This window comes from Colossoma macropomum, unplaced genomic scaffold (genome assembly GCF_904425465.1).
Source record: "Colossoma macropomum unplaced genomic scaffold, Colossoma_macropomum, whole genome shotgun sequence".
Taxonomy (NCBI): domain Eukaryota; kingdom Metazoa; phylum Chordata; class Actinopteri; order Characiformes; family Serrasalmidae; genus Colossoma; species Colossoma macropomum.
This window is the reverse complement of record NW_023494786.1, coordinates 7021511-7165689: the sequence shown is the minus strand read 5'-3', so window position 1 is coordinate 7165689 and position 144179 is coordinate 7021511. Positions and strand designations below refer to the sequence as shown.

General features: G+C 40.5%; 8 protein-coding genes, 3 long non-coding RNA genes and 2 pseudogenes across 12 annotated transcripts; 10 read left to right on the top strand and 3 right to left on the bottom strand.

Moving 5' to 3' along the window:
- The first annotated feature begins 1478 nt into the window (after nt 1-1478).
- Nucleotides 1479-2649, top strand: LOC118797448 (odorant receptor 131-2-like). The gene has a single exon (XM_036556814.1). The coding sequence runs from the start codon at nt 1672-1674 to the stop codon at nt 2647-2649; it is 978 nt and encodes a 325-aa protein (XP_036412707.1). The 5' UTR covers nt 1479-1671.
- Nucleotides 2650-7077: 4428 nt separating this feature from the next.
- On the top strand, nt 7078-8118 carry LOC118797440 (odorant receptor 131-2-like). Its single transcript, XM_036556801.1, has one exon. It carries the CDS (start codon nt 7141-7143, stop codon nt 8116-8118), a length of 978 nt encoding a protein of 325 aa, XP_036412694.1. The 5' UTR covers nt 7078-7140.
- A 21798-nt stretch (nt 8119-29916) lies between these two features.
- LOC118797433 lies at nt 29917-30962 on the top strand (annotated as a pseudogene).
- An 8829-nt stretch (nt 30963-39791) lies between these two features.
- LOC118799330 (odorant receptor 131-2-like) lies at nt 39792-40781 on the top strand. Its single transcript, XM_036559101.1, has one exon. It carries the CDS (start codon nt 39804-39806, stop codon nt 40779-40781), a length of 978 nt encoding a protein of 325 aa, XP_036414994.1. The 5' UTR covers nt 39792-39803.
- Nucleotides 40782-51494: 10713 nt separating this feature from the next.
- On the top strand, nt 51495-52510 carry LOC118799323 (odorant receptor 131-2-like). The gene has a single exon (XM_036559089.1). It carries the CDS (start codon nt 51495-51497, stop codon nt 52470-52472), a length of 978 nt encoding a protein of 325 aa, XP_036414982.1. The 3' UTR covers nt 52473-52510.
- Nucleotides 52511-53178: 668 nt separating this feature from the next.
- LOC118799336 lies at nt 53179-60377 on the bottom strand. Its single transcript, XR_005006110.1, has 2 exons — nt 57557-60377; nt 53179-56826 (listed from the first exon to the last, which is right to left on the bottom strand). It is a non-coding gene; the product is annotated as an uncharacterized LOC118799336 (long non-coding RNA).
- Nucleotides 60378-61724: 1347 nt separating this feature from the next.
- LOC118797425 (odorant receptor 131-2-like) lies at nt 61725-62702 on the top strand. The gene has a single exon (XM_036556777.1). The coding sequence runs from the start codon at nt 61806-61808 to the stop codon at nt 62700-62702; it is 897 nt and encodes a 298-aa protein (XP_036412670.1). The 5' UTR covers nt 61725-61805.
- A 6147-nt stretch (nt 62703-68849) lies between these two features.
- Nucleotides 68850-70331, top strand: LOC118797415 (odorant receptor 131-2-like). The gene has a single exon (XM_036556765.1). It carries the CDS (start codon nt 69354-69356, stop codon nt 70329-70331), a length of 978 nt encoding a protein of 325 aa, XP_036412658.1. The 5' UTR covers nt 68850-69353.
- A 9881-nt stretch (nt 70332-80212) lies between these two features.
- LOC118799340 lies at nt 80213-122627 on the bottom strand. Its single transcript, XR_005006111.1, has 3 exons — nt 122549-122627; nt 121615-121789; nt 80213-80309 (listed from the first exon to the last, which is right to left on the bottom strand). It is a non-coding gene; the product is annotated as an uncharacterized LOC118799340 (long non-coding RNA).
- Nucleotides 89541-90629, top strand: LOC118799309 (annotated as a pseudogene).
- LOC118799315 (odorant receptor 131-2-like) lies at nt 99395-100634 on the top strand. Its single transcript, XM_036559077.1, has one exon. The coding sequence runs from the start codon at nt 99395-99397 to the stop codon at nt 100370-100372; it is 978 nt and encodes a 325-aa protein (XP_036414970.1). The 3' UTR covers nt 100373-100634.
- Nucleotides 122628-130709: 8082 nt separating the features above from the next.
- On the bottom strand, nt 130710-140123 carry LOC118799303. The gene is made up of 3 exons (XR_005006108.1): nt 139918-140123; nt 137791-137863; nt 130710-132659 (listed from the first exon to the last, which is right to left on the bottom strand). It is a non-coding gene; the product is annotated as an uncharacterized LOC118799303 (long non-coding RNA).
- A 129-nt stretch (nt 140124-140252) lies between these two features.
- Nucleotides 140253-143908, top strand: diabloa (diablo, IAP-binding mitochondrial protein a). 2 transcript variants are annotated; one of them, XM_036559046.1, is made up of 6 exons: nt 140253-140598; nt 140918-141047; nt 141996-142118; nt 142265-142375; nt 142912-143008; nt 143108-143908. In XM_036559046.1, exons 1-6 carry the CDS (start codon nt 140471-140473, stop codon nt 143311-143313), a joined length of 795 nt encoding a protein of 264 aa, XP_036414939.1. In that variant the 5' UTR covers nt 140253-140470; the 3' UTR covers nt 143314-143908. The 2 variants fall into 2 exon arrangements, with proteins under 2 accessions (XP_036414939.1, XP_036414931.1); XM_036559038.1 differs by having other exon boundaries at nt 141993-142118.
- The last annotated feature ends 271 nt before the right edge of the window (nt 143909-144179 follow it).

The window sequence follows — 144179 nt, the reverse complement described above, 5'->3', positions numbered from 1 at the left end:
AGGCCGTTTGGGAGCAATTATATCACAAATTAACCCATTAACCTTAGGTTCACAAACAGAGTGCAGAATTGCTCCTTTCTGTGCATCTTCTGTTACTGCATTGGCTTCCATGAAGAAACCCAATCTCTCGACATACTTGATCCATGTTTCCAACTGGCATCAAATGTCTCTGTTGACCCCTTTGAAACTTCACTGCACTATTCTGTATTATGAGGATACCTAGCTTTGGACAAGTGGCAGCAGCAGCGGCACGCACATGCTTTCAACCTCCAGCATGGCAGCACGTCAAGACATAATAAGAAACTACTCAGGGTGGCCTGCTGTTCATACAGCACTGATCGATGATGAACAGAAACACGCAAGTAGCCTTTAGAGGCCAGAGGCATGGGCCTGTATGACAGGAAAACATTACTTCTTTCTCAAGTACTTTCTGGTGTTGCAACGTGTACACCAACCCACAGAACCAATGCATGGACTACATCATTTTACTAGTAACAAACTTAGAATTAGTCTAACAACCCACAGTTTATAACAAGTCAGTATATATATTTGTATGTAAATACTGGACTGGAAACCACAGTGAGTCAGCTTGGTTATTTTTAGTGCAATAAATCATGATACTGTACTTCAGCAACATTTGAAGAATTATGAAAAGCATGGCTTAATGATGGCAACAGCACAAGGATAAAGTTTCTGAAGTTTATCATGTTTGTAAATGCAAGGCTAACTCTTCATGGCATGCCGGAGAAGTAACTTCCCTGCAGATTCTGTTTTTCAAGCCATTCCAAGCAAGTCTGCCATTGTACACTTAAAACAGGAATGACAGTTTAAAAGAAAGAAAAGAAAGTCTTATTGAAAAGTTTTTATATTTTGAGTTTCAGCTCCTTTAAAAACCAAACAGAACCATTCTCAGACAAGTACTAGCTGGAGAACCTAAAGATGTTATTACTGGATCACTGTTAGCAGAGAAAACAGACCTAAAATGTAGCACAGAGATGCAGCTCACTTGATTCTTTAAGTTTTAGTTACAAACTTAAAAATATGATCATTATTGCTTTTACATATATGACTAGAATGACTGGAAGTTGTTTGAAATACACACCACAACTCTTTTTTTCATTAGTGCAAAGGTGTTTGTTTCAGAATGGCATTCATCAGACTACAAAAAAATTGCTGAGACTGAGAATTTCTTATGTGGCAAAAAGTCCTTCTGAAATGGGTCATGTTTACCATACTTTCTGGCTGTAATCACAGACTAGCACACATTATCAAATGCACAACTCATGCACAACAGTTGACTCCCCCCACCATCCTGTTGTTGTTACACACTAAGCTTTATGTCTTGCGTCCATGATGACAACTATTGAATATTAAAATCAGTCTGGTTAACCTATATATGCGTTTATCTCAAGTCTCTTCATTATTTGGCAAACTGCATTATGACTACAGGTTAGATTTCAATGAAGCAATGAGTTTTTTTATATTGTTTTCACAGGCTTTCTGAACATAATGCTCATATGGTTATGCTACTATAGGCTTATGTCTCTGAATTACACCATATTTTCAGTTTTAATTCTTGTATATCCTAGTGCTGAACGGTTTACAATGTAGGTTGGGTTGCTTTATTAATTTTTTTTTTCTTCTTTTCCATATTTTGTTTTTCTCCTAGATATGTGCACAGCAGAGTGTAACAGCAGTCAAAATACAAGCAGCAGCAGTCACCAGTTGCAGCTGGTCAGTTCTGTCCCATTGAGGAAGGATTTATCATTGGCCATAACCCAGATTTTTGTATGGCCTTTTGTCTACATCAATGTCCTCATGCTTTTCACCTTCTACAGAAAGCAATCCTTCAGAACTGAAACACGTTACATATTGTTTGCCAACACCTTACTGACTGACGTGATTTTTCTTTTACTGACAGATTTTGTGGTGATTCACACATACAGCTATTTGTTGATGCCTATGGCATTCTGTACTCCATTTTGCATGCTCATGGAGACAGTCTCAATATGCACACCGCTAACCATCACTGCAATGTGTGTGGAGCGCTATGTGGCCATCTGCATGCCACTGAGACATAGTGCTATCTCCACCACTAGCAGAACTTTTACTGCTATCCTTATCATTTGGATCATAAGCTCCATAAAGCCAATTGTGGATGTGTTTATCCTTGTTACAACAGTTTCAGAACAATATCTATTTGATTTGACCTTCTGCCATTATGAGATCATGACACCAGAGCAATGGCACCGTTTCATTGGAGGTAATTGGTACATTATTTATTTTATAATAATTTTATTCATTGAGTTCTTTTGCTACTTGATGATTGTGCTTGCTGCCCGGGCGGCCTCTGTTGACAAGAAGTCAGCAGGCAAAGGTCTGCGCACCATCTCACTGCATATGCTTCAGCTTATCCTTTGCACCATTTCAATTGTTTATCCCTATATTGAAGCAGTGGTCATACAGATAGACATTCAGTTATATCTGTCAGTCCGCTTTTTCAACTTTATTACATTCAGCGTCATTGCCAGGGCTGTCAGTCCACTTGTCTATGGCCTAAGAGATGAGAAATTTTATGCTGCCCTGTTGTATTATGTCAGATGTAGACAAAATCACATCTCATCTGAAAACAGAGAATCAAATCCATAAAAGTTGTCAGTATAAAAAAATGCTTCTTGAAATGTGCTCGCTGTGCTTGTTACACACTTACCTAAGCATTTAATTTTATACACATAGATCTGTTTTTTTTTGGTGGATCAGCATTTACAATATAATTTAATACAAGCTTCCTGAAACATGAAATAATGAAATACGTGCACCACAATTAATTGTGTTATATTTTACATTTTACTATGTTAGCAGTTCAGTGAACTGGGTCTTTGGAGTGAGACTGTAAGAAAATTCTCTTGCAAGTGCCTGATCAAAAAAAAGAATCCCTCATGCTATCTTTTCAAGCATTCCCACCCTGAATTTGTGTTTTGGCCATTGTCTGCAACTGTCTTTCTTCATTCAGGATTGTTTTGGAGCATGTACTAAATTTGCATGGGTATATGTGGTTTTGAAAACATTTAAATATGGCATATAGTCGCTGTCCACCCAGTATCTCTATTTCTTACAGTTTTTATGTTTCTGCATAATTTGAGCACAGTAGCTGTTATTTACATTGTGTGAAAATGTCTTAGTAATTAGACCACTAGAAATGCTCCAAAGTTGCCATTTTAGAGAGAATTGTTTTTCTTCGGACAGCGATGAAATGCTAGATCTTACTAGATGTTACATGTCATGAAGCAAAGGTCACATACAAAATTAAAAAGCTCCAGCATGACAGCAATCTATGAAAAAATATAGGTATGTAAGGCGACTTGTCCCTGTTGGTCATGACACCTCTTATAATCACAATTATGTATAACATGTAATATTTGCAATATGATATCAAACCATTTTATATGTTTATGCACAGTAGATAACATTTTCAGTTTACATTGGCCAGTGATATAGTATTATAACCAATAAATAAAGCTTTAAGATTTTAAGGCACTCATCTGGACCAGTAGATACATCAATAAGAAAACACAATGTTGGGCTTTCATTAAAATTATTGTCAAGACTTTTGTTAAGACTAGGCAAGCAATTTTCTGAATCATGTTTAGTAATCTATAGCAGACTTCTTAATTTGTTCCTAAAAGTGGAGAAGTGTTAGCTGTGGGTGCTGTGTTTTAGCAACCAATCTAGCTAAGTTCAGTGCAGCTAAGTTTACTCACACATTTAAGACTAATATATACAATGGTCACAGATAGTCCCTAAATTTAGTTATAATATGACGTGGCTCTTACCTGAGCATGGGCTTGTAGTGGTCTTTTTGATGGGCTGCATGTTGGCCCTGTTAGACTACAGTCATGCACCCCAGTTCAGTTAATATTGCTTCAGTTAGGCTACAGGAAGCACAAGATGTTACACTTGCAGGCCCTGGCAGTTGTTTTGTCTTCATTTATTGCATTTATTTTCATGAATACACAAATATAGAATATCAATTCCTTAAAAAATAAGTATAATAGCATTATTGCAGCAGAGCCTGTTTATACAGTGGCACTGTGTAAAATGGCAATAAAAAGTTCTTAAATTTTATGTTGGTACTTGCAGATACCTTGCTTAAAGTAGTGTGGTAACTTACTGCATTGCTCTTTAAGGTTGACTTTTTCTCTCTCTTTTTTCCTTTTCATTATATATGATACAGATGGCTCTGCACACTGTGAAGCTATTATAAATGATGTAGTAAACAGTGCTTTGTATTGAACTAAATGTAATTAATAAATGAATTCACAGTATGAAAGTACACTGATACAGCATTCTATGTTTCATCATGCTGTGATAGAAAAGTGATGCCTGTTGTCATTTACACAGTGTGAACGGATTAGAGCCGCTTAAAATACACTCAAAATTCACATGTTGGCCCATAGTAACTGTATGTAATACATCTGATAAACTACTTGGGGCCAAGATTTACTGCCCATATTATCCATAAGGGCCCCACTTGCAGCCCACCTTGGCTGTGTTAATAGCCCATATAAGGGGACACAATAAGGGGCCCGTGTAGGGCCAAAGGATGATTGCTCACACAGGCCCCACTTGAAGCCCAGCTTGGGCCCATTAGTTTCCCACATGGACAAACACACGGGCCTATATGAAGCCAATGGGCAAATATTTACGGGCTCCAAATAGGCTGCCTAAAGGGGGCCCAGTTGGCAGCCCAATTTTAACCCATATGGGGCCCACGTGGAAATGTTGTCTGGGTACTTCATTAATGTGGAGATACTTCATGAGATGGAATCTATTCCATTGTCCATTGCATGTTGTGTGAGACGATGCTATACGAAATATATGCTATGCTGTGTGAAATATAGTGTCACAAACCAGTCCTCTAGCTATTCCCAGAGACTTCGGTAGGTTTCAACACTCTATATATCCAAGCACCACTTACTGGCTTCGACTGACATGTGAAGAGCATTGTTGCTTGACATGCAGGAGCAGATGATTGACTAAACAGTGCCAAAAACAGACCTCTTTGATATAAAGCGGTACTAACCAGCAGCACCTCAAGCTTATTCCATTTACTTGCTACTAACTGCTTCAAACAATACTTTTGAATAATTTTTAAACAAATCACATTTATTAGCTCCAAAAGGCTCTTTGTTGTCATGGTGTGAAGAGATGACATGTTCTTGTTAGTGACTATCTACCATTTTGCTTCATAAACAAAAGTTTGCTGTCCACTGGACTGATTAAAACACAACCTGACCGTGTGTCTATATGCAGCGGCCCTGCATTCTCCATTATGATTTTACTTCCCATCAATTAGACTTGTCTTTCAGTTTTTGGATGCAATAAGTGGATCTGCTGCCTGCAGACATTCATGGTCAATCTCCCAGATGAAACACTGACCTCCCATGCATTATCTCACCGGTAAACACTCAAAGCCAGCAGCACTGCCAGGGGAAGCAACACTGAGTCAATGGGCTGGGAAACATGCCAGGCTAAAGGGATTTGACATCAACAGACCCTATCTGTAAGTCAATGATTAAATGAATGTCATGGACTTTACATTAGGAACATCTTGTTGTCCTCTAGACACCACTGTGGTTATTACTGTTATATAATTAATCTATTTACAGTTTTTATCTTTAAATATGTATATTTAAAATATATTTTACATTTCACAATTCATTATAAAATGACAGGTAACATGATGTTTTTGATGCTGGCTGCTGATACGTTTCACACAGATTACATTTGATGTGCTTCTTTTTACTGATTTTGAAAATGCACTGACCATACAGTACTAGACTACAATTCTTTAGTCTGTCTAATAATTCATTCCAACATCAGGAAATTATGAGTTTGAATCCCAGCAATGCCACAGCTGTCCATTTCCAGAAACCCAAGAGGAAAATATGCCAGATGGCACTGTGTGATAGAAGTAAGTAAAAAATGCAAATTCAAAATTTTATTTATCTAACTGAGACGCTTTAAGCTGCTTTTGCTGTTTGAAAGACTCTGTTGATGTCTATACTATAGTATAGTTGATAGTGTGAATCAGCTAGGTTCTTTACAGTTTGATAAACCATGATAATGTACTAGAGCAACATTAAAGAATTCTAAAAGCTATGGCTTAAATGAAGGCAACAGCACAAGAATAGAGTTTCTAAGGTTTATCATGTACAAAAATACAAGAATAAAAAATAAAAAAATAAAAAAGGCCTACAGATTCTGATTTTCAAGCCTTCCCACTTTAGTCTGCCATTGCACACTTGAAACAAGAATAACAGTAAGACAAAAAGTCTTACTGAAGAGGTCCCAATTTTTGATTTCAGTTCAAGGATCAGAGAATCTTCAAGATCCACACAGAACCATTCCCACATAAGTACTAGCCCGAGAACCTACAGATATTATCACTGGATCACTGTTGGCAGAGAAAACAGACCTAAAATCGAGCACAGACATGCAGCTACCTTGCTTTTCTAAGTTTTAGTTACCAGTCTAACAATGTGACCATAAATACTTTTACAAATAGGAGTAGAATGACTGGAAGTCATTTGAAGTCCACAGCACAACTATTTTGTTTATCGATGCAAATGTATTTCTCTCTGAATGGCATTTATCAAACTTTGAGAGTGAGAATTCCTTACATGGAAAAACAGATTTCTGAAATGGACCATGTTTACCATACTTTTACCATACCATACTATAAGCACAGAGTATAACACATTACCAAATGCACAACTTCATGCATGACTGTTGACTCCACCTACCAACCCTAAGCCTTACGAGTCCATGATGTCAACAAGTGAATATTAAATCAGTCTGTTTAACTTTATATATATATGCGTTTATAAAGTCTCTCTATTATTTGGCAAACTTCATTATTACTGCAGGTAACGCATTAATGAAGCAATGAGTTTTGATATTGTTTTAACATGCTTTCAAAACATAAATGCATATATGGTTATGCTAACATAGGCTTATGTCTTTGAATTATACCATGTTTTCAATTGTAGTTCTTGTACATTCTAGAGCTGAATGGTTTATAATGTAGGTGGCCTTTAATATTTTTTAAACTTAAATCTTTCTTTTTTTTTCCTAGATATGTGCACAGCAGAGTGTAACAGCAGTCAAAACGCAAACAGCAGCAGTCACCAGTTGCAACTGGTCAGTTCTGTACCTTTGACAAAGGATTTATTATTGGCCATAACCCAGATTTTTGTGTGGCCTTTTGTTTACATCAATGTCCTCATGCTTTTCACCTTCTACAGAAAACAGTCCTTCAGAACTGAAACACGTTACATATTGTTTGCCAACACCTTACTGACTGACGTGATTTTTCTTTTACTGACAGATTTTGTGGTCATTCTCTCATATGGCTCTGTGTTGATGCCTATGGCATTCTGTATTCCATTTTGCATACTCATGGAGACAGTCTCATCATGCACACCGTTAACCATCACTGCAATGTGTGTGGAGCGCTATGTGGCCATCTGCATGCCACTGAGACATAGTGCTATCTCCACCACTAGCAGAACTCTTACTGCTATCCTTATCATCTGGATCATAAGCTCCATAAAGCCATTTATGGATGTGTTTATCCTTGTTACAACAGTTTCAGAACAATACCTTTTTGATTTGACCTTCTGCCATTATGACATCATGACTCCAGAGCAATGGCACCGTTTAATAGGAGGTAGTTTGTACATTATTTATTTTATTATAATTTTATTCATTGAGTTCTTTTGCTACTTGATGATTGTGCTTGCTGCCCGGGCTGCCTCTGTTGACAAGAGGTCAGCAGGCAAAGGTCTGCGCACCATCTCACTGCATATGCTTCAGCTTATCCTTTGCACCATTGAGATTATTTGTCCCTATATTGAAGCAGTAGTCATACAGATAGACATTCAGTTATATCTGTCAGTCCGCTCTTTCAATTTTTTTACATTCAATGTCATTGCCAGGGCTGTCAGTCCACTTGTTTATGGTCTAAGAGATGAGAAATTTTATGCTGCCCTGTTGTATTATGTCAGATGTAGACAAAAACACATCTCATCTGAAAACAGGGAATCAAATCCATAAAAGTTCTGTGCAAAACAAACAATTGTAAGCCAGTAAGCTTTCCTAGAAATGTGTTGCTGTGCTTGTTAAATACTCACCTAAGCATCTAATTTTATATGCAACAATCTGGTTTGTGTTATGTGTTACATTTCACTATATAAGTGGTTCAGTGAACTGGGTCTTTGAAGTGGGACTGTACGAAAATTCTCTTGCAAAAAAGATTCCCTTATGCTGTCTTTGGAAGCATTCCCACCTTGCATTTGTGTTTTTGTCTTTTTTTATTTAAAATAATTTTTTTGAACATGTATTTTATTTGCATCTATATATTTAGTTTTTAGTTTTTAGTTATGCATCATTGCTCTCCAGAAAAAACAAAGCATCTCCATTTTTCAGGATTTTTGTTTTTCTGCATAATTTGAGCACAGTAGCCATCTTTTTCATTGTAACATCATAATAATTGGACCAATAAAAAATCTCTTAAATGATGTAGAATAAAATACTGTAACATTAACACTGAACCTAAAGAACATTTTTGTTAATGTGATGTTGCCATTTTGGAGAGAGTGATGATATGTAAGTTACATGTTATGAAGCAAAGATGACGTGATCAGCTCATCCAGCCTCAACCTGACAGGTTGAGAATGCGATTTTTCTGCTCAAGGAAAACCTCTTTATTGAGAAAAGCAGAAAAGGCCACTGACTCACAAGAAAAATAGAGAAGGGGGCACCATCAGCCATACACTTAAGGTGAACACTTTAACCACACTAATCAACCTACAACAGAACACAACCAACACATTTCAAACAACAACAACAATTACAACAAAATGTCCATTTAATGGGGGCAGGGGTGGGGTGGTGTGTGCAAGTGCTACTTTGCATGCCATGCCACTCGAACCACAGATCCTGTGGTGGATGCCCCAATATTAGTATGTACAGAGACAAGTCCAGTTGCTTATGGCACCTCTCATAATCACAGCCAAAGCTGTAATGATGTATGACATAATATTCTCAATATATCATAATAGTTCTTAGGCTAGAGAAGCCTTAATCTTGAGCCTGTGGGCCAGAAAATGATCATGGATTTACTACTGTCTTCTTTTTATTTTGAATTCTTATGTCAGCACTTGCATACCATTTTATGTGTTTCTGTAATACCATCTTCATAATCTTCCTTTTCTTCTTATTATTATTCTATGCTCAAAAAATAAAGTGTTTCTCATCCTGCAGCTTTCAAGCTAGAACAACAAAACCTTGCAGGATCATAGGAACTATACCTAATTAAGTTGCTTGTGCTTTTCTAAGCAATCTGACATATGGTTTTTTGTATGGCAGTGGATTTAAGGTAGCACTGGAATTACAGTGGCATAAGATTTAAGGTAGTGGTGGATTTAAGGTTGCAGGGAATTTAAGGCAGCAGTGGATTTAAGGTTTAAATTGATCTAAGGAGGCATTGCATTTAAGGGAGCTGTGGATTTAAGATGGCAGTAGATGTAAGGTAGCAATTAATTTAAGATAGCAGCAGGTTTAAGGGGGCAGTCGATATAAGGTAGCAGCCGATTTAAGGTAGCAATAGGTTTTAAGGTACCAGTGGATTAAAAGTGGCAATGTTTTTAGGTAGCAGTGGCTTTAAAGAAGCAGGAGATTTAGGGTGGCAGTGGATTTAAAGGAGAAGTGGATTTAAGGTAGCAGTGAAGTTAAGGCATTAGTAGATTTAAGGTGGCATTGGATTTAATGTAGCAGTGGATTTAAGGTCACATGAGATTTGCTATAGCAGTGGATTTAAGCTTTAAATTGATTTAAAATACCATTTAGATTTAAAGTAGCAATAAATTTAAGGTGGCAGTGGATTTAAGGTACCAGTGTATTTAACAGCATAGCAGCCATCTAGTAACACCTTAGCAACATAGTCTTCCACCATTTTAATGTTTTAAAGTAATTAACTCATTCACAAACTTTCCCTTTCTAATTTAAGTTGTGCTTTCATTAAAATTAAAAGCAGAAGAAGTGTTGGGGCTGTGTGTTAGCAACCAATCTAGCTAAGATCAGTCCAGCTAAGTTTTCATCTTATATTTAAGACTAATATATTCACTAGTCATGGATAGTCCCTAAAATAGGGTGGTGAGAAAAAAAGGAACAAAGTACTAGTTTAGTGTGGAGGTCCTTTATGAGATGGAACCAGTCCTCTAGCTATTTGAACAGACTTTCAATGCTCAATAAGTCCAAGCACCACCTACTGGCTTTGACTGACATGTGAAATGACCAGGCACAGAGAATTGTTGCTTAACATGTAGGAGCAGATAATTGACAAAACAGTGCCCCAACAAAACTAGACTCATTTGAAACAAAGTGGTACCCACTGGCAAACACAAAAACGTGTTTACTTGCTACCAACTGATTCAAACAATACTTGTGAATCATTTTTGAACAAAGCACTGTCAAGGTCTCAGAATGAATCAGAAACTCGCAGATGATCAGATGCAGCTCTAATGTAGACCTTTACTTGAGGCTAAGGGATTCACACAACAATCGTGGGCAAAACAGTCTGAGGTCAAAAGCAGAAAAGAGGATATCCAGAACAGGAGAATCATAAAAAGAGGTCCAAAACACAGTCCAGGATCAAACACGGAAATTCAAAAACTGCAACGACAGAGCAAAAGGGAAAAGGCAAAAAACAGGCCAAGAAAAGGCAAACAGGTCATACATGGGTAAACAGCAATACAAAGAACACTTGGTATGCAACTGGAGATGTTAGCAATGCTTCGCAATTGACTAAACTAAAGCCCAGGATTATATACATATATAACCAATTGCATGTAGTGACAAAATACACCCCAAAGGAGTCCGGTACAGCCAAGAGATGAGGACGACTGCAACGGCTACCAACCACACTGCCAGAGATGTCATGGGAACCACTGACAAGGTGCTGGTCAGGTGAAAACCTCTTAGGATGGCCTCTTGGACATCTGACAACGGGACCCCCACAGAAAACGACCGACCGACTAATGGGACAACCTCTGGGACAAGGGGCGGGCTTTTCAGGGTGCAGGCAGTGGAAATCCTCCACCAGACCAGGATCAAGAATGGCCTGGGCCAGCACCCAACTACGTTCCTTTGGTCCGTACCCCTCCCAGTCTACCAGGTATTGTAGATGACCTCCTCTCCGCCTGGAGTGCAGCAACCTACAAACAGCGTAGACCAGGGCCCCATCAATGACCACTGCCGGCGACGGCAGCTCATTGGGTGTAGTCTTGTGCAGTGGACCTGGAACAACAGGCTTAAGGAAGAAAACATGAAATGTACGTGAAACACGATAATAACTCAGCATGTAAAGTTTATAACAAACCTCATTAACTCTTTCCCAAATCTGGAATCGGCCAATTTACTTCCTACAACTCCCCTCAAACCTAAAGTCCCGAGTCGACAGCCACACATGGTCTCCTAGCAGGTAAAGGGGACTATCACCCTGACGACAGTCAGCCTGGGCCTTGTTTCTTCTAAACACGTCCTTGAATTGCTGATGCATAGAAGCATTGGATGAGGGGGTGCCTTTAGCTTTATTTGCTGCTTGAGAAACTAAACAGGAGTCTTTGCAGTTTAGTCTAGCCGAGTTAGTGCTTAAGGAGTCTTTTGAGGCAGACCTGCCCAATGTGAGCATGAATGTTTTGGATTATGTCAGTTCCTTACGTGAGCGCTGGCATCGAGTTTGCAACCTGGCCAAAGAAATGCTTTGTAAATCACAGGCAAAAATGAAACATTTATTTGATTAAAAAAACTGTAGTCCGTGATTTTACTGTCAGTGACAAAGTGTTGGTACTTTTACCTGTTCTTGGTTCCGCTATGTCATCCAGGTTTGCTGGCCCATATGCCATCAAAGAAAAGCTGAGTGAGGTTGATTACATTGTCAGCACCCCTGATCATAGACGTAAGTCCAGAGTTTTTCATATAAACATTTTAAAACCTTACTATGAGTGTGGGACCTCTCCAGGTAAATGCGTTGGCCCCAAGGGTGCACACAGCCCCGCGGCTGTAGCATTAGCATCCGTATCTGCTGAAACAACCTTTAGTTCAGTAGAAGAGAATGACGGGTTAGAGTTCTGTTCCATTACCCAGTTAGGAGCTAGGTTGCCGAATTCAGAACTACTGACCAAGTTAGATTCCCCGACTCAGCTTTAGTAGGACATTTGCCACATCCACAACAAGAAGATATTACAGTCTTAATTAAAAAGTATCTGTCTCTTTTTGGTCAGGTACCAAAACAAACCACTGCTCTTCACCACAACAGGAAAGACCGACAGCCCAATAAAGCAACATACTTAACAGGTTAACACTACAAAGCCTGAAGTAATGTGTAAAGAAGTAGAATATTTGTTGGAGCATAAATTAGCTGTAGTCTCTGGAGCTCCCCTTGTTTGCTCGTGCCAAAACCTGATGGCATGTTTAGATTTTGCACAGCCTATAGAAAACTAAATGCAGTAACAGTCTGACTCATTCCCTTTCCTACAAATTGATGACTGTGTTGACAATGTTGGTTTTGCTCATTTTGTAACTAAATCAGACCTTCTAAAAGGGTATTGTCAAGTTCCGGTATTGTCCCTAGACTTGCCTGTGGGGTCATAACATGCATTACGAACAACTAGTGTATGAGGAAACAAAGCAGTGAACATCAGACATCATGTTCTCCCACCAAAATCTAGTGCTTAATAACTGCTGCATACGAGATTGCCCAGGGTGACCAGAGGTAAGAGAGGAATGTGCCCATGTAATTAAGCAATCCCTAAACTAATGTGCATATTCCTTATCATGTGGACATTGTGGTGGGCCAGAAGAACGTTCCAATGCATGATCAGTTTCTTCATCTACCTCCCATCTAATCACGGATACAACGCACTCTGGGTTAATGATATTTTCAGGTTTTCAGAACTCTCCCTTGCTTGAGGATCATCAAAGGTGTGAGACAGAATATTAGCTTTCTTATTGTGAGAACCTGGTCTGTAAGTAATGGTAAATGACACGCAAGAAAAACAAAGAAAAACAAGCCTGACAGGGGTTAAGTTTCTTTGCATTATGCAGACACTCAGGGTTGGTACTACAAAAAGAAGTTTAGCTCCCTCTAACCACTGACACCATTCTTCTAAAGCTAACTTAATAGCAAAAAGCTCTCTATTGCTAATCACATAATTTCTTTCAACTGACGTCCACTTATGTGAGAAAAATGCAACTGGAAAGTTAGTCTTTACTACCTGCAGACTGAGAGAGTATGGAACCAATTCCTATATCAGAGGCATCCACCTCTACAACAGACGGCTTCTCAGGATCCGGATGTACCAGAATAGGGGAGGATGTGAATGGGTCCTTGAGTTTCTGGAAAGCTGATTCAGACTGGCAGAACGTGCATATCAAAATCAGGAGAATAAATCACAATGTCATCTAAATATGCAATGACAAATACGCCAAGCATGTCTCTGAGTACATTATTAATAAATGTCTGGAAAATGAAAGGTGTTATCTATAGGCTGAATGAGATATTCATAATAGCCATTGCTTGTGGAAAACGCCATCTTCCACTTGTCACCGTCTCTGATACAAAGTTACATGTGCTATGGATATCAAGTTTGGTGAAAAAAACGTAGCTCTTCTGAGCTGTTCTAAAGTTGCTGGTGTGTCCGACTCGTGTCTTATGGGAGTGAAGAAGTTGATCCAAACTGTTAAATTGTACATTTCCTCTAATGTTAACTGTGAGTATGTCCACGTTAAGTGTGTTACAGAAAGTAACAAAGCTGGTTTGTTCCATCCACTTCCAGCTGTGAGAATCCAAAATTTGAGAACATAGTCAGACACAGACCTGTTACCCTGACATAATTTAGCTAAAATCTCCTGATTAGATCTCCCCTCCATTGGACTGCTAAAAAACGAAGCTACACATCCATATGCAGGGGCCCTGCACTCACTATGGTGACATTACTTTGCATCAGTCAAACAGCAGATATGAGAATACATTAAACAATCATAAAGAACCTCTTAAAACCTAAACCAGCAGACATTCATGGTCAAGTTCCAGAGTGAAACACCAGCCTCCCGTGGATTATATCATCGGTGGTCACACAAAGCCAACAGTGCTGCCAGGACTTAAAAAAGGCCAAGCAAAATGGTTTCAACAACAGGTCCTGTCTATCAAAGATTTTATAAGTAATTATCGTTCTCTCACCAAGCATACCCAAAAAGGATTTGATAGTAAATTAAAAGGAAATTGTGCAGTAAAATGTACAAAAGAAAATGACATATTCAAGTTTGTTCCCTATAGAGAATGTGTTCACTTATTTTTACTTTGGAAATATGTAATATTATTAGAATATATATGAATAAATCCTTTGATGTGATTTATAAGCTCTTTATTTTGAGGCACAACTGTATTGATGACGAGAGGGTGCCTACACACTAGAAGCTGAAGCAGTGCTAAAAATGCAGTCCCCCAATGTATTTCAGTTACAACGCTGTGTTAGCTCTGTCAGACTAGATGTGTGCTTGCAAGCGGTAAAAAGATGCTCTGTTGAGCGTCTGAAAACCATTTCAGCTTTTGCTGCAAAGTATTCTGACATGGAGGAACGTTAACCAATAGAAATGTGCAGGCAGAACATGAATGAAATCCAAGATGGAGGAGAGTAGTGACGCTGTGTACTTTTTTTCTGTTCTATATGACTTCTGCTTGCCTTTGTGGCTGTTGGCTCTGTATATGGCCATCGCCAAAATTTTCTTTTGATGGCCCATATTTCTTTATTTCTGGTCCAAATGTTTTATTTCCTGCTGGATTTCGAACTGTACAAACTCTGTCCTGCTCCAGCCATGTACACACCTTCAAGACGGACATGATCTGCATGCTTCTGTTTCTGACGCTCCGTCCTTGCGTATTCAGTAACATATTCCTTTCTAAGTATATAAAAAATAATCTATTCAGAATACATTTCGAGAACAATTAGAAAACATATTGAAAAGGCAGATGTTGTAATTACTGTACTATTGTAATTTGTTTTTATTTAATTCAAAGAGTTAAATCCTCACTGTGACTGTTTGGCAGTTCTCTTCATGTAATTCTTCTTAATATGTTTCATTCACTTTGTTAAATGAAGTTACAGAATTTTCAATATTATTTTATCTCTCCTTGCGCTGCTTCAGTCCACTGCTGCTCCTTTAGTTCTGTAATTAACAAGAACATCAGTGTTTGTAAAGAAGCAGGGTTTAGAAGACTGTGCACTGATTTTAAAATAAATAAGCACTGATTGTACTTGGTAATGGTATAGATTTTTTAAATTTAGTATGCAAAGGGTATAAAAGTATTCTCCTAAAAAATGTAAAAGATAACTGTATTCTGAATATTCTGAATAAAACACAACTGCATTCTGAATATGGAACTTGGGCTGAATACAGATACTTAAGTTCTGTATTCTATATCAATTCTGAATACTTGTATTATGTGCGACGGTGCATGCAAGGCCCACCGGCGGAAACTGACAGCCAAGCCACAACAGTGCTCTGAAGCGCTTGCCAAGGTGCTGAAAAGACGGACCAAAACGCACAACAGCACATTTGTTGTGAACCACATCACATGCAGAGGAAGGGTGGGGATAACTGATTATACATAGATGTCGGCTGTTGAGGAGAGCAGCTGCAACGCTACAGGAGAGAGACAAAAAAGGCTGTGTGCGCAGCAGGAGCCGAGAAGCTCTCCCAGAGAAAAGGCCTCAACAGACGAGGCCTCAACAACTGCCAGCAGGCCTTGCCTGATCCTTGCTGGTCTGCTCAACAGCTACTAACAAAGCTCACCTCTGATTATGACATAGAAGCTAACTTGCATACCTTCGAAAACATAGCAGAAAGAGAAATATGGGACAAAACGGAATGGACCCAGATTCTGGTCCCATATCTCAGAGGAGGGCCTCAGTTGGCATATTACTCCCTATCAGCTGAAGAAGCAGACGACTATGACCAACTGAAGGCTGAGATTTTGGCCAGAGCAGCTGCTGGGGACTCTCACGGTTGGGTGTATCGTCTCATGCAGCCACCCAGACCACAGATGGCCCAACTCATCCACATCAAGCGCTGGCTACACCCCGACCAGAACTCAGCAGACCAAGTAGCCAAGAGGAACACCATGGACCGGTTCCTGAGAATTATGGAAGGCCACGGGGTCCAAAAACCCTACCTCTGCTCACACTATGGTTGAGGCTACCAAAGCAGCAGAAGCCACACTGGCCATGGCCAGAACCCAAACAAGAGACCAAAGTATGACTTCTCCCTGCCAAGAAGGCCTCCCAAAACCTGAGCCATGCTTCCCCCCGCTCCAAAGGAAGCTGCCCCGACCAAATGACTTCCCCAGTCCAAAGGATGAGCCCATGCCTACTGAACCGGAACCGGCAGCCCCGCCAAAGACTTGGATGATAGGCTGTACAGTTCACAGTGACGCACACTCTGAGGCTAAATGGAAAGAAGGTTTGATACAGGGAGTAGCATCACCCTTATCCGCCCCACTCTGCTAAAGCCTCCGGTCATGCAAGCAGGCTCTCTACTCATCTCCTGCATTCACAGAGATGTGTGGCAGGTCATTGCAGCCCAGGTGAAACTGGGGAGCGAAAAACAGGAGTGGCCTGTCACAGTGGGGTTCGTGGAAGATCCCCTCATTCCCCTCCTTGTTTCTGAAAGACTTCATGGGGTTTTCCACAAATGCTAAGCACAGGCCCAGAGAGAGGAAGGAAAAAAAACCCAGAAAAAGGCAAAGCCCCGGAGAAAGCACACCACCCTGCAAGCTGAAGAGATGGAAGGGAGCGTATCCTGTGCCCCAAAAAGGTGAGCCACACTCTCTGATCTCACCATTCAGGTTCTCAAACAAAAAGTGCCTCCACAAAAGAACAAAAATCTGATGACAGGTTGAAGAATGCCCGTTGCCAAATGGCAGTGGTTGAAGGACAGAATGTTATGGGAAGGCAGCTGCCCACAGAGTATTTCCCCGTTCCAAAATAGACACTGCCATGTATTTGGCACACATCCGTCACCTGGTGGGCATTTAGTTAGTAATTTAGAAAACACAAGAAGTTAAAAGACAGATTTCACTGGTCTTCTATGGAGGCTGAAGTCAGGAACTTTTGTCAGGGCTGTGCTGTGTCTCCGTCTACTTCCCCAAGCAACCACCACCAGCTCCCATCATTCCCTTGCTCATTATAGGAGTGCCATTTCAGAGATTGGGCATATATCTCTTAGACCTCGTTGACTATGCCACACGATACCCAGAGGCTGTGGCCCTGAGGAAAGCCAATACCTGAATCATCGCTTGAGAACTGGTGCTTCTCTTCAGTCGTGTGGATATTTCAAAGGAGATACTGGCCGATCAGGACACACCCTTGTCTCCAATCTAATGAAAGAGATATGTCATCTCTTCAAGCACTTACATATCTCCATTTGCCACCCACAGACTGATGGCCTGGTCAAACGGTACAACCAGGCACTGGAGAAAATGCTGCGATGCTTAGTTGATGAGGATGACCAGAAGTGGGACCTCCTCCTACCATACGTTCTCTTCATAGTAAGGGGACCACCTCAGGCCTCCACGGGCTTTATGCCAATTGAGCCAAAATTATCAGGTGTTTTCTCTCCCTTCAGGACTTGGACTTCACTCTCTCACATAGGCCGGGCTTGCTTCATGGGAACGCTGAAGGTCTTTCTAGCCTTACTGTGTTCTGGGTTGCCTTGCGTTGGATCTCTGGCTGTGCTTTGAAACCCTCGTCAAGGTGCTGAAAAGAAGGATCAAAACAAACATCAGCACCTTTGTTGTGGACTGCAGCACCTGCAGAGGAAGGGCAGGGCTATTTGATTTAACACGGCAGGTGGCCTATGAGGAGAGCAGCTGCAATGCACCGGAGGCTGCGTGCAAAAAAGACCTCTACCAATCGCTCCTTTTGTCCTTTTCTCTCTCTCTCTAACTAGCTAACTAGGTTCAACGACAGACCCATAAAAGGGTCCCAGCTGGCTTTACTCACCCTCCACTCTCTTAACTCTTCCCCACAGGACAGCAATGGGTCCATCGACACACCAAAAAACCCTGAACACAGAGCCGTATTCTTTTTTTGTTCTTCTTACCACCTTTGTAATTAATGTCTCAGAGCTCATGTGTGTATGTTTGTATATATATATATATATATATATATATATCCGTCCCATTTGTTTTGGTACTCTCTGGTTCTGACCCTAGCCTGTTCTGACTCTGCCTTCTGTACCACTACCAAGATCTTAAGTAAACTTCGAGCGTCTGATCTGTGTTGACATTGTAACAGAATACTTCACCACCATGCAGACAGCAGATTCTGATCCCTTATCCTCTGCAGTGAGTAAGCAAGATTAAATGTCAGAGCAACATCATAAGTTACTTAAGGAACTCTCTTAACCTGTTGCACATTAAACCCAACAACAAAATGTGCAGCAGAATCAAATGGGCTTGATAGCTGATCGCCTCAAAGAGCTAACTACGCTGTTACAGGCGTCACCCCCTCAAACTTCAGCCGCAGTGTCTTCCCCTGTTAGACCATCGCCTCCTGTTCTGGTTAACCCATATAGTGGGAGAAATATGACGGTTCTATGGACAAGTGCAAAGGGTATTTACTACATGATTTACTGTATTTTTTTGACTCGCCTGTCATGTATTTTATTTTTGATTTCTTACCTTACAGGCAAGGCTTTAGAATGGACTATTGCTATTTGGGAAACGTACAGAATCAGACTTACGAACAGTTTGTAAAAGACTTTAAGTCTCTTCTTGACTGCCTTCATGAAGGAAAATCTAATTCTCCTCGCTAAGATTTGGCAGGGCAATAAATCAGTTGCTGAGTATGTGCTAGAGTTCCATACTCTCGCCGTGGGTTGCCGGAACGAACCAGCTTTTTTAGTCACTTTTTGCACTGGACTTTACGCAGATATACGGACTAAAGTAGTGTGTACAGATGAAGGACTAACCCTTGAAGAATTATATAACTTAGCTATTTGTTTAGACCATCTGTCACACTCCAGGAAGCCTCAGTCCAGACCTACCAGCTCTCTGTGTTCCTCTCAACCTCATAGAAACTATGACAGACCCAGATCACCACTTCTGACAGCACCAAACTGACAAGAATCCAATGTGGACCCAAGTCCTATGCAGTGTGTTCCCGTCTAACCCAGGAAAGACTTTGTTGTCTTCATGGACCATTATGCCTGTACTGTGGCGCAGCTGGTCACATTTTATGTGACTGTCGAGCTAGTCCGCATAAGCCTCAGGTGCTAAGCCCTGGAAAGCACGTGGAGTATTCTAATGTGGTGAGTATTCCCACAAAGGTGTTGGTATCAAAGTCCTTTTTCCTTCTGGTTACTATTCACTGTTCTCAGTCTAACTTTGTTCTTGTTTTTTCAGCCCTGATCGATTCCGGAGCCAAGGGGAACTTCATACATGCCAGAGTGAATGAACAAATGGAGATTCTAATAGAACCCTTAACGCAGCCTCTCAAGCTTTCAGCGCTGAATGGGAGACCCATAGGCACTGGAGTAGTGTCCAAAAGAACTGTTCATATTACTTTACTGACCAGCACTTTACATACAGAGAACATTCGCCTGTTTGTCTTAGATTCCTCTGCCTATTCGGTCATCCTAGGGTTGCCTTGGTTACAAAAACATGATCCCCTTATTTCATGGGCAGATGGGGAGTTGCTGTCCTGGTCTCCCTGCTGTTTCAAGAATTATATTAATAGACCCCAATTAGCACTGACGTCTACCTCCATTAAGAGCCCCAACGCTGAATCTAAAGTAGACATCCCTTCTGAGTATATTGACCTACAGCAGGTATTTAATAAAGTCAAAGCCACCAAACTTCCAACACTTCCTAAAGCCAGATTTTATCCTCTTCCAATAGCCTGTACAGAGCAATTGTTTGCTAAATTATTTTGTTATTATTTTGTTAAATTATTTTGTTGTGGCCTATTAGTTACTCAATTTATGTGGATAATTTCACTTTAAAAGAGTGTAGGGTCTGTAACGCTCATGTGTGGATATGGCTGATCTTGCGCTGCTGCTGGATTTAGCAGACAGAGCTCTGTGGAGAGAACGGGTCTTCAGGGACCGTACAGACTAGCTGGTTAGTCGCTTTTGTCTACCTGACACCCATTCTTTTGCATTTATGCAGCATTTTAGAGCCAGCTTTGAGAAGGGAGTCCAACAGATCCCACACTATTCCAGTACCTGTACAAGTGCTATATCTGTGCTTGGCTTTTTTGGCTACTGGAACGTTCCAGCAGGAGATTGATGACAGATCAGGAATTTCTCAGCCCTCAATAAGCCGCATCATCCCAGGAGCTTTAGACGGCATAATCTATCTAATGCCTCGCTACATCAAGTTCCCCTACAGTGTGAACAACAGCTGGAAGTCAAACAGAATTTCTTTGCCACTGCCAACTTCCCAAATGTCACTGGGGCTATTGACTGTACACACATTCACATCAAGGCACCATCAGATGATGCATTTGCATATAAAATAGGAAGAACTTGTTATCTCACCTTTACAAAGTTGCTATATTTGAAATGAACATACTACTCATCCGGCAATTTTTATAAATATGAGGGCCTATTAGAATTATGTCTATGGCCTAATATAATGCTATTTGGGATCTGCTGGTGCTTTAAGTCAATATAATACATTAATATCCAGTCAACCATTATTCACTTTACATGTACATATTAGAACTGGTTATCAGGATCACCCTTTTCATCAGCACATTAATAATCATATATACAAAAAAGATATTTGGTAATGTTCATTGATTATAAAGAATACATTGTGCATCTCTCATTACAATGTCTACCGCAAACATTAAGTTTCTGAGCTGGAACGTATGAGGCATTCATGCACCAATAAAAAAGAACTAAAATCATCAACCACCTTCAGAAGTTAAAAGCAGACATTTGTCACCTACAAGAAACTCATATTTTAGAAACTGAACATAAGAAACTATTAGGGAAATATTTTAACCGTATATATTCATCCTCATTCAATTCTAAAAAAGAGGAGTTGCTATCTTGGTACACAGAAATGTTCAGTTGATCCACAAAAAAACAATATCTGACACACAAGGATGCTATATCATAATACAAATCACAATCAATAATAAGGATATCACTATTGCAAATATATATGCACCAAACAGATGATCCAGCATTTTATCATGACTTATTTACAATATTATCAGACTTTTCAAATTCATCTTTGGTAATAGGAGGAGACTTTAACACAGTATTAAATTTAGAGCAGGACAGATCAAACTCCAATGCAAAGATTTGGCACACTACTAAAATACTACAACAATACATGGAGGACTTTGGACTAGGAGACATTTGGAGACTGCAACACCCATCAGTTAAAGAATATACTTATTTTTCCCAAAAATCGGCCAAGATGGCGATTTAATACATCGTTCATCACAGACAAAGATTTTGATACCTACTTTAAAAGAGAGTGGACATCTTTTATGGAAACCAATGATCCACAGGAAACTTCTCCCATACTATTATGGGAAACATCAAAAGCAGTGATGAGAGGGAAAATCATGTCATATTCAGCACACAAGAAAAAGAAGGATCAGGAAAAGCAAAGCAGCCTAGAACAACATTTAAAGCAACTCCAGAGCTCATATGCAGAAAATCCCACAGAAAAAAATCTTAAAAACATTAACAAAATTAAAGCCCAGCTAGATACTCGTATAGATCAAAAAACACAATTTTTACTCTCACGACTTAGACAAAATCACTTTGAGCACAATGACAAATCAGGAAAATTCTTAGCAAACCAACTAAAACAAAACAAAGAAAAACACACAATAACCACTATACAAGACTCATCAGGGAACAATACTCAAAACCCGAAAGTAATAAATGAAACTTTTAAAAATTAGTACAAAACCTTATACTCAAAAAATACAGTTACAAAACAATCTGATATTGACACCTTTCTTGATGATATAACCCTTCCTAGGTTGAATAATGACCAAAGACACTCCTTAGAAGCACCATTAACCGAAGAAGAATTTAGGAAAGCAGTTCAATCAAATGCCGAACAATAAATCACCAGGTATGGATGGATTCCCTGCTGAATTCTATAAACATTTCTGGCCAACCATCTCCCCCCTGTTTGTAAAGATGGTCAATGAAATAAAAAGAACTTTGTCTATTCCATCCCAAATGAATACAGCACTAATTTCAGTATTACTCAAACCAAATAAAGATTCAACATTATGCTCAAGCTACCGTCCAATATCACTAATTAACACAGACTTAAAAATTATAAGTAAGGCACTTTCAATAAGACTGGAAAAAGTTATATCTAATCTCATCCATCCAGATCAAACAGGCTTTGTAAAAGGGAGACAATCATCACATAACACACGTCGTCTTATCAACCTTATTAACTTTACAAAGAAAAGTAATAGGAAAACAATTATCTTATCTTTAGATGCAGAAAAAGCTTTTGATAACAAACTGGGATTTTCTTTTTAGTACATTACATAAATTTGGCTTTGGTACATCATTTACACATTGGATCCAAATGTTCATCACCCATGTCCTCCGTTAATGACATCACCTCATCAAGCTTTACACTTTCTTGTGGTACTCGACAAGGATGTCCACTCTCACCACTGTTATTCACAATATTCATAGAACCACTAGCCACAGCAATACGTCAGAATGATAAAATCACAGGCATTTCAACTCATAGTATTGCTTATAAAATAAGCCTCTATGCAGATGATGTGCTACTATTTCTCCAAGTTCCCACTTCATCAATAAAGGAAACCTTTAAACTGATTAATAGTTTCTCACATATATCAGATTACTCTGTTAACTGGAACAAATCAACAGCGCTATCAATAGGTGACTGGAACTGGAATGCTGCACTCCAAAATTACCCTTTACAAATTACCACAGGAAGTATTACATATCTTGGTATAAAAGTAACCACCAAGCTTTCAGAGTTATTCAACCTGAATTTTACACCACTATTAAAAACAATAGAAGATGATCTAAATTGCTGGATGAATTTACCATTTTCTCTTATAGGCCGTATTGCAACAATCAAAATGACAGTTTTACCAAAAGTCAATTATCTATTTGCAATGTTGCCAACTGAACCAACTAATAAATGGTTCCACAATTTTGACATGTTAACATCAAAATTCTATTGGAGAAATAAGAAACCTAGGATAAACCTCACAATTTTACAAAAAGGCAAAAATAAGGGGGCACTAGGTCCACCAAATTTTCAGTTTTATTACTTAGCAAATCAGCTTCACTATTTAGTAAAATGGAGACATACAGATGATTACTGTCTCATGGCTTGATGTTGAACAGTCATACTGCAACGAAATATCCATTGCAGATTTACCTTTTCTTAGCAAATCCATAAAATATCATGCATGTTTTAAAAGCATGACAATCTCAACACCATTAAAAGCCTGGTGGAAAATTAATAAACTAACAAATTTTGAAATGACACCTAACATATACACACCCATATGGCACAATCCAGATTTTACAATTAACAGACAACCCCTTATATACAAGAAGTGGAAAGACAAAGGCATAACACGTTTAAAACACCTCTTTACGAATAACACATTTAAAAGCTTTCAAGAACTAACTGAAACATTTGACTTAGAGGAAAATCAATATTTAAAATATCAGTTAAAAAGTATACTAAAAACCAAAATTAATATTTTTCACAACAGTCTCAGTCCACCCCCATTACTGAAAATTTAAAATCATCAGCCTGAAGAAAGTTTTATCAAAGTTATATGCTCTCATAGGTACTTTAAATTCAACTATACAAAATACCATCTAATAAATGGGAAAAGGATTTAGATATTAGCACTGATACACAATTCTGGACACAAATCTGTAAAAATATTTTCTTTATGAGTAAAAACACAAACATACAATTAATTCAACATAAAATTATTCATAGGACACACATTACGCAATACAAATTGTTTAAAATGGAATTCACCAATTCAAGCATATGTACACAATGTATAACTAACAAAACAGATGACTATTTTCATGCATTCTGGATTTGCACACCAGTTCACCGTTTTTGGGAAAATATAACCTCAAAATTATCTTTATATTTGGGGAGCAGCATTCCAATGTCACCCTCCCTATGCCTCCTAGGAGAACTCTCAGAAGTAGAATCATCAGTCAAAGATACATATACCCGATATTGAAAGTTTTTTTTTTCCCCCTTTACATATTTGAGAGTGTGTGAATGTATGCATATATGTATATGTATGTACATACATATATACACATATTTTATAAGGACATCTTGCAACACACCATAATGCAACACACCATCAGTGTGTGGTGCTGTGCAGGGGCGTGGGATGCTGCGGGGTCCTTAGGGGGCTTCCCCTCCAGACCTGTTTGCCCTACCGCCTTCCTGGACCACCATTACCACAATCCGCCCCCCGCCCGTTACGGCAGAGCTCTGTTGCCTCTTCAGAGAGAGCAAAATCAGCAGATTTCACTGATAAACACAGAACAAAGGAATCCTGTGCGTAGTGGCCATCTCAGTAAGGCCACATGAGCACTTCAAAGGAATCCTGTGCAAAGTGGGCTTTTAAATAAGACCCGGAAAGTGGCTCTGATGCGATGTTCAGCTTGGGAAGCAGGTTGGGGGGGGGGTGGGAGAGAGAGACGAAGAGTATGGAGGGGACAGATAAAGGTTGGTGGGGGGGTCCTTGGGGGTGCCCTGTCTCCCTTTCTTCTGCACAGCAAAGCAATATTGGGTACTTATTATTGATGTAATAGACTATTGTATTTTATGTACAAAAATGTTGAATGGGTGTGTGTGTGTGTATATCTTACCATTTTATTTACTTTGTATACTGCCAGTCTGTCATTATTAATATCATTACTATTACTGTACCTCCTTTTTAAAATTTTTTATTTATTTATTTATTTTCCCATTTTGAGTATGTTTTTTCTTTTGGCTTGTCTTGTCTCAACGTACTTGTCTGTCTCTTGTACAACATGTTTGTTGTTAATAAAAAAAAAAAAATTCCATTCAAGCAATGTGCAATTAATCTGTGATGCGAAATGTTAGCTTCTCAACATTGCGGCAAGTTGGCAAGGTGGAACTTGTGACAGTTTCATCCTGCGACGCAGCTCGTTCAGCACACATTTGGAATGTGGTGCTTTAAGAGATGGCTGGCTCATCAGTAAGCAAACATAAGGGCTAGAATATTGTAGGTTTATTTATTTATATGTTACATTATCTTCTCATTTTCTCCACCTCAGGAGACAACAGTTATCCCCTGACACCATGGCTTATGACCCCGCTGACGAACCCTTCACAATGAAGTGTATACCCAAAACCTGGTCAGTTATTGAGCACAATAACAGAATTCTAAAAGGTCACTGGATGTGTTTGGATGCAGCAGCTGGTACACTGTTGTACAAACCTGTGAAAGTTTGTAAAACTGGACTGAGCTGCTGCATCCTGCACAACATTGGCATGGAACAGGGAATGCCAAATCCAGAGGACCCACTTCCACCTGAGTGTGGCATTCTGCCTCCCAATTTGCCATCGTCAGGAATTAATTGGATGTTTCTGAAATGGTGCGTCCTCTACTCAAGTGAAACACAAAGACTCACCAGACAACTTGAACCAGTGCATTACACATTTTAATTTGAATGTTTTGATTGCATTGTATGTTGTCTGACAGACCCACATACACTTATGTCATGTTGTCATTGCACATGCGTACTTGTTTTGTTGTTGTTGTAAAAGACAATAAATGGAGTGAGTTCCAAGTTTAGCTCCGTTCTGTGGTCTTTGTGTTTACATTACATTGGTGACGGAGATGGCTGAATGTTTTCTGCCTTCACGCTCTCTCTTCCTGCCGGTGCTGGGTGAGCCGGCGGTGTTGTGGGTTAGCTGGTATTCCTCGTTCAATGATACGGGATCAACTCATTGTTCATACGAACTGCAACAAAATTAGAGAATAACTGTTACTCGTATAAGACAACCTCACTTTAGCAGCGGCTCTCCAGATTGTGTCGCAGGCCGAGTTGGCATTACAATGTGCTGCTAGCCTGTTGGCTCTGAGCGACCGCCCCTTCCCAACGTGCCTAGCTCACAGGTGTGCCTCCCCCTTGTAACAATCTGACCAACTCAGCAGTTACTAATAAAATTTGATCACTAATTTGGTGAGAGAAAAAAAAAAAACATGTGAGCACCAGAATACAACAGAGCTTGCACAAGTTAGCTTTTACTTATTATTCCCCAGAACAGACAACGCCCTAACAGCATCAGCAACAGCAACAAAGCTTAAAAAAAACAAAGTAGAAAAGCAGTTGAGTATAAGATCGGCTGCAGAAGTCCAATAGGTGGGATAACTATATCAAAGTCCAGAGATTGTCTCTATTGAATCCAAAAAAAAAAAAAGAAGAAGTCCAAAAATGTCAAACTGCCACCACAGTCCAAGCAAACAGTGTCCCCAAAAAATCCCCAAAAATCAAAACAGGGCCCAGCAATGCAAAAAAACAAAAAACAGGAATGAGCTCACCTAGTTCCTTGAGGTAACTCCACAGTTAGAGGGGGATCCACTCTTCAAGGACAAAGATGAGTAAAAAAAAAGGAGTAAAAGTTAGTTAGGGCTTGAACAGCAAGACTCCACCAGGCCTGTCTTCCCCAAACTTGATCCTCCTTGAAAATGGCTGCCACACTTTTCTTTCCTGTTCCCAAACCAGGGTTTATATTCAAAATAAGAGTCCCCGTTGGAATGCCCAGGAAACATTTTCAAACAAAAAATATGGAAAACATAATAAAAATACCAGACATAAGATGAGGCCACAACTTCTATCAGACCATCCCAGTGAGAAGTCATAAAGGAAATTAGAGACTTTATTTTCTGTGGGGTAACCTAAATAACACTACCTGAAATCTATGTTAGTGTTGATCATTAAAAATAGGTACTCCACAGGTCCCCTTATGTGGTGGTGTCACACCCTACTTCCATGCCCGATAGCAGCGCAGCAAAAAGCGCTCTGCTACGTGACCATGTTTACCGGCAGTGCAGGAGCGCATGGCTTTCGGTCTGAGCTCAGCTCCCAGCTGTTTTCAGAAGGTCATGACCTCTGTCCTCGCAGGGATTCCGGGTGTGGCCATCTACCTCGATGACATTGTGGTACATGGAGCCACAGCAACGAGTTATGATGAGCGTCTCCACCTTGTGTTCAGTGAGCTGGCGCAACAACACCTGGCACTCAACAGTGAGAAGTGCGTTTTTGTTGCAGAGGGCACCTACCTCCTCCATGCAAAGTCGGGTCCCTGAGCCCACCACACCTGCCCAGGTTGCCTCCTACCTGGGTAGGACGGCATATTACCTCCGTTTCCTGCCACAGTATTTGCTACAGCAGCCCCCTTGCTCAAGCTTCTGAAACAGGAAGAACCCTGGCTCTAGACACTGGCCTGCTCAGACGCAGTACGCCTCTTTAAGGCTCAACTCACCTCTCCACCAGTCCTGGCATATTTCAACCCAGCCAGCCCCACCTTTGTCACGTGCAACGCCTCCTCCGCTGTGATCAGCACTGTCCTTTCCCAGGTACAGGGAGACATGGAAAGGCCAATCGCTTTTCCCTCCCGTGCCCTCAGTCCCACGGAAAAGAGGTATTCCGCTCTGGCGTGCCTCTGGGCATGGGGCATGTGAACGCTGGCACATACGGACGCAAGGTTACCCTACGGACAGACCACCAGGTACTCACTACTCTTCTGGCTATGCCAGGCACAGGTCACAAACCACTCCGTCTTCATCGCTGGGCCGACCACCTGCAGTAGTATAACTACTGCCTTCAGTTCACACTCTGCAGCGACAACTTGGTGACGGACCTCTTATTGTGCTCAATTCCCAGCTATTCTGCTGCATGGGACTCAAACCAGGTGGAACACGACCTCATTCAGCTCCTTCACGCACCGCTGCAGGAGACAGTGTCACTACGGAGCTCCAAGACGCTTCGGCGGCCGACCCGGTTCTCTCTCGGCTTTCCATATACATCAGGCAGGTCTGGCCCCAAAAGACACCTGACAAACTGTCTCCTTACTAGAGGGTAAGGGATGAGTTGTCCTGCTGGAATGACATCTGTGTTGTGCGGGGGCTCTGCACTGTCGTCCCAAGTGTCCTCCATGTGCATGTTTTTGCCAAGGCCCATTAGGGTCACTTGGGCATAGTCAGGCTCAAATGACAGTGCTGTGATGTCGCATGGTGGCCACGCATTGACAAAGAAATTGACAAAGTTCTTGGTCAGGCCCAACACCGCCCAGAGCTTAATTAATGTTCTGAACTCGTTGTTTGCCCAGTGGGGCCTTCCAGTTAAGATCACAATGGACAATGGCCCTCAGATGGTATCTCATGAGCTGTTAGCCTATTTGGAGGGGAAAGGGATTCACCACATCCGCAGGTCACTCTATCACCCAGCTGCGAATGGCGGCGTAGAATGACTGAATCAGTCATTGAAGAATGGCATCAGAGCCCACCTGGCACAAGGCTGCACGTTTACTACCAGCCTCCTGCAGACGCTGCTGCACTACTCCTCATGTGACCACGGGGGTCTCCCCTGCCTCCCTAATGCTAGAACGCAAACTCCAGCTACCCCTGGATAGGCTTCGTCCCATACCTGTTTAGGTCCCAACCGACCCAGCGCCACAGTCACTGCACGCCAGCAGCGGATGAAGGAGCACTCCGACAGGGCCCCAATGTGACAACAAACTTTTTGGTCATTTTGGTCAGACACCGTCCAGGTCAGTCAGGAGCTCGGGGCAGCTTCATTCAAACTCTCAGACGGGTACCGGTGGCATGCCAGTGTGTAATAGTGAGATAGTGATAAATTTACAAATTAAAAAAAAAAAAATTAACTAACACGTGTTACTGGCATTATTTGTTACCATTGTTTTAAACGTACCTGTAAAAAGGTCTCTCAAAAACTAACCCCTCAAAAACTTTGTACATGGCTTTGGCCTCATCCTTGGTTTAAAGTTACATAAAACTACTGTTGAGTTCTGTAATAACGACCTAAAAACATGTTACTGGATCATATAAACAGAAGAAACAGTTACATTCCAGCATGCAGACATACAATTTCTGTGTTCTTTTAAGTTTTAATTCTAAGTTTGAAGTGTGACTATAATTACATAGTCTGTATGACTGTTTGACTGTAAGAAATCAAGTTAATTTTGACATTTGGCCATGAGAAGACAACTATCAAATGTTTTTTGCTAGTTAGCAGCAAAATTCAGAAATGTAAATATATTTGTTTCAGTTCAGAGTTCATAATGATGTGACTGGTGCACTGTTTCTGGAAGACCTGTCTAGGGATTTTCTTATTTTTAGCTCTTCCGAATCTTATGTGAATATAGCGCCCTACCAAATGCCTCATGCACAGTTGTTAACTCCCCCCAGCATCCAGCTTTGACACATACACAGTAAACATTGTGTGTCCATGACGTTAAGAATGTATTATTTAAATCGGGCGAGACACTATATATATTTGTTTGCCCAGAGTCTCTACATTATTTGGCTCCATTATTACTGCAGGTAATACATTACTGGAGATATGATTATCGTTGCTGTTAAGTTATATACTTTTGGTACATATGATGAATTATCTTATATCTTCAATCATAATTTAAATAAAATTCTAGTTTTGTATGGTCACATTTATTGGTAGGTTATCATTAGCAACTTTACATTTTTTGTTCTGGACATTTTTATAGCTTTTAGAGTGTCACACAATGTTGTTCTTAACTTCACAATTTTTCTCCTAGATATGTGCACAGCAGAGTGTAACGGCACTCAGAATGTAAGCATCAGCAACCATCGTTTGCAACTGGTCAGTTCTGTCCCATGGAGGATGGATTTAACATGGCTATAACCCAGATTTTTGTGTGGCCTTTTGTCTACATCAACATCCTCATGCTTTTCACCTTCTACAGAAAACAGTCCTTCAGAACTGAAACACGTTACATATTGTTCGCCCATACCTTACTGATTGACGTGATTTTTCTTGTACTGACCGATTTCGTGGTCATTCTCTCATACAACTATGTATTATTGCCTATGGCATTCTGTATTCCATTTTGCATGCTCATAGATGCAGTCACATCATGCACATCACTAACAATCACTGCAATGTGTGTGGAGCGCTATGTGGCCATCTGCATGCCACTGAGACATAGTGCTATCTCCACCACTAGCAGAACTCTTACTGCTATCCTTATCATCTGGATCATAAGCTACATAAAGCCATTTATTGATGTGTTTATCCTTGTTGCAACTGTTTCGGAAGAATATTTTGTAGAGGCTACCTTATGCCATTATGAGATCATGACTCCAGAGCAATGGCACCGTTTAATGAGGAGTATTCTATGTGTTACTGATTTTATAATAATTTTATTCATTGAGTTCTTTTGCTATTTGATGATTGTGCTTGCTGCCCGGGCGGCCTCTGTTGACAAGAAGTCAGCAGGCAAAGGTCTGCGCACCATCTCACTGCATATGCTTCAGCTTATCCTTTGCACCGTTGAGATCGTTTGTCCATATATTGAAGCAGTAGTCATACAGATAGACATTCAGTTATATCTGTCAGTCCGCTTTTTCAACTTTATTACATTCAATGTCATTGCCAGGGCAGTCAGTACACTTGTCTATGGCCTAGGAGATGAGAAGTTTAGCACTGCTATGCTATACTACATGAGGTGTAAACAAAATTACATCTTTTCTGAAAACAAAGGACCACCTGAGTTTTGAGTGTAAAGAACGTAAGTACTTTAAGAGATGAAAGACTTCTTAATTGCATTTAAATAGCTACTTAGCTATTTCTTTTGTATATACCTATCATTCTTGTTTCTCATTCCTACTATTTAGCAGTACAGAGAACTGAATGTGGTTTCATGTTAGAGAACTCTCTTGTGAGAGTCTGATTAAGAATCCCTCATTGTCACGCCACTCTCTGAATGCTACGCTAATTGATATTTGTCTGCCTCTGAACATATGTTTTGGTTACTCTCCTGTGCAATACTACAGAGTAACATATGGCATACATTATACGTTACGGCATTCCTTGCATGATAACATGCCAATTTATGAAAGGACTAGTATACTAACGATTTCCACATTCATTTCTTGTTATTTACAAAAATGTCTTCATACATAAAATGAAGCCTATATGATATGACAACTGATAACCGTATATTAGTCTGCAGTCAGTCCTGTGCCTCTGAAACAGAAAGTCATCTCTGTTACTGTTTTTGGTAACACTTTCTCTAAATTTGCATTACAAATGCATTCATAAAGTATTATATGAGATACCTTAGAATGAATGGCATAACTCAGTATAAGTACTTTTAGTTTCATGCTTAATGTTATAAAGCAGGGTTCATTGTTGAAGCACAGACAGCATTACTTGCTAGTGTTTCAGTAAGAACAAGACATACATGTACAATTTACATACATATTTTAATAACTTAATAACTTACTTGCTGTCCCACGCACTAGACTTTCCACTTTGGGAGGCAGGTCCTTCAGTGCCATGGCCCCCAAACTCTGGAACTCTCTTCCTTAATCCCTCCATGACTGCTATTTTTCTCTACTTTCAAATCTGATTTAAAGACTTTTCTCTTTCATGAGCATTTTTCTTCCTCCTTGACTGCTTAGACTTTAGCTTTTTTTCCCTCTATTTGTTATGTAAAGCATCCTTGGGATTTTCTCCTCACTTTACTCACTTACCTTTGGTTTTTGGACCGGTTATAAAATAATAATTTATGAGTTATTTTAGTTTGTTCATACTTAAAACCCATGTGAATGTTAACAGAAATTAGTTAGTTTAACCATCTGGCACCCACAGTCTCTGGCAGCATTTGCACTGTTTTCTGAAGTTTTCTGCCATGCTGTGATACTGTGAGGGGGCAGCTGGTAATGAAGTAACAAGAAAACACACACACAGTCCATCTCTTGCTCACACAGTAGGCAGTTACACTTGTATCAGGCTAGCCTGCTAACTGGCCGTTTACCTTGTCTGGTAATTTAAATATAATTTTGTTTTGCGTTTTGGCTGACTGTCATGGTCTTGACCCGCTTTTTATGGTCCAATCAAATCCTGAAGAATAAAATCATGTCCCGGCCACATTTATTTCTCGTCCAATGTATGCTGTTCACTCTGTGAAAGTGTTTTACGTTAAGGAAGAAAAATGCATTCTGACTTCCGATTCACATTGACTTTACAACTACTAAGTACTATACGACTTTAAGTACTGTACAAAGTGGAAACCATATTTCAAGAGCATCCAGAAATGCCTCCATCATCTCTGGTCTCAAGGCACAGTGGAAATGTGTCTTGTGGTCTGATGAGTCAACCTTTCAGACTGTTTAAGGAAATAATGAATGTTGTGTTCCCTGAGCCAAAGAAGAAAAGAACCATCCAGATTTTTACCGGTTCAAAAGCCAGGATCTGTTTTGGCTTTGGGGTGTATTAGTAACCATAGCATTGGTAACTTGCACATTTGTGAAGGTACACTGAAAGATGCATACACATTTTAGAGCAACAAATGCTGTCTTCTATATGACGTCCTTTTCCAGGACATTCTTTTATCCTTACTGCCCTTCCCCAGTATAACAGAGAAACTGGACTCCCTCACTGTAAGGTTCAAGCACTCAGGCCTTATGGAGAATATGATGAAGGGTGACTCATCCGACCATATCTCTGTAGACCAGTCTGTATGGTTTTTGCACCACTAAACTCTCATGTATAAACATAATGTGTATTTGTCTTTGGAATGAGGAGTTTATGAACTGCAACCCTTCTATAATATCCCTTCTCTATGTAGTTTTGGATAGACTATTCCTGCACTGATATTCTCAGGTACATGGGGAACAGTCGCTCTTCTGTTTTCAATAATTTATATATCACACTAATGCATGAGCATCACTGTCACTGAATGTGTGCTTCTGATCATAGATTCTAATACAGTGTCTTTCTCATAGATCGAAATGCATATCACTTTATTCCCCGTCACTATTAAAACACTAGCTAGGTGGGCAGTCTTTGTGAATGAAGCCCCTTCTATAAAATTACAAAGAACTCTCTTAAAGTCACTTTATTTGCAAAACATGAAAATGCCCACATTCATTAAAGTGTTAGTAGTCTCAAAATGTTCGTAAGTACCAACAAAATTTAAACCTGCTTCTGACCAGGTGTGCGTAACGTGTTTGGAACCCTTGGAGTCACTATGACACTTACTGCCACTGTGGAAGCACTTGACAACAATTTCGCTGCTCCACAAAGTGCTCTTCTTCATCGGGTCCTGCTTTAGCGAAGACATCAAAGTGATGGTGAGTCAGTGACGCAGTTCGTGGCAGACCTACGGGGTTTGGCTAGCTCGTGCAAATTTGGGACTCTACAGGACAAAATTATCTGGGATCAACTCATTGTTCATACAAACTGCAACAAAATTAGAGACTGTGACTGTTACTCGAATAAGACAACCTCACTTTAGCAGCGGCTCTCCAGATTGCGTCACAGGCCGAGTCGGCATTATAATGTGCTGCTAGCCTGTCGGCTGTGAGCGACCGCTCCCTCCCAACGTGCCTAGCTCACAGGTGCACCTCCCCCTACTTCCATGCCCGATAGCAGCGCAGCAAAAAGCGCTCTGCCACGTGACCATGTTTACCGGCAGTGCAGGAGCGCATGGCTTTCGGTCTGAGCTCAGCTCCCAGCTGTTTTCAGAAGGTCATGACCTCTGTCCTCGCAGGGACTCCGGGTGTGGCCATCTACGTCGATGACATTGTGGTACATGGAGCCACATCAATGAGTCATGATGAGCGTCTCCACCGCGTATTCAGTGTGCTGGTGCGACACCACCTGGCGCTCAAAGACCAGCCGTCAAATTTGTGGGGTTGAACGCATGTGAACGCTGGCACATACAGATGCAAGGTTACCCTATGGACAGACCACCAGGTACTCACTACTCTTCTGACTATGTCAGGCACAGGTCACAAACAACTCCGTCTTCATCGCTGGGACGGCCGCCTGCAGCATTAGAACTACTGCCTTCAGTTCACACCGGGCAGCGGCAACGTGGTGACGGACCTCTTATTGCGGTCAATTCCCAGCTCGTCTGCTGCACAGGACTCAAACCAGGTGGAACACAACCTCATTCAGCTCCTTCACACACCACTGCAGGAAACAGTGTCACTACAGGAGCTCCAAGACGCTTCGGCGGCTGACCCCATTCTCTCTCGGCTTTCCATATACATCAGGCAGGGCTGGCCCCAAAAGGTGCCTGATGAACTACAGGGTAAGGGATGAGTTGTCCTGCTGGAATGACATCTGTGTTGCGTGGGGTCTCTGCACTGTGGTCCCAAGTGTCCTCCGTGTGCGTGTTCTTGCCAAGGCCCACGAGGGTCACTTGGGCATAGTCAGGCTCAAATGACAGTGCTGTGATGTCGTGTGGTAGCCATGCATTGACAAGGAAATTGAGTCCCAACACCGGTGGGCTCCATCATGGCCCAGAAGGTTGGGGAATGGCCAGAGGTTGGGGAATCCCCCCCTGCTGTTGAGGCGGCACCGGAGCTGCGCCCAGTCCACACTCGCTGCAGGCCTGGGGGCCTGCATGACTTTGTGACCAAGTACCATTCCGAGACTCTGGGAAGGGGAGGGAAATGTTGCGTCTGACACACCCACGTACACGTCATGTCACCGTTGCACATGTGTACTTGTTTTGTTGTTGTTGTAAGAGACAATAAATGGAGTGAGTTCCAAGCTTAGCTCCATTCTGTCGTCTCCGTGTTTACGTTACACATTGCATATTTCTCAATCAATTTAATAAATACAATGTAAAAAAGTATGAATGAGTGGTTCAATGAAAATGATTGTGCAAGCAAAAACGAAGTGACAACCAGAACGCATCCTCCCACCTGAAGTGATCATCTCGCCTATCAGATGGCAGATAGACAAAGAGATCACAAGAACACTACATGATATTTATGTGCCCAGTCAGTGCCCACAGGGAAAGCTATATGTACCCGAACAGTTCAGAACTCAGCTAATAACTTGGGCCCATTCGTCTCTGACCTCAGGCCACCCAGGAGAAACCAGCACTCACCAGCTTCTGGTCCATCGGTATTGGTGGGAAACCATGTCCCAGGACATCCACTCTTTTGTATCCTCAGGTTCGATCTGTGCACAATGTAAGACACCTAAGATGTTACCAGCAGGGAAACTAATGCCCTTACCAATACCCAATAGACCATGGTCCCATATTGCAGTAGACTTTGTCACCGATTTACCTGAGTCACAAAGATTCACCACTGTTTTGACTGTGATTGACTGATTCTCTAGGGGAGTACGCTTCTCCCCAGTGCCTTTCAGACTTCTGAAGCCCTATTCCAGTATGTATTCCCACTTTTCGGCATACCAGAAGATATAGTGTCTGACCGAGGACCTCAATTCACCGCCCGGATATGGGCCATCCTTTTTTGAACATCTAGGGTTTCTGTGACTCTCTTGTCAAGGTATCACCCACAGTCCAACGGACAGTGCGACAGGACTAACCAGGAACTGGGAAAATTTTTACAGCTGTTTTGTTTTAATAATCCAAGTGACTGGGCACAGTATCTGATATGGGCAGAAATAGCACAGAACTCATTGACAAGTGCCACGATGGGAATGACCCCTTTCCAGTGTATTTTAGGTTACCAACCTCCGATAGCCCCCTGGACTGGAACTCAGACAGACGTTTCGGCCGTGGATGTGTGGATGAAACGCAGTGAGCAAGTGTGGGAAGAGACACATCATAGGATAGAAACTGCCATTCAGCATCAGAAGGAACAGGCTGACCGGCACCGCGGTCAAACGCCAGTGTTTCAACCAGGGGACTGTGTTTGGCTGGCAACAAGGGACGTTTGTCTTGATCAGGGAAGTTGCAGAAAGTTTCAGCCCAAATATATTGGGCCTTTCAAAGTGTTGAAACGTATCAATGATGTTACTTATGGATTAGACCTTCCCCCATGTTTCAGAGTGTCATGCTCATTTCATGTGTCTCCCTTAAAACCAGTTGTTACAGGGCTATGAGGCTATGCCAGACGACTGGCCCACGCCACCAGGATTGATAGATGGGGCTCCAGTCTACGCTGTCCGAAGGTTGCAGGAGACGCGGCGGGCTTATTCAGTACCTCGTGGACTGGGAGGGGTATGGCCCAGGGGAACAGTGTTGGGTGCCTGCAAGGGACATTTTAGACCCTGGTCTCATTGCGGATTTCCACAGCAAGCACCTGAATAAGCCAGCTCCTTGTCTTAGGGATCGCCCATGTAAGGGGCTTCCTAGTTCTAGGCCTGCCCGTTTGCGTCCTCGTGTGGAACATCTATCGGTCCAGTGCCTCGGCAGCTCTGGTTCTGCCCCTGTTCAGGGATCTGGTGGTGTGTGTGGTGAGCGTCCTGATCGTCCTCGTGCCAAGTCCCACCTGGCCGCTTTGGGGGGGGGGGTACTGTCACGCATTCAGCGAACTCTGACAAGGAGATAGACTCCATTTCCCAGAATCCTTGGGGAAGTCACGTGACTGAGCAACTTCCCTCCGACTCGGATTCAGACATGTACTCCATTGCCCACAATTCAAGGGGACATCGCATGACTCCTGACTCTTGCTCGCGCTCCAATCAGTGCTCAAACTCCCCAGAGAACTAACTGGGGACACCTGTGAACTTGGTCATATGACTAGTTAGGTTCCTTTATAAGCCCGGACTTGAGTTAGGTTCATTGCAAAGTATTGTATCGTTATGACCTACTGAGCGTTTGTTTTCTGACTGCCTGTATTCCGTTTTGCTGACCTCCATTTTGTTCTTCTTGACTTTGTCTTTTTGCCTGATCCTTTCGTACTGTTGCCTGATTTTGACTGGCCCGTGTGTTGAACCTTACTGCCTGTTTTTGACCCTGACTTCAGCTCTGCCCCTTTTGCTTTGTTTGCTCGACTATATTAAAACTTGTCGTTTTTACATCTGCAAGTGTCTGTATTCTGTTGCCACATCACACTTTCAGAGATGAAAGACGCAGTGCAAAAATGACTGTACAAGGAGGCACAGATAACGGCATATAATGACAATACTGAATAAATATGTGCAGATATTGGTACCAAAATAAAGTGTCTAGTGTGGAATGTCCAGATGTGCAAGATGCGCAATAAGGTGTGCAGAAAGTGCAATATGTGCAGTAAGGTGTCCATATGTGCAGATGGATAAAAAGAAACATAAGATATAGCATGAGATATAAGACCTATGATTTATGATTTAACATGAGATTCAGTCTTCATCTCTCCTCTTTCCTCTTCTCTCTTCTCTTCTCTTCTGCATCCTTACCAGCTTATCTCTCAGTTGGAGGGGCTGAATAGTATTAAAGTCAGTGGAAAAATCAAAGAACATGACTCTTACAGCACAACCACCCTTGTCCAGATAAGAGTGGGCCCGATGGAGAAAGTATAGCATGGCATCCTCTACTCCCACTTTCTCCCTGTAGGCGAACTGCAGGGGGTCCGTAGCTTGTCGAACCTGGGGTCTGAGAAGGTGTAGAAGAAGGCGCTCCAGCGTCTTCATGACATGAGATGTTAGAGCGACCAGCCTGAAGTCATTGAGTTCACTGGGTCGCCCCCTCTCGGGTACCGGAATGAGGCATGATGTCTTCCACAGTGTGGGAACCCTCCCCAAGCGTAGACTCAGGTTGAAGATGTGCTGTAGGGGTGCTCCCAGCTCAGCAGCACAGGACTTAAGTAGTCTAGGACATACTTTGTCCAGACCAGCTGCCTTCCTTGTGTGGAGTTTCCTCAGCTCACCTCTAACCTGATCTGCAGTGAAGATGTGCAGAGGGGGGAAGGGGGGGATGCAGCGTTGCTGCAGATCAGATCTGATGTGTTAATGTGTGAAGAGTGCTGAGGGGGGCTGTGATGTCTGTGCTGTAATCCTATGGGAGGGGTGCATGAATATCAATAGAAGAAGACGAGGTGTTGATGTCCAGGCAGGCAGAGACTGAAGTGCCAGGAGCTGACAAGAGTAAGGGGGTGGAGGTGACCGCTGTACAAACAAGCACTGTGGAGATCTAAACAGGGCAGTCAAACCGGTTATAGAAGATATTGAACTCATTGGCTCTCTCTGCGTCACCGTCTAACGCACTGTCCATCCTCTGCTTACAGCCTGTAAAGGTCTTCATACCTTTGAGCTCCCTCTGTACGTTCCTAAGCTCTTCCTGGTTATTGTCTATAAAGGCTCTCTTCTTCTTGTTCAGCGGTCCTTTGACATTGCTGGTTATCCAGGGCTTGTTATTAGCAAAGCAGCGCACAGTTTTCACAGGAACAACAATGTCCATGCAAAAGTTCATGTAGTCCGTCATGCAGTGTGTAATCCCCTCAATGTCCTCCCCATATGGCTCCTGCAGTACATTCCATTCAGTGGACTCAAAACAATCCTGCTGAAACAATGCTGCCGATTTGGTCGTCTGCAACAGACAGACTTCATTCAATAAAACATCAATTTTTGTATCAGAATAGTATATATTTTTTGGCTTTTTCTGAAACATTTTGGAGGCTTTTTTTGCTGTGGTTCCCCAGTCCAAGGGCTCCCTTATATGGTGGTCATTTGTCATTCATCGGCATGGATTATGGTTATTGTATGCTAACTGTAAATTATGTAAATGACTGTATATTATGCTTTTTGCATCATTATGTTTTGTTGGCAGAGTGTTTTCCCCTTATTTCTCATCCTGCTCCACATATCTTTCCAGGTGTGTAATAGTAAAATAGTAATAAATTTACAAATTAAAAAAAAATGTGTTACTGGCATTATTGTTTACTATTGTTTTAAACATACCTATAAAAAGGTCCCATTTGATTGACTTTACCACTAACCCCTCAAAACTTTGTACATGGCTTTAGTTTAAAGTTACATAAAACTACTGTCTAGTTTTGTCATAACCACCTAAAAACATGTTACTGGATCATTTGAAACAGAAAAAACAGCTACATTCCAGCATGCAGAAATAAAATTTTGGTGTTCTTTTAAGTTTTAATTCTAAGTTTGACAGTGTGACCATAATTAATTGTTTCAGTTCAGAGTTCATAATGATGTGACTGATGCACTGTTTCTGGAAGACCTGTCTAGGGATTTACTTATTTTTAGCTCTTCCAACTCTTATGTGAGTATAGTGCGCTACCAAATGCCTCATGCACAGTTGTTAACTCTCTCCAGCATCCAGCTTTGATACATACACAGTAAACGTTGTGTGTCCATGACGTCAAGAATTTATTATTTAAATCAAGTCAGACACTTTATATGTTATATGTTTGCCCAGAGTCTCTATATTATTTGGCTCCATTATTACTGCAGGTAATACATTACTGGAGATATGATTATCGTTGCTGTTAAGTTATATACTTTTGGTACATATGATGAATTATATCTTCAATCATAATTTAAATAAAATTCTAGTTTTGTATGGTCACATTTATTGGTAGGTTATCATTAGCAACTTTACGTTTTTTGTTCTGGACATTTTTATAGCTTTTAGAGTGTCACACAATGTTGTTCTTAACTTCACAATTTTTCTCCTAGATATGTGCACAGCAGAGTGTAACGGCACTCAGAATGTAAGCATCAGCAACCATCATTTGCAACTGGTCAGTTCTGTCCCATTGAGGATGCATTTAACATTGGCTATAACCCAGATTTTTGTGTGGCCTTTTGTCTACATCAACATCCTCATGCTTTTCACCTTCTACAGAAAACAGTCCTTCAGAACTGAAACACGTTACATATTTTTCGCCCATACCTTACTGATTGACGTGATTTTTCTTATTCTGACCGATTTCATGGTCATTCTCTCATACAACTATGTATTATTGCCTATGGCATTCTGTATTGCATTTTGCATACTAATAGATGCAGTCACATCATGCACATCGCTAACTATCACTGCAATGTGTGTGGAGCGCTATGTGGCCATCTGCATGCCACTGAGACATAGTGCTATCTCCACCACTAGCAGAACTTTTACTGCTATCCTTATCATCTGGATTATAAGCTACATAAAGCCATTTATTGATGTGTTTATCCTTGTTGCAACTGTTTCTGAAGAATATTTTGTAGAGGCTACCTTATGCCATTATGAGATCATGACTCCAGAGCAATGGCACCGTTCAATAAGTAGTATTTTATATGTTACTTATTTTATAATAATTTTACTCATTGAGTTATTTTGCTATTTGATGATTGTGCTTGCTGCCCGGGCGGCCTCTGTTGACAAGAAGTCAGCAGGCAAAGGTCTGCGCACCATCTCACTGCATATGCTTCAACTTATCCTTTGCACCGTTGAGATCATTTGTCCATATATTGAAGGAATATTCATACAGATAGACATTCACTTATATATGTCAGTCCGCTCTTTCAACTTTATTACATTCAATGTCATTGCCAGGGCAGTCAGTACACTTGTCTATGGCCTAGGAGATGAGAAATTTAGCACTGCTATGCTATACTACATGAGGTGTAAACAAAATTACATCTTTTCTGAAAACAAAGGACCAAACACCTGAGTTTTGAGTGTAAAGAACGTAAGTACTTTAAGAGATGAAAGACTTCTTAATTGCATTTAAATAGCTACTTAGCTGTTTCTTTTGTATATACCTATCATTCTTGTTTCTCATTCCTACTATTTAGCAGTACAGTGAACTGAATGTGGTTTCATGTTAGAGAACTCTCTTGTAAGAGTCTGATTAAGAATCCCTCATTGTCACGCCACTCTCTGAATGCTACGCTAATTGATATTTGTCTGCCTCTGAACATATGTTTTGGTTACTGTCCTGTGCAATACTACAGAGTAACATATGGCATACATTAAACGTTATGGCATTCCTTGCATGATAACATGCCAATTTATGAAAGGACTAGTATACTAACGATTTCCACATTCATTTCTTGTTATTTACAAAAATGTCTTCATACATAAAATGAAGCTTATATGATATGACGACTGATAACCGTATATTAGTCTGCAGTCAGTCCTGTGCCTCTGAAACAGAAAGTCATCTCTGTTACTGTTTTTGGTAACACTTTCTCTAAATTTGCATTACAAATGCATTCATAAAGTATTATATGAGATACCTTAGAATGAATGGCATAACTCAGTATAAGTACTTTTAGTTTCATGCTTAATGTTATAAAGCAGACATTATAAAGGTTATGATGACTACGTTTGTTATTGTGAACGAGCTTATAAAGCTCACAATGACAATGAAGCAAAGAAATGTAACAGGTGGTGATGGTGTCTTTAAATGCTCTGTAGCATATATAAAAATGTCCAGGTGATCTTGATTAACATGGCAAGAGGCAAAGATTTAAGTGGCTTTGAGGGTTCATTGTTGAAGCACAGACAGCATAACTTGCAAGTGTTTCAGTAAGAACAAGGACTAAAGTGATACATTCTTTCAGTTCTGTGGAAAATATATCAGTAAAAGTGTTTAAAATTGTGGTTGAAAGCACATTTAATAACTTTAAGGCTCATGCATTAGTGTGATATATAAGAAAAAAAACAGAAAAGCAGCTGTTCCTCAGGTGACTGAGAATGTTAGCGTAGGATGTGAACAGAATGTCTCAGCAAGAACAGTCCATCCACAACTACACAGAGAAGGATATTATAGTAGGGTCGCAGCGCATCAATTCGTCATCATAAAGACAAACAAAGAAAGCATAGTGATGTACAAAAACACAGGCACTGGTCTACAGAGATGTGGAAAAAAGTGAAATGGTCAGATGAGTCATCCTTTACCATTTTCTTGACAAGTGGTCAAGTGCATGAGAGAACAGCACAGGAATGAACACCTAATATCAGGAATTCTGGTGGGCATCTTATGCTGTGGAGGGCGTTTTGCTGGCACAGTTTGAGTACACCTGTCCATTTAGAATGAAGGGTTTCCTCCAAATCAGTACAAACTTATTTCCCTTAATACCTTTCTAGTCTAATGGGAGTGTCGAAAAGGTGTCACCAAATGGCTCAATAAATATTGAATATGTTGTAATTTATATGCTGTGGCCATTTCAGTTATTAGATCTTAACCCAGTTAAGCACCTATGGGAGTTTTTCGATCAATGTGTTAGACATCTCTCTCCACCACCAGCATTAGATTTAAAGCTATTCTGGCAGCTTGTGTTGGCTGAACACTTTTCTTAGATACTTCATGTTGTCACCCATCTGTGTGTAACAATTTTGTAATTGTGTCCAAATGCACTATAACTTATGTTCTGTGACAAAGGTTTGGGCATATTTGATAATGCATTAAAATATATACCTTCATTGTAGGAAAATCATGATTAAGGTCAAAGGTTTATAAAAGTATTGTATATCAGATTAAATAAAGTACCATGCCTGGTCTTTACAAGTTTAAGTGAAACCATTTAAATTTGAACAGCTGATTAAATGTTATATTCTAAGGCCCAATTTCATGTCAACATACACAATATGGCCAAAGTATGTAGACACTACTCCTAATTACTGAGTTAATGTGTTTTGAGCCATAACCATTGCTAACTGATTTATAAAATCAAGCACATAACCATGCAAACTTCATAGACATCCTTATGGAGAAGAATAGATTGTACTGAAGAGCTCAGTGTCATAAGACCTTTGCCACAAGTCAATTTGTGAAATTTCTGCCTTGCTAGATCTGCCCTAGTCAACTGTAAGTGCAGTTGTGAAAAGGAAAGCACCTATGAGCAACAACAGCTCAGCCATGAACCAGCCTACCACAGAAACTTACAGAGTGCTGCTGCACATATTATATAAAAATTGTGTATCCTTCGTTGCCTCACTAAGTACAGAGTTCCAAACTACCTCTAAAAGCAACATCTGCACAAGAATTTCATGTTGGGAGCTTCATGAAGTGGGTGTCAATGGCTAGCACACAAACCAAAGATCACTATGTGCAATGCCAGGCATTGGCTGAAGTGGTGTAAAGCATTCCACCTCTGGACTCTGGAGTAGTGGAAACGTGTTCTCTGAAGTAATGCATCACATTTCACTACTTGGCAGTCAGATAAATCTGGATTTGGGAGATACTAGGAGAATGTTTCCTACTGGAATGCACAGTGCCAACAGTAAAGTTTGGAGTAGGAGGGATAATGATCTGGGTTTTGTTTTTCAGACTTTGCGCTCGGCCCCTTAGTTCTGCTGAATGGTAATGTTAAAGCTCCAGCATACAAAGACATTTTAGATCATTATATGCTTACAACTTACTGGCAACAGTTTTGAGAAGGCAATTTTCAAAGAACATGCAACGTTGAAGAGTGGCATAGCTTAAAACTGTCTAAGTTTGCAATGCTTTGAAGAAGAAAAAAAAGGTGACTACTTAAAGGTGGTGTCCATGATTTCTAATGAAAGAAGAAAATGGGTAGGTGTCTACACCCCTGATGAATAAGCTGAGGGCAAGTAAAAATTCCCTGGGGTGTAAGAAAGAAACCTTAAGAGGAAGACTCAACAGGGGAACCTATCTGGTCACATGGCAGAGTGATGATAGGAACATTGCAGGTAAAAGGTTAATTGAATGTAAGAATGATTATAACTTCCTGAATGGAATAGAAATAGCATTTGGCATAGCATTAAGAACTGTTCAGTTATTGCAGTAGATAATTATAATGACAATACATAATTTTTGCACTTTTCAAGTACTCAAAGATGCTTACAAGTTTTTAGGACACAAAGCAATAGAGACAGACATGGAGACAAGAAACACAAAACCATAGGATCACAAGCAGAAACATAACAAGACTTAGTAGAAAGCTAATTTAAGGCTGTGGTCAGTTACGAGCAAGAGAGAACAGATAGGTTTAATTTTTTATATAAATTGCAATTTTATATTGCATGCGATATTTTACAGGGAGCCCATGGAGATTTTTTGCAGGACGGGTGTAATGTGATGGCGTTAGTGGGTGCAGGTGCAGGTGAGGAGGTGAGCAGCAGAGTTCTGTGCCATCTGGAGTTTGTGTATGTAAAAGGAGTTAATGCCAGTGAGTAGGGAAATGCCTAATGCCTAGATTATGCAGGCTTGATAGGAGGACTGAATCACTCACCATATCAAAGACTGCACTCAAATCAAGTAGAAGAAGGATGCTGAGCATCAGCATCCACAGACGAAAGGGGGTCACTGGTGACCTTTATTAAAGCAGTTTCTGTGCTATGGGAGGGAAGGAATCCAGACTGGAAAGGTTCAAAAAGGCTGTTGGCTGACAGGTAGGACTGGAGTTGGCTAGCCACAGTTCATTCAAGCACTGTGGCCAGGAAAGGGAGGTTAGAGATAGGCCAGTAATTACTGAGATCTAAAGGATCAAGGCCAGGTTTTTAAATTGTGGATGTGATAGCAGCCGTTTTATAAAGAGAGGGTACCTGTCCATGAAGTAGTGATTTATTGACAAGAATTGTGATGAGGGACCAGAGCAGAAAGAGAAGCTTTAGTTAAGGTTGTTGGAAGGGGATCAAGAGAACAGGTTGTAGTTTTAGAAGTGACTATGATATCTGCAATGGAGGAAAGATCAACAAGGTTGAAAGTAGAAAGATAAGAGGAAAAGGTTCTGGAGCTTGTAAAGTGGACAGTCAATAAAGGGAAGAGGTATTATTAGTGGGGGATAGCAGTAAACTGTTAATTCTAGAAATGTATGATTTAAAGAAACACCAAAATAAATTGCAGAGTGCAGGAGAGGGAGCCACAGAGGTTTAGGGGGGTTTAAATAATTTGGTGACTGATGAGAAAAGGTTACGGGAGTTTGTCTTGGCATTGTTAATGAGACCAGAGAGATATGTAAGGAATCTGTGTTAGCCGAAAGGTGTTATTTGTAAGTCTCTGCATTAACAGAGAGCTTTGTTTCCCTAAGAAGCCTTTCCAACCAGTGGGCAGAAGTGACAAAGTTAACAGTTTTAGTTTTCCAAGGTGCTAGTGAATTGAGGGAGACAGAAAGCACAGCATTAAGCGTGGAAGCATGATTGTCAGGAGAAGAGGGATCAGAATCAGTAGGAAAAACAGTAGAAAATCAAATGAAGCATGGCGAGAGAAAGCAAAAGGAGCTGTGAACAGGATAAACTTGTGATCCACTAATAAGAACAGCAGTGAATGGAGGTAGATAGATACAGAAGAAGAGCAGATTAGATTGAGGGTGTGATCTTTGTCATGGGTAGGAAAATCTACATGCTGTGTTACTTGAAGTATGAGGTAAAATCATTAGCAAACTTGCACTCTTGAGACTTTACATATATATTGAAGTCAACAAGCAGGAAGAAACTGAACAAACAAGTGTAAGTAGCTCTGATAGTTTAGAAGAGAACGAAATATTAGGCTTTAGTGGGCTATAGAGCAGTACTGCAGTTATGGAGCTGGGCAATTTCAAAGCAAGATATTCAAAAGATGTTACAGCTGTAAGGCTGAGTTCAATAATATTGATTTGCTATTGATAATTATAGCCAAACCTCCTCCTTGCCCTAAAGCAAGGTTTACAAATGTATTTGAAGTTAGTAGGCGTTGCCTGGTTTAAGGCAACAAAGTTACCAGCTTGTTGCCAGGTTTTAGTTAGTTTAGTATTCATACCCTATCATATGAATACTGCTCTTATCACACTTATCTTAAAACCAAAGATATATAAGTAAAGCTTTATCAATTAGATTGGAATCGGTCATACCCACTCTCATAAGCACAGATCAAACTGGGCTCATCAAAGGGAGACAGTCTTCAGCGAACACACATAGGTTATTCAATCTAATTCATATGTATAACAGCGAAAAATCTCCATATATATCACCATGTATAATAGCATCTCTGGATGCTGAGAAGGCGTTTGATAGGGTAGAGTGGTCCTTTCTCTTTGCTTCTCTTAAACACTTTGGATTCGGCCCATACTTTATCAACTGGATAAAAACATTATACAACTCACCTTCTCCTTCAGTCTTAACAAATAGACATATATCCAGACCCTTTCAGCTACAAAGAGGAAGTCGACAAGGATGTGCTTTATCACCTTTATTGTTTTGTCTTTTTATTGACCCCTTGGCTGCTTCTATCAGACAGTGCGATAAAATCTCTGGTATACAGTCAAACCATACCACCATAAAATCAGTCTATATGCAGATGATGTTTTACTGTATATTACTAACCCTTCACTGTCCCTTCCATCACTTCATGATCTGATGAATAAGTATAGCAGGGTGTCTGGCTATTCCATTAATTGGTGCAAATCTGAGTTTCTGCCTCTAAGTAAATTCAACTGGGATGACGAGGTCTATAATATACCATCTGAACATATCGCACAGTCTATTAAATATCTTGGTATTCATATCTCTTCTAACATAAATGATTTGTATAAACTTAACTACATACCTTTAATGCAAGAAATAAAGGATAATCTAGAAAGGTGGAATAAATTACCATTAACTCTAATTGGCAGAATATCAGCAGTTAAAATGAGTATCCTCACTAAAATCAATTATCTGTTTTCCATGACCCCTGTTACCCCACCATCAGGCTGGTTCTCCTCTCTTGACAATGCAGTTACTAAGTTCTATTGGAAGCACCAAAAGCCTCGAATCAACTTATCTACCCTCCAGAAACCTAAACATCTTTAGCTCAATCCAACCCTAGCAAGACATTGAGGAAAGTTTAATTCAAGAACTGGACATTAATAGTATTCCATTCATAGACAAAGCTATAAAAAAACACAATTTTATAAATTACATATTACAAATATACAGTACAATAAGTACCACCCTGAATGCATGGTGGAATTCAAACAAAATTCTTAACTACAGCCACTCTCCCTCCAGTCAAACTGTGGAACAACCCCATGTTTTTAATAAATAACAAACCTTTTATATTCTCAGCCTGGAAACAGAGAGGAATAACCAGCCTGGCACAGTTGTTCTTTGATGGCTTGTTCATGACCTTTGATGACATCAAAGAAAAATACAATATACCAGATAATTATCACTTTCAGTATATACAACTTAAAGATGTTCTAAAGAAAACAGTTAATAGTGAAAATTTCTGCAATCACACTCCCCCCTTCTACTTAAAACTACACTCCCTTAAACCTCAGAAAATGTTATCACAAATATATAAACTTATAGCCTCAAAGGATAATACTATCTCACTCCCAATTGAAAAATGGACCTCAGGTATAAAAGAAACACGTAATGTCAACTGGCAAAATATATGCAGTGACATCTTCTCTATGTCCAGCAATTCAAAATTCAATATAAAACCCTTCACAGAACATATATTACAGCCTCTAAACTACACCATATGGGATTCAGTCACAGTGATAAACCTTTTCCAGCTTTAACAGACAACTACTATCATGCTTTCTGGAATTGTCCCCCAACCCAGTAGTTTTGGTCAGAGGTCATGGACTATCAGGCTATCAGAGATTTTGGGCCTTGTCATCCTTTTATGTCCCATTGTAGCGCTACTTAATGACCTTTCCTCACTTTCAGCACCCAATCACCTCAAACGCTTAATTTTCATATCACTTACCATTGCCCTTCCTGGATTGGGGCCTTGTCGAGGCGGAAGGGCTTGTGTGGTCTAGGGATCTTCAGAGCTAAGTCGTCGGGAGCAATACGCTCCTGGTAGGGTCTCCCAGGGCGAACAGGTCTGGAGTGAAGACCCAGACTAACTCGATCCAAAAATCCTCTATGAAAAATGGACACGGACAATCATGTACCCTGCCCAGGAGAGGGTCGCCGGAACCTACCCCTGGAGCCAGGCCTGGGGGTAGCGTCCCCCGGCAAGCGCCTGGTGGCCGGGCAGCCCACGTAACCCGGCCAGGCTCAGCCCGAAGAGGCAACGCGGGGAGACCATGTGGGCCCACCACCCACAAGGTCCAGCATGGGGGAGCAGTGCAGTGCCATATAGGCAGTGGGAGATTGTGGAGGGGCCCTTGGTGGCCTAGGCCCCTGCGGCAGAAACTGGCTCTTGGTACGTGGAATGTAACCTCACTGGGGGGGAAAGAGCCTGCACAAGCTCTCACCCTGTGCAACCCATGAGTAGGAGAGGGACCAACCCCTATCAGGGAGTTTGATAGGGGTTGGTCCCTCTCCTACTCAGGGGTTGCACAGGGTGAGAGGCGCCGGAGGATACTCACGAGTCCCCGGCTGGCAGCCGTGCAGTTGGAGTTTGTCCCAGTGGATGAAAGTGTCGCCTTAATGCGAATTAAAATCGCGGAGAGGAAAACTCTGGTGTGTGCTTATGTACCAAACAACAGGTCGGAGTATTCGGCCTTCTTGGAACAAGTGGGCGGGGTTCTGGAAAGTGTCCCGCCTACAGACTCCATAGTCGTACTGGGAGACTTCAATGCTCATGTTGGCAATGACTGGGAGACCTGGAGAGGGGTGTGATTGGGAAGAACGGCCTGCCCGATCTAAACCCGAATGGTGAATTGTTATTGGACTTCTGTGCCAGGCATGGATTGTCCATAACAAACACCAAGTTCAAACACAAGGATGTTCATAAGTGTACATGGTACCAGAGCTCCTTGGGTCATAGGTCAATGATCAACTTTGTTGTTGTTTCATCTGACTTGGGACCATATGTTCTGGACACTCGGGTGAAGAGAGGTGCTGAGCTGTCAACTGATCACCATCTGGTGGTGAGTTGGATCAGATGGCATGGAAGAACGATGGTCAGACCCGGTAGGCCCAAGCGAATAGTGAGGGTGTGCTGGAACGACTGTCGGAGGCCCCTGTTTGAAAGGATTTTAACTCCCATCTCCGTGAGAGCTTTTCTCATGTCCCAGAGGAGGTAGGGGACATGGAGTCTGAATGGACCCTGTTCAAAACCTCCATTGTGGAAGCTGCCAGACGTAGCTGTGACTCAGCAGTTAGGTACCGACAGGCAAAAAAGGTGGTGGCTCAATGGTGGCAGAAGCAAAATCCAGGGCATGGGAGGAGTTTGGAGAAGCCATAGAAAAAGACTTTCGGTCGGCCTCAAGGAGGTTCTGGACAACATCTGTGTAGTCCCGGGCATGGTCCTCAGGTCAGTCCAGTGCTGTCTCCCCAAACTGCTACAGTGCTTGCTCTGTGAACTATTCCAGCGCCAGTTCCTAGTTCTTTGTTAGGCTGGCACCCTTAGTTCCCTGTTCAGCCACTTTCCCAGCTTGTCTTGTCATTACCACACCAAGAAAAGATCAGATTTTCCTCTCTGAAGGAGCATCTATGTGATCTTCCATGAGGTCAGCTTCTCCCATATCAGTAATCACTTTAACCATTCCTGAGTGTGTGGCAACACCAGCTTTGCTCACATTGTGGCCCAGAAACTTTACTGACTTTTGAATAAAGCTACATTTTTAGGTGCCAAAATTAAGTTCTGAGTCTTCAGCCTTTCAGTGACCGTTTCAAGTCTCTTTAGCCCAAGCTCTTCATTTGGTGTGAGGTAAAAGCAGTGTACTTGCGATACACCTTGATGTACTTCAACATTGCAATAGCCCAAAGTGAGATTCACTGTGGAAATTAAAGCATTACTACTAGTTGTACCCAGTGCTACCAAAACATCAACTTGGCGGTGAAGGTGGTTTCAGCCCTTTTTGTGTCATGCTCAATTCCATGATAACAGCACTGCTTGCTAACAGATTCAGACAATCAGAAAGTTTGGCCGATACCAAATGCTCCTTCTGAGATTCATGTGTGACTGTACGCCTTAACAGTTCTCACTTTTTCAGACGTCCTCATCTCTCTCTACACATCAGCAAGTAGCTAAATAAGTGTCTTCATCAGCTTCAAAGATTCCACAGGATATCAACTTATCCATGAAGTCATTCCCCAGTTTCAACTCTTTGATACCTCAGGACATTGCTGCTTAAGATGACATTGTTATTCTGGCCATGTACTTCCAAAATCATAACACAGGCATAACAGCCATACACTTATGGAGAGCTCACACATCCCAACAATTCTTCAACCCCCAAAAGTGTTACTTTAGTGGGTCTCATTAAGTGGTGTTGAAGAATTCAGCCATGGATATATCTCCTCTTCTGCTGACTAGGTGATCCTGCTCATCAGATTAACCATGTTTGGGCACTCCTGCCATGTGTGTGACCAGCAGCCTGGCAAAGGAAACAGTCTTTCATAACAATGTTGTGTCTTAATGCATTGTAACTTGTGGCATGAGCCACATATTTGGGCATCTGTGATAATGCAGTAAAATAAACTTTTTTGTTGGAAAATTATGTTCAGAATCAAAGCTTTCTAAAAGTATATAAGATCAAATAAAGCATAATGCATGGTCTTCACAAGCTTTAGGTGAAGTCTGTTATGGGTTTCATCACATGTTAAACCTGTTGAGTCATGAGGTATATGGAAGAATGAGTAAAGAGAGTTCTAAAAGAAGTTGAGCTCTACACGTGCAGGTATATTTATTTCTTCACAACGAAGTCAATAAATTTGAGCAGCTGATTAAACTTCACATGTTAAGACTCTCAGACTTAATTCAGAGTGCTGTTTCACAAAGAAAGTACAAAGCCTGAAGCTTTCCCTGAAGAAGAAAAGGTCTACGTAAGGTGGAGTCAGTAACTAAGTATGAACACTTTTGTAATATTTAGTAAAATTCTTGTCACATAATATGTATTCTCAGAGGGAAAAATCAGTCTTTGTTGCAGAGCCAGGAGCTATAAACAAAATACATAAGATGTATGTAGGCCACCAACATAAAATCAATCTGAACAAATAGTGTTAGTTACTTTTCGATCATGTCGCTTGTTTATTTCTAAAATACATGGATTTTTCTAATTTTTAAGCTCTTCTAAATCTTATATGAATATGTTGCACTACCAAACAATTCATGCACAAAGGTTAACTCCCCCCACCATCCAGTTATAGCACATACACAGTAAACACTGCAAATCCCTGATGTCGACAATTACATATTAAAATCAGACTGGTCAGACACTGTATATATATGAGTCTAGTATATATCAGTCTGCCCAGAGTCTCTCTTTTATTTGGCTGCATCATTACCACAGGTAAATATATTACTAGAGATGTGACTTCTGATGAAATTTTCACATTCTTTATCACTGCTGTCACAACACAAATGTAAAGTTTTATACTTGTGACAGCATGAGATGTATTTTTAATTATACTATATCATTAATTATGCAACATTCTAGTCCTTTATGGGTACAATTATTGGCAGCTCATCTTTAGCAAGTTTTCTTTGACTTTTGTTTTTAATGTCTGTTAAATTGTCACACTGCTGTTTTGAAACTTTTTTCTCCTAGATATGTGCACAGCAGATTGTAATAACAGTCAGAATGAAAGCAGCAGCCTTCACCAGTTGCAACTGGTCAGTTCTATCTCACTGAGGAAGGACTTATCATTGGCCATAACCCAGATTTTTGTGTGGCCTTTTGTCTACATCAATGTCCTCATGCTTTTCACTTTCTACAGAAAACAGGCTTTCAGAACTGAAACACGTTACATATTGTTTGCCCACACCTTACTGACTGATGTAATTATTCTTCTACTGACAGATTTTGTGGTCATCCTCTCATATGGCTCTGTGTTGATGCCTATGGCATTCTGTATTCCATTTTGCATGCTCATGGAGACAGTATCAACATGCACACCACTAACTATCACTGCAATGTGTGTGGAGCGCTATGTGGCCATCTGCATGCCACTGAGACATAGTGCTATCTCCACCACTAGCAGAATTCTTACTGCTATCCTTATCATCTGGATCATAAGCTCCATAAAGCCATTCATAGATGTGTTTATCCTTGTTGCAACTGTTTCACAAGAATATTTTTTAGAGCCTACCCTTTGTTATTATGAGATCATGACACCAGAGCAATGGCACCGCACAATGAGGGGAATAATGAATGTTAGTAATTTTATCATAATTTTACTCACTGAGTTCTTTTGCTATTTGATGATTGTGCTTGCTCTCCAGACAGCCACTGTTGACAAGAAATCAGCAGGCAAAGGTCTGCGTACCATCTCACTGCATATGTTTCAGCTTATCCTGTGTACTCTTGAGATTATTTATCCCTACATTGAAGCAGTGATTGTAGAGCTAGATACCCAGTTATATTTGTCAATCCGCTCTTTCAACTTTATTACATTCAGTGTCATCGCCAGGGCAGTCAGTCCGCTTGTCTATGGCATGAGAGATGAGAACTTTTATTCTTCCCTGCTATACTACATCAAATGTAAACAAAATCATATCTCATCTGAAAACAGAGGACCAATTACATAAGTTTCCAGTATAAACAATGTTACTACTTTGAGAGACTAATACTTCTTAAATTCCTTTTAAATGGCTGCTTAGCTATTTAATTTGTATATACCTGTAGTCATATTTCTTTTTTGTGTCATTTAGTAATACTGAAAATTGAACTGAATCTTTGGAGTGGCTTCATGTAATTTACTGATTAAGAATGCTTAAGTACCAAGCCACTCTTTAAAGGATATCTATCATAAATGTATCTGCCACTGAACATACGTTTCTGTCACTGTCTTAAAATATGCCATACATTATTTGTATGCTATCTTACAATGACAACATAAGAAATGAAGAAAATAGTTGTAATGTCCACATTGATTCTATTAAAAAGATTAAGTGCATGGACAGTTGTTTACAGAATGTTTGTTTTTTGTTTTAAAAATGTCATAAGATATAAAAGCTTATGTAATGTGATGACTAACAGTGTGTGGGTTCCTAAGACAGAAAAACCTTATATTAGTATCAGTTATTAATCTTCAGCCTGTAAAACAAAGTTATCTTTGTTACTGTTTTCAATAACACTTCTTATCAATTCTGCATATTTAAATGCATAAAGTATTATATAGGATGCTTTATGTTGTATATTGTGTTGTAGTTCACTAAGACTCTTATTTTGAAGTAAGTATTCTTCCTCCCCCTCTCTTGTTGTGGAACACCCGCTAACAAAAAGAAGAATCAGTAAAGAGTCCTTTATTTATTAGTGTGGTGTGAAGACGTTACACTCAAGCATACAAACACTACACTTTACATAAGGGGTGTCCAATCTTATCAACAAAGGTCTGGTGTGGCTGCATGTTTCATTCTGAACAAGCAGGAACACACAATAGACATGGTTGCAGACATGGCTGCAGACATGCACTTTCAGCCAGATGCACTCTCAGCCACAATAGCAGAAACAGTACGTAGTTCGCTGTTTTCCCTCATAAAACCGACAAAAAAACTGTCGTTACAGAGCGTGCACTGACGTCATCAATAGGCTGGTGGCGCATGTAGGCTGAAAGTGCATGTCTGCAGCCAGACCCTTCTCAAAACACATGAGATCAACTGTTCAAAGACTGAGCCCAAGTGATTTGACATATTCAGGTGTGCTCCAGCTGGTTTGGAATGAAAAGCTACTGCCACACCATCCCTTTGTGGATAAGACTTGACACCCTTGCCTTTTAGTGAATGGCATGAGTCATTGTTAGTACTTGTAGTTACATGACTAATGTTATAATGAACAAATGTAAGATCTTATAAAGGCCATAATACTATGTATGTTTTTGTGAAGGGGCCTCAAACTTATTAAACTGACAATGATAAAGATGATGATGATGGTGATGACAATGACAAGTTATATAACATATAGATGGGTGACAAATTAAATTAAAACCTGGATAAATGAGTAGAGAAACATAACCAGTGCAGATGCTCTGTGGCTATGCAGGCCCAATTGACCTTTTTGAACTTTTGGGTCAAAATGGCAAAAGAAAAAGATCTACATCAGTGGTTCCCAAACTATGGTACTTGTGGTATGCCAGATGATGTTGTGGGTACATAAAAAAACAATGTCATCCATCAAGAATTTGTGATTTTGGAAAGCATTCATTAAAAGAAATTTGAATAATAGGTCCAGGAAACACCAAGACGAATATCAACCCGTTGGACGCTGCCAGGCCGCTGGTAAGCATTGGCAGCTTTCTGTTTCACTTAGTCAGAATAGTGTGTATGGCACCATTGACTCCAGTCAGTCTTCATCAGTCAGTCTTTTTTGGCTGATTGAGTGCGTTGACTTGGCACCGGCTGTGAGTGAGTTCGAACCCATGCCTGGCATGGAAATCCGCCACTAACCCAGGGTCCAGAACATCCTTTGCTGGCACCCAGCATCTCTCCTCTGGTCCGTATTCCTTCCAGTCTATCAGATACTGGAGGATCTCCTCACACTGCTGAGAGTCCAGCACCTGACAGACAGCGTAGACCAGGGCACCATCCACCTCCAGCTGGCAGTGCCTCGTTATGCGATACCTTGTCCAGTGGTCTGGGGACCACAGGCTTAAGGGGGGACACATGAAAAGAGGGTGAGATACAGAACTGAACAGGTAAATTAAGTCTGTTTGTGACATTATTTGTCACAGCAATTTGGAATGGACCGACATACTTAGGTTGTAACTTAAGACTGCCCTCCCCAAACCTGAGATCCCAGGTGGACAACCCAACCCGGTCTCCTGGCTAAAGGATTGGGTCTCCCCATGCTGTTGGTCTGCCTGCTCCTTGGCACATTGGAGGGCTACCTTGATGCTACAGTGATATTGTTCCCAGACCTCCTTGCTGCATTGCATCCAATCATGGACAGCTAGGATAACAGATGGAGAAGCAGTCCATGGTGCGAGTGGGGGTTGATACCCTGAAGATACACTGAAACAGTGTCATTTGAGTGGACAAACAAACTAAGGAGTTTTAAGGAGTTAAAATTGAACTGGCACATGAATCGTTTTTTGTGGACAGCTATCAGGGATGTTGCAATTTTCTAAGGACTTCGGTGATCCCTTCATCAGTCTCCCATCGGAGGGATGCTATGTGAACAGAGGGAGGAAGAATGGGCTCACACTGGTGAATTCTTGACAAGGCATCAGCTTTGTAATTACATGAACTGGTACGATAAGAGATACTGAATTGGAACTGAGAAAAGAAAAGGGACCAGCGAGCTTGTCGAGGAAGTGTTTAGCGGAATGGAGGTATTCTTATGATTAGTTAATATGAGAAATGGGTGAGCTTCTCCCTCCAAGCAATGTCTCTATTCCTCTAACGCTAGCTTAACTGCTAGTAATTCATGATCTCCAATGCCATAATTCCTTTCAGTGAGAGTGAGTTTGTGTAAGTAAAAAGCTCCTGGTTAAAGTTTTACAAATTTTCCACTATGCTGTGACAAGACAGCACCTGCTCTAGTCTCTAAAGCATCAACCTCTGCTACAAAGAGCAAGTTAGGATGAGGGTGCTGAAGAATGGGAGCAAAGGTGAATGCCTCCTTTATTTTACTAAAAGCATTCTCAGCTGCTGAACTCCACTGTAACTTTTTGGATGTTCCCTTAAGTAGAGCAGTGAGGGGAGCAGCTAGAGTACTAAAATTTCGAATGAACGATGGTAGAAGTTGGCGAAACCCAGGAACTTGCAAAACTTTGATGGACGTTGAGTGGGACAGTTAAGTATGCCGTCTACCTTTCGGTCATCCATAACGTTGCCCTGGCCACTTATTGAGTATCCCGAAAATAATACTTTCTGCAAATCAAATTCACACTTCTCTCCTTTCACATACAATTCATTCTCTAATGGACATTGTAGACCTGCTGGCACAGTGTCAAAATCAGGGGAGTAAATCAAAATGTCATCTGTGTACGTAATCATGAATTGCCCAGTCATGCCTCAGAGGACATAGTTTATGAAGAACTGGAAAATGGATGGAGCATTAGACAGACCGAATGGCATTCCTAAGTACTCATAGTGCCCTCTAATGATGATGAAAGCTGTTTTCAACTTATCTCCCTCCTTGATACAGACTAAGTTGCAGACACTGCGGAGATCTAACTTAGTCAAAAACTTTGCGCCACAAAGTTGTTCTAAAGCAATTGGGATAAAAGGCAGTGGGTAAGCAATTTTTTGTGATAATATTGAGGGCTCTGTAATCAATGAAAGGCCTAAGACTGCCATCCCTCTTTTTCACAAAGAAAAATCCAGATGGGGTCGGGGACGTTGAGGGGCGAATAAAACCTCGAGACAGTGTCTTGTCAACGTATTCCCCCAAGGCTCTCTCCTCTGTCTGTGTCAAGGGATAGACACAAGATTTAGGAACAGCAGAACCGTCTAAGATATCTATAGAACAGTTACATGGACGGTGAGGAGGAAGTTTTGTGGCATTCTTTTTGCTGAACACTTTGAGCAAATCTGGGTGAATACAGAAGGAATTTATGTATAGTATGTGGGATCTCGGCTTTCTAAGATCTGACTTTAAGCACTGGGAAAGTGAGACAATATGTAAAACAGAATTTTGACCATGATGTGATCTTATGGTTAGGCCATGAGATTTGAGGGATATGCTTCTTAAGCCAAGGTAGTCCTAGAATAACAGAAAATTCAGAAGAGTCAATAACTAGAAATGAAAGCTGTTCTTTGTGAAAATAGCTAGCCTCCAACTGGACTGGTTGGGTGATGAAAGTGATAGGATCCACATTAATGGGTCCTCCATCCAGCGTGGTGACTTTAAGGGGTGTCTGAAGAGGTTCCACAGGGATCTGGAGATGAGCCACCACGCCTGAATGCAGGAAATTTCCTTCAGCTCCTGAGTTGATCAGAGCTGGAATGAAGAAAGAATTGTCAGCAGTGAACAGTTACAGGGAGGAGAACAGACTTCGAAACCAAATCCAATCCTGTCGTGCCTGAGGTCTGTGCAGGCGAGCCCCACAGTCACGTAAAACATGACAAGCAGCGCCACAATACATGCACAGACCTCCATGAAGCCTCTCCTCTCTGGACAGCCTTGAAGAATCACTCTGCATGGGTTCGGGAGCAGAGCTGGAACTGGATCCAGTACAGGAATGGGAGCTGGAGCTAGAACTTGAAATTGGAACTGGTCTAACGTAATTGGTTGATCTAACATCTATTCATCATATGTACATGCCAGTTCAGTAAGTATTTCTGGATTGAGTCCATTACGAAAACCTACATATAAAGCAGGCTCATTTCAGCCGTTACCAGCAGCCAAGGTGTGGAACTCCAGAGCATAAGAGGAAACAGAGCTATTGCCTTTTCTTAGTTTACATAAAAGTTATCCACAAGAGCAGCCATCATGAAGGTGATCAAAACAAGTCAGAAATTCTTTCAAGAACTGTTAATAAAAAAGTTGTAGCCCATTCTAAAGCCTTATTAGATAAACGGGATGTAACAAAGGCTATTTTGGCCTGATCAAAACTAAACTGTGCGTTACTGAAAAACAACAAACACTGGAGCAACAACACCCTACATTTGTCAGTAGATCTGTGAAATATATCAGGCTTGCTAACAGAAAAAGTTACGGTAGTACTCACAGAGGCTGAGCCAGTAGAAGCAGAAACAGTGGTTGAGAGAGCAACAGAGAGATCCAAAACAGAGAGATCCAAAACAGAGCAAAGGGCAAAACAAAAATCAGGTCATAAACAGTCATACACAGTCACTTGCTAACAGACATGGAGACAGGCATGGTACGAACAGCTAAAAGTGATGATACTTCGCAGTGAGCAGAACCAAATAGACAGGTTATACCCAAGAGAACAGGTGGATGTGATTAGAAGTCTGGAGAAGCTGAGCGGTGATAGGTGAATCTAGATGAGTCCTGAGGGATTGAGGGGTTCTGAGAAATGTAGTCAGAGGCGGCCGAATCGGCTGTAGTTCCAGATGATAAGGTATGTTTATTTCTTCAGACAGCAATAAAAACTTGAATAATTTCCCTTTCAAAAGATATAAATTAGCTAAATGTAGGCTGCCTTTGCTAGATAAAGTTAGCTAGCTAACTTGGTTAGCTATAAGGCTTGTGTTGTTCTCTACACAATACATGTTAGGCTTGCTGAAAGTAGCCTAAATGAAAAAAGAAGCCTCCTGCTTTATGCACTTTTCATCATAGTTAGCTAGCTAATGCTAGCTAACGTTTACTCTGTGCTGAACACTCCACAATAAAAAATAAAACAACTAGCTACTCAGCAAGAAAAGTTACAGTAAGTTGCTAATTTAAAACTCTGTTTACATTGAGATATATTCGTAGCTACCTTTCAGTTTAGGCTATTTAGCTACCATTTAGCACTTTGCTACTAGTATGTTAGCTAGCTAGCTATCTAGCCAAGAACACTGTCTACGTGCTCAGTTGCTTAAACTACATAACTAGCTAACTTGCCCAGACATGACTTTTTTGCATTTAAACTATACACACCCGCAACAAAAATGAGCAAGCAGGCAAAATGTTTTCAAGTGACAATGATAACTTTTGCTCCTCGCAAAACGGATAAACGATTCCATTCGGTGGGTTATGTTTTTATTTTGGAAAAATGAAAAGAGCACGGACAGTTTTACCATTTCATTCAGCAGCTAGGACTTTATGAGGGTTTTCACATAGCTAACTATATCTAGAAAAGACGGCATACATTTAGCGGTATCTCTTTGGTAGGGACAAATTGGTAAATTATTAAGGTTTTCATGTCTGTCTGAACATAAAACTTACCTTATCATCTTTAAGTTGTTTTATTTGTTTTTGTGCCATCTGTCGCCAGTGAACACTGACATTGTTTATGCATATACAGATACAGACACACACACACACACACACACACACACATACACACACACACACATATATATATATATATATACATATATGTGTGTGTGTGTGTGTGTGTATAGATATTTTCTGTTAGTATCGGGTGCTCAACACATAGAATATGGTGCTCACCACACAGTATTGGGTTCTCACCTGATAGTATCTGGTGCACACCAGATTTGTACCTGAAAAAAATACACCTTGTCCCTTCAGGGGCTCCATACTGATCCAGTAGCTGGATAAGTTTGTCTTCATCAGCTTCAGAGATTCCACAGGATATCACCTTATCCATGAAGCCTTTCCCCAGTTTCAACTGTCTGATGTGTTAGGACATTGTTGCCAAAATGTACCAAAATCGTAGGCATAACAGCCGTGCACTTATGAAGAGCTCACACATCCCAACAATTCTTCAACCCCCTACAAGCGTTACTTTAGTACATCTCATGAAGTAGAGCTGGATATATCTCCTCTTCTGCTGACTAGGTGTTCCTGCTCATCTGATTAGCCATGTTTGGGCACTCCAGCCATGTGTGTAATCTTGTGTGTAGTCTTTCATAACAATGCTGTGTCTTAAAGCAGTGTAATTTGTGGCATGAGCCACATATTTGGGCATCTGTGATAATACATTAAAATATTAATTTTTGTTGGAAAATTATCTTCAGAATCAAAGCTTTCTAAAAGTATATATAATCAAATAAATCACGATGCCTGGTCTTCACAGGCTTTAGGTGAAGTCTGTTATGTATGGCCATTATAGGTTTTATCACATGCTAAACCTGTTGAGTCATGTAACATATGGAAGAATAAGAAAAGAAAGTTCTATAAAAAGTTCAGTTCTACAAGTGCAGGTACATTTTCACATCAAGTCATTAAATTTAAGCAGCTGATTGAACTTTACATATTAAGACTCTTTAAATGCCAAAATCAGACTTAATTCAGAGTGGTGTTTCACAAAGAACATACAAAACCTGAAGCTTTCCCTGAAGAAGGCCTACTTAAGGTGGAGTCAGTAACTAAGTATGAACACTTTTGTAATATTTAGCTAAATTCTTACCACATAAAATGTATTCTTAGAGGGAAAAAAATCAGTCTCTGTTGCAGCCCCAGAACTATACACAAAATACATATGATGTATGTATGTTTTTAGTTTCATGATGTGCCAAATGTTTTCTATTGGTGAAAGGTCTGGACTGCAGACAGGCCAGTTAAGTACCAAGACTCTTCCTCTGCAAAGCCATGCTGTTGTGATGGATGCACTATGTGGTTTAGCATTGTCTTGCTAAAATATGCAAGTCCTTCCCTGAAAGAGACGCTGTCTGGATGGGAGCATATGTTGTTCTAAAACTTCTATATACTGTTCAGCATTGATAGTGCCTTTCCAGATGTGTAAGCTGTCCACGTCAAAGGTACTAATGCCAACTTAATAAAATCAGAGATGCAGGCTTTTCAACTGTGCATTGATAACAAGCTGGATGGTCCCTCTCATCTGCAGGACATGGCATCCATGGTTTTTAAAAAGAATTTCAAATTTTGATTCATTTGACCACAGAACAGTTTTCCATTTTGCCTCAGTCCATTTTAAATGAGCTTTTGCCCAGAGAAGACAGTGGTGTTTCTGGATTGTGTTGACATATGGCTTCTTCTTTTTTGCATGATACAAACTTAACTTGCATTTGAGATTGCACTGCGAACTGCGTTCACAGACAATGACTTCTGGAAGTGTTCCTGAGCCCATGCAGTGATTTCCAGAACAGAATCATGCCTGTTTTTAATGCATGGCTGCCTGAGGGTCTGAAGATTACAAGCATCCAATATTGACCATTGGCCTTGTCCCTTGTGTACAGGGATTTGTCCAGATTCTCTGAATCTTTTGATGATATTATGCACTGTAGATGGTGGGATATCCAAAGTCTTGGAATTTTATGTTGAGGAACATTTTTCTGAAATTGTTCCACAATTTTTAGAGGATATTTTTCGCAGATTGGTGAACCTTTGCCCATCTTTGATTCTGAGAGACTCTGCCTCTCTAAAATGCTATTTTTAACCCCAGCCATGTGAGTTAGTTGCAAATTGCTCCTCCAGCTGTTTTCATTAGTACCACTTACTTTTCTAGCCTTTTATTGCCCCTGTCACAACTTTTTGAGATGTGTTGCCGCCAGCAAGTTATAAATGAGTTAATGTTTTTCATGAAATGGTAAAATGTTCCAAATTTCAACATCTGATATGTGTTCTATGTTCTATTGTGAATAAAATATGGGTCTAAGAGATTAGCAAATCATTGCATTTTGTTTTTATTTACATTTTACACAGCATCCCAGCTTTTTTGGAATTGGGGTTGTATCAATCTGCACAAGTGGTGTTAGTTGCTTTTCAATCATGTTACTTGTTTATTTCCAAAATATCTCATCAGGGTTTTTCTAATTTTTAAGCTCTTCTAAATCTTAAGTGAATATGTTGCACTACCAAATGATTCATGCCCAAAAGGTTAACTCCCCCCACCATCCAGTTATAGCACATACACAGTAAACACTATGAATCCCGGATGTCAATGATTACATATTAAAATCAGACTGGTCAGACACTGTATATATACATATGTCTGCCCAGAGTCTCTCTATCATGTGGTTCTATTATTACCACAGGTAGATAAATTACTGGACATATGACCTCTGGTGGAAGATATATATGCTTTGTCATTGCTGTCACAACACAAATTTAAAAGTTATATACTTGTGACAGCATGAGATGTATTTTTGTTGAATTATACTGTATCATTAATGATGCAGCACTCTAGTCTTGTATGGTTAAAATTATTGGCAGGTTATCTTTAAAAAGTTTTTTTTGACTTACATTTTTTAATGTCTGTTAAATTGTCACACTACTGTTTTGAAACTTTTTTCTCCTAGATATGTGCACAGCAGATTGTAATAACACGTCAGAATGAAAGCAGCAGCCTTCATCAGTTGCAGCTGGTCAGTTCCCTCTCACTGATGCAGGATTTATCATTGGCAATAACCCAGATTTTTGTGTGGCCTTTTGTCTACATCAATGTCCTCATGCTTTTCACTTTCTACAGAAAACAAGCTTTCAGAACTGAAACACGTTACATATTGTTTGCCAACACCTTACTGACTGACATGATTTTTCTTATACTGACAGATTTTGTGGTCATTCTCTCATATGGCTCTGTGTTGATGCCTATGGCATTCTGTATTCCATTTTGCATGCTCATGGAGACAGTCTCAATATGCACACCGCTAACCATCACTGCAATGTGTGTGGAGCGCTATGTGGCCATCTGCATGCCACTGAGACATAGTGCTATCTCCACCACTAGCAGAACTCTTACTGCTATCCTTATCATCTGGATCATAAGCTACATTAAGCCATTTATGGATTTGTTTATCCTTGTTGCAACTGTTTCACAAGAATATTTTTTAGAGCCTGCCTTCTGTTATTACGAGATCATGACACCAGAGCAATGGCACCGCACAGTGAGGGGTATAATGTATATAAGTAATTTTATCATAATTTTACTCACTGAGTTCTTTTGCTATTTGATGATTATGCTTGCTGTCCGGACAGCCACTGTTGACAAGAAGTCAGCAGGCAAAGGTCTGCGTACCATCTCACTGCATATGTTTCAGCTTATCCTGTGTACTCTTGAGATTATTTATCCCTACATTGAAACTGTAATTATAGAGCTAGATATACTTTTATATCTGTCAATCCGCACTTTCAACTTTATTACATTCAGTGTCATCGCTAGGGCAGTCAGTCCGCTTGTCTATGGCATAAGAGATGAGACATTTAATGCTGCCCTGCTATACTACATCAAATGTAAACAAAATCATATCTCATGTGAAACCAGAGGACCAATCACCTAAGTTTCCAGTGTAAACAATGTTACTACTTTGAGACAGTAATACTTCTTAAATGCCTTTTAAATGGCTGCTTAGCTACTTAATTTGTATATACCTACAGTCTTATTTCCCCTGTTGCATCATTTAGTAATACTGAAAATTGAACTGAACTTTTGGAGTTGCTCAATATTAGTTACTGAATCGGAATGCTTAAGTACAAAGTCATTCTTTAAAAGATATCTATCATAAATTTGTTTGCCACTGAACATATGTTTCTGTCACTGTCATATTTGTCTGATATTTCAGAATAAAATATGCCACACATTATCTGTATGCTCTCTTACAATGACAACATAAGAAATAAAGAAAGTAGTAGTAATGTCCACATTGATTCTACTGAAAAGATTACGTGCATGGGCAGTTGTTTACATATTGTTTGTTTTTTGTTTTAAAAAATATCATGAGGTATAAAAGCTTATGTAATGTGATGACTAACAGTGTGTGGATTCCGAAGACAGAAAAGCCTTGTATTAGTATTTGTTATTAATCTTCAGCTTGTAAAACAAAGTTATCTTTGTTACTGTTTTCGATAACACTTCTTATAAATTCTGCATACTTAAATGCATATTATACATAAGTATTATATAGGATGCTTTGCATAAGTGGTGTCCAATCTTATCAACAAAGGTGTGGCTGCATGTTTCATTCTAAACAAGCAGGAACACATGAGATCAACTGTTCAAAGACTGAGACCAAGTGATTTGACATTCAGGTGTGCTCCAGCTTGTTTGGAATGAAAAGCTACTGCCACACCGTCCCTTTGTGGATAAGACTTAGCCAAATGTAAGACGTTGTAAAGGCCATAATACTATGTATTTTATTGTGAAGGGGCCTTTAATTTATTAAACTAACAATGATAAAGGTGATGATGATGATGATGATAATGACAGGTTATATAACATATAGACGGGTGACAAATTTAATTAAAACCTGAATAAATGAGTGGAGAAACATAACGAGTGCAGATGCTCTGTGGTTACGCAGGCCCAGTTGACCTATTTGAACTTTTGGATCAAAATGGCAAAAGAAAAAGACATCAGTGGTTCCCAAACTATGGTACTTGTGGTATGCCAGATGATGTTGTGGGTACATAAAAAAACAATGTCATCCATCAAGGTGGCAAAGCTCCGGTTAAAGGAACTCAAACAAACATCATCATTTTTAATGGATTGTTTTATGATTCAAGAAACTCTCAAATACATATTACATGTTTTTTGATGTTCTACAGTGACAAGATAGCAATAAATAGCTGACACTCATTGGCTGCACAGGTCAGTGTAACTCATATCAAATTTAAATAAAATAAAACTTTAACTGCATCACACTGCACAGCTTTGAACGACTCCATTAAGAGAAAGAAGAAATGCAAAACCTTGATAATGTGAAAGTTCCTTTAATAATTGTTTCAATTAGCTGGCCATGCAATTATATTGTTACTTGTCCTGTCTCTATGCTCAGTGTCTAGTTCAGTCCATAGCACCATGACTGATCTCCTAAGAAAGCAATTCTTGATAGAGAATCTGGGTAAGCCAATGTAGCGCACTTAGCTTCAAAAATGTCTCTTTACTAGTCTGTCACTATCCTTTGGGCTTGGAATGCAGTTAATGTCAAAATTATTAGGGGGTATTTTGGCAACCCATCTCTGCTCACAAGATTTTTGTTAAAATGTAAGTGAGGAGTTTGTTTGTTCTGTATTGTAAAAGTGCATCCCTTCAAGTAGTGGCCTATTTGTGACATACTGCCCACCTCACAGCAAAGAATTTTAATCTGTATGCTGGACTCTGATTGATAATAAGATTACTATTAAATGCAAATGGCCATGCTTCTATTCCATCCTCATGCACTTAAGAGAGATCTGAGCCAAGGCATTACACAAGGCATCAACAGAGACCAAGAATGCTAAATATGGAGTCAGTATGGCTGGCTTGTACAAATTGGAATGCTAAAGTGCTTTTAACATCCGAAGGGCTGACCAGGGTGACGGGAGGCTGATAACCGTAGATACACTGAAAGGGAGTGAGACCTGTAGAAGAACAGATAAGGGAATTTTGTGCGATTTCTGCCCAAGGTAAGTAACAAGCCCACTCTGATTGATTTTCGTGACTATACAATCTCAGAAATTTGTTCAACTCCTGATTGACTCTCTCGCACTGACCATTCAATTGTGGGTGGTAACCCAATGTTAAGCTGATTGTTACACCCAGTCTTTCAAAAAAAAGCTGACCAAACCTGGGAGGTTAACTGGTCTGACACAATATCTTCAGGAATGCCAAAAAGACGAAACACATGTTGAAATAATGCCTCAGCTGTTTGAAAAGCATTAGGTATACCTGTAAATGGAATGAATCTGACTCCCTTGGAAAAACGGTCTACAACAGTAAGAATGGTAGTGTATTCTTCAGACTTGGGTAAAGTCTATTGGTATATGTGACCAAGGATATGTAAGAATGGGCAACGGTAGAAGTTTTCCTGCAGGAAGGGACTTGGGGACCTTACACTGTGAACACGTGGAGCATGACGCTATGAACCTATGAATATCATTTAACATGTTCTCCCACCAGTACCTGTTTGATATGAGTTGTTGTGTACGAGTCTCCTCAGGATGTCCTGACAAAAGGGAGGAATGAGCCCAGGTAGTAATGCGGTCTTGGAATTGGCCAGGTACATATTTCTTGTTTGGGGGGCACTGTTCAGGGACCTCAACAGTCGCTAATGCCTGATCTATATCCTCATCTACTGCCCAACGGATGGAGGCTGCAATTATTTCGGGAGGCAAGACATTTTCTCAGGTAGCAGTCATCTGATTCTCCTCATTAAAAGCCCTGGATAAAGCATCTGCCTTGGTATTATGAGTATCGGGCCTATACGTGATAGTGAATTGGAATCTATTGAAAAAGAGGTACCAACGTGCCTGGCGGGGGGTTGAGTCTTTTAGCTGACCGAAGGTAAGGTAAATTTTTATGATCTGTTAGCACGAGGAAGGGATGTTCAGCACCCTCTAACCAATGACGCCATTCTTCGAAAGCAAACTTCATGGCTAGCAGTTCCCTATCACCAATGCCATAGTTGCGTTCAGTTGAGGTGAGTTTATGGGAGTAAAACGCTACCGGGTGTAACTTAGGTGGTGAGCCCACACGCTGAGAAAGAACAGCTCCTACACCAACATTAGAGGCATCAACCTCAACCACAAAGGGTTGGGTAGGATCAGGGTGTTTTAAAACAGGAGCGGAGATGAAAGCGGACTTTAACGAGTTAAAAGCTTTCTCAGCTTGGGGGTTCCAGACTAGCCTTTTGGCGTTACCTTTCAAAAGTGCTGTCAATGGGGCTGCAATAGAGCTCTACCCATGAATAAATCTGCAGTAAAAGTTGGCGAATCTAAGAAAACGCTGTAAACCCCTAATAGAGGTGGGTATGGGCCAATTCAGTACTGCGTCTGCTTTAGAGTTGTCCATGATGACTCACTCGGAACTGATTATGTATCCTAGATAGGATGTGGACTGCAAATGGAATTTCTCCCCTTTTACATACAATTGATTCTCTAGTAACCGGGCCAAGACCTGACAGACATGACTAATGTGTGTGGGAAAATCTGGGGAGTAAATCAAGATATCATCGATATAAGCGATGACAAATTTGCCTAACATGTCTCTCAGCACATTGTTAATGAAGGTCTGGAAGACGGAAGGTGTGTTAGAAACGCCAAAAGGCATAACTAAGTATTCATAGTACCCCTGGTGGTGATAAATGCAGTCTTCCATTCGTCTCCCTTTTTAATTCTGACAAGATTGTAGGTACTGCGTAAATCTAACTTGGAAAAAATAGTGGCTCCTCTAAGGTTTTCCAAGGCTACTGGCCTCCTGAATATACTCCTCCATAGCTCTATCCTCCTCCTGAGTAAGAGGGTAAACCCTAGATTTAGGAGGAACAGCACCCTCAACAAGTTCAACAGAACAGTCATATTCACAGTGAGGAGGAAGTTCAATGGCCTTGTTCTTGCTTTTAGGTTGTCATAATCTGGAAGGGTAGTTAAGGGTTGGTCAGAATTTGGACTTTCAATGGATGTGGAGCTTAAAATAAGGCTGGGAAGTTCAAGACATTGCTTGTGACAAAAGAGAGACCAGCTATGGATCTCACAGTCAGACCAGGAAATGTTTGGGTTGTGTTTGTGCAGCTAGGGCAAACCTAAAATCACTGAATAGGCCGAGGTGTTCAAAACAAAAAAGCTGATTTCCTCCCTGTGAAGAGCGCTGGTGTACAGAGTGACAAGTCTTGTGAGTGTATCGATGACACCCTCTCCAACTGGGTCTCCATCCACCACTGACAATCGAACAAGAGGAACAATCAACAGGAAGCTGAAGTTACTCTACAAGGGATTGGTGGATGAAGTTTCCCTCTGCTCCAGAGTCGTTTAGGGCTGAAAAAACATACAGAATTGAGGCAACACAAAATCACAGGCATTTGAAACGACTTCGTAACCAACCGCCTTGTGGGAGCACTCACCACATTAGCGCATGGAGTATTCTCCACACGCTTTCCAGGGGTCGGCGCCTGAGGTCTATGCGGACGCGCCCGACAGTCACATAAAATGTGACCAGCAACGCCACAATACATGCACGGGCCTCTGTGTAACCTTCGAAGTCGCTCCTCCTGTGACAGAAGGGTGGAGTCACACTGCATTGGCTCGGCCTGTGACACTGGTCTGGCGAACCATCAAACTTGCCAGGCTTACTAACAGGGAAAACGCTAATTGGAGTAGGCAGAGAAACAAAAGGGCTAGGATTAGTTTCACTAGATTCGCTGGCAATCATGTTCTGCAGCTGAGAGGTGATCTCCTTAAAGCTATTCGCTATTGAGGGTAACTGCCGTTGTTGCTCACTCTGCTGTTGTGTGAGGGAGCCGACGGAGTGAATAAGAGACTCAAATAACTGATTGTGTTGATTTAAAATAGCATCCTGGTTACTTACAGCCGAGATGATCTCCTTAATATTCGCTGTCTGCATGTTGGCGAAGTATTCTGTAATGTTGGGTTTGCAGATCAGACACACGTGCATAAAAATGAACCCAGAAGATTTATTCAAACGGAGATAAACAGGGTTAACATCAGACTAGGTCAATAACCAGAATAGCAAGACAAAATACATACGAGCAGGCGAAAGCGTAGTCTAAAAAATGGGCGATGGTCGTAACCAGAGAAAACACATACACAAAAAGAACAAAGCCAAAACAGGAGTGATACTGGTGGTCGTCCAGATCCCTTTGCCCTGCACAGATAGCCTTCCTATTTGAATTTTTTGTGCCATGTCCAAATCTGCTTTTCAGTTGATGCATTTTTATTGAATTTTCTCGAAAATGCACGCTGGACACTCTTGTTTGACTGCGTTTGAGCATATTCTAACACACAAAATGCCTTTTCATTTCTAATGAAAGCCATTCTTCAACCTGAAAAACCCCATTAAAATTAAACATGGTTAGTTTTTACACATTTTGTTAAAATTTGAGATCATTTAAGGGAGAATTGGCCATGTTATTAGACTACGAAATGTCAATTTTCAAATATATAAATACACACACATGTATACATATACATGTGTATACATTTAAAAAATATATATATTTATGTATTTGTATATATAATTTCTTCTATTAGTATCGTTTGCTCAACACGTAATATATGGTGCTCACTTGATAGGATCAGGTGCTCACCATATAGTATTGAGTGCTCACCTGATAGTATTGAGTGCTCACCACATAGTATGGGATGCTCATCTGATAATATCTGGTGCACACTAGATTTTCACCTAAAAAAAATATACCATGTCCCTTTTACCTGAAAAAAAGGCTTTAGGTGAAGTCTGTTATGTACGGCTATTATAGTTTTTATCACATGCTAAACCTGTTGAGTCATGTAACATATGAAAGAACTTGCTGCCACCAAGTTTGAAATGACAATGTTTTTCATGAAATGGTAAAATGTCTCAACATCTGATATGTGTTCTATGTTCTACTGTGAATAAAATATGGATATATTAAATAGCTAAATAGTGTTAGTTGCTTTTCAGTCATGTTGCTTGTTTATTTCCAAACTACCTGATTAGGGTTCTTTTCTTTTTTAAGCTCTTCTAAATCTTATGTGAATATGTTGTACTACCAAATGATTACTGCACAAAGGTTAACTCCCCCCACCATCCAATTATAGCACATACACAGTAAACACAGTAAATCCCTCATGTTGACAATTACATATTAAAATCAGACTGGTCAGACACGGTATATCTATAAATACCATGCCCAGAGTCTCTCTATCATTTGGCTCCAGTATTACCACAGGTAGATATATCACTAGAGATGTGACTTCTGATGAAATTTTTACATTTTTTATCATTGCTGTGACAACACAAATGTAAAGTTATATACTTTTGGCAGCAGGAGATGTATTTTTTAAAATTAATTTATATTATATATTTTATATATATATTTATATATTAATTATGCAACACTCAAGTCCTGTATGGTTACAATTATTGGCAGGTTAACTTTAGCAAGTTTTCATTGACTTTTGTTTTTAATGTCTGTTAAATTGTCACGCTGCTGTTTTGAAACTTTTTTCTCCTAGATATGTGCACAGCAGATTGTAATAACACTCAGAATGAAAGCAGCAGCCTTCACCAGTTGCAGCTGGTCAGTTCTATCTCACTGAGGAAGGACTTATCATTGGCCATAACCCAGATTTTTGTGTGGCCTTTTGTCTACATAAGCATCCTCATGCTTTTCACTTTCTACAGAAAACAGGCTTTTAGAACTGAAACACGTTACATATTGTTTGCCAACACCTTACTGGCTGATGTGGTTTTTCTTATACTGACAGATTTTGTGGTCATTCTCTCATATGGCTCTGTGTTGATGCCTATGGCATTCTGTATTCCATTTTGCATGCTCATGGAGACAGTCTCAATATGCACACCGCTAACCATCACTGCAATGTGTGTGGAGCGCTATGTGGCCATCTGCATGCCACTGAGACATAGTGCTATCTCCACCACTAGCAGAACTCTTACTGCTATCCTTATCATCTGGATCATAAGCTACATTAAGCCATTTGTGGATTTATTTATCCTTGTTGCAACTGTTTCACAAGAATATTTTTTAGAGCCTACCTTCTGTTATTACGAGATCATGACACCAGAGCAATGGCACCGCACAGTGAGGGGTATAATGTATCTTAGTGATTTTATTATAATTTTACTCACTGAGTTCTTTTGCTATTTGATGATTGTGCTTGCTGTCCGGACAGCCACTGTTGACAAGAAGTCAGCAGGCAAAGGTCTGCGTACCATCTCACTACATATGTTTCAGCTTATCCTGTGTACTCTTGAGATTATTTATCCCTACATTGAAACTGTAATTATAGAGCTAGATATACTTTTATATCTGTCAATCCGCTCTTTCAACTTTATTACATTCAGTGTCATCGCTAGGGCAGTCAGTCCACTTGTCTATGGCATAAGAGATGAAAAATTTTATGCTGCCCTGCTATACGACATCAAATGTAGACAAAATCATATCTCATCTGAAACCAGAGGACCAATCACATAAGTTTCCTGTGTAAACAATGTACTTGTACTACTTTGAGACACTAATACTTGTTAAATGCCTTTTAAATGGCTGCTTAGATACTTAATTTGTATATACCTACAGTCTTGTTTGCATCATGTAGTAATACTGAAAATTAAACTGAACTTTTAGAGTGGCTTCATGTTAGTTAATGAATCAGAATGCTTAAGTACAACGTCATTTTTTAAAGGATCCCTATCATACATTTGTTTGCTAATGAACTGTTTCTGTCTCTGTTATATTTGATATTTCAGAATAAAATATGCCATACATTATTTGTATACCCTCTTACAATGACAACATAAGAAATGAAGAAAATACTAGTACTGTCCTCATTTATTCTTTTGAAAAGATTAAGCGCATGGGCAGTTGTTTATAGAATGTTTGTTTTTTGTTTTAAAAAATGTCATGAGGTATGAAAGCTTATGTAATGTGATGACTAAAAGTGTGTGGGTTCCTAAGACAGAAAAGCCTTGTGATAGTATCTGTTATTAATCTTCAGCCTGTGAAACAAAGTTATCTTTGTTATTGTTTTCGAGAAAAGTCTGCATACTTAAATGCTTCAAGTATAAGATGCTTTACGTAAGGGGTGTCCAATCTTATCAACAAAGGTCTAGTGTGGCTGCATGTTTTCATTCTGGACAAACAGGAACACATGCGACCATCTGAGATCATGCGATCAATTTCGATCAAAGACCAAGTTATTTAACATAATCAGATGTTCTGCAGTTTGTTTGGAATAAAAAACTACTGCCACACCGTCCCTTTGTGGATAAGACTGGACAGCCCTGCCTTTCATTGAATGGCATGAGTCACTGATAGTACTTGTAGTTACATAACTAATGTTATAATGGACAAACATAAGATGTTATAAAGGCCATAAAACTATGTTATTGTAAAGAGTCTTAACCTTATTAAACTGACAATGATGATAAAGATGATGATGATAATGGTGATAATGACAGGTTATATAACATACAGATGGGTGACGAATTAAATTAAAGCCTAAATAAATGAGTGGAGAGACACAACAAGTGCAGATGCTCGGTGGCTTGTACAAAAATGCTGCGCAAGCCCAGTTGAACTTTTGGATCAAAATTGCAAGAGAAAAAGATCTATAGCAGTGGTCCCAAAGTGTGGTACATGTGCCCCCAGAGGTATGCCAGATAATGTTGTGGTTACACAAAAAACAATGTCATCTATCAAGGTGGCAAACCACTGGTTAGAGGAACTCAAACAAACATTATCATTTTTAACAGGTTATTTTATGATTCAAGAAACTCTCAAACACATACTACATGTTTTTTGATGTTCTACAGTGACAGAATGACTATAAATAGATGACACTCTTTGGCTGCACAGTTCAAGGTCAGCATAGCTCATGTCAAAGTTAAAAAAAGAATAAAACTTTCACTGTGTCACACCGCATAGCTTTGCATGATTCCATTAAGAGAAAGGATAGAACGGATGCAAAACCTCGTTGCTCTGATAATGTGAAAGTGCCTTTAATCTCTGTTTCAATTAACAAAATTAGACGTTGATTTTTTGTTTGATACTTGCGCCAAAATATCTGTCTTATCTTCAACACTGGCAAATACATTAAAAATATTTTTGTCAAAAGAAGAAAGTTTAGCTTCTGGAGTTACTGGTCAGACTCAGTTACACCTGTCTGAACCATTAGAAATACAATATTATTTTTAATATACTGCGTCCAGACCACTGTATTTTCTCTGTAATTGATATGGCAAATGGATTTTGGTCAGTACCTTTGCATAAAGATTATCAACAATGGCTAGCTTTTATTGTAAGTTCCTAACAATAACAGTGGGCGAGATTGCCACAAGGCTTACATAATTCACCTACTATTTATCATCAAAGCCTACATAAACAGTTAGCCTCATCTGAAGCGGCAACAATGACTAGTACAGTTCTACAATATATAGATGGCATATTGATAGCTTCCTCAAATGCAGAGGAACATGAATGTGACTTTTTAGCTTTGTTAGATTACTTGCATTCGGTAGAACAAAAACCTTCTTTTAAAAAGGCCCAGGTTAATCAGTCCTCTGTTCAGTATTTAGGAAAGCTGGTTTCACAGGCTCAGAAGTCAATTTTGCCTGACCGGTGTGCCACGGTACAGACTATTTCACCCCCTGTCAAGTTAGAGCAACTACAATCTTTTCTGGGATTGCGCAATTACTGTCAGCCTTGGATTGAAGATTATGCAAAAACTGCTCAACCGCTATTCGATCTAACTAAAGCAGGAATTCAGAAGCCTTTTCAGCAGAGTTTCAGCTAAATGATGATCATTTACAAGCTTTTCATTCTCTTAAAACTGCTTTATGCTGTGCCCCAGTACTAGGCCTAGTGAACATGGAACTGCTGTTCACCTTGTATGTTTCAGAAGCACTAGGATTTGTGTGTAGCTGTTTAACGCAAAATCATAGTGACAGAGAGAGGCATGTGTGTTATTACTCTGTTAAAATAGACAAGGTCGCACTTGGAATGTCACTTTGCCTGAGAGCAATCCAGGCAACCTATCTGTCTGTTTTAGCTGTTGCTCCTATTGTTTTGGATCAGATTCTCACTGTGAAATGCCCACACTCAGTTTCCTCTTTGCTTTTAAATATCCAAATTGTTTCAGTGATAGCACAAAGGTGGGGTAACTGGCATGCAGTTTTAACTGCCCCTAATATAGTGATCAAAAGGGCACCTGTAAAGGCTATTTCAGATCATTTGCTGGAATTGGAGCATGATTCAGATGATCATGACTGTGAAACTCTTGTGTGTAGTTCTGTGCAAATTATGTATGCTTAAACACCTTTGCCAATTGCTGATGTCGTTTTATTCACAGATGGCTTATCCCGCTTCCTTGATGATGGCTGTCACAACGCAGCATGAAGAAATAGCTACTGGCAGATTGCCAGATCATTATTCTGCACAACAGGCAGAACTGGTAGCACTAACTCATCCCTGTGTGCTTGCTAAAGATTTAAAAGCTAATGGATTTGTCGATTCAAAGTATGTCCACAGTGTTATGGCTTGTTATGGAAGCAGAGACATTTTTTGACAGCAAATGCAACCCCAGTGAAAAATGCGCAGTAGGTGGCAGATCTAATGGAAGTGCTCACCCTTCCAAAACAGGTTGTTATTATTAAGATAAAAGCCCATTCTTCTGCCACGTCTTTTGAACACCTAGGCAACTGTTTAGCTGATAATGCAGCAAAAAGGGTTTATCTTTTGCCTATTGAATATATCCTGTCACCCTGTGAACAACCTGCTGTTAACAATTTGGCTGATCTGCTTGCTTTATACCAACAGGAAGTTTGGACTTGGGTTGAGCAAGGTGTGTCTCTTTGCGATGGTATCTGGGTTAAGGGGGGTAAATATGTGGCTCCTGATGCCCCGCGTCCCTATTTGGTGGCCACCATACACACACTCCAAGGTGTAACCAAGTATGGTGGAATTCTAAGTTCCGCAAGTATGCAAAGAGCCATTGTCTAGCTTGTTCCACCTGTCTTAAGGCCAATCCAGGCCCTGCAGTCTCCCTCCCCTACCAAACTGTAACACCACCAAGTGAGCCTTTTCAGGAATTGCAGGTAGATTACATCACTTTGCCAAGATATCAGAGAAAACAGGACTGTTTAATAATAATTTGCAAGTTCTCAAGATGGATTGAGGGATATGCCACTACTAGAGGCAAACCTCTAGTTTTCATAAGCATTCTGACAATAGGTTTTGCAGGTGTAATGGAGGATGTTTGTGACCACAACATGGTCTGTGCTCAGGCCATCCTGTGGGCACAAAATCATACCTTAGGAGGTGATGGTTGTTTTGTTTGTCATGTCTTGCATCACCGCTATTATGTGATCCCAATGTCTAATTTCTGCACAAACTTTATGCACATATCATTTCGGTTCTGAACCCAGGAGAATAATAGCACAAATGATGGTAGACGGTATAAGTGAAGATGACTGGCCATTGCCCATTGTTAGATGTCTGAAGTTAAATTGCTGGCTGGCAGTATACCGTTATAGCTGGCAAAGCTAATTACAACTTAATTTATTGGGATAAATCTAGCTGGAATTATGGGTTAGCCAATCCCATTCCTGTGTGGGCTTCCACAAGCTGGGTATGTATTGACAAACTTTGTTATCCAGAGGACATGTATCTGGGTAACAGTACGTTCTGTTTCAATCTCTGCCTTCTCTAGGAATGGCATATTTTGGTGTAAGCATTCTACCACCACAAATACTAACTCATGTGGTATTTGGATGAGTGAACCACTTCCTTTGGGTTTCTATTGGGTTTGTGGAAACAAGGCTCATCCATCACACCCAGCTGATTCATGGTGCGGTTCCTGTTACATGGCGATAGTCATGCCTCATACTACAGTCCATATCGATCCATGGACCACATTACAATCTCATGGACCTTCATGTCATATGAAAAGAAAACTTGGCATTACCATAGCAGGTATACAAACATGGAATGGTCACATTATAAAGGACCCTTGGTCTAGTATAGTGCAGACTGTGAGATGGGGAATATTTCCATTTGGAGGTATTGAAGATGCCTTACAGAAGATAAAGTATTTGGCTTATTCCACACAGAAACTAACTGAGACTAGTGAAGCTCTCCACTTAGTAAATGATGAACTCTCTGCTTTACGAGAAGTAGTGCTGGAAAATAGGAAGGTTTTAGACTTGCTGACCTCAGAAAAAGGAGGTGTGTGTCACATTCTCAATACTTCCTGCTGCACCTACATCCCAGATAACTATGAAAATATTGATAAATATGTTGCAGATCTTCATAGCCTCATTCCGAACGCTGCTCCGGAAGGATATCTTAGGATAAGATCTTTAACTGGGTTGGTAACATTATGAGAGTTATGTTTTCCAGGATGTTACAGCAATTGCTCCGTTATGTATTCCCCTTTGTAGCACCAGTAATAGTAGCTATTGTTATTTATTTTTGCCTCAAATTATTCTGGTGCTTAATGTCTAAACTACACCAGCGTAGGCATTCCTTATTAACATGGAAACACTTCATTTCCCCAATTTGCCTGTATGCAGGCTAAAGGGAAAGAGGTCCGTCTTTAGGACGTGTAGAAAGAGGGAAATACTGGCCATATTTCTCTGAAAGAGGAAAGGATAGATTGATTAAGCTTGTGAGAACATACATTCTATAATATGTTCTAAAGGGGGGTATGAAGGTTGTGTAATGTGTTTAGTATTGTGTTATATGTTATTATATGCAGTTTATATCGGGGCCTTGTCGTGGCGGAAGGGCTTGTGTGGTCTAGGGATCTTCAGAGCTAAGTCGTCGGGAGCAACATGCTCCTGGTAGGGTCTCCCAGGGCGAACAGGTCTGGGGTGAAGACCCAGACTAACTCGATCCAAAAACCTCCATGATAAACGGACACAGAACATCATGTACCCTGCCCGGGAGAGGGTCATCGGGACCTACCCCTGGAGCCAGGCCTGGGGGTAGCGTCCCTCGGCGAGCGCCTGGTGGCCGGGTTACGTGAGCTGCCCGGCCACCAGCCCGAAGAGGCACCGTGAGGGGACCATGTGGGCCCACCACCCGCAAGGTCCAGCATGGGGGAGTGGTGCAGTGCCGTACAGGCAGTGGGGGATTGCAGGGGGGCCCTTGGTGGCCTAGGCCCCTGCGGCAGAAACTGGCTCTTGGTCTGTGGAATGTAACCTCACTGGGGGGGAAGGAGCCGGAGCTTGTGCGGGAGGTTGAGAGGTACCAACTAGATATAGTTGGGCTCACCTCCACCCACAGTATCGGCTCTGGAACCAAACTCCTGGATAGGGGTTGGTCCCTCTCCTACTCCAGGGTTGCACAAGGTGAGAGGCGCCGGGCGGATGTGGGGATACTCACGAGTCCCCGGCTGGCGGCAGTGCAGTTGGAGTTTGTCCCGGTGGACAAGAGGGTCACCTCAATGCGTATTAAAATCGCGGAGAGGAAAACTCTGAATGTTGTGTGTGCTTATGCACCAAACAACAGGTCAGAGTATTCAGCCTTCTTGGAGCAAGTGGGCGGGGTTCTGGAAAGGGTCCCGACTACAGACTCCATAGTCTTACTGGGAGACTTCAATGCTCATGTTGGCAATGACTGGGAGACCTGGAGAGGCGTGATTGGGAAGAACGGCCTGCCCCATCTAAACCCGAATGGTGAGTTGTTATTGGACTTGTGTGCTAGGCATGGATGGTCCATAACGAACACCAAGTTCCAACCCAAGGATGTTCATAAGTGTACGTGGTACCAGAGCTCCTTGGCTGAAAGGTCAATGATCGACTTTGTTGTCGTTTCATCTACTCGGGACCGTATGTTCTGGACACTCGGGTGAAGAGGGGTGCTGAGCTGTCGACTGATCACCACCTGGTGGTGAGTTGGATCAGATGGCAGGGAAGACTAATGGTCAGACCCGGTAGGCCCAAGCGAATAGCGAGGGTGTGCTGGGAATGACTGCCGGAGGCCCCTGTTCGGAATGATTTAAACTCCCACCTCCGGGAGAGCTCTCTCATGTCCGGCAGGAGGTAGGAGACATGGAGTCTGAATGGACCCTGTTCAAAACCTCCATTGTGGAAGCTGCCAGGCATGGCTGTGGCCAAAAGCTTGTGGGTGCCTGTCAGGGCGGTAACCCAAGAACCACCTGGTGGACACCGGTGGTGAGGGAGGCCGTCAAGCTGAAGAAAGAGGCCTTTAGGGACTGGATGGCCCGGAGGACTCCCGACTCAGCAGATAGGTACCGACCGGCAAAAAAGGTGGCAGAAGCAAAATCCAGGGCATGGGACGAGTTTGGTGGGGCCATGGAAAAAGACTTTCGGTCAGCCTTGAGGAGGTTCTGGACAACTGTCCGGCGACTCAGGAGCGGTCGGGGTGGCTTGGCCCAAGCTGTATTCAGCAGGGGTGGAGAAACTCTGACTTCAAATGAGGATATTGTCGGTCGGTGGAAAGAGCACTTTGAGGAACTCCTTAATACGGGTGACATGCCTCCCTCACGGGAGTCAGGGCCAGAGGCCTCTGGTATGTCAAGCTCCATTTCCCTGGTGGAGGTCACTGAGGTAGTTGGCAAGCTCTTCAGTGGCAAGGCACCAGGGGTGGATGAGATTCGTCCGGAGATGCTTAAGGCTCTGGATATTGTGGGGCTGTCATGGCTGACACGCCTCTGCAATAGTGCATGGACCTCGGGAACAGTACCCTTGGACTGGCAGACCGGGGTGGTGGTCCCTATTTTCAAGAAAGGGGACCGGAGGGTGTGTGCCAACTATCGGGGTATCACACTGCTCAGCCTCCCTGGGAAAGTCTATGCCAAGGTGCTGGAAAGGAGACTTCGACCGATAGTTGAACCTCAGATTGAGGAGGAACAATGTGGATTCCGTCCTGGCCATGGAACAATGGACCAGCTTTTCACCCTCTCACGGATTGTTGAGGGGGCATGGGAGTTTGCCAACCCAGTCTACATGTGTTTTTCGGATTTGGAGAAGGCTTACGACCGTGTTCCCCGAGATATCTTGTGGGAGGTCCTCCGGGAGTATGGGGTGCCGGGGTTACTACTCAGGGCCATTCAATCTCTGTACGCCCGGAGTGAGAGCTGTGTTCGTATACTCGGCATTAAGTCGGACTCTTTCAGTGTTAGCGTTAGACTCCGCCAGGGTTGTGCCCTGTCTCCACTCCTGTTTGTGATATTCATGGACAGGGTGTCAAGGCGTAGCTGGGGTCAGGAGGGCATTATGTGTGGAGGCCAGAGAGTGGCGTCTCTGCTATTTGCAGATGATGTTGTTCAGCTGAGTGTGAAGTGGTTGGTATGCGGATCAGCACCTCCAAGTCTGAGTCCATGGTCTTAGCCCGGAAAAGGATGGTATGCCCACTCCAGGTAGGGGGAAAGGACTTGCCCCAGGTGGAGGAGTTTAAGTATCTCGGGGTCTTGTTCACGAGTGATGGGAAGAAGGATCGTGAGATCGACCGCAGGCTGGGACAAGCGGCAGCAGTAATGCGGTTGCTGTACCGGACTGTAGTGGTGAAGTGTTTACCGATCGGTCTACATCCCGACCCTCACCTATGGTCATGAGCTGTGGGTAATGACCGAAAGAATGAGATCGTGAATACAAGCGGCAGAAATGAGCTTTCTTCGCAGGGTGGCGGGCTACACTCTATTTGATAGGGTGAGGAGCTCGGCCATCCGGGAGGAGCTCGGAGTAGAGCCGCTACTCCTGCGCATTGAGAGGAGCCAGCTGAGGTGGTTCGGGCATCTGATCCGGATGCCCCCTGGACGCCTCCCGGTGGGGGTGTACCAGGCACGGCCTACCGGAATAAGACCCCGGGGTCGTCCTAGGACCCGCTGGAGGGATTATATCTCCAAGTTGGCCTGGGAGCGGCTTGGGGTCTCCGGGAATGAGCTGGAGGAAGTTGCGGGGGACAGGGTCACCTGGGATTCTCTGCTCTCCCAACTGCTACCGCGACCCTATCTGGACTAAGCGGTTAACGATGATGATGATGATGATATGCAGTTTTGTGTGTGCATGCGCTGAAGTTGTATTTTAGGCTGTCTATTTTTGCTTATCCGTATATGGTCATGTCTGTCACACCTCTCACTTGTCATGCATAGGCTGGGCCTAATCTTGGCATCAGTCTAGCTACAAAACTGCATCAGCCCATTGCCTTACAGCTACCCAATATCATCCCTGATTTCCTAAGAAAGCAATTCTTGATAGAGAATCTGGATAAGGCAGTGCAGTGCACTTGGCCTTAAAATGTCTCTTTACTAGTCTGTCACTATCCTTTGGGCTTGGAATGCAGGTGATGTCAAAACCATTGGGGACATTTTGGCAACCCATCTCTGCTCACAAGAATCCAGTTGTGATTTTTGTTAAAATGCAAGTTAGGAGTTTGTTTGTTCTATACTGTAAAAGTGCATCCCTTCAAGCAGTGGCTTATTTGTGACATACTGTCCCCATCACAGCAAAGAATTTTAATCTGTATGCTAAACACTCTGACAATAAGATTACTATTAAACGTAATTGGTCATGCTTCTATTCCGTCCTCATGCACTTAAGAGAGATCCTATCCAAGGCATTACAAGAGGCATCAACAGAGACCAAGAATGCTAAAGTCTGGATGACTACAGCTCAGTATGACTGGTTTGAACAATTTAGCATGTTTTAACTATTGGAATGCCGACTTACACTCAGCTGCCATGATAAGCATTCTTTTTGTCACCTTTCTTTTTTCCCCCTTTTTCACACTATTGAGACCTGGGTCTTCAAGTTAAGCTGAATATTGATTTGGCAATAGCACAGCAAAACAGCATAGTAAGATAGCAACAGAGAGTATCAACCTGATAAATGGAGCTGGGCTATTACATATGCCCTGCAGTTGACTGTTATTCTCATATAATCCAAATGGTGAGGTGAAAGCGGTGTGCATGCAATACACCTCTATGTATTCAATGTTACAATAGCCAAAAGTGAGATTCACTGTGGAAATGAAAGCATTACTACCAGTTGTACTCAGTGCTACCAAAACATCTGCATGGCGGTGAAGGTGGCTTTGGCCCTTTTTGTGCTATGCTCAGTTCTGTGATAACAGCTGCTAACGGATTCTGAAAATCACAAAGTGTGGCCTATACCAAATGCTCCTTTTGAGATTCATGTGTGACTGTATGCCTTAACAATTCCCACTTTTTCAGAGACACTGTTCCCAAAGATGACATTGTCACGGTGGCCATGTACTACCAAAATCCTAACACAGGCATAGCAGCCGTACACTTATGAAGAACTCACACATCCCAACAATTCTTAAACCCCTTACAAGCATTACCTTAGTAAGTCTCATAAAGTGGAGCTGAAGAATTCATCCATGGATCTGTCCCCTCTTCTGCTGACTAGGTGTTCCTGCTCATCTGATTAACCATGTTCATGCACTCCAGCCATGTGTATGACCAGCAGCCTGGCAAAGGAAACAGTTGCTCAAAACAATGTTGTATCCTAATGCATTGTAACTTGCACCATGAGCCACATATTTAGCCATCTAATTTAGCCATAATGCATTAAAAAAAAGTCTGAAGAGTCCGGGGTGGCCAGGACGAATACCATGGCCACAACCAGAGACCTGAACGGGAGCATTCCCAGAGCTGCCACAGCGCTGGACAGACAGGGTCCATCTACGATGACCCCAAGGACAATTAGAAAGTGAACTAGGGGGCACCATCCTTGGTCTAACTCTAGGACGAGGAGTAGGTTTCTCTGGATGCTGACTTTGGAAGTCAGTGATTAAGCCAGGATCCAGAACGTCACGGGCTGGTACCCAGCACTGCTCCTCTGGGCCATACCCCTCCCAATCTACCAAGTGCTGGAGCTCTGGTTGATGGACTCCTGGAGACAGTATATAGCTCTGGTGGGGGTGACATGAAATCTGGAATGACAGGTTTAAGAAGTGAGATGTGGAAAAAATGGGGAACTCTAAAATGGAGAGGTAAGTCCAATTTATAGGCAACCTCATTAATTCTTTTAAGTACTTTAAAAGGACCCATGTACTTGACTAAAGTTATTTATTTTCCTCAGTGACTCTGACATCCCTTGTAGATAGCCAAACTCGATCTCCCAGCTGATAGATGGGAGTCTCTCCATGTTGATGTTTGCTTGTTCTTTATTGCACTGTAATGCAAACTCAATTCTCAAGTCTCCTCCCAGACTCTCTCACTTTGCTGCATCCAGGCATCTGTGGCTGGAACATCTGAAACCATGCCAGTCCATAGTGCAACAGGAGGGTGACAGCCTATCACACATTGGAAAGCGGTTAGTCCAGTAGCTGAGCTAATCAATGAATTTTGGGCGATTTCCACAGGAGAAAACGTGACCAGTCTGTTGGGCTATTACAGGAAAACATCCTCAGAAATTCTCCCAGTCCTTGGTTAATGCGTTCACTTTGTCCATTGGATTGGGGATGATATCCAGAGGTTAAGCTAGCAGAGACTCCTATATGTTCAAAAAAGACCCACAAGACTTACGAGGTGAACTGCGGGCTCCTATCAGACAGGATGTCTTCCGGGATGCCAAAATACAGAAATACTTGATTAACTAATGTTTATGCAGGAATGCAGTGGGGAGAGAGGCAAACAGGATAAATCCACATGAAACCACACCATGGGAAAATCTGTCCACTACAGCAAGTATGGTCGTAAACCCTTGCAAATCTGGCAGATCAGCAATAATGTCTAAAGCTACATGGAACCAAGGTCTGACGTGCACAGGCAAGAGGACAAGTTTACTGACTGGTAGTGTCTTAAGAGTTTTATATTGTGAACAGGTAGAGCATGAAGCTACGAATTAATAGATATCTTGATACATGGATTCCCACCAGTACCGATTACAAAGCAATTGCTGTGTGCGTGTTTCCCTGGATGACTGGTTGTGAGGGATGAATGGGCCCAGGTGATAAGTCTATTGTGGAACTGAGTGGGAACATAGATCTTTTCTGGGGAGCACTGACTAGGTATTTGGGTGTCTTCTAATGCCTTCTCAATTTTGTCATCAATTTCCCACCAAATAGAAGATATTGTAACATCTGGGGGAAAAGTAGGTTCGGAGTTGGTCTCATTAGTGTCTGCAGCATTTTCTTGGTGCATTCTAGACAGAGCATCAGCTTTCGTATTGTGAGATCCAGGGCAATATGTAATACTACAATGAAATCTAGAGAAGAGAAGAGACCATCAGGCTTGATGAGCGTTAAGATGTTTAGCATTGCAAAGATATTCTAGGTTCTTGTGGTCGGTTACAACAATGAAGGGATGACTGGCACCCTATAACCAGTGTCTTCACTCCTCTAATGCCAATTTAACAGCAAAGAGTTCTTGGACTCCAATTTCGTAATTTCTTGCAATAGTCAAGAGTTTGTGAGAGTAAAAAGCTACTGGGTGAAGTTTTGAGGGATTGCCAGAACGTTGGGAAACAACAGCGGCGATCCCAGTCTCTGAAGTATCTACGTTGACTACAAAAGGTGCCATTGGATCGGGGTGGTCCAGGATTGGGGCTGTGGTGAATGCCTCTTTAAGAGTGTGAAAAGATTTTTCTGCCTGTACTGGCCAATTTAATTTTGTTGGACTGCTTTTTTGGAGTCTGCATGTTCTCCCTGTGTCTGCGTGGGTTTCCTCCCACAGTCCAAAGACATGCAGTCAGGCCAATTGGACATGTTAAATTGCCCCTAGGTGTGAGTGTGTGTATGTCTGTCTGCCCTGCGATGGGCAGAACTTTCCTTTCATTTTAGAAAGTAGAAGGATTTATTTCACTAAAAAAACAAAGAAATTTTACCTATATATTTTATTTTTTTCTACTGCAAACAGGTTCTGGGCAGCAGAAGGCAGGCATTACTGCTAGAGCGTGATGATTGTTGAGCGGTGCAGCTCATTGGCTGTTCACGCTCACTGACGTCATGAACATACATAAGGCGCCTTTTGAAACTCCTGTAACTCGAGTTTAAAAGCTTGTAAAAAAAAACAGCTGTGTTAAAATGTTTTATGCTGTTCTATGTTCAGGAAATTAATGTATTCTTTTACATCCTGCCTTCCGCCCGATGACTGCTGGGATAGGCTCCAGCACCCCACCGCGACCCAGAAAGATAAGCGGTTTAGATGATGTGTCTGTGTGTGTGCTTTTCAGTAACACAGTTAGAAGTGCAGCGATGTTACTGAAGCCCTTGGAAAGGATGATGCACCCTAGAAAGAGTGACTGGAGATGAAATTCACATTTTCACCTTTAACAAACTGGTTATTCTTTGTTTCACATGAGTTTCCAGGTACGGGGAGTACATAGGTATGTCATCGATGTAGGCAATGGCGAATTTGCCAATCATGTCTCTCAGAACATAATTTATGAATGCCTGAATGACCGACGGGGAGTTTGAGAGACTGAAAGGCATTACTAAGTACTCATAGTGGTCAAGAAAGCTCTCTAGCCGACAAGTGGGATACTAAAAAAAGAAATCTTAGCCTGATCTGAACTTGCAGGGGAATTATTGAAAAAAAACCGAACATTGTAACAAAAACCTGCAACACTTGTCTGGGTTCCCATCAAATTTGTCGGGTTTATTCACGGGAATAATAGAACTAAGAGCTCCTGCATGGGTAGAAGGACTGGTGGGGCTTTCCTACTGGTCAGCAGTACTCAAAGTTTGCAGTTGGTTGGCTAGATCTTTGATGCTCGCTATGAGCTGTACCAGCTGTGTCTGTTACTCTGACTGCTGTTGAGCTAATGACTCGAGTGACTGTGTTACCATGCTAGTACTTGCTGATGACGGCTTAACAAGTGGCCTTTACTAGTTGAATTGTGATTCAGAGTCATCGTCAAAAACGGCACAGGTCAAATTCAAAATAGAAAAGATGTACAGAAAAATAAACATAACAATATAGGCAAACAGAGTCCAAAAGCGATCAGGCAAATAGGCAAAGTCAAAAATACAGAAGATGAGTCAGTACTGGAAATAAACATACAAGACCAAGATGGAGGCGCGTGTGCATCGCGAGGCTCGGCCAGAATCGGTTCATGAGGAGCCTGGCCACTTCCTATTTCCCCCGTTATATCAAAAACAGGACTGCCAAACAGCAGAGGGTACCTGCGAGTGAGTCCTCAATGAATGTGAGTAAATGGCGCTCAACGGCTAAAAAAGAAAAGTTAAAATAATTTCTAATCACCTGCCCAGAACTTTCCTTTCATTTTAGAAAGTATAAGGATTTATTAGAAAGTATTAGGATCTTACCTATATATTTCCTTTTTTCTACAGCAAATGGGTTTTGGGAAGCAGAAGACAGGCATTACTGCTAGAGCGTGATGATTGATTGGTGAGCGGAGCAGCTCATTGGCTGTTCGCGCTCACTGACGTCATGAACATATATAAGGCGCCTTTTGAAACTCCTATAACTTGAGTTTAAAAGCTTGTAAAAAAAACAGCAGTGTTAAAATGTTTTATGCTGTTCTATGTTCAGGATATTAATGTATCCTTTTACATTAAAAATGTTTAAGCATTTATAAACTATGATTTTGCTCAAATGCTCCATATAAACCCATTCATTTTGGACTCACTCGGGAGCGCCCTCTAGCGTCTGAAAAACCCAGAAGACATTGCAGAGTGGTTATTCTCATCTCTACAAGTTCTCTGGCTTGGTGTCTCACCAGTTTTAGCGTAACCGTTTACGTCTCAATCTCTTGCGTTTTCACTTGAATCACTCGTGCAAACTTCGGATACGTCAGACAGACACTGCTTGATATTAATCACCGCTGCAAAACATAATTTTGGACCTTCCATTCGACTTCAACCAGCTACCCCCCGAAGCTAACCAGTACATCAAGACCAAACGAGCAATTCATACTGACCGGAAAAGCGTGATACTAGCGTCAAGACCGCAAACAAAGACGGGGTAAGCGTGGAGGTCTGCGTGCTAAGCTAAGGCTAAACCCACACCGGCCAGCAGTACCTACCATTCAAGCTGGATGAATTAAAAATCTGGACCCTCACACAGAAAAGGCTTATGGACTGCAGTTTCATGTTGTTGCTTTTTTTTTTTTCGGAAACTTGGCTAAGCACCAATGTTTCTAAAAGTGTGTTAGAACTAGAGGGGTGCGCTCTCTTCAGAGCAGATAGGTCAGCTATAGCTTTGGGTAAGAGACATGGTGGTGGTGTTTGCATGTATGTTAACAAAGCATGGTGCACAGACTCTGTCGTTGTTGATACCCACTGCTCTGCTGATCTGGAATTCCTGATTATTAAGTGCAGACCCTTCTATATTTCAAAGCCACACCCCTCCCCCACCTGGGACAGTCTGACCACCTCTCTTTGTTCCTGCTCCCCAAGTACACCCCAATCATCAACCGTGTGAAACCCACAACAAGATCTGTGAAGATCTGGATGGAAGGGGCTGACTCATTTCTTCAGCAACAGTTCCAGCTCACAGACTGGAGTGTATTGGCAGCCCAGGCCACCACAGACTCTCATACCAACACTGACATCTACACCAACTCTGTCCTAGAATATATCAACAGCTGTGTGGATAAAGTGAAAACTCTCAAAATAATAAAAACCTTCCCTAACCAGAAGGCCTGGATGAACAAGCAAGAGATGCTGCCTTTAGGTCTGGAGATCAGGAGGCTTACAGCTCAGCCAGAGCCAACCTCAGAAGAGGCATCTCAAAGGCCAAACACTGCTACAAACAGCAGATTGAAGATCACTTCAACTCCTCTGACCCCCAGCGTATGTGGCAAGGCATACAGTCAATTACTCACTTTAAACCATCTAGTACTATGCCCCCTATCAACTGTGCCTCACTCCGCAATGAGCTCAAATACTTCTTGTTTTGACTGGGGAAATAAGTTGGTCTTCCCCAGAACAGATTTACCATCTGATGAGCAGCCACTCACACTCTCCACCGCGGATGTCTGTCACACTCTGAGCAGGGTGAATGCACGAAAGGCATCTGGCCCTGATGAAGTACCTGGTCATGTGCTAAAAGCCTGTGCTAAGCAGCTGGGTGGGGCCTTCACAGACATTTTCAATCTGTCGCTGGCCCAGGCTAGTCCCAACTAGCTTCAAGACCGCCACCACTGTGCCAGTGCCAAAGTGGTCGACTGCTTCAGCTCTGAATGACTTCCATCCTGTCGCACTCACCTCTATCATCTCCAAGTGCTTTGAAACATTTCACATTTGAAGTCCTGTCTCCCTGTTACACTGGACCCACACCAGTTTGCAACAGGTCAGCAGAGGATGCCATTTCCATGGTGCTCCACACTGTATTCACCCACCTGGACTGTCAAAACTCATATGTCAGAATGCTGTTTATTGACTTCAGTTCAGCATTTAACACAGTGATCCCCTCCAAGCTGATCTTAAAGCTTAACCAGCTTTGTATCAGCACATCTCTGTTCAATTGGATTCTGGACTTACTGACTGACAGACCTCAGTCTGTTAAGTTAGACAAACTCTTCTCCTCCCCCATCACCGTGAACAACAGCGTGCCAAAAGGCTGTGCGCTCAGCCCTCTTCTGTACTCAAAAATATCCAGCCAACAGTGTCCTGTGGGCAGTGTCCTGTGACCACTGATGAAAGACTAGTGGATGACCAACACAAACTGTGCAGAAGCAGATGAGCTATCGTCTCTGACTTTACATCTACAAGGTGGACTGTCAAGGTAAGAGTGTCTAATAGAGTGGAAAGTGAGTGGACACAGTGTTTAAAAACTCCAGCAGCACTGCTGTGTCTGATCCACTCAGACCAGCACAACACATACCACATCAGTGTTACTGCTGAGAATGATCCACCATCCAAATAGTACCTGCTCTGTGAGGGCCATGGGGGTCCTGACCACTGAAGAACAGGGTAAAAGGGGGCTAACAAAGTATGCAGAGAAACAGATGGACTACAGTCTGTAATTGTAGAACTACAACGTGCACCTATATAGTAAGTGGACCTGATAAAATGATGATGATCATGGAAACATGGAGGTGGTCATAATGTTATGCCTGTTGGGTGTATATCCTAGTATCATTGCACTATTCATACATGCACAGTCTATTATTGCACTGTTCATATTTGCACCAACAATTAGTGTACAACATTACTCTGCAAACTTATCTTTTACATATGCTGCTCTCACAGGACTACCTCATTGTATGCTCTCCACTCACTATGTATATATGTGTATTATATTTATATTAACATGTCTATATATTTTTACCACTATACCGTCTTTTATATGTACATACTTTATATGTAAATAATACTGTATTTTGCACTTCTGGTGAAGTCTGTTATCTACAGCCATGATGGGTTTCATCATATGCTAAGCCTGTTGAGTCATGTGACCTATGGAAGAATAAATAAAGAGAGTTCTATATGGAATTTAGCTCTACAAGTGCAGGTATATATTTTTTTCTTCACAACAAAGTCAGTATATTTCAAGACTATTTAAATGCCAGCATCAGACTTAATTCAGAGTGCTGACTCACAAAGAACATACAAAGCCTGAAGCCTTCCCTGAAGAAGAAAAGAAAGAGGCCTACTTAAGGTGGTGTTGGTAACTTTTCTAATATTTAGTAAAATTCTTGTCACATAATATGTATTCTCAGAGAAAAAAATAAGTCTTTGTAATCCATCTGAACAAGTGCTGTTAGTTGCTTTTAAAATCATGTTGCTTGTTTATTTCTAAAATACATGGATTTTTCTCATTTTTAAGCACTTCAAACTTGTATGTGAATATGTTGCACTACCAAATGATTCATGCACAAAGGTTAACTCCCCCCACCATCCAGGTATAGCACATACACAGTAAACACTACAAATCCCTAATGTCGACAATTACATATATAAAATCAGACTGGTCAGACACTGTGTATAAATATATATATATATATATATATATATATATATATATATATATATATATATGTGTGTGTGTGTGTATATATATATATATATATATATATATATATATATATATATATATATATGTACATATATCTGCTCAGAGTCTCTCTATCATTTAGCTCCATCATTACCACAGGTAAATATATATTACTGGAGATGTGACTTCTGACGGAATTTTTAACATTCTTTATCATTGCTGCCACAACACAAATGTAGTTATATGCTTGTGATAGCATGAGATGTATTTTTGGATTATACTACATCATTAATTACGCAACACTCTAGTCTTGTATGGTTACAATTATTGTACTATTGTATTATAACTTTTGTTTTTAATGTCTGTTAAATTGTCACGCTGCTGTTTTTTCTTTTTTTATGGTACTATTGTATTATAACTTTTTTAAAATGATTCATGCACAAAGGTTAACTCCCCCCACCATCCAGGTATAGCACATACACAGTAAACACTACAAATCCCTGATGTCAACAATTACGTATTAAAATCAGACTGGTCAGACACTGTGTATAAATATATATACATATATATATATGTACATATATCTGCCCAGAGTCTATTATTTGGCTCCATCATTTCCACAGGTAAATATATTACTGAAGATATGACTTCTGATGGACTTTTTAACATTCTTTATCATTGCTGTCACAACACAAATGTAGTTATATGCTTGTGATAACATGATACAAATGTAGTTATATGCTTGTGATAGCATGAGATGTATTTGTACATATATATATATGTACATATATCTGCCCAGAGTCTATTATTTGGCTCCATCATTTCCACAGGTAAATATATTACTGGAGATATGACTTCTGATGGACTTTTTAACATTCTTTATCATTGCTGTCACAACACAAATGTAGTTATATGCTTGTGATAACATGATACAAATGTAGTTATATGCTTGTGATAGCATGAGATGTATTTGTACATATATATATATGTACATATATCTGCCCAGAGTCTATTATTTGGCTCCATCATTTCCACAGGTAAATATAGTACTGGAGATATGACTTCTGATGGACTTTTTAACATTCTTTATCATTGTTGTCACAACACAAATGTAGTTATATGCTTGTGATAACATGATACAAATGTAGTTATATGCTTGTGATAGCATGAGATGTATTTTTGGATTATACTACATCATTAATTACGCAACACTCTAGTCTTGTATGGTTACAATTATTGTACTATTGTATTATAACTTTTGTTTTTAATGTCTGTTAAATTGTCACGCTGCTGTTTTTTCTTTTTTTATGGTACTATTGTATTATAACTTTTTTATATGATTCATGCACAAAGGTTAACTCCCCCCACCATCCAGGTATAGCACATACACAGTAAACACTACAAATCCCTGATGTCAACAATTACGTATTAAAATCAGACTGGTCAGACACTGTGTATAAATATATATACATATATATATATGTACATATATCTGCCCAGAGTCTATTATTTGGCTCCATCAGTTCCACAGGTAAATATATTACTGGAGATGTGACTTCTGATGGACTTTTTAACATTCTTTATCATTGCTGTCACAACACAAATGTAGTTATATGCTTGTGATAACATGATACATATTTTTTTAATAATACTACATCATTAATTACACAACACTCTAGTCTTGTATGCTTACAATTATTGGCAGCTTATCTTTAGCAAGTTTTTTTTTACTTTTGTTCTTAATGTCTGTTAAATTGTCACACTGATGTTTTGAAACTTTTTTTCTCCTAGATATGTGCACAGCAGATTGTACTAACACTCAGAATGAAAGCAGCAGCCTTCACCAGTTGCAGCTGGTCAGTTCTATCTTACTAAGGAAGGATTTATCATGGCCATAACCCAGATTTTTGTGTGGCCTTTTGTCTATCTCAGCATCCTCATGCTTTTCACCTTCTACAGAAAACAGGCTTTCAGAACTGAAACACGTTACATATTGTTTGCCAACACCTTACTGACTGATGTGATTTTTCTTATACTGACAGATTTTGTGGTCATTCTCTCATACAGCTCTGTGTTGATGCCTATGGCATTCTGTATTCCATTTTGCATACTCATGGAGACAGTCTCATCATGCACACCGCTAACCATCACTGCAATGTGTGTGGAGCGCTATGTGGCCATCTGCATGCCACTGAGACATAGTGCTATCTCCACCACTAGCAGAACTCTTACTGCTATCCTTATCATCTGGATCATAAGCTCCATAAAGCCATTTATGGATGCGTTTATCCTTGTTGCAACTGTTTCACAAGAATATTTTTTAGAGCCTACCTTCTGTTATTACGAGATCATGACACCAGAGCAATGGCACCGCACAATGAGGGAAATAATGAATATTAGTGATTTTATTATAATTTTACTCACTGAGTTCTTTTGCTATTTGATGATTGTGCTTGCTGTCCGGACAGCCACTGTTGACAAGAAATCAGCAGGCAAAGGTCTGCGTACCATCTCACTACATATGTTTCAGCTTATCCTGTGTACTCTTGAGATTATTTATTCCCATATTGAAGCAGTAATTATAGAGCTAGATATACTCTTATATCTGTCAATCCGCTCTTTCAACTTTATTACATTCAGTGTCATTGCTAGGGCAGTCAGTCCACTTGTCTACGGCCTAAGAGATGAAAAATTTTATGCTGCCCTGCTATACTACATCAAATGTAGACAAAATCATATCTCATCTGAAAACAGAGGACCAATTACATAAGTTTCCAGTATAAACAATGTTACTACTTTGAGACAGTAAGATTTCTTAAATGCCTTTTAAATGGCTGTTTAGCTATTTAATTTGTTTATACTTATAGTTGTACTTCTTTTTTGTGTCATTAATACGGAAAATTGAACTGAATCTTTGGAGTGGCTTCCTGTAAGTTACTGATCAAGAATGCTAAAGTACCAAGCCACTCTTTAAAAGATATTTATCATAAATTTGTTTGTCACTGAACATATGTTTCTGTCACTGTCCTATCAGATATAACAGAGTATAATACGGCACACATTATTTGTATGCTATCTTACAATGACAACACAAGAAGTGAAGAAAGTACTAGTAATGTCCACATTTATTCTTTTAAAAAGATTAAGTGCATGGACAGTTGTTTACAGAATGTTTGTTTTTAAATGTTTAGTTTTAAATATAAAAGCTTATGTAATGTGATGACTAAAAGTGTGTGGGAAAAGTCTTGTATTATTATCTGTTATTAATATTCAGCCTGTGAAACAAAGTTATCTTTGTTACTGTTTTCGATAACACTTCTTATAAATTCTGCATACTTAAATGCATCAAGTATTATATAGGATGCTTTACACAAGGGGTGTCCAATCTTACCAACAAAGGTCTGGTGTGGCTGCACGTTTTATTCTGAAAAAGCAGGAACACATGAGATCAACTGTTCAAAGACTGAGACCAAGTGATTTGACATATTCAGCTGTGCTCCAGCTTGTTTGGAATGAAAAGCTACTGCCACACTGTTCCTTGCAGATAAGATTGGACACCCCTGCCTTTCAGTGAATGGCATGAGTCACCGATAGTACTTGTAGTTACATGACTTATGTTTTAATGGACAAACATAATAAAGGCTACAATACAATGTATGTTATTGTAAACGGGCCTTAAACTTATTACACTGACAGTAATGATAAAGATGATGATGATAATGGCAGGTTATTTAACATACTGATGGGTGACAAAGTAAAACCTGAATAAATGAGTGGAGAGAATCAAACAAGTGCAGATGCTCTGTTGCATGTACAAAAAGGCTACACAGGCCCAGTCAAAATGGCCAAAGAAAAAGATCTACATCCTCATATTTATTCATATTTAACATCCTCATATTCATATTTAACCATTTATTTTATGATTCAAGAAACTCTCAAATACATGTTTCTTGACATTCTGCAGCGACAGGATTGCAAAAAATAAGTTATATTTATTGGCTGCATGGTACAAGGTCAGCATAGCTCAGGTTAAAGTAAATAAAACTTTCTCCACATAACACCGTATAGCTTTGCGCAACTCCATTAAGAGAAAAGATGGGACGGAAGCCTTGTTGCTCTGATAATGTGAAAGCCCCTTTAATCTTTGTTTCAATTAGTTGGCCACACAATTACATTGTGACTTCCCCTATGGAGTTCTATTTGTGCCAAATGTTCCAAATAAAATAATAAAAGTTTAGCACTGCATTAAAAGGTTTTTATTTGAGCATTACATTCAATCTACAGTATGTCAATGCAGCATTACATAAATGCAGGTATAATTCATACTATATTCTCACTGTAAGACAACAGCATCAAATTAGGCCAGGGATTTCAGTCAAACTGTATATGCAATTTTTAAGGCATTCCTTAAAAGATATTTGAATAATAGGTCCAGGACACATCAAGACGAATGTCAACCCATTGAGCATCGGTGGCTGTCTGTTACACATAGTCTGTATTAGGGGTGGGAATCTCTAGGCACCTCACGATTAGATTTGATTACGATTCAGAGGGCTGCGATGCGATTATAAAACGATTATCGATGCATCTCGATGCATCCTTTTTTTCTATACATGATTTCTATTTTCTTACTGTCCGAGGACTTTGTAGTTTTAAAACAAAGTATTTGTAATGATCCATAATGCATCTACGTCCAATATCTTTTATTAATAAAACAAATGGAAGTGATGTGGCAAGTGAACTGGAAGGCTCTCATTCACTGCTCTTGTTTGGAGACGCTGCTGCCACTCATCTGTGATAAAATGCGCAGCTACGGTGAAATAAGATAAGTGGTAATGGATGTCCACACAGCACATTATATATTCTTCAGGGATTTCATAACTTCGGTTTTGGTTTCACGATAGAGAGGGGGGCGCGAAAGACTGCAGGTCACCTAGCAACGAGGTTTCGCTGACCTAGTAGCGAACGAAAAAGGAAAAGAGAAAGACAGACGAACATTTGGAGACGAATGGACTTATTCGCATTTATAAGCAGTGCAGTTGGTTTCCTGGTATGTTAAATCTGCAACGAGAGACTGTCAAACACTAACTAAAAGATGCGAAGCTGCGAAGATGAAGTCGCTTCTCTAACTTTCCCGTTCCACCTTAAATGGTGCCGCTTTTACATTCGGCGCCTCAGTCAGAATTTAAGGTGGAACGGGAAAGTTCTGCAAGAAGCTGGCGAACGAGAAGCGACTTCAGCCTCATAAAACAGCGGAAAGCTAAGAGACATTTTACAAGAAACTATTCAACTTTTGAGGAAAAGTTTTCTGGCGGAGTAGGAAGAAAAGCGGCTATAGTTAAAGCTTAAAGCAGAACAGAGTAAGTCTGCATTTTCGTTTATATTTTTAGCCTAAACTAGCACATTATCACATACTGAGACATAAATGTTGTGGCTCCCAAGCTGGTTTGATTTTTGTTGAAAGGACGAAATGGCTCTTCTTAACATTTGTGTTGTGACTCCTGATCTAACCCGGCTTTTAATGCAGAGGGAGCCGGTCGGATTTCTCACTCAACCAGTTGTGTTTTTGTTATGTGCCGCCACAGACTGTCCAGGCGCTGCACTTACCCACTTCCAGTTCTGCCTTTTGCGTTCTGTCAACATTACGTTATAAATGAAATGTTTAGAAAATCGATTTTTGACATTTATGAATCGATTCAGAATTGTCCACGTCTGCATCGCGATGCATCTAAGAATCGATTTTTTTCCGCACCCCTAGTCTCTATGGTGTGTATGGCACCAGTGGCTGAAGTCAGTCTTCATGAGTCAGTCTTTTCTGGCCGATTGAGTGTGTTGACTCGGCATCGGCCATAAGAGAGGGTGAATGAGGAGAGTTCGAAAGAAAAAAGAGGTCACATGGAGAATAGCCTCATTTTTCAACACCAGCGTAAATAAGTTTTAACACTAGGATTATGCATTTTAACTATTTTTGCAATTTAAATGTCAAAATATTTAAATGAAGAATATGTGACTGTCACATTCCCAACAATAAAGAAATAAATACTGTTATGAATACTCACTAATTTCATGGACTTTTTCATATAATTATGAACATGTGACTGCACATTTATATGCCCTGCTTAACGTACATTCACTTTTAATTAGCCTTTTTACCCACTTAGCACTTATAATGATGGTTTATTTTTACTTTTGCTTAAACACAATGTTTAGCTTAAACATAGACATTTGAACCTTACAGTACATTCAAACTATACATTCTTTACTTTGTAGGCTGCGTATTCTAGACTATTGTTAACTTCTGCTATAGATGGTTGCTCCCCTTTACGCATTAAGCATGTGTGTGTCGACTGTGTGTGTAGACTTCACAGTGTGTTTGAGTGCGAATTCTCACAGGAGACGAGAGGTGACAGTGAGCTGACAGAGGATGACCATCAGTCAGACATACACTATATGGGCAAAAGGACTGGGATACCCTCCTAATTATTGAGTTCGGGTGTTTTCAGCCACACTCATTGATAGGTGCATACAATTAAGCACACAGCCTTCGAATCTTAATAGACAAGCACTGACAGTAGAATGGATCATACTGATGAGCTCAATGGCTTTAAACATGGCACTGTCACAGGAAGCCACCTCTGCCACAAGTCAGTTTGTGAAATTTTTGACCTGCTAGATCTGCCCTGGACAACTGTAAGTGCTATAATTGTGAAATGGAAGCATCTAGGAACAACAACAGCTTAGCCACAAAGTGTTAGACCACACAAGCTCACAGAGTGGGGCTGGTGAGTGCTGAAGCTGAACTGTGCTGAACAGTGCCTATCCTCTGTTGAATCACTCATTATAGAGTTCCAAACTGCCTCTGGAAGCAACATCAATAAAAGAACTGTGCCTTAGGAGCTTCACAAAAAGGGTTTCCATGGCCACGCAGCTACACACAAGCCTAAGACCAAAATGCACAATGCCGAGCGCTGGGGGGGTGGGTATAAACTGCGCCGCCACTGAACTCTGGAGCAGTGAAACTGCACTGTGGAGTGACAAATCATGCTTCTCCATCTGGCCGTCTGATGGATGAGTCCGTGTTTGGCAAATGCCAGGAAACGTTACCTGTCTGACCGCACTGTGTAGTAAGTTTGGTGGAGCAGGGATAATGCTATGGCATTGTTTCTCTGAGGTTGGCCTAGGCCCACATTTTGAACAACTGTATGCTTCAAACTTTGAGGGAACAGTTTGGGGAAGGCCTTTTTCTGTTCCAGCATGACTGGCCCAGTACACAAAGCAAGGTGCATAAAGGCATGTTTGAGTGAGTTTGGTGTGGAAGAACTTGACTGGCCCACACAGAGCCCTGACCTCAACACCCTCAAACACCTTTAGGATTAACTAGAACAGAGACTGCAAGCCAGGCCCTCTCGTCCAACATCAGTGTCTGACCTCAAAAATGCTCTTCTGGATGAATGTTCATAAATTCCCACAGACACACTCCAAAATCCCGTAGAAAGCTTTCCCAGAAGAGTGGAAGATGTTAGAGCCGCAAAAGGGGGACCAACTCAATATAAATGCCTACACTGTAAAAAGTGGCTCGTCAGATCTACTTAAAAAAATTACTTAATGTGGTAACAAGCAACTGAACTAGTTTTATTCAACTTAAAAAACTACATTGATTGAAAGAATCGTTCATCAAAAGTATTTATTTAGGTTGAATAAAACTAGTTAATTTAGTTGTTACCACATGAAGTAATTTTTTTAAGTAGAGGCCATTAAATCTATACCAGTATGAAAGTGAACATGAGCCGTGCTTTTAACTGTTACCCGGTGCCAGACACCCACTAGTGATGAGTTGCAGACCTTCTCATCCAGTATGAAGTGCCCATAGCAGTTTTTCCAGGGGCGTTGCTAGGCTTATGGGGGGACTTTAGTTTGAATCATCAACATTTTTGTCATTTTTTCTTAATTATTTAACTGTGCAAACATGTCTACAAATTTACTATAAACTGTGATTGCAGGGCACAAACAGGAGGGGGCTGTTTTTACTCAACAAGAAGCAAGTGCAGGCAGAGTGTTTGCTTTTTTTCCTCCTTTAACGTAAAGAGCAATCCATAAACTGGATGAATCAAAAATATTCCCAATTAAAAACAGGGCAAGGTAGAAAAAAAATCAGGAACCACAAAAATAAATAGCAGAAAAAAGTCCAGGAACTCAAACATAGGCTTAGCTGCGTGACGTCCTTAAAGTAACAAAAGACTGTGACAACAGCCCAGGCAACAGAAGAGCATGGAGAATATAGACACGTTTCCCCTTTGCTCTAGAAAATGTGGCTTGAATGTGTTTATATTTCACACAGTTTTATTCCTAATGAACTTTCATCACAAGTTCAGTAACCACTAATCAGTAACTCAAAGACAAGTGTTAGGAAATCAAAGCCTGCTCTTGGAGGAACAATCTGTGGATCAGGGGGATCTCAGAGGGATCCGAAACACCACATGTAATAGAGTTTTTGGCCCTGCAGCTTCAGGACCTGCTTAAACTAGATGAAAAGCCACTGCTTGATTTGGGCCCACAGAGAACGCTGTGATAAGCAGGGAGACGTACTACAGCCTTTCTTTCTTCTTACTTTTGCTCGGAATAAGATTTTACAGCTTGCTGGGAAAGCCTTGCCACTTTTTACAGGGACAAAAAAGTTTTCATTTTTGCTACACTTTTTCTGCTGCAGCGAAGAGAGCTGCCTTTGGTGAAGTTAAATGCCAGCTGCACTCCTGTGCTGATGTGAAGTTTGGACTTTTGAATCCTGCAACACTGAAAAACACCCAACTCTCACACTTTTGAGGACCCAAATGAAAGCTACTGACTTTGTTAGCGAACATTCCATAGTAGCTACTTCTGCAAATAATGTAGGGTGAGTTACTTTAGTGAGGCTATGCTGTTGTTTGGTGCTAGCTCCCGGGCCTGTAGCTAGATCGTTAACGTTAATGTTTATCTTTCTGGTCAGTAGAGGTCTGCACTACCGCAGACTCCCACATGACCGGCGGGACCTGACACAATATCTTGTGCCGTAGGACTAATTTTCAGTGTTGTGTGCAGGAGCAGGTGGAAATCAGACCTATTCAGGTGGGAGTGGGCGGAAGTATGCATGTAGGAATCCCGCAAATTAACGAAGAGCCTAAATAAAGTACGATCAATTAAACATGAACAATATTACAGTAAAACGGTTAAAATGAATAAAATCATCCTTGAGCAGCCAATCACGTGAACAATATGCAAATTCTCATAGGTCTGATTTACACATACTGCTTCTGGGCAGCGTGAGCGACATAGAAAGCCTTGTTTATCACTTCGTCACCCATGTTAAGTGGTCAGTGCTTTCAAACAGGCGGGTCTCAGACGCCACACTGAAGCCCGCTGGGTGTTTAGAGAATAGACCCAGGACAGATTTTTTCTGCACGCGTCACGCAGCTTGAAAATTTGTCAGAATGCTGTCCAGGATAAACAAATATACCGTGCAGTTCTATAAATTATATTTTATGGAGCAGAGTGACTGACATGACCTTTTATTTGTCTGAAAACAGGAATGTCTGTGTAACTGTCTCTGCCAACACAGAGGCAGCATGTGTGAATCATGAGTTAAAGAGATGGTGGAGCCTTCAGTCAGATGGCTACAGCTGCCCAGCAAAACACCAAAAATAACCGCTCTATGGTTTAATTCCTGCTCTGTGTTTAAATGGTGAATAAATGACGTTTGGTGAAGTTACACTCAGTGAGCATGGTGATCATGACTGCCATGTTATTTCAGCAGAGGATAATGTATTTGTTATTAGACTGAGTCAGATATTGGATGTACGCAGGACTGCGAGGACAAATCGTTACATTTGCAGGTGGAAGCGGGAGAAATGATGACGATTTTCTGTGGGAGCGGGCTGAAATGTCGCAGGAGCGGGACTGAAAAACAGTCCCACGAAGACCTCTACTGGTCAGTTGTGAGTCCTTGTCTTTACATTGGAATGTTGTACTTATATGGTTATCTTCTGATACTCCATTGCCATAATTCTTCTAATATAACATTTCTGAATTTACAGGAAACTGTTATGGAGTTGTTTGTTCTGGGTTTAGTAAATTTTAGGTTAGTCTCTGTAAATCTCAAGCTTTGTATAGTTTGGATAGGACATTTATATTAATATTTAACTATTATTTCTATTAGCCCACTATTATTCAGCCTTTATACACCAATCAGGCATAACATTATGACCACCCAAATAGTACCTGCTCTGTGAGGGTCCATGGGGGTCCTGACCACTGAAGAACAGGGTAAGAGGGGGCTAACAAAGTACGCAGAGAAACAGATGGACTACAGTCTGTAATTGTAGAACTACAAAGTGCACCTATATAGTAAGTGGAGCTGATAAAATGGACATAAACGGTCATAATGTTATGCCTAATCGGTGTATATCCTAGTATTATTGCACTATTCATATATGTACAGTCTATTACTGCACTATTCATATTTGCACCAATAAACAATGTACCACATTACTCTGCATACTTATCTTTTACATATGCTGCTCTCACAGGACACAGGACTACCTCATTGTATGCTCTCCACTCACTCTGTATATATGTGTATTATATTTATATTAGCATATCTATATATTTTTATCACTATACCATCCTTCTGCACTTTATATGTAAATAATACTGTATTTTGCACCTCTGGTTAAGTCTGTTATGTACGGCCATGATGGGTATCATCACATGCTCAACCTGTTGAGTCATGTGACATATGAAAAAATAAAAACAGAGTTCTATAAGGAATTTAACTCTACAAGTGCAGGTATACATTTTTTTCTTCACAACAAAGTCATTAAATTTCCGCAGGTGATTTAACATTACACATTAAGACACTTAAAATGCCAAAATCAGACTTAATTCAGAGTGGTGACTCACAAAGAACATACAAAGCCTGAAGCCTTCCCTGAAGAAGAAAAGAAAGAGGCCTACTTAAGGTGGAGTCGGTAACTTTTCTAATATTTAGTAAAATTCTTGTCACATAATATGTATTCTCAGAGAAAAAAAATCAGTCTATGTAATCCATCTGAACAAGTGCTGTTAGTTGCTTTTCAAATCATGTTGCTTGTTTATTTCTAAAATACATGGATTTTTCTCATTTTAAGCACTTCAAACTTGTATGTGAATATGCTGCACTACCAAATGATTCATGCACAAAGGTTAACTCCCCCCACCATCCAGGTATAGCACATACACAGTAAACACTACAAATCCCTGATGTCAACAATTACGTATTAAAATCAGACTGGTCAGACACTGTGTATAAACACATATACATATATATATATGTGTGTACATATATCTGCCCAGAGTCTATTATTTGGCTCCATCATTTCCACAGGTAAATATATGACTTCTGATGGACTTTTTAACATTCTTTATCATTGCTGTCACAACACAAATGTAGTTATATGCTTGTGATAACATGATATGTATTTTTTTTTAATAATACTACATCATTAATTACACAACTCTAGTCTTGTATGCTTACAATTATTGGCAGCTTATCTTTAGCAAGTTTTTTTTTTTTACTTTTGTTCTTAATGTCTGTTAAATTGTCACACTGATGTTTTGAAACTTTTTTCTCCTAGATATGTGCACAGCAGATTGTACTAACACTCAGAATGAAAGCAGCAGCCTTCACCAGTTGCAGCTGGTCAGTTCTATCTCACTAAGGAAGGACTTATCATTGGCCATAACCCAGATTTTTGTGTGGCCTTTTGTCTATCTCAGCGTCCTTATGCTTTTCACCTTCTACAGAAAACAGGCTTTCAGAACTGAAACACGTTACATATTGTTTGCCAACACCTTACTGACTGATGTGATTTTTCTTATACTGACAGACTTTGTGGTCATTCTCTCATACAGCTCTGTGTTGATGCCTATGGCATTCTGTATTCCACTTTGCATACTCATGGAGACAGTCTCAACATGCACACCGCTGACCATCACTGCAATGTGTGTGGAGCGCTATGTGGCCATCTGCATGCCACTGAGACATAGTGCTATCTCCACCACTAGCAGAACTCTTACTGCTATCCTTATCATCTGGATCATAAGCTACATTAAGTCATTTATGGATGTGTTTATCCTTGTTGCAACTGTTTCACAAGAATATTTTTTTGAGCCTACCTTCTGTTATTACGAGATCATGACACCAGAGCAATGGCACCGCACAGTGAGGGAAATAATGAATATTAGTTATTTTATCATAATTTTACTCACCGAGTTCTTTTGCTATTTGATGATTGTGCTTGCTGTCCGGACAGCCACTGTTGACAAGAAATCAGCAGGCAAAGGTCTGCGTACCATCTCACTACATATGTTTCAGCTTATCCTGTGTACTCTTGAGATTATTTATTCCCATATTGAAGCAGTAATTATAGAGCTAGATATACTCTTATATCTGTCAATCCGCTCTTTCAACTTTATTACATTCAGTGTCATCGCCAGGGCAGTCAGTCCGCTTGTCTACGGCCTAAGAGATGAAAAATTTTATGCTGCCCTGCTATACTACATCAAATGTAGACAAAATCATATCTCATCTGAAAACAGAGGACCAATCACATAAGTTTCCAGTATAAACAATGTTACTACTTTGAGACAGTAAGACTTCTTAAATGCCTTGTAAATGGCTGTTTAGCTATTTAATTTGTTTATACTTATAGTTGTATTTCTTTTTTGTGTCATTGAGTAATACGGAAAATTGAACTGAATCTTTGGAGTGGCTTCCTGTAAGTTACTGATCAATGCTTAATTAACAAGCCATTCTTTTAAAAGATATTTATCATAAATTTGTTTGCCACTGAACATATGTTTCTGTCACTGTCCTATCAGATATAACACGGCACACATTATTTGTATGCTATCTTACAATGACAACATATGAAGAAAGTACTAGTAATGTCCACATTTATTCTTTTAAAAAGATTAAGTGCATGGACAGTTATTTACAGAATGTTTCTTTTTTAATTTTAAATATAAAAGCTTATGTAATGTAATGACTAACAGTGTGTGGGTTCCTAAGACAGAAAAGCCTTGTATTAGTATCTGTTATTAATCTTCGGCCTGTGAAATAAAGATACTGTTTTTCGATAATGCTTCTTATAAATTCTGCATACTTAAATGCATAAATTTATGTAGTTACATGACTTACATTATAATGGACAAACATTATAAAGGCTTAAAAACTTGGTATGTTATTGTAAAGGGGTCTTAAAACTTATTAAACTGACAGTGATGATAGAGATTATGATGATAATGACAGGTATTTTGATTATGTAAACTAATGCCCCCTGGCCTAGCAATGCTCCTGGAAAAACTAGGATTTAACATCCACATCGGTGACAAAGTAAAACCTGAATGAATGAGTGGAGAGACACAGCAAGTGCAGATGCTCTGTGGCATGGACAAAAATTCTACGCAGGCCCAGCTGACCTTTTTGAACTTTTAGATCAAAATGGCTAAAGAAGACAAGTTCCCAAACATCCTCATATTTAACTGTTTATTTTATGATTCAAGAAACTCTGAAATATATATTACGTTTCTTGACATTCTGCAGTGACAGGATTGCAATAAACAAGTTATACTTATTGGCTGCATGGTACAAGGTCAGCATAGCTCATGTCAAATTAAGAAGCCAGCCCCCTGTCCTAGAGGACGTCCACGTAAATCCTTCTCAAGTTCCTGTCCAGTCAGCTCCAGTGTCTGTTCAAGTAGCCCTTCTTCCGTCCGGCACCAGGACATCTCCAGGGAATTACCTCCAGTCACACCGCATAGCTTTGCACAACTCCATTAAGAGAAAAGATGGTATGGATGTAAAACCTTGATGCTCTGATAATGTGAAAGCCCCTTTAATCTTTGTTTCAATTAGCTGGCCACACAATTACATTGTGACTTCCCCTATGGAGTTCTATTTGTGACAAACGTTTCAAATAAAACAATAAAAGTTTAGCCTCAAGCTACAATCACTGCATTCATTAATGCACTATTCAATAAAAGGTTTTCATTTGAGCATTACAATCAATCTACAGTATGTCAATGCAGCATTAAATAAAGGCAGGTATAATTCGTACTATATTCTCAATGTAAGACAACAGCATCAAAATTAGGCCAGGGATTTCAGTCAAATTGTATTAGTGATTTTTTAAGGCATTCATTAAAAGATATTTGAATAATTGGTCTGGGCCACATCAGGACAAATGTCAACCCGTTGAGCATCAGTGGCTGTCTATTGCACATAGTCTGTATGGTGTGTATGGCACCAGTGACTAAAGTTAGTCTTCATGAGTCAGTCTTTTTTGGCCGATTGAGTGTGTTGACTTGGCGCCGGCCGTAAGACAAAGCGAATGAGGAGAATTCAAAAGAAAAAAAGAGCAATGCAAATGCGAAGAAAATGGCACTTTTAAGAGGTCACATGGAGAATAACCTCATTTTTCAACACCAGTGTGAGTAACTAAGTTTAAAGAATATGTGACTGTCTCATTCCCGATGATAAAAAAAATTAATACTGTTATGAATACTCACTAATTTCATGGACTTTCATATAATTATGAACATGTGACTGCACGTTTATATCCACTGCTTAATGTACATTCACTTTTAATTAGCCTTTTTACCCACTTAGCACTTATAATGATGGTTTATTTTTACTTTTGCTTAAACACAGTGTTTAGCTTAAACATGGACATTTGAAAGGGCTGCTCACCTATACGTATTAAGCATGTGTGTGTCGACTGTGTGTGTAGACTTCACAGTGTGTTTGAGTGCAAATTTTCACAAGAGACAAGAGGTGACAGTGAGCTGACAGAAGATGACCATAAGTCAGACATACACTATATGAGCAAAAGTACTGGAATACCCTGCTAATTATTGAGTTCGGGTGTTTCTGCCAAACTCATTGCTAACAGGTGGATGAATTTAAGCACGCAGTCTTGATAGACAAGCACTGACAGTAGAATGGATCATACTGATGAGCTCAGTGGCTTTAAACATGGCACTGTCACAGGATGCTACACCTGCCACAAGTCAGTTTTTGAAATTTTTGACCTGCTAGATCTGCCCTAGACAACTGTAAGTGCTATAATTGTGAAAAGGAAGCATCTAGGAGCAACAACAGCTTAGCCACAAAGCAGCAGACCACGCAAACTCACAGAATGGGGCTGGTGAGTGCTAAAGCGCACAGTGCCTATCCTCTGTTGAATCACTCATTATAAAGTTCCAAATTGCCTCTGGAAGCAACATTAATAAAAGAACTGTGCATTAGGAGCTTCACAAAAAGGGGTTTCCATGGCCGGTGATGGTGAAGCCACTGTGTCAAGCTACTGAACCTGCTAAATAAAAAAAAAAGACAAAGAAAGGAAGAAAACCTGCTTAGTCATTGAGCGAAATCTGGTCAAAGAACTCCATGTAGATAGATCAATTCCATTTCATGTGGGGAAACTGTACAGACCCAAGAAAATAACTTGACAGTGAATAACCGGTGAAACCAGGTTGGAACAAAAAAGGAGTGGTAAATCAAAATTCTGGAAAAAGTGTTTACCTCATCATCCGCAAACATCTCATAGGTGAAATCTAGTCATGGCTGAGCAAGCTACTGGGAAGTCAGTCGAACAGTTCAAGGTGGAAAGAACAACAGCAAAAAGATTATTCTCTCATCTAGCTGGCAGTATTACTAGGACCTATAAAGACATAACTGAAGAAGAACTAAGAGATAGTTTCAATAAGCTCACATTAGAAACAGAGAGAGTCATGGAAACAAATGATTATGTGGAAGCTGGACTCATTGCTGAATTGGAGGCAGAGCTGAGCACAGACCAAATGGCTGTGTTAACAGAACAGCAAAAAGCTGACCTAGCAAAAACTGTGAGTCGAAAATAAAGGAAGTCAAAAATTTAATCCAGGGTGTGGGCGTGTCACTGTGGTAGGACCCAGTAGCAACCAGGAGGCCTATGACTTTGTGCTCAACCATCTGCAAGGACTGGCAAAGACGGTAAAAGAGGTGCACGGCAGGTGGAAACTATGGATCCCCCCAGAAGATCAGAAAGACATTCAGAGTTGATTAAAAGAGCTCGAACTCTACATCCCCATGTTAGTTTCCAGAAATGCAGAAAATGCCAGCTCTGAGAAGTCATTAGCCATGGAAAACAGTAGAATTAATTTAAGCTGTGGAGAAAGCGCTTCAAGACCTAAGTGACCTTGAAGACATAGGAGCTATCAAAAATCCATTGGTAACAAAATCAATCAAAAATAAGCTTCCAGAACCTCTTAAGAAAGAATGGCTTGTTCATGTCACAGATAAGAGAAATTCTGTGGTACCAGATAACTGATTTGACAGTCTCTTGGCGTTCTTTAAAGAGCAAGAAAATATTTATGAGCAGCTTGAGCAACTGACAGATGAAGAACAAAGTGGAAATGAGAGTGGGGCTGAGCAAAGACATGCCAGAACTAGATCTACCAAGTCTGGCGATGACTCTGCAGAGTGTGTAGTTTGCGGTGTCAGTAGACACAAGAAAAAGCTCTTCTTTTGCAAACAGTTCAGAACGTTAAGGCTCACAGAGAAAAGGGCTGCAGTGAGAAAGTTGGGCGCATGTAAAAGGTGCCTTGAAGTTCACGATGGCACTTCACATTGCAAACCAGTTTATCTGTGCAAAAACCAAGACTGCAATAACGAGCATACTAATGAGCATCATTACTATCTGTGCCCCAACGCGGAGTCAAAGAAGGGCAGGAGCAGCGAACGTCCAAAAAAAGAACAGGCTTAATCCAGAAGAAAATAAAGACAGAAAGAAATATACACAAGAGCAAGAGTTCTTTAATAAACTCTCACCAGCTCTGACAGATCAATGTCGAGATGTGTTCTCGAACGCAGCATCAGTGGCCTTCAACACTGCAAAAGACCAGCTGAAACTTCTCAGAAAAAGTGGATTTCAACAACCGCCAGTGATCATGATGCTTCTTGAGGTCACAGCCAATGCTGGACAGAAGATTGGAGCATTAATTGACTTGGCTTCAGATACTAATTATATAACCCACAAGGCTGCAAACAAATTGAACCTCAGAAGTGAAAAAAATCACTCTTGTTGTCCATGGGGTTGGAGGTATGAAAGTCCATGTAAAAACAAGGCGATACCTTCTAAAAATCAGAGTGAAGACTCCTGATGGCGCTCTTAAAGCATATCAGTTGATTTGCTATGGACTGGACAGCATTGCAGATGTCCACAGGACGGTGACACCAAAGCAATTGCAGAAATTCTTCCTGGATATACCGCTTAATGAACTTGCAACACCTAAAAAAATAAGTCACAGAGTTCATAAGTCACAGGGAAGGCCAGCTCGCACCTCAGAGGATCAGAGTTGTTAGCGACGTCGTGCTGTGGTGGGAGGAGTTCACTGGCAGGGTCCCAGGGCGACTTCCATTAGACAAAGAGGTTTATTTCAAGTACCAAGAGTCGATTACTTCAGCCACCAACCGGGACGTCCTAGAGTGGCGTAGATGGGATAGCATCGGCACAGCATGTGAACCTAAATGTGGAGGGTGTCGCTGTGGGGGCTGTTAGCCGGGCGGCAAAGAAATGAGTCTTGCTGAAGAGAACTCGAAGTAATATGAAATGGCCTCACCTATGTCACAGGCGACATCTACAGCGAAGGACCACACTGGCATGCTAAATACCCCTGGTTGGAAGATCCAGCTTCGTTGCCAGACAACAAAAAGGCAGTCAAGGCTACGTTTCTCACAACAGAGAAGCAGTTGGCTAAAGAGCCTGAATGGAAAATCGCCTATGGTGCCCAAGTGCACAACATGGTCAATCGAAGGGCTGCAATCAAATCGTCCATAAATGTGATCAACAGCTGGAACGGACCTATCTGGTATGTGAGTCATCTTATTGGTCCTAATCCGCACTCTGTCACAACCCCTGTGAGACTTGTGTGGAACAGTAGCCATAGGTTTAAAGGTGTGAGCTTGAACAACCTCCTAATGAAAGGCCCAGATGTTCTTAATCAAATCCCTGCTGTCCACCTCAGATTTAGGGGTGGGTACATGCTGCTCTGGATGACAAAAAAGATGTATAATTCAGTCTGGCTTGAAGACAGAGGAGTACACCTGCATAGATTTCTATGGCGAGACTCCAAAGACGAAGAGTTAGGGGAATATGCAATTACAAGAGTAAACATTGGAGACAAGCCAGCGGGGTGCATCGCACAACTGGCGATGCGCAAAACTGCTAACCTCCCTCCCTTCACTCACCTCCAGGAACAGCGTCAAGTACTCCTACATGACAGTTATGTCGATGACATTCTCACATCCCATAATGACTCTGGCAAACTGAAAACCATCACAGCAAATGTAGAGCTATTTCTGAAGGCTGGGGGTTTTGAGCTTAAACCTTGGGTCTTTTCTGGGCAAAGTGGGAGGAGGGAGTGCAATGGCAAGCAAGAAAAAAATAAAGTAAAAACCATAGTTTTACCAAACCAAATACGTAACAATGACAACAAAACTCTTGGCCTGGGATACATAGTGGAAGATGACAAGCTCCATGTCATGGTCACAATCAATTTCTCAAGGAGAAGGAAAAAGATGTGACTTGGCCAAGACCTCCTCCAGGAGCAAATCAGAGCCCAAAGGCCAAACCCCCTCACACGGAGAGAATTGCTCAGTCAGGTGTCAAAGCTGTACGATCCAGTCGGAAGGTGGTACCATCTGGTTGTACGATCCAAGTTGGAAGGTGGTACCATCTGGTTGATAGCCAAACAGTTCTTGGTGCAGTGCAGAGAGAAAGCTATGGCTATCAAACATTTTTCACAAACAGGATCGGAGAGATCCAAAGTAGCACAAGGACCCAAGATATAATCACCAGGGGAGCCAGCCCTCGAGATCTGGATGAAAATTCAGAGTGGCAAAATGGGCAAAGGGTTTTGTGTTTGGCAGCGGATGAATGGCCAATCAAATCAGCCAAAGGACTAGCAGCCTCTGCCAGAGAAAACATCAACCCACTGCAAAAGAAGGCATTTGTTGCTGCATTAACATTGACGAAGGCAGAGATCCAAGAACCAAAAACAGGATCAGAACCAGGTCAACCAAACAGAACAAAGAAGACCACCTGCAGCTGTTCGAAACCTTGTGGATACTAAGCGGTTTAGTATTCTGACCTGTCTTGTCAAAATGGTTGCATGGCTCTGGAGGGCAGCAAAATGTTCATTGGACAAAGCCGAGACCTGGACAGTTCAAAGTGGGAGGCAGTCATGTTAGCTGGAGTTATCTCAGTAAGAGAACGAGAAGATGCTTTAAGAGACATTTCCCTCGCAGCACAAGAGGGTATAACTTTCCCAAGCACTACTACGGACTGTTGGTATGTGACTGTTGGTATCGAGTACACAGCTTTAGAGTAGACTAAATCTGTGTCCCTATCTTACCTTACAATGCCTGGGCGTCCACACTGCTAGCTCAGGACGCTCACAAGGAGAGTCATGATGGAGTGGCTGGGACCTTGCTCAAGATAAAAAGGAGGGCATGGGTCATAAGGGGAAGGAGAATTTCCCAGAAAATTTTTGATGGCTTCATGGTTTGTAGGAAAGAAAAAGCAAGTAAATGCTGCCAATAATGGGTGACCTGCCGCCAGAGAGAACTGAGCCTGCCGCACCGTTTGAGTTCACGACAGTAGACCTCTTCGGACCCTACTAGGTAAAAGATGACATAAAAAAACGAGTAACACTAAGGGTCTGGGGAATTGTCTTTTGCTGTATGGCTAGCAGAGCCATCCATGCAGACTTGGTAAACTCCCTATCATCAGAAGGTTTCCTGATGGCCTATCAAAGGTTCACAGCAATTAGAGGGCATCCAAGAAAAGTGTGGGACCCAGGCACCAATTTTATAGGAGCAAAACCATTCTTGGAGGATTTGCACAGGTTCTTGGACAGCCAGCACAAAACAGCCTTGAAACAGACTGCCGCTAAGAATGGAACAGTTTGGATGTGGAAGATTCACCCAGCCGATTCTCTGCATGGGAACAGCGCCAGAGAAGCCGCTGTATGCATCATGAAGACGGCACTCCAAAGTCTTGGAAAGGAGTCTGTACTCAGTTATAGCGAGTTCCAGACAGTCCTTCGTATGGCAGCTAGCCTTGCAAATGAGCGACCAATTGAGGCCAGAGTGCAGAGCCGAGAAGACTGTATCCAGTATGTCACACCCAACAGTCTTCTACTCGGCCGAACATCTCAAAGCGGGGACCGAAAACTTTTAACTTTACCAATTACCCTTACAAAAGGCTCCAAGCAGTGCAACTAGCGGTGACCAAGTTTTGGAGGAGCTGGGTCCAACTCGCTGGTCGCAACTTGTTTGTAAGAAGCAAGTGGCACACTACTCAGGGAAATATCAAAATAGGGGATGTGACCAAAATGCGCTAAGGGGACAGTTTAATCTTGGCAGAGTCATCAGTACCAATCCAGAGAGTAAAGGTATCATGAGGGATGTTAACATGAGGGTTTTCCCGAGGTACTGTGTTCCTGTGACAAATATTCTGAAAGCAAAAGCAAGCCACCCTATTCCTGAGGGGAAAAGAGACAAAATTCAAGCTACTATGCTCCACAGAGATGTCAGGCGGTTGGTTGTCTTGATACCCGCCGAAGCACAGAGGGAGTGTCAAAGTCAGTAATATTTAGCTAACTAAAAAACAGAATTGAGAAAACCAGGTTTGACTTAAAGCTGGCGATTCCCCTTGTATGCCCTCAGGAAGACTGAGTGGAAGGTGTAGAGTCAAATTCTGTTTTCAAGGGGTTGGAGCTTGGACAGAAGTGAACAATGCATAAATTAATGTCACGACGAGCGAAATACGTAGAAAGCAATGTAAAAGAAACTAATCTGGCTGAGTGCCGCCCGGAATGGAAAAAGCGAGGCACAGCTCTGAGAAGGAAAACAAACAGCGTGCAGATTCAAAAAAATGAAAGAGGAGCGCACAGCATTGGAGAAACGGACGAAGCTGTATCCACAATCGCTGCGCTATCTGAAAATACTGCCAGAATTACATCTACCAGCGTCACGGTTTGCGGTAGCGCTGTACAGGACTGACATATCTGCAAAGTTTGGAGAGGCAGCCGGTAAGATGCGGCATTAAAACAACCGTAGACACTGTTTCTCAGATGAAATTTAGGGCTGCTGCTAAGCTAGTTTGTAGTTACACTGACCCGTTTGCCGGTGGATTGTTTGACCTTCAGTTTCATGCAAGTGAGCTGGACTGTTGAAGAGTCTGCATAGGTTGATATCACATTAAATCACTGTGTTCACAAAGCATCCTGTATTGAAATGCAGTAGGTTACATAAATTACTTAATGTTAAAAGTCACAACAACAGTGAGCACTAATTTGGCTTACATTTATGAAAAAGAGATGCATAAGAGCATGTGTATTAAGTGAAATAAGGCACTGAAGCTTAATAGATTCTTGAAATAATTACAAATGCTCTGTTTTGAGTTTTTTTTTCTGTGTGTTTCTGTTTGAAGGTTTTTCACCTTATGACTAAAATATCCTTGGCTGAGAAGGCTCATAGCTAAGAATCGTTGTTCAATGAGACGGTGAAGCCACTGTGTCAAGTTACTGAACCTGCTAAATAAAGAAAAAAGAGAAAGAAAGGAAGAAAACCTGCTTAGTCATTGAGTGAAATCTGGTCAAAGAACTCCATGTAGATAGATCAATCCCTTTCAAGTGGGGAAACTGTACAGACCCAAGAAAATAACTTGACAGCCACTGCTTGATTTGGGCCCACAGAGAACGCTGTGATAAGCCTAAGGAGGGAGACGTACTACAGCCTTTCTTTGTTAGAGTGTACTTTTGCTCGGAATAAGATTTTACTTTAAGACTTTGTTAGCGAATATTCCATAACAGCTACATCTGCAAATAATATAGAGTGAGTTACTTTAGTGAGGCTATGCTGTTGTTTTGTGCTAGCTCCCAGGCCTGTAGCTAGATAGTTATCGTTAATGTTCATCTTTCTGGTCAGCAGAGGTCTGCGCTACCGCGGTCTACCTACGTGACTGACGGGACCCGACACAATATCTTGTGGCGTAGGACTAATTTTCAGGCTTGTGTGCGGGAGCGGGCGGAAATCAGACCTATTCAGACGGGAGCGGGCAGAAGCATGCACGTAGGAATCGCGCATATTTAATGAAGAGCCTAAATAAAGTAGAACGATAAAACATATGTAAACAACATAACAGTAAAAAGGTTAGAACAAATAAAGTCATCCTCAAGCAGCCAATCATGTGAACAACATACAAATTCTCATAGGTCTGATTTACACATACTGCTTCTGCGCGGTGTGAGCAACATAAAAGGCTTGTTTATCACTTCGGAATCCATGTTAAGTGGTCAGTACTTTCAAACTGGCGGGCAAAGCAGCAGAGTCTCAGACACCATACTGCAGCGCCTTTTATTCGTCTGAAAACAGGAATGTCTGTGTAACTGTCTCTGCCAACACAAAGGCAGCATGTGTGAATCATGTGTTAGAGAGATGGTGGAGCCTTCAGTCAGATGGCTACAGCTGCCCAAAAAAACACCAAAAAATAACCGCTCAGTGGTTTAATTCCTGCTCTGTGTTTAAATGGTGAATAAATGACGTTTGGTGAAGTTACACTCAGTGAGCCTGGTGATCATGACTCCCGTGTTATATCAGCAGAGGATAATGTATTTGTGATTAGACTGTGTCAGATATTGGATGTGCGCAGGACTGCGAGGGCGGGAGCAGGACAAATCGTTACATTTGCAGGCGGGAGCGGGAGAAATGATTACGATTTTCTGTGGGAGTGGGCTAAAATGTCGTGGGAGTGGAACTGAAAAAACAGTCTCACGCAGACTGGTCAGTTGTGAGTCCTTGTCTATATGTTGAAATACTATACTTATTTCTTCTGATACTCCATTGCCATAATTTCTCTAATATAACATTTCTGAATTCATAGGAAGCTGCTATGGAGTTGTTTGTTCTGGGTTTGTAGACATTGTCAATGCATCTCTTTTTACATTTTTGTTTCTCATAATTTTAGGTCAGTCACTGTAAATATCAAGCTTTATATAGTTTGGATAGGACATTTATATTAATATTTCACTTTTATTTCCATTAGCCCACTATTATTCAGTCATTACAAGATAGATATAAGGCCGTTCAGATGTATTAGTTGAAATTGCAAGGGTTTAGGAAATTTTCAACACCTTCAAAATCTTGGAGCTCAAGTGTTCATTCTTCAAGAAATGCTTTTGAAAAATTATGAAAACTCAAAGATCAGGGTTGGATGGATTGGCCCATAACTCTTCACTTTGTGGTGAAGCTAGAGGAGTGGCAATTTTGTTACATAAATCAGCCAGGGGACCAGGAATCAGTGGCTTGAGTAGGTAGACATGAAATTACATTTTTTTTCTGCTAAGTCAAAAGTAAAAGATGAAGTCAAAGAGAGTGAAAAAACCTTGCTCGCTGAGGCTTTAGTCTCTTTGTCATTCTAAAATATTCCAAAGTTCTTATGGCCTGTCATTACCAGAAATTACTCAAGCTGGCCCCAGCCAGTGCCTCCCTTTTCACCCTATCATGTCTCTGATAGTGTCATTAATGAATGCTTGAAACATGGGTGAGGACTATTTTCTACACTTCATGATTATTTGAATATTCAAAAATTCAGACCCATCCTTAAGCAAAATGAAATTGTATTTTAGGTAGGACAGTTCAGGAGGAAGGGGCTCAATTGAAAAAAGGGCCACATTAATATGTATGAAAATATAATTTACAGCATATAGCAACCACTCTTGCCAAGAGAGATCATTATCATGCTTCACAGCAAGTTCCCTGCTCAACTATCCCCTCAATTCTCTACTCTGCCTCCCAGTTTTTCCTGTCTCTGTGTCCAGTGTCTTCTTAGGACCTTTCTCAAGAACAATTTTAAGAAAAAACTTAAAATGTTGGTGAATGAGGCCCAGTGTTGTTCAGTGGTCCCCTCGCTTCACGCTTTGGTTTGCTGCGAACACATATCCTGCAACACTTTACAAAATCACTCACATCTCTTTCTAGACCATGGCACGAAAAAACTCTGCCTTACCAATTATAATTGTCTCTAATTGGGTGGCCAGTCTCATCAAAAAGGCCCTGTAAAACATTTGTTACCAATGATTTCAAGATGACATACTAGGAGGACTTCTTTGATCGCACATCCTTAGTTGTTTTGAAGAGCAGGGGTTCCCATTCCCAGTCCTGGTGAGCCTATGCTCTTTACCTTTTTTGTTTTTTCCCTACTCTATGCACTTGATCCAGCAAGTAAGGTGCTTGGTAATTAGTTAATGAGTTGAAGTAGGCAAGCTGAATGAGACAAAGCACAAAAATGTACAGTGTTGGGTCTTCAGGATTGAGATTGGCAACCCCTGTTTTAGAGTACTCCTTCATCATTGTTAGCTTGTGCCAAATCCTCAGCAGTAACACTGCTACCATTTCATAGCTATGATATCTTTATTAGGGGCTTCTCCCTCATCATCCCACTATAAGACAGATAAGTTCTCTTTAGCTGTTTGACAATTTGATGTTACCAATGCTACCCTTACCACACTTCCAATTCTAGCTTTAAATGGATGGTTTGACCACTGGAACACACACTGCACTCTATGCGCTTAGATAACTGCAGCCTTAGCAAGCAATTCTTGATAAGAGATCCTGTTAAGGTGATGTAATGCACTTGGTCTCATAAATGGGTCTTTACTAGTGTGTCAGTAACAACATCCTTATGGTCTGGAATGTACCTGATGCCAAAATCATATGGAGACATTTTGGCAACACATCCCTACTGCTTGCATGCAGCTGGTTTTGTTAAAATGTAAGTGAGGGGGTTGTTCAACCACACATTTGGTGCGTTCCAATTGGGGGGCAGCTGTCAAATAAGCTGTGAGTAGGCAGCATTTTAAAGAAGCATTTGCGTGCTCCTGAGACGAAGGCTGTCACATTCGGAAGGCAGCATAAGGTAGCTGCCTTCTAAGGTGCCTTATTTTGACCAAATCTGAAGGCAGCATCGCATGTATCCTTCTCAGCGAAGGCAATCCCACAATACTGTTCACCTGCTCACTAGCCAAGAGTTCCATGGCTTCAGTTTGATAAACATGGCGGACGAAGCGGCCGTTTCTGCCGACTGAGGAGTTCACAAATATAAGTTATTTCTTGACTTCTGACTTTACTGTTTGGATTGGTTGTTGTATTTGTATAATGTATTGAACATATTTGTGTTTGTAGATCTCTAGAAATTGTTCTCGTGGTGAAATTCTGGCAGTTCACCTCTCTAAGGCGAATTGACAGGCTGCGCTTGTAACTCGTTAGCTAGCTAGCTAGGTGAAGCCAACGTTAGTTTGCTTAGGTAACGCGCTAGCTGTGTAAACATGTCGGCTCTTCAAAACGAGAGAGTCCATTTTAAAATATTGGCTGTTCACTGTTTAGTAGCGTTCAGTTTAGCGTTAGCTAGTACTCAGGGATTATTTTTCTGTCCTCAGGAATGAACAATACTGAAGCGGAGAGGTGCTGTCTAATGGGCTGAGAAAGAGGAGTGGTTACAGGGAGCAAACTGCGCAGAATGACCGAAAGTAGCTGACTTGCTGAGCGTATTTAGGGAAAATACAACAGAACCAGCGCTACAGACTGACGTTCTCCCTGAATGATGGAAAAAACTTTAATTTACTGGATGATGTAAAAGTTCAGAAATAAAATGTTTTTAAAATTAAATACCACAAATGCTTATTTTTGCCTGCTCCGCTTGTCTATTGCTGTGCTTACCACAGTCACAAAAGTGTGAGGTGAATGCTGACAGCTAAATGTCAGACTAGGAGCTCATAAATCAGATGAGAATGCATAACGTAAAATGCATATTAGCCAGTTTAACAGATTGTGTGCGATCTTTTTTTCTGAATGTATTTTGTACAAAATTATACGTAGTTTCTATTTGCAATTTGTAGAAAAAAAAACAAAACCAAATAATTAAAGTGATTTCTCCCACAACAATCACTGAGACAAAGTAAGACAAACCCCTTTCAAACTGTTTTACCTTATCTATACTTATGAGTTTATGCTTTTCATACGTAAGGAATTGAACTTTAAGATGCTTTGGTTGACTTTAGTTATTAATATTGGCACTATAGCAAAGAATGAACAGAGCTGTTCTAAAAACAGGTGGGACAAAAAGAAAAACAAGTTCCATTTATCTTGCTTAAAGGCAGTTTCTTCAATCAAAGTCCGTCCTACCGTATAGGTCTGACTTCAAAACAGCATCTCTTTCACAGAAACTTAATGAATCCACAGTCATCTCACTCCAAAGATTCAAACTCATGGGTGGCTCTGCATCTTGGCTCTCACATAGTGACGCAATGTCTGTGGCCAAGTGAAGTGCCCATGTGACAAAAGGTGGGGCTATGCTAATGCAGTAAGCAGGGCTGTAACTAGGATCAGAATTTTAGCGAGGTCCATTTTGCAAAAATGTGACCTATGTCTCAGTGTGAATAAAATAATTATCAAATATAAGAATTACACCAACTGTAAGTTTCTCCTTTAGTACTTTTTTAACAAAATTTTTTCTCCCTTTTAACCCATCCATAACTGTTATGCACCTTTTCCTTTCATCTGTTCCTTCCCCCATCCCTCCATTCTTCCAATAACTGCTATTACTGTTCCATAAACTGATTTGACTCCTACCTAGTTTAAGTGTATTTAATGAATAATTTAACTACTTATTATATTTGTTTTCAACTATAAATACATATTGAAACTTGCACTAAATCAAGTGATAGTTTTAAATTGATTTTATTTAATTTACCTCTCTGTCTGTCTGTCTGTCTGTCTCTCTCTCTCTCTCTCTCTCTCCCTGCTTCCCTCTTTTGCATCTCTGTCCTCACTGATTACTGAAAAAGCACACATTAAACATGTTATAAATGGCTGTCTCTATCAAACGGGAAATGCTAACAGGAAACACAGTTAAAAAGGCAAAATACAGTCTAACGTACCTGCTGATTTCTTAATAATGTTAGCTACACAATACTATACCATCAATATGTGGTTAACAGTGAATGTTCTCACACCAGTGTAGTACATCTAATCTCTAATATAGCCAACTACGGAGCCTGTAGCCCAGGAGTCGGCAACATGAGGTGCCAGAGCCCCATGCGGCTCTTTTACTGCCCCGTTGTGGCTCCACAGCAGAATCAGATTTTTAGGTGAAAATAAAATAATCCTCCTTTGCAGTAAAATAAAGCTCTGCTGATCGTTCAAACACAGTTTTAACAATAAATGGTCTTAAATGCTGGGGTTAAGGTATGACTGCTAATTGACCTGTTTTAACGCTGAAGATTGGCCACCAAGGTCACCATAGCAACGCCGAAAAGTCCCTGCCTAGCTCGTAGCTAACAAAAAGGCAAAGAGAAAGATTTAAGACAAACATGGATAATTTGGAGACAAAGGGACTTATTTGCATTTATAAGCACTCCAGCTGGTTTCCTGATACGAGAAACTGTGAAACACTAAAATGTCACAAAGCTGAAGTCAGTTTCTCACTCACCAGCTTCTTGTTTGAATTGTCCCGTTCCACCTTAAATGGTGCAGCAGTGACATTGCAGCGCCTTAGGCTCCATTTAATTGAGACATATTTACAGCCAAGATGGTAAAATGGACAGAAAAAACCAAGATGGTTTGACTTTTACGGAGCCCCTAAGGGGCCATGGTTAAAAAAAAATGTAGCTAATGACATTGGGTTCCCTCGCAAGTGTTTTGCGTTCCCTTGCAAATAAAATGCATTCCCTCGCAAATGTTTTGCATTACGATGCAAATGGTTTGCAATCGCTTGCAAAAGCTGTGCTTTGCTTAAGCTCAGAGATGGAGCAGTTCACTGAATTTACATTGATCTTGGATTGAAATATAAAGACACAGAGTCGCTTCTCAAAATCAAACATGATTATGTTATTAGTGACCGCAAACTGAAACTGAGATCGAGTGCTGAATAAACTCAGCACAGACTGGCGAAGCTGGGAAAACAGATTTTAACGTGAGCTATGCTAAAAAAAAACAAAGCTCTAATGTAGCTCAATGTCGTTGGGCACCCCTGATACGTTTGCTTACGTTTGCTTGCTCTCTGACAAGCATATATTTTGCGAGGGAACGCATTTTTTTTTCTCATTAAAAAGTCCTTAACTTTTTCTTTCTTTTTTTTAACCACGGCCTCGTAGGGGCTCCGTAGATTTTTACTGAAAGGACAAAATGGCTCTTCTTAACATTTAGGTTGCGACTCCTGCTGTAGCCTAAACTGAGCAGCTACTGGAACTAGACTGAAGCCTGGTGGTTTAGCTAGCAACGTTGTGAATAGTCCAAATAAAAAAATTACGTACTTTACATTTTCTATTAATATGGAAAAATTTACATTAATATGTACATTATGCTCATAAACGCTTACATTTTTACCAACTGTTAACTATATGTTAGCGTATAGCATGTATGCTGCACACCTGAACATGTCAAGAAGTCAAAGTTACTCTGGTACTCAGGGCTGTGCAGCGTCTCGTAGAGACGAACAGGGCGGGCAGTTAAGTCTAGAACCGAACCACAGAACCAGTCACTGTTCGCTGTGTAGTTTCATCGCTTTTTTCACACTGAATCTCATAAAACCCTTCAGAAACTTCTGAGGACCTCACGCTAGTCACGAACGCTAACGCTAGCTAACCTACTGAAGCAATTGCGAATAGTAACGGTTGTTAAGCACTAACTGGAGGGTTTCAAAAAGAACGGAAGGTTTTGTTGGGCCATAATACACTGACAGCGCTCACAGAAAACAAATCAATTTTCATCATTCCAGAAATACGGCATAATAAATATTCTGCCCCCATTTGATTGGGTGGCCTGTGATTCTGTGACTGCGCCGCTGAGTAGACTGTATTATCATAATAGATTCTACGTTGAATCTCATGATTGGAGGAAAGTTAAAAGAAAAAAACCTTCTAACCACTAAGGTCCGGACCTCCGTGTCCTTATAGCTAGTCACGGCCATAGATGTACATACCTAGATGCCGCGTTGTGTCCTGCCAGGCACGTCAACGGCGCCGCCATTTTGGGGCGGTCAACATCGCTGCTGGACCGCCTTCAGTACCATTACAGAGCGGCAGTTTAGAAAGATACTGTCCAAAGTTATACCATTTCAAGAATAATGCACTCAGAATGTCGGATAGGATTATATAACGGAGGGAACGCAGTGATCCACGCTCATGTTTGTGTGATGAGTTTTGTTTGTGTGATGTTTATGTGTTGATATGGCCGTGTGGTTGGTGATGCACAAAGAACCTGTTGATGTGTTTGTTTTTTCTCTGGTTTTATATTAAGCTTATTTTAATTTTATAGTCTATTCAGGGGATTTTAACTTTATGTAGTAGTTATTTATTTACAATGATGGTTAATGCTTTGCAGCTAGGTAAGTTATAGCATTTCTTAATTTGTGTAGATATTCATAGTAGATTAACGTTTAGAACCTTCTTACACGAACCTGAAGTCAACTTCTCATTTGCCAGCTTCTTGTTCGAACTTTCTCATTCCACATTAAATGGTGCAGCCAGCTTCTTGTTTGCATTTTCTCATTCCACCTTAAATGGTGCAGTTTCAGGCACCAGAGAGTGACTGCTGCACCATTTAAGGTGGAATGGAAAAATTCGAACAAGAAGCTGGCAAATTGGAAGCTAACTTCAGCTTTGTCCGTCTTACTGTGTTTTGGGGCTTTATTTTATTTTTATGTGTATTAAGATTAGAAGTGATACACACATTAATGGATTTGCTGTTGGTGCGGATGGCTAATTAGCACAATTGTAAAAGAAATAAAAGCTGTCCCTGCAAATTAGATTAATCTATGTCTGAGGATTATAACAAAATAAATTTGGTGAAAATCGGTTGAGTAATAAGGAGGTTGTGGCAAAGTTAATCCTGAGACTCATCATCCCCCAGTACAAGTGAATTTGTTCACAGGCGGATCTTGACCGCTCCAACATGGCGGACGCGCAGACGTCTCAGATAGCCTCAGATAGAGAACAACAGACAACGCGCCATCTAGGTGTTTATATCTATGGTCACGGCCATGGCAGTAAGTAGCTCATCACTTCTCATAGTTGCATTATAGTCTTAAAGGAACATGAACCTATTTTCATTCCTAGGTTAAAGTAACCACTGGGTCACAAGAAGGACTGAAAAGTCTGAGTAGAGTAAAACAAGAGAGAAGGCCAGGTGGTAAAGTGGTACGTTATGTATAATTAAATAAATACATAAATGTGAAATATAAATGTGAGAAAGTATTAAATAGTGGGTTAGAGATGCATAAATAAATAAATGAAGATATACCTATGAGCAGAATCGACAACTGTCAGTGTCTTGTGTTCCTTGTTCTGTTCATTTAAAAATGGCCTAGTAGTGGCCTGACCGCACTATTGGTATCCCTGCAGCCTCAACATCTGGAGCTGCCCAGTCAAACTCTGCCACAGCACAGAAACTGCCTGGCCCAGCCGTGTCCGCACACACAGTTGATGGTCAGTCGTGAATTATTAATAATGATAAAGGTTTTAGAAAGAATAGTTTCGTAAAATGTCTATCTGCTATCTCTGACACAGACACATGTTGAAGTTGGTGAGCAACGTCTTAAAGGGTCTCCAACACTGACGCATCCACATCTATTTCACCACTTAGCTCTCCTCAATCTGCACGTAATCCCTGTACCCGAAAAAGAATGGACGTCATTGTCCATTGTCTAATTCATCCGCTATCAAGCGTAACTGCGCTGAAGCTCAGCTCTGATCCTCTGCCATCACTGAAGTATTAGCAGTTGTTTCAAAAACAAGGCAAGAGTAATCAAGCGCACTGCTTTCTCTGTTATTAATCAATTGTATAAGTTTAGTCTTTTTTACCAGCTCATCAGGTCATTATCAAGCTCTTTGTGAGCTGGATGTGTGTTGGGGCAGGGAATTATGCAGACGTCAGGGAGTAGTTGAAACTGCGCAGAGACAGAGGGGCCTGCAAGACTGGATTTGAGGACCACTCAGTAAGTTCAGCACCTATTGTTTGGGAAGAGGAATGGATGTGATAAATACCACTGAGGATTACTTGGAAATATGAACTTTAGTCCACCGTTATTTGCTACTGATGCTAATCAGATTTGGTGGACTTGATCCTCGTTGAAGACACTTTATTGTCAGGCTTGGTCCTCATTGATAGATAACACAGGGCCTGTCCTTGGTTTCTTCCTTAGTATTTTATACTATTGAAATATTTTGACTGCAGTGTAGGTGACTGTAGTGTGTGCTCCGAAGAGTAAGAGAGTCTTTATGCTTTTTAATGTTTAATTATAGTTACAACCTTGTCAACATTGAACATGTCATGTTTTCTTCCTCTTCTTTTCCATCACCTGCTCTGAGCTCATGAAGTCAACTCCACTCCTGGCCTGAGTGGCCAAAGTCAGAAAAAATACTCACTGCTTGGTTTCATGTCTCCCAAAGGCCTGTATTATAATGCTGGCCATAGTCCACTGTCAAATCCCCTACAGAGTGCACTGTGGTGCCACCTGCTGAGGATATGAGGATACAAGCAAATCCATGTCTTACTTTTTCACTTGAATTTTACTTTCCTAGAGGTTCACTTATGTTTGTGTGGGTTCATAATTCAGTTTCCAACCATTAGAATTAGACAAGCTGTTTGTGTTACTGTCCCTTTTTGACTGATATATACAAATGACTTCTATTCTGATTGGCTGCCCTGTATTATGCTTCATTCAAAAAGCAGCCAATGCTGAAACACTCCTTCTGTGTGAGGCTAAACCACTGTAGACTGAATAGGCGAACATACAGTTGTATACAAAGTTTGCAAAATAAGTGAAAATAAGTTAACACATCCTCTACAGGGAACAAATGTAAATATGGCTTTTTCTGCAAATTTTAGTGCACATTTTTAAAAATAATAAATAAAAAAAATACATAAAATATAAAAAAGTGCTACAACTTTTGCACAGGCCACATCCCATTTCCTGTCATTTTCCCTTATGTTAAAATCAGTTAATCAAATGTGCAGAAATGTGTTCTCTGTAGAGGATGTGTTAAATTATTTTCACTTAGAAAATCAACAAAATGTAATATGACTGGGGTGCCAAAACTTACACAACTGTATGTAAATGCATGGTTTTTAAGGTGTCACAGACACAGTCAATTCATAACAGACTGTTTTTGCAGCTTAGTTTCCATGTATTGCCTGGGGAATGGGCAATACATTTTGCAATTTAAGCTGTGTTTTTATTCTACATCAAACTCTTTTGTTTCAAAAATTAGGATAATTCAGGTTTCTATGATACAGGTGCTTTGATGACGACAGCGTTGATAGAAAGTTTAACTTGAGAGAAGTAAATACGATGTACTTTAAATATATCTTATCTTAATCAACAGAGTGAGTGAGTGAATTATCTACTATTACCATTATATCTCCGTCAGTATAATGTTGTTTACATTTGAGACCTAAACATTGAGCCGGACTTTCTTTCTGAGCCCATGCGTGTGACGGTAATATGTAAAGATGTATGATGTGATCTAAAACCTCTCCAACCCGACACCTCTGATTTTTAAATTATTTCAATTTGGGGCGGCACAGTGGCGCAGCGGGCAGCGCTGTCGCCTCACAGCAAGAAGGGCATGGGTTAGGTTCCTGGCCGGGCGACCAGGGTCATTTCTGTGTGGAGTTTGCATGTTCTCCCCATGTCTGTGTGAGTTTCCTCAGGGTACTCCGGTTTCCTCTCACAGTCCAAAGACATGCAGTCAGGCCATTTAGACACACTAAATTGCCCCGAGGTGTATGTGAAAGTATATGTGTGTCTGTCTGCCCTGTGATGGACTGGCGACCTGTCCAGGGTGTGTCCTTCCTTCTGCCCAATGACTGCTGGGATGGGCTCCAGCTCCCCCCGCAACCCTGAAGGACAAGCGGCTTAGAAAATGTGTGTGTGAGTGTGTGTATTTCAATTGGTTTTCAATGTGTTTTTTTTCTTCTGACTCAGTTATACTACTTCTTTCAATTTAAACAAACAAATCTTACAGTTTTAACATCATCTTAGTTTTAACATTATCTTATGGAGGACCATTTGCACGCACTCCATTCAGAATGACTGAATATTCCCCCTGTACTCCTCAAGAACATTATATCAAACATGCACTGATTCACCATGAGAACTTTGAGAAACTCTGCCTATCATAAAGGATGAGCCATATAGCAAAACATCATGATAGATAAACACTGTATTTTGTCTTGGAGTGGGAACAGACAAAATGTTTCGCTAAACATTATTGCCACATTTAATTGATTAAATTGATATTACATTTACAACATTTGGCAGACGCTCTTGTCCAGAGCGACTAACAATTTGTTCATTTTTTACACATGCAAGCGAAGCCAGTGTTAGGAGTCTTGCCCAAGGACTCTTATTGGTATAGGTAAGGGTGCTTGCCCGGACAGGGATTGAACCCCAGTCTACAGTGTATAGGCTTCTATAATTGGCATAAGTCTTTTTTGTGATAAATGTGGTTGTTTAGTGTTGTTTAAGTACAGACAATACTGATCATATACTCAGAAAAGCATGAAATGGCAACCAAAACATCTTTCACAGCTTTTCCTACTAACTATCATCCTGACTACTTAACTTCAAAGCACTTCCTGCTGTTGAGTACTTAAAACATGACACAGTGCCTTGTGTTAATGCAGTTTGCTAGCTGCTCTGCTACTGGTTCCACAGAATGTTCTGTCCAGAGATACTGACTCCGCCTTACCAGAATTATGCTTGACGAGACAAGGTCCAGCACTTTCCGTCACCAAATCTCAGCCAGATCCAGGTCCTCCTGTTGACTTCGGGTCCATGCACACCTTTGCTCGCCTCATCTTTCAGCTCAGAAACATCCCCTTGGCAAGACCTTCTCACCTCTGATACAGCCATTCCTGCATCAGCTGACAAGCACATCAAAGCATTTGCATTCTGATGGGTGGTCTCAGCTCAGTCCAGGACTACTACTTGTTTTTTTTTCTTTATCAGAAGCATGCGTTTATGATTGACATTACGATGGCTTTATCTGTTAGTATAGAGGAGTGAACAGTCATATAACCCTCCCTTCCCCCCACCCTCAGTCTCTATTTCTATTTATTTGCTGTTAAACATCTTATCCCAATATGTTTAATTCTGCAAATAAACAGTAATTGTGCATGAAAATGTGCAGAAGTGTGTTCTCTGTGGAGGATGTGTTCACTTATTTTCACTTAGAAAACCGACAAAACAAGATTTGGCAGGAGCACCCAAATTTTTGCATATTTTTAGTACATAGCTTTGCCTGTGAAATTTTAATTTAATAATTTACATTTATCAGCCAGCAGGTATTTTTAGCAATTGATGAACTAGAGGGCATTGTGCAAAACTCTGAAGGGATCAATAAAAAACTCTATGTGCTAATACAGCTTAATACACATGTACATTCATATGCAAAAGTTTGCACTCCCCAAGTCAAACAGTAAACAGTAATTGTTTTTATTAAAACGTGCAGACGTGTTCTTTGCAGAGTATGTGTTCAGTTATTTTCACTCAGAAAATCAACAAAAACATGTTATTTGACCAGGGGCGCCCAAACTTTAGCATATAACTGTAGGTTATTGTATATTTTTATAATATTACAATATAAACTCATTTGCCACTTTTTTTTTTTTAGGTACACCTACCATGAAGTTGCATTCTGAATGTCTGCAGCTACAGGTTGTGGTCCATTTGTTTCTCTGGTCAGAACCCCCACAGCACCCCCACAGAGCAGGTATTATTTAGATGGTGGATCGTTCTCAGCCCTGCAGTGACACTGACCTGAGGGTGGTGTGTTAGTGTGTGTTGTGCTGGTACAAGTGGATCAGACACAGCAGTGCTGCTGGAGTTTTTTAACACCTTACTGTCACTGCTGGACTGAAAATAGTCCACCAACCAAAAATATCCAGCCAACAGTGTCCTGTGGGCAGCGTCCTGTGACCACAGAAGAAGGACTAGAGGATGACCAACACAAACTGTGCTGCAACAGATGAGCTACTGTCTTTGACTTTACATCTACAAAATGGACCAACAAGGTAGGAGTGTCTAATAGAGTGGACAGTGAGTGGACACAGTGTTTAAAAACTCCAGCAGCACTGCTGTGTGATCTACTCGTACCAGCACAACACACACTAATACGCCACCACCACGTCAGTGTTACTGCAGTGCTGAGAATGATCCACCCCCCAAATAATACCTGCTCTGTGGGGGATCCTGACCAGAGAAACAGATAGACCACAGTCTGTAATTGTAGAATTACAAAGTGCACCTGTATGGAAAGTGAAATCAACGGTAGATACAGCACAGATAAAATGTCCAGTAAATGTAAGTAATATGATAATTCAGCTAGAAATTTCTTCTTCACAGATAAGAAGCGATGTTTTTTAATAAGGCTCAACAACAGCACAAAATTCAAGGTGAAAAATATAAAATATTGCTGTTGTTTGTCAGAAGAGATTTTGTCCAGACCTGCTTGCTTTCCCAAAGTGCAGTTAAAGAGTTTGTGACTGTTAAGTACTAACAGGGCTATCAATTATTAACTGAACACCCAGAAGGCTTTTGCTATTGCTATTTGTTCTGTGAGGCAAACAAGGTTGCTTTTTGAGATGAAAAAAGCATGCTCTTTCTCAGACATGTGTCACTGATAAGCACAATCAAGACTTTGCTCGATATTATGATGTTCAATTGTACATTTTTCAAGCTAAACACAACATTTTATTTAGATGGTGACTAAAACATTATCCTGCTTTTCAGTTGTGTACACAAGTTTGGTCAAATGGCATGTTTTTCTTGATTTGCTAAGTGGAAATAAGAGAACACATCCTCTACCGAGAACACACTTCTGAACATTCTAATGCACAATAACTGTTCATGTGCAGAATTTACTATATTGGAAAAAATAAAACATAAATGTGGCACATCTTATTTTATGTTTCATTTTGTTCCATTATGTTAAACTCAGCAAATAAATAGAAATTGTGCATAAATATTTGTAGAAACAAAAACACCACATTTAAGTCTCCTGTAGATGATGTGCTAACTTATTTTCACTTAGAAAAACAACCAAACGTGGAATTTGGCCAGACGTGGCCAAACTTTTGCATAAGACTGAATAAATATATCAAAGTTCTTACAGCAGTGGTCACCAACCCTGGGGCTGGAGATCTGCCTTCACGTGGAGTCTAGTTCCAGCCACAATCTGCCACATCTGTTCCAGCTAATTCACTTCTTCATAAGTTCTTTATTTGGCTGGATTAGATGCATTAGTGTTTGGTATTGGAGGGCAGCATGTTAGTTACAGGCTGGACCTGAACTCTGCAGAAGGAGGGTTTGTGACCATTGTCTTAGAACACATCTCAAACACATCCTGTGTTTTCAGAGCAGTTGCATGGTGGTGCTTAAGTTGATATAAGACTGTATTTCTGTAACATAAGAGATAGTTTACTTTGTCATTTTGTGTTTATGTTGGAGCAAAACAAAAATGTATACCTGCAGCTTGCCTATTGAATAAACATTCATGTTATTCATCATGAGTGATGGGAATAGAATGTGATTATACTCAAAGGTTGTGTAGGATGCATTTCTAGTATAGAAAGGAGAACAAATACACCTGTGCAAAAGTCTTAGGCTATGTTCAGAGTGTTTCTCAGGTCAGATCTTTCGAGACAACTGCCCACACGTTACTTGCAAGTGATCAGATCAGATTTGTGGGTGCAGACATTATCAACCTCACTGCATGATTTGTGGTGGTAATAACATAGGCGTCAATAACTACATGGTGATGCGGATTTCAAACACGGGTGCAGGAGACATGGTGCCATCATCTGGCCCTGCAGACTTCAAAATGCTCTGGCATAAACACGAATCTTAGGTGCTCTTCTTGAATCCCAGCACTTCCGTCACTCTGAATTTGACATCGTCGTTGCGAGTGACGCAAAAGATACTTTGAAATCTGATTTGAGTGGCCAGATCGTCCAGACTGAGACATATCTGTAAAAATTGGAATTTCATTTCAAACCACTTCTTCATATGTTTTTTGCTGTCCAGACTATCAAAAATCAATCTGGATACAATCTGGATGTGCCAAAAATCAGATTTGGGCTGTAAGTCTGAACACAGCCTTAGGCCATCTGAGAAAAAAGATGTACAGTCATTAATGTGATTAGTAAGCATTTATATGTTTATACACGTAAACGTAACTTGTACGTTATAACAACCAGAGGTGAACTGTTACTATTAGAGAGATGCCTTTCGTTAAGGACAGGAATATCACCTAAAATAATGTTCATTTCTGATAGCGCTCTTATGGGATTCTAGTAGGATGTTAGCGCTAAGCTAACAGCAATTCAATTGAACATTTGGCCGTTCAGGGACACTTGAAGCTTCTAAAAGACATTCCATGCTTTATTTGAAGCTTCTAACAGACGTTAACATATATTTTACCTTGCAGCAGGTTTACAGTGACTTCTTGAGTACAGAGCCCTGATACAGAGCAACTGCTGTTTTCAGTTGATTACATCTGAATGAAACGCACTGTTCAGGCTACTGCTCACTCGCGGTCAGTGACATCTGGGACTTCCAGAGGTCCTAGAGCAGGGGTCACCAGTCTTATCCACAAAGGGCTGGTGTAGCTGCAAGTTTTCATTTCAACCAAAAAGCACCTGCATTATTGGAATGAAACCCTGCAGCCACACCAGCCCTTTGTGGATAAGACTGATGACCCGGGGTTTAGAATGATATTCAATGGAAATCCAAATGTGACTGGTTGATTCCGCTGTCATTTCCTAGGTATGTAAGTGGTTATATGATATATTGGTCCTTCAGTCCGGATCATTAATTCCTGGCCAACGGGAGAGCTTACTTGGAGGTATCTACCTAGATACCTCAATAGTCAGCTTAAGGGGAACCTAGACACCTCCTATTTCTCCTCTTATATCAAAAAGTGACTGCCAAACATCAGAGGCAGCCCATGAGCGAGTCAATAAATGGGAGTGAATTGAGCTAAACCCTTCTTTTAGTTTTGAAAAGTAGAAGGATATAAAAAGATATAATCTTTTATAGGATATAAAAGAAAGAATACCAATATCTTTCAGTTTTTTAGCAGATTATATCTTTCCATTTTTTCAAAGTCCTACTTTTTGGGCCATAGGACACTAGCATTGATGTTACTGAGTGCTGATTGGTTGGCGAGCTGATCAGCTCACTGGCTGAGTGAAGTGGTTCACTCTTACTGAGTCATGAATGTACACAAGGCACTTTAACTTTGGTTCAAAAGCACTCAAAAAAATAACGGCGGTGTTGAAATATTATATCCTGTTCTGTGTTCAGAGTGTTACTGCATTTTTGTATATAAGAAATGAATGAGCATTAACAAACCATGAATTTGTGCAAACGCTTCATAGCAGCCCATTCATTTTGGACTCACTCAGGAGCGCCCTCAAGCGTCTGAAAAACCCAGAAGACAATGTTGAGTGGCAATTTTCCCCGCTACACATTCTAATACCGCTGCTTAGAAAAAAATTCTCATTACATAATTTAATGTTGGGTGGTTTGGGAATTTAAAACATTCTTTTCACAGAAATGATTAAGCCGTCTCTAAACAAAACAGTGTGATTTTAGCCCAACCCCATTTCCTATTTTTACCCCTACCCTTGTTTTCGAGTGTCACCTTGCCACTTGGAACTGAGTTACAGTGGGTAGTGGTTGAAATCTTCCCTACCAAATGGGACCCTCAAATAAAAAAGAACATTGCTTCATTAACAGGCTACTAGCGGTGCTCTGTAGGCAACGTTACCAGTCTGCAGAGATAGCAGAGGATGGTAAAGTTCAGCAACCTCGCTGCTGGGCTTTAGTTACATTTAGGACATCATATGCCTTCAAAGAGGGGGGATAAGAGAATCAGTTATTATCGCCCACCCCTAATTCTTCAGTGATATGAAGCTGAAGTCAACTATTCGCTAGCTTCTCATTCGAATTTTCCTGTTCCACCTTAAATGGTGCAGCAGTTGTATTCTGGCGCCTCAGGCATTTAAGGTGGAACAGAAAATTTAGCTAGCTAGCCACCGAGCAATCAGCTTACAACTAGTGATTATTATGCTTGTTACGTACAAAAGGACCATAATACATTGAAATAACATTAAACTGAGATAATAGAATGGTTATCGTGATGTTTTACCAGAGAAAATACTCACATTTGTGTGTTTCTTTGGTCGATTGCGCAGCCATCTTGCTGGTGTTTCTTTTTTTCTCATAACACTCTGTTTGGAGGGCCATGTAGCCCTAACACTTCGCCCTACCCCTCTATCTCAACAAAAAATCGGGACACCCTACCCCTAAACGTGAATGCACAAAACAGAGGGCTATGAGCTAAGTGGTAGGGTGAAATGGGATTGGGCCTTTTTGTCTGTCAGAAGTTAGCTTAACCATTTCCAGATGTCTCTTTGAGGGAGTCCAGTATTTACAGTTACCATCCAATACATGATTTAGCTAGTCAATCCTTTATTAAACAAAATCAGGTGTGCTGTTGATGGAATTTGACAAATACAAAGGCTGGAGTGAACCTAGAAGTCAGAAACCAAACCTGTATTCTTCTAAACAAGATAAAACAAAATAAAGTTACATTTTACTGTATTTGTGTTCATTTGTATTTATTTGAATATTATAGTGTTTTTACTGGCACAACAAACTTACAGTTAAGACAACAGTTTTACAGTGTTTGTGGCTGTCTAAGACCTGTGCACATACTGTACTCATAATGTATGTTCCAGCCTGTGCTTCATGATGCTGACTCAGTAGCGTGATTGTTATTGTTTTCTGCTGCAGGTTTCGAAGGAAAGGTCAGGTGTTGTCTGAGTCGGCAAATCAGTCCCTTGATGTTGTAAAAGGCCTCATAAATCCATTGTAAAAGTTGCATACATACATCCTGCACAGCGCTCACGTATCAAGCAAGTTCCGGTGTTCACTTATCAACAGCTTCTTATGCAAATCAACAGAACGACAACTGTATTTAAGTCAAGTTTTTTTTTTTTTTATCAAAGTGAAGGCATGTGGTACATTCGTAAATCAAAGTCTCATTTTTTCATTTTTTTTGTGCTTTACTTTTCAAACTATAAAGTGCTAAATATTTAAAGCTCCAAAAACTTTTTATCCCTGAGTTCATAAACAGGACCCAAAGCAAAAGTCTCTTTTGCCGCTCTTTGCCTGATTTCATTGCATGTTACTACATATCTCTTTTTCTTTCTTATGGTGAGGCAAATGGGGCCAGAATAAAGGGAAGAGTTTTTCAGCACTCACAATGTCGACAACGGTGGACAAGACAATGCAAGACATGTTCGGATTCTGCATGGAAAGGCAGATGTAAACACCCTTGGCATACATTGCAATCAGATTAAGATTAAATCACTCAAACCACAATCATATCCATATTCAATTACATGTGTGCTGACTAGCAGGTGAGAGAATTAACAATGAAACGAAAGAGGGAGGACACATGACGGAGGACGGAGTTTCCCAAAACCAAGAGCTTTCATGCACTCCAAGCAGATTCACTGATATGATAATTGTAACCACATCCAATCTACAAGTAGTAGCTTTTCCAATAGGAACCACTTTCAAAATTGTTTATTTGGAGGTTTTTTAAAACATGAATGAACAAAAGATGAGACTCTCACAGGGTTTCCTGTTTACCATCATGCTGTATGAGACATCTGTGTAGTGTATTCAGAACATGTTATCACATGGTGTACCTTCACCGAGGCTTACTGTAGTAATGCGTGAGCTGTTATGGTTAGCACAGGCATTGGGAACCACAAATTTAATCCATGCTTATGCACACTGTCATTATACTCTGATCATATCAGGAACATCATGCATAATTTTGCAAAAAAATATTGTTTTATTTGCATTTTTCATTTGCTATTCCTGTTTGTAAATACTGGTGTGTGTTTGTGTTTAACTTAGTTGTATAAGTTCTTTTGCAAGTTTCAGTACCGTTTCAGGCAGCTTATTTTACAATGTTTATCCACATATCTGTCCAATAGAAAATGGCTGAGGGGCATTACTACTGGACAGTGGTGGAAATTTCACAATGGGCACAGGCCTAATGCCAGACTGCATTATGAAAGTAAAATGCAGTGACTCTAACACAGTTTCCTGAAATCCTATGTGGTTAATTACATATTATGTTGTGAGAATAATTAAGATGGTCATCAATTATTAAGCCTTCTTTCTTACGCAAGAGCATCATTAGAGGATTGCTTGGCAATATGACATTCAGTATACCATCAGCTGCACCCTTGGTAATAAGACCAATTTAGTATGGAAAGCAAATGCCCAATTAAAGACTTTTAGCTCTGATTAGACCCTGGAGAGATACCTCTACCCTTCATAATCATCACTCCATACAATAGGTGGTTTAAATTATTGCCAAAAGTATCTTTTGTATTCTCAGTTAAAAATTATAGCTTTAACTAGGATGTTGTAGCAGTTTCACTCTGTATAAATACCCTGTGCAAGAGTGCAAGTCATTCGTGGAAGCATTTAAAATAGGCCTAAGCCTGTAGATATAGCCAACAGCAACACACTTAGGCATTGGCCCACATGTATTTATTCTCAGAGCATTATTTGATGCTAAATTTCCAATTATACTATAACCCATTTATGTATTATGTAGTATGACATGGAAAAATGCCACAGAATCGTTTAACTTGGTCTAAAGCAGGGGTGCCCAAAGTTTTTGTCTTGGGGGCCAAAGTGCAATGTTTGTGGTGGGCCGAGTCCCAGAAAAGACAAAACGATATACAAAGGTATGTTTCAAATCGAGTTTTAAAACAGCAGTTCATAACACTACACGTTTTGTTTCTAAAATACATTAAAATAATTTGAGAAGAAAAATAATAATTTAGCAAGTTGTATATAGCATGAACATATATTTGTTCTCATTGTGTGAGGGGATGGGATTAGGGTACCTTCTTGGCAGTATAAATCTAACGTCCTCATGGGCCAATTTTGGTCAGCCCTGGTCTAAAGTGAAGAAATTTTGTATTGTTATACCTTAGCTGAACTTCTATTTGTGCCCATTACACCTAACTCAGAGAACATGTGGGACCGAAGGAAATTTAAATTTTCAGACATGGACATTAACCAAACCAAATCTGGTTAACCAAAGTCAAATGACTAAACCCACTCATGAACATTCACATTTACATTTTAACAGTACATACAGTGAAAAAGGTTGAAATCAGGTGCATCTGATCAGGTGTTAATGAATAGAAACATCATTAGAGAGTATCTTTGAGGAACGCATCTTCTTTAAACCTCAGATATCTAGTCTGGTTTGATCTTGTTATTAAAGTGTGTGGTATCATCAAGCCTAGATCCAAACAGCTCTCTGAGGCCTTCTGAATGAAAGTTGTAGATGCTTATGAGTCTGGGAAGGGGTTTGAGAAGGTATGCAAAATGCTAGAAATCAATCATTCCACTGGCCAGAAGATCATCTACAAGTGGAGAAGATTTAAAATCACTGCCACCTTGTCCAGACCAGGCCACCCCCAGCAAATTTAAACTGAGAACAAACCATAAGATGCTAAAAGAAGTCTTTTAGAACCCTAAAATTTAATTGCAGGATCTGCAGCTTAGCTCTTGTCACTGTTGAAAGTGCATGCATCTACCATTAGAAAAAGACTGCACGAATTTGGCCTACATTGGATGTCCACCAAGAGGAAGCTTTGGTGCCTAAAAGGAACATCAAGGCAAGACAAAAGACTGAACATCTAGGCTAGAACCAGGACTTCTGAACAGTTGTTTCGACACAGTACCAGAAGCCATGTTTGGCAAAAACCAGAGACAGCATTTGATCAGAAGACTCTTTCACCAACTGTAAGACATGGTAGTGGAAATGGTATGTTTTGGGGCTGCTTTGCTGCTTCAGGGCCTGGCCAACTTGCACTTATAGAATTGACAATGAATTCTCTTTCATAGCAGAGACTGATTGAGGTGAATGTGAGACCATCTGTGAAAATCTGTGAAGCTGACGAAGTGGACCTTCCAACAGGATAATGATCCCAAATATGTAAGTAAAGCCACCAAGAAATGGCTCAATAGGAAGAAACAGAGGGTTATGGAATGGCCTTGTCAAAGCTTAGATCTGAACCCCATTGAAATGCTGTGGGATAATTTTAAATGGGCTTTACATTCAAGAAAACCCTCAAACATTACACAGTTACAAGAATTCTGCACAGAGAAGTGGGCAAATCTTTTTTTCCCATTAGATGCCAGAAAAAGTTATAGGAAACTTACATAAAGTTGTTTCTGCCAAAGGGGGCAATACCAGTTCCTGAAGCCAGGGGTGTATTTACTTTTTCCTTTTTCAATGGACAAAAATGACATCTCAGTTCATTATTATGTCAAATTTCTATTATTTATTTGTTCTATTACATAACACTTATCTATATATGCTGTTCAAATAAAGATCAAATACTGAAAGAGAAACATTTTATGGGGTGCACTTACTTCTTCACATGACAGTATGGCTCAAGTAGCCAGATTTTTATAAAAATAACCACAACACACCATCACATCACTTTATCTGAAAAAAAGGCCACAACATTTTGTTAATTTTACATTTTTTTTCTTTTCAATTGTTGTGATTTTAACTCTATAAACATATTTCAGCTCTGTCCAGTAGGGGGGCAGTGCACATCCTGCTCGACTCCAAGCTCTGCCTGTGAGGACAACTATTGGCTCATGAGCTGCTGATCACTTTTCTTTTATTGGCTCACTATCAAGACATCCGCATGAATTAGGGCATCACTTCCTTGTATATCACATCATTCAGATGTTCTCATCAGCACCAATGAGTAAAAGAGAGTAGGGCTTCAGAATGTAGGTGGCGATTTATATAATTAAGAAGGAAAGTTCAATCAATAACATTTAGCTGTTGGACGCCTGCTATCCTTTAAAGTTAATGTGAAATGTAGACAGTATTATTGCAGATCCACTCTCAAATCACGTTACATTACCAGCATACATTTATTGCTTATGTTCAGACTTCGTGTAATTCATACTTGCCCTCAACTTGCCTTACTTCTCAATCATGTACAAAACCCCCACCCACACCATTTTTTTTTCTGCAAAGACAGAAAACTCTACCGTAAATACCAAAAGCACTGCAGAAGAGTTCTGCTTTACCAGAAGTGATACATCACATTTGTGAGGGGCAGATTTTGCTGCTTCTCTTAAGTAGTTTGCAACTATAATCATGTACAAATTTCACTCCCACGACAATTAAGTTCATCACAAGTGTTTTCTGTACATGATTCTAGTAGCACATCGCTAAAGAGAAGCTGCAGAGTCTGCTGCCACTGCACAAAAGTGATGCAGCATTGTAGGAGAACATGTATATACTACAAGTATATATCATCGTGCTGATGAGGATATCGTGATCTTTAGGCAGATCCAGCCAAAATGTTGTGTAGAAATTCAATGTGTAGTACCAGATGAGACACCACCGGATGCTGTTGTGCACACATTGCTGAAATACTGGAAGTGCCATCTTGTGCAACTAGCCTATTGCACCCAAATCACTGCTTGTTTCATCATTGTACAGCAGTTTCCTAAATCAGTCATGGAGTAGCTCGTATATCATTCACGACGGTCAAATCTGCACTCTTTTCCACGCCACTTTGATAAAGGGCCAGTGTGAATCAGAAGTCATGATGCATTTTCCTTCCATACCGTGACGTATTTTCAAGTGAAACACTGAAAAAAAAGAAGCGTAAAGTTATCACATTTTGATAAAAGATCATGGGAAAATAAGAATTTTGTCTTTGAAATGATATATTTGATGTGCTTGATGCGACCTGAGACATGAACTACAATGCCTTGTATAAGTATACAATCCCCTTAAAAGTCATCAGATTCATCTGCAGTACAAATGCTGTTGATTCTTCTTTCATATCTGATATCATTACAACGTCTAAAACTACCAACTGCTCCCGTGATCTCCTCCCTAAACCTTAACTAAAGCTTGCCTACCCGCCCTTGTCTCTTAACTCGTTAATCAATTACTGTTTCTCTCTGTCTATAAGATTGCTGCAGTTAGTCTCATACTCAAAAAACCTGGCCTAAGTGCATAAAACTTTAATAACAACAATCCAAACTCTAATCTTATATTTTGGTCAAAAGTTCTCAAACAAGTCGTTCCCAAATAACTCCAAGTTTATTCAAAAACCAATAATTTCTTTGAACTTTTCCAGTCAGAATTCCATCCATTCCACATCACTGGAATTGCTTTGATTAGGGTCATGATGATCTTTGTGTCTGCAGGTGCTGGTGCTGTTAGAATTCTTATATTACTTGATTTAAGCACAGCTATTGATACATTGTGTCGTTAAATCCTCCTGTCAAGACTGTGTGAGCTGGGCACTGACTGCTCTTCCCCTGTACTGGTTCACATCTTACTTACCAGGTACAAAGCAGTTCATCACTCTCACAGGCTGTACTTCCTCCACCTCTGCCATCATCCATTAAAAATCCACCCCTTAGTCATTTGGAAACTTGCCTGATACCAAAAACTGGAGGAAACGTAACAGCGATAAGACTGAAGTCACCCTTACTTGATCTACATCAACCTTCAATAAACCCCTTAATAAAACCCTCGACTCTTTCATTTGATGCCCATGTTAGGTCTGTTGTTAAAACTTCTGTTGTCCACCTGCGCAAATATTGCCAAATTGAAACCATGCCTCTCTCAATCTGCTGCTGAAACTCTTATTCACGCCTTCATCTCTAGCTGCCTGAACTATTGCAACTCTCTTCTTGTTTGCATTGGCTCTTCTTCTCTTCACAAGCTCCAGCAGTGGAAGCTCCTAGTTATACATACACATACATTATACATGCACAAGATCAGGCTACACAATAATATTTAAGTGCTTGGAAATCCCAGTAAGAAGTGTTGGATCAACTCTGAGGAAATGGAAACTGCATCATGCCACCCAGGCACTGCCTTGACAAGACCATCCCTCAAAACTCAGCATTAGAGCAAGAAGCGGACTTGATAGGGAAGCCATAGAGATGCCAACAATCACTCTGAATGAGATACAGAGTTCAAGCTACATCAAACTCACTGCCACAGCCACATTACAGCACACCCGGTATTTGCCAGAAAGCACCAGAGTGGCTCAGTTAAAATGTAGGATAAGGTTTTGTGGTCAGATGAGACAAAATTGGAGCTTTTTGGCCAAAATTCAAAATGCTATGTGTGGCAAAAACCTAACACTGTTCATTCCTCAACAAACACCATCCCAACAGTGAAGTACAGGGGTGGCAGCATCATGTCGTAGGCATGCTTTTCCTAAGCAGGGACTGGACATGTTAAAAATGAAGGATGGATCTCAGGTGCAAAATACAGGGAGATACTGCAAGACAGCCTGCTTCAGTCTGCTAAAAAACACTAAAGCTTGGGAGAAACATTACCTTTCAGCAGCATAGTGATCCTGTGTTTAAGGCCAAAGCACAGGATTACAGGAGTGGTCAAACAACAAAAAGGTGAATGTTCTATATTTGGCCAAGTCCAGTCCAATCGAGAATCTGTTTTTGCAGTCCACAAGCATTAGCCAATCAACCTGAACAACGTGGAGCAAATCTGCCAGGAAGAATGGGTAAAAATCACTTCCAAACAATGTACAAAGGTGGTAGAAACTTAGCCAACAGACTTAAAGCTGTTTATGCAGCAAAAGGTGGTTCTTTAAAGTACTAGTATGAAGGGGTTGAATACTTATGCAAGCTGCATTTTTTTTTTAAAGATCTGCTGACAAATAATGAATCCTGACTTTAAAAATTCACTTTAAGAGCATATCACTTTGATTTTAAGGGTGGTGAATACTTTGGCGAAGCACTGTAATTAGGTAAAAAGGTGAATTTTGATAGTGGGCAGACTTTAAGGGTTAATTAGACATGAAAACACACTCTGATGTTTTTCAAGTCTATCTTTTAGAACTGATCTCATCAATTCAGACCAATTGGCTTTATCAGGTATGATTGATAAAGAAATGATTCAAAAGACCAAGGTATTTTAAAGAGCAGATTAAAGAGAGATTAAAATAATGATTGCAAAATGTGGCTTTTGTTCTCAATCAACTATTTTTGTTGATTTAGTGGTAAGCGCACAGTCATTATCACGCTGAAAGCTCCACATGGACACAGGGTACACTTTCCAGGCAGAGGCAGCCAGGACTGCGGCCAGAATGTCCCGATATCAGTTCATTCTGCCATTGAACTTAACATATCCTACAGCCGTTAGCAAAATGACTGACTTTCATTATTAACAATCCATGGCTATACTTCATGGTTTTTCTAATGTAGCATCAAAATGAACCACTGCCAAATAACTGTGAGGTTTGGTCTAAAGAGATCAGAGCAACTTCAAATCTACGTCTCTGTGCCTTTCAGTTTGCTGGTTATGGCCGTTAGGTGTTTCTCAAAGCAGCCCTTCTAAACAGTCCGTCACTATCTCTGTTAATTATAAGCCCACCATGCAAAACAAGCATGGCAGGCTAGTGTGCTCTCAACCATTAACCCAATTTGGCCCCTCATGCACTTCAACTCTAGGGCTCATATAATCAAATCACCCACTTGTATTAATGTTAACATTATCCTGACACCTACATAAGTGTGGTGAAGGCAATATGAAAAAACACTTGCCATTTCTCTATGTGGAAAAGGGGTTCTTTGGATGTAAAAGCAAATGCATTTAAAGAACCTCTATCAGTTTGTCTTCAAAGGTGCCCACACTGATAGTTATAAAATTATGGAAAATCTTTTTAGAAATACTAAAAAGACTCTCCTTCCTTGTTGCATATTTGCATCCATTTGCATTCTACACATTTAATAAAGACGGTTCTTTAAGAGTTCTTTAGTAAAAAAAATGGTTTTATATAGAACTATGGATGATTGCATGATTAAAGGGTTCTATGCATTATGAAAGTGTTCTTCAGATTGATGAAGAATGTGCTGTATATATATAACCATCTGTACCACATTCTCCATCAATCTGAAGCCCTTTAATCATGCAAACCCTTTAATCATGATGCTATATACACCGATTAGACATAACATTATAACCTCCAGCAGCACTGCTTTGTCTGATCCACTCAGACCAGCACAACACACACTAACACACCACCACCACATCAGTGCTACTGCAGTGCTGAGAATGATCCACCACCCAAATAGTACCTGCTCTGTGAGGGTCCATGGGGGTCCTAACCACTGAAGAACAGAGTAAAAGAGGGCTAACAAAGTATGCAGAGAAACAGATGGACTACAGTCTGTAATTGTAGAACTACAAAGTGCACCTATATAGTAAGTGGAGCTGATAAAATGGACAGTGAGCGTAGAAACAAATAATGTTATGCCTGATCAGTGTATAGAAGCATTTTCTTTACTAAAGAACCCTTGAAGAACAATCTTTTTAGGAGAGTATGAACATGCGCTTAAGCAGTGGCTCTGAGATCACTTTGTATCATCTTAGACAGTGGCTCCAAGCTTTGTAATGGGTGTTGTAAAGCCTCAGTTATTTGACATGCATTATATGTCCAAAAGTATCCAGACACTCCCTCTAATTAGTGCATTTAGCTACTGTAAGGTGTACCAATTCCTGTCACAGGCATTCAATTGCACACACACTGCTTGTGCCATCTCAAAAGAAAAGCACTGCCAATAGAATGGGACACTCTGGAGCAGCTGAACTCGGGCCTAAGGTCACCATGCATGATGCAAACCATCAGCTAGAGCTGTGGAACTGTGTTCTCTGGAGTGCTGGAGCACCATTCAACACCTCTGGGATAAGCTGAAATGGCATTTTTGATCCAGAACTCCATCCAACATGACAGTCTGACCTCACTAATGCTCTTGTGACTGAATGCAATCAAATCCTCACAGCAATGTTCCAACATCTAATGTAAAATCTTCCCTGAGGCTGTTAGTGCAGCAAAGAGGGCAAAAAATCCATATTATTTTAGAAAAACACTGGATAAGCAGGCGTCTACAAACTTTTGAACATCCACTTACTGCTCTCTCTATAATGTACATCTACTGTGTATCTACCATCACTGTTGATTTTATCAGGTCCACTCACTATATGGATGCATTTTTGTAGCTCCACTATTACAGTTTACAGTCCGTCTGTTTCCCGTTAATAACATCTGCACAGTTGTGGTCCTGTGGGGGTACTAACTACTGATGAACAGGGTAAAGCGGGGCTACGCAGAGAAACAGACAGACTACTATCTGTAATCGTAGAACTACAAAGTGCAGCTATATGGCACATATACCTGATAAACAGGACAAAGAGTGTAGATACAAAGTAGGTGTTACTGATAACGTGGCCAGTGAATGAATAGCGTAAAAACACTTATTTCATTCATGGTTTATACCTGAACAGTCTAATTTTTTAAAAATAAAAACAAAACCATTTGCAATGGGAAAACAGTCTGAAGAAAGGTCAAAACTAAACGTACTGTTGACTGAAAACAAACCACCAATAATCTAGTTACAAATTGTTAAAAGTGCATGTTTCACCACTAAGTCTGCAATGAAATACAACCTTTAAAACATAAAATGGTCAGTGATGGCTTTGGCTTTTACAAATGTTCCTTCCCTGCAGTATTTTCAGCAAACAAAGAAGGCCAAGCCTCCACCTCTGACGTTATTTTGTATCCTCTTACGTAGTGCCTCCAAGATCTATAAAGCATAGTGTCAAGCCTTTGTGATTTGACATCAAGTGACCTGATGGACCCAGGCGAAATCGACAGTGCTGCACATTTGAGAAAAAAAATCAATGTTTCATCAACTGTCTTATCTGTCGAAGTGTTTGAATTCTGTGTATTACCGTGGACTCTTCTGTTGAGGGTGTTATCTTCTGTACACACTGTTGTGACTGTGTTGGGTGGTGAATGAGCCATCTACAACAATGCAGAGAATACATTTGTTATCTGGCCTTATTGCAGAGGTGGCCCCTCTGCACGGTGTCATTCTTGACTGATTTGCACTTATCTTATTTCTTTACTTGATCATCTTCCTAATCAAAACTTTGACCATTAACTATTACAGAAAGCTTTATAGAGAATAATAATACATTTGAAACGCTAAAGCAGTAATTTCTGATTTTTTTTCATTTTAATTAAATCTGTTTTTGTTCTTTATAGAACAGAATATCTGTGTACACTCTTAAAAAAAAGAGAAAAAACACTTTTTGTACACTACACTATAGCACCGAAAAGGGTTCTGCTATTGTACAACATTTTCTCCATCAATCTGAAGAACCACTTCACGATGCAAAGAAGCCTTTAAGCATGCAAATCGTTCTTTAAGTCTTCGTGGTTCTATACAGAACCACTGTCATTACTAAAGAACCCATGAAGAACCATTTTTTAAGAGTGTGGTTTATACATAAAGGGATGTAAACATGGTCATCTGAGAATATGAATTTATTTTAATTAATATCAAGCTACAAAAAAATAATTATTGATGATATAATCTAGTATTGACATACTGTATACACCAAACAATGCTGAGGTTACAAAGCTGTAGTCACAGGTGATCTCCACATTTATTCCTAGCAAACTGGAAAATATGCACAGAAATACACACCTCAAGAACCACTGCTCCCCTAAATCATCCGAGCCGCCCAAGTATTAATGGCATCTCTAAGTCATTTACAAAAATGATTAGCGATAAAAGAATAAGCAATTTTGAGCAAAAAATAAATCAGAACCAAATAATCAATAAACAGCAACATTTTTGTTGTCCAGTATTCAGTATGTCTGCTTTTCATTTGCACCAGAGGGGGAGCCTTAGTCAAACTAAAATTAAAGTCAACCTGAAATCTAAATTTAGCTTGTTAACTCTCTAAGGTCAGGAGAATTCCACCAATTTTTCAAAATGTCTGCATAATTAAACCACTGAGATGTAAACAAAGTCATTCAGAGTGGTCAATGTGCAATAGTACATTACAGAGATCTTTGCCAACTCAGATTTCTTTACAGTGGTGGTGATAAGAACCAGGGGTTGCAATGTCTACAATGCAAATATAGCAATTTTATTTACTACCCAATACCACCAGAGAACCTACCCAACTTTTTTTGCATGTTTTTGCATGTAATGATGATAATATAGTAAAGTAAATCTGAAACAATGCATATACGATTTCTTGCATGTACCTCTCCACCCTGCATGCATTTAATTTTACTCTTAAATGTTGAAAAAAATATGTTTTCTTTGGAGACTATTTCTGTTGAATAATGTTTAACATTCTGTCTTTCTCCCTAATGCACAGACACATCTCTGAATGCAACAGCTAACTGGCAGCGACAAAGACTGCAAATGTAAAAGCTCTAAACAGTTTACTTTTGATTTGCACCAACTAAGAAACAAATGGCTGCACATACTGAAGCATAACCATGGTGAATTATTGGGTACACAATACATTTGACATGGAGGGGAATTTTTCAGGATCAGCTGAATGACCATGACAATGGTGGTGACTGGAACGAGGCATCCAAAGCTTTTAATGCCTCTAAAGGTTTCAAAAATGAAAAGAAAATAAAAAGAAAAAAAGAAAAAACACAGAGAGGTACATGCAAGGAGATGCAAGGCAAACTAGTACTATTCTAGCATTTATTCAGATTTACCACTATTTCACCATTGCCAGTATTACATCAGCATTACGTTTGCGTTGCATTTGCGTAGTAAACATTGCGACCCCTGGTTCCCTTCACTACCACCGTGAAGAAAATCTGGGCTGCCAGGTTTCTCTACAGTGCACCACCTCACATCAATGACTCTGGATGAGTTTGTTCACATCACAGTGAATGAACTGTGCAGAGAGTTTGAAAAATCAGTCCCTAAATCTGGCTTTTGACAGTGCATAACCTGCTTTGTCCTGGGAGAGGTATATATTTTCCATTAGAGCTGGATAACCTCCAAGCGTTAAGTGTCCAACAGCAGTGTCCCTTACCTCTTATCCTATTCTGCACCTTTGGATTAAGTTATGTGCACGTAGACTGGTCGTGTTTTGTTTTGGGTGCTGTTCATTGTCCGTTGCTGCTTGTACTGATAGGGGACTGGCGTGTTCGTCAGCCTTTGTCCCACAATCTGTTTACTAAAAAGACCCAGCTCGTTAGTGGACCACCAAGGCTTTTCTGCTGACGCGGTGTTTAACTTGTGCGTCAAGCACGTCTCTCCTTGAACTTAAATCGACCACTTTGTGATTGCAGTTAGAGTACACTGGTCAATAAACTACCCGAACGGAGGTCAACAGCGCCTCCTCAGCGTATAAATACGGGCCTGGCAATCTGTACATTCCAGACTCACTGAGAACAGCTAAAAAGACAGGCTTTCGAGGTTTTTTGAACACTGAATAATTTTGGTGCCGACTTTATACCTTTAAAAAGTTTTAATTTGCCGAAACTGATACTATTTTAAACAGGGCAGCGAAGATAAAACTGAGAGAGTGAAGAAGTAGAGAGTCAGTCTGTCAGTCGGTAAGAGCACAGAACCAGTACAGAAAAATGCAGGCGTTCAGACACTGCGGGCTGTGTGTGTCCAGGGGCCTTTTTCACAGCCGGACCGACTTCCTTCACAGCGAAGCAAACATGGCTGCGATCCGCCGAGCTGCTGCATGCTTGAACCTATTCAGGTAAATATCTTTAAAATATACATTTGGAATTATTTTATGGGTTTAACTCTTTGTGCGGACGCAGACGTTCCCTTATCTTGTGTGTTGTTGCGTACGTGGAAAGAAGTCCGGCACGTAACAGTACAGTACCGTGACAGGCGTCCTGTAAGAGATACCAGAGCTGTCTCTGACTTGGGTTAACGTTACTTTAGTTCGTGTGAAATTGTTCCTCTAGCGCTACCATTCGGTTGTAATTTAGTGATGAGGGGATGCGAAGCTTGTGTAAAGTCTTAATTTTTTGTTAGCTTGTGCTAAATTGTTGTGTTTGTTTTGCCTGAAGGGGAGCGAGCAACTCGCTCTGCAGCAACAGGAAATCAGTCCGCCAGCTGCTGCGCGCTCCCGCAGTCACACGGACAGAAGCAGCGACGTTCAGCGTTGGGAGCGGATTGTGCGCAGTTCCCTTCGCACAGGTAGGAGAATACAGTCATTTTTAAGTGTCATTTACTGTATTTCTTCGTTTTTTTCCTTCCTGGCATCGAAAATAAGTACAAGTAGTGAGTAGCAATAATAATAATAATAATAATAATAATAATAATAAACAGAATTAGTTTCATTACCAGAAAGAAAATACAAAAGAAATTTCTTATTACAAATGTGGTACAAGGCCCCAAAGGGGATGTGGTGAAAACAAACAAAGAAAATGTAATGACTGCGCTCCCTAGCAATAACTTTGCATTCTCTTGCAAATGCAATGGATTTTGCAAAGCGTTTGCAAAGGAATGCAAAAAATCTGAAGGGATAAATAGAACTATTGCAAGGGAAAGCAGAAATACTGCAAGGGGCTCTGTAAAAATGCAAGCACAAACTCTGGAACAGTTCAAGCAACTTCTGGGCAAATTCAAGAAATGCACAAAAGACAAACTGAGGTTGTCATGCGTTTTATTTAGTGATGGCATTCTACTGCTTTTCATTTTGAAACCTTGAGTATCACCCGAAACTGATCCAACATTTCTTGTCTAAACTACTAAGCTTTAAAATAAGGTTTTTTTTTTTAATTGAAGCACTTCACTGAAGATGAGCATCTAAAAGTCAGCTATCATGTTCAAACTACTCCATCACTCTACAGCCCCACAAGAAATACACAGCTAACAGTAATGTGAGTGCGTGTGCTACTTCAAGCTAGATTTGCTACAGCATTCACAGTTTTTTCCCCCTCCGATTTTCAGATTAGCCTTTGCTGCTGATATTGGCCCAATACTGACACTCATCAATGCCCATCTGTAGTCAGAAATGTATGAACAGTATGCATTGAATGGGACACTCAACCTCAACATGAGGGCAGTTCTTAGTAAACATACTCAAGCGTGATAATGAAATGTAGCATAAGCTAAAGATGTGGGGTCTTTTTCTTCCAGCAGGTGGAAAACCTCTCACATGAATCTCTCATTCGGCGGGCATCCTGCCTGGTCACAGACAGCGCCAACACCTACCTTTCCCAGACCACTCTGGCCCTTGTGGATGCCCTTACATGCTATTCAAAGGTATGTGCTTGTAACCTGTGGCATATTTAGTATTCTTTTTGGTTTGTATCATGAGAATTTAGCTCGAAAGATCTTTTTCTTATATTGAAGAGTGTTTTCCAGAACATAGGGTGTAATAATTTACACCTTTTTTGTCTTTTTCTCAGGCTTTGCACACCCTCATTGCTCTTCAGAAGCGCTATTTGGATTCAATAGGAAAACTTACACCTGCAGAGGAAGACAGCATCTGGCAAGTCATCATTGGCCAGCGAGTAGAGGTAATGTTCAACATGTTTATTCTATGGCACTGTATCTTAGTCCTGGCCCTGGAGGACAAAGCACTGCACAGTTTCATGTGTCCTCTGCTGTAACTCACCAAACACTCCCATTTCAGCCTCACCAAGGGCTTGTGAATTAGCAAGTTAATGAATAATGTAAAAGAGGTGTGTTTGAAAGCAAGGAAAGCAGATGAATGTGCAGGGCCACTCCGGGTCCAGGAATGGGGGGAAAAAGTAAATCAGTCATGGCCTACCCTGTAGTTATGTTAGGACCAACTGTGTGGGCAAAAAGTAGTCACTTACCAACACATGAATTACTATGTTACTCATTTTTTGATTACATCTTATTTGGCTGTAATGCTTTAGAAATAATGACTGACATTACTCAAAAGTGACTGATTCCACAGAGTTGGTTCTATTAAATCTATAGAGGTTATAGTAAAAAATCTTTGGCTCTCTTTATATAGAGAGTTGTAGGTTTCATTGACTTCTGTTATGAGTTGCAGAACTCATTGAGTCTTTCTTTCTTTCAACAGGTTAGTGACAGGCTGGATGAGTGCAAGCGCTTTGAGTCAAACTGGATGAATGCCATCAAGATCTGTGAGTTGTCAGCCGAGGCAGCTTACAATTCAGGTATGTATTTATAAGCTAAATGTCTCTAGTAGAAAAATCTTTTTTCGCTGTTGATAATTGTGGTTTCGGTTAACTGACCCTGCACTATTCCATTTGCAGGAGCGGAACATGCATCCGTTGCCTTAAAGACCAGCCTGCAGGTGGCGCAGTCTAAGGTGGAGGAGATGAGGAAAATCCGTCTGGCAGCAGAGAAGAGTCTGGCCGAGACTAAAGCTGATGAGATCCAGAGAATGGCTGAGTACGCTTCCAGCATCAACTTGCATGACTTGGAGGATATACCTGAGGCCTACCTCCGCGAAGACTGAAAGGACTTCTTAGGAAGAACTGTATTTAAGTTCGCTCATATAGAGCATCGTAGTGCCCTTCAGCTGCCTGAACGCACACTGCTGGAGGAGCATGGCTGTGGAAACCAGCGAGTTTGAATTGTTTGATCCATGCTGAGGTCCTGGTTCAAATGTATCACGAGCTAGAATGTAGAATGCATTTATGGTTCATTTCAAGCTGGTTCTAAGAAGGAATCGTACAGATTTTTGCTGTAAGGCTTAGATTAGATTTTGTCATTGAAGAAATAATATCTTTTGCTCAGTTAGCATTCTAATTAAGCCAAAATGCTTAGTGGTGAAAAAGGCATGACACAATGTCTAGTCATCTTGTTAAGTTATGTGTCTATTTTGTAAAGGAAAAGAAAAACACCTTGGAAAGACACTGAAATGGAAATGTAGGTTGGTTGGACAAGCTGAGAATCACGTGAGAATCGCTCATGTTTGTGTATTTGAACTAATTTGAACTAAGATGCATTGTCATTTGTTCAGTTGTGCACAGTTGTTTGTGAAATAATTAAAGAATGGAAATGTATTGCTGCAACTTTGTATGAACAAATAAACCTTATTTTTCTACTTATTTTCTCTCTGTACCTGCATTAATGTACCACACATCCACTACCACCTCACTACTGCAACAACCTTTCAAAAACTTGAAAAGGATTATTTAAGTAGGTGGTGCTTTAAGCTACTGTTTTTACATTAAGCCTGGAAAAGTGATTTCATTGTCTTGGAGTGAAGTAAATGGTGAGTTAAGACATAATATCTAATTAAGTGTTATTTTCTTTTATGATTACAGTTACATCTGTGAGGTCTGTATTTACCACATGTAGGTAAAGAGAAACTAATTT

Coding starts and splice junctions, on each gene's coding strand:
- LOC118797448 (XM_036556814.1), top strand. CDS start 1,672: ATGTGCACAGCAGAGTGTAACAGCAGTCAAAATACAAGCAGCAGCAGT.
- LOC118797440 (XM_036556801.1), top strand. CDS start 7,141: ATGTGCACAGCAGAGTGTAACAGCAGTCAAAACGCAAACAGCAGCAGT.
- LOC118799330 (XM_036559101.1), top strand. CDS start 39,804: ATGTGCACAGCAGAGTGTAACGGCACTCAGAATGTAAGCATCAGCAAC.
- LOC118799323 (XM_036559089.1), top strand. CDS start 51,495: ATGTGCACAGCAGATTGTAATAACAGTCAGAATGAAAGCAGCAGCCTT.
- LOC118797425 (XM_036556777.1), top strand. CDS start 61,806: ATGCAGGATTTATCATTGGCAATAACCCAGATTTTTGTGTGGCCTTTT.
- LOC118797415 (XM_036556765.1), top strand. CDS start 69,354: ATGTGCACAGCAGATTGTAATAACACTCAGAATGAAAGCAGCAGCCTT.
- LOC118799315 (XM_036559077.1), top strand. CDS start 99,395: ATGTGCACAGCAGATTGTACTAACACTCAGAATGAAAGCAGCAGCCTT.
- diabloa (XM_036559038.1), top strand. CDS start 140,471: ATGCAGGCGTTCAGACACTGCGGGCTGTGTGTGTCCAGGGGCCTTTTT. Junction 140,599..140,917: donor GCATGCTTGAACCTATTCAG/GTAAATATCTTT, acceptor TTTTGCCTGAAG/GGGAGCGAGCAACTCGCTCT. Junction 141,048..141,992: donor GCGCAGTTCCCTTCGCACAG/GTAGGAGAATAC, acceptor TTTTTCTTCCAG/CAGGTGGAAAACCTCTCACA.